This window comes from Moschus berezovskii, chromosome 18 (genome assembly GCF_049115385.1).
Source record: "Moschus berezovskii isolate FMDL1 chromosome 18, NW_MosBer_1.0, whole genome shotgun sequence".
Taxonomy (NCBI): Eukaryota; Metazoa; Chordata; class Mammalia; order Artiodactyla; family Moschidae; genus Moschus; species Moschus berezovskii.
This window is the reverse complement of record NC_142477.1, coordinates 74,716,822-74,820,588: the sequence shown is the minus strand read 5'-3', so window position 1 is coordinate 74,820,588 and position 103,767 is coordinate 74,716,822. Positions and strand designations below refer to the sequence as shown.

At 48.7% G+C, this 103,767-nt stretch overlaps 2 protein-coding genes and 2 long non-coding RNA genes across 5 annotated transcripts; 3 read left to right on the top strand and 1 right to left on the bottom strand.

The window, feature by feature from the left end:
* Positions 1–2,260: 2,260 nt before the first annotated feature.
* Positions 2,261–4,179, bottom strand: LOC148775019 (uncharacterized). The gene is made up of 2 exons (XR_016035217.1): positions 3,943–4,179; positions 2,261–2,470 (listed from the first exon to the last, which is right to left on the bottom strand). It is a non-coding gene; the product is annotated as an uncharacterized LOC148775019 (long non-coding RNA).
* A 149-nt stretch (positions 4,180–4,328) lies between these two features.
* On the top strand, positions 4,329–17,614 carry NPM1 (nucleophosmin 1). 2 transcript variants are annotated; one of them, XM_088827770.1, is made up of 11 exons: positions 4,329–4,497; positions 6,285–6,364; positions 7,180–7,299; positions 7,589–7,682; positions 7,882–7,988; positions 8,085–8,155; positions 11,524–11,575; positions 12,106–12,189; positions 12,946–13,047; positions 14,781–14,855; positions 17,258–17,614. In XM_088827770.1, the coding sequence occupies exons 1-11, from the start codon at positions 4,440–4,442 to the stop codon at positions 17,294–17,296; spliced, it is 882 nt and encodes a 293-aa protein (XP_088683896.1). In that variant the 5' UTR covers positions 4,329–4,439; the 3' UTR covers positions 17,297–17,614. The 2 variants fall into 2 exon arrangements, with proteins under 2 accessions (XP_088683896.1, XP_055277781.1); XM_055421806.2 differs by having other exon boundaries at positions 11,521–11,575.
* Positions 17,615–26,217: 8,603 nt separating this feature from the next.
* On the top strand, positions 26,218–63,005 carry FGF18 (fibroblast growth factor 18). The gene is made up of 5 exons (XM_055421807.2): positions 26,218–26,345; positions 26,509–26,545; positions 42,310–42,490; positions 54,785–54,891; positions 61,691–63,005. Exons 1-5 carry the CDS (start codon positions 26,314–26,316, stop codon positions 61,955–61,957), a joined length of 624 nt encoding a protein of 207 aa, XP_055277782.1. The 5' UTR covers positions 26,218–26,313; the 3' UTR covers positions 61,958–63,005.
* A 23,080-nt stretch (positions 63,006–86,085) lies between these two features.
* On the top strand, positions 86,086–98,172 carry LOC148775018 (uncharacterized). Its single transcript, XR_016035216.1, has 3 exons — positions 86,086–86,178; positions 86,351–86,506; positions 98,048–98,172. It is a non-coding gene; the product is annotated as an uncharacterized LOC148775018 (long non-coding RNA).
* The last annotated feature ends 5,595 nt before the right edge of the window (positions 98,173–103,767 follow it).

Below are 103,767 nucleotides of genomic sequence, written 5' to 3'. Positions count from 1 at the left end.
TATTTAACTTATATGCAGAGTACATCATGAGGAACACTGGGCTGGAAGAAGCACAAGCTGGAATCAAGATTGCTGGGAGAAATATCAATAACCTCAGATATGCAGATAACACCACCCTTATGGCAGAAAGTGAAGAGGAACTCAAAAGCCTCTTGATGAAAGTGAAAGAGGAGAGTGAAAAGGTTGGCTTGAAGCTCAACATTCAGAAAACGAAGATCATGGCATCTGGTCCCTTCACTTCATGGGAAATAGATGGGGAAACAGTGGAAACAGTGTCAGACTTTGTTTTCTGGGGCTCCAAAATCACTGCGGATGCTGACTGCAGCCATGAAATTAAAAGACGCTTACTCCTTGGAAGGAAAGTTATGACCAACCTAGATAGTATATTAAAAAGCAGAGACATTACTTTGTCAACAAAGGTCCGTCTAGTCAAGGCTATGGTTTTCCCCGTGGTCATGTATGGATGTGAGAGTTGGACTGTGAAGAAGGCTGATTGCCGAAGAATTGATGCTTTTGAACTGTGGTGCTGGAGAAGACTCTTGAGAGTCCCTTGGACTGCAAGGAGATCCAACCAGTCCATTCTAAAGAAGATCAATCCTGGGTGTTCATTGGAAGGACTGATGCTAAAGCTGAAACTCCAATACTTTGGCCACCTCATGCGAAGAGTTGACTCACTGGAAAAGACTCTGATGCTGGGAGGGATTGGGGGCGGGAGGAGAAGGGGACGACAGAGAATGAGATGGCTGGATGGCATCACCGACTTGATGGACATGAGTCTGAGTGAACTCCGGGAGTTGGTGATGGACAGGGAGGCCTGGCGTGCTATGATTCATGGAGTGGCAAAGAGTCGGACATGACATGAACTGAACTGAACTGAGGTCATACTGGAGTAGGGTGGGTCTCTAATCCAGTACAACCAGTAATCTTATTAAAAGAGAAAATTTGGACATAGAAACAAAGAGAGAATACAAAGGGAGAATATCATGTGAAGATGAAGGCAGAGATCAGAATGATGCTTATAAAACCCAAGGGACCAGCCCTGCCAACACCCTGATCTCAGCCTCCAGAACCTTGAGACACTGAATTTTTCTTTGGAGCACCCAGTCTGTGTTGTATTGTTTAAAGCACTCCTTAGAAACTAATATAGATTAGAATAGTTACAGCCCTGAAGAACTGTAGTGAGATTATATGAGGTGATGCACAGAAAGTGTTTAATATGGTGATTGATAGAAAGTACTTAAAAACTGGTTGCTATTGTTATTGTTTAGAGCAGATTAACAGACTCAACCAACAATAAGTGTATCTTAAGAGATGCAGGTTCCTGGGTAGGGAAGATCCCCAGGAGAAGGGCATGGCAACCCACTCCAGTATTCTTGCCTGGAGAATCCCATGGACAGAGGAGCCTGGCAGGCAACGATCCATAGGGTTGCAAAGAGTCAGGCACAATTAAAGCAATTTAGCATGCACACACGCACTGAGACAGATGTACTCTGAAGTGGCCTCCCCAGTATCCACCCCATGTTCTTTAAAGATATCCATAAGAATATAAATGGGGAATACCTGGTGGCTCAGCAGTAAAGAGTACACCTACAAAGATCCCATGTGCTATGGAGCAACTAAGCCCATGCACCCTATTAAGCCTGTGTTCTAGAACCTGGGACCCAAAACTACCAAGCCCAAGGGCTGCAACGACTGAAGCCCCTGCGCCTAAGAGCCCATTCCTTGCAACAAGAGATGTCACCACAATGAGAAGACCATGCACCTCAACTAGAGTGTCTCCCATTTGCCACAGCTAGAGAAAAGTCAGCACAGTTAGAAAGACCCAGCACAGCCAAAAGTAAACATTTAAAAAAAACCAAGTTGAACAATATATGGATTATATGTGTTAAAATATACCAAACCTCCCCCCCCAACTATGTAATCCTTCCCTCCCCCTCCATATATAGTCTGGAAGTACAGTCACTCAACTACTAAAATAGGAATGGGGATATGAGAAGTGGGGCATTTTAGTTTTTCACTTGCTTAAGTTTAAATACTTCTAATTTATTTAAAAGATAATGAGTATTCATTACATTTGTAAGTCTAAGAAATGCAAAAAGTGTTCTTTTTTAATCAGTTGATTCCATGAGATCATATCTAGACTAAGTGCCTGCAATATTGAGAGAAAATGTCTTTATATAACATGAGCTATGGCTCCCAAATGGTACAGGCTCTGTGCAGAGTTGTATTGAATAATCATGGTCCAGAATGCAGAAAGAAATTACGAAGTGGTTCCAACTTTTATTTGCGCAGGCTTAGAGGACACCATTCTGTAGCTCCTCTCTTGAGACGTCCTCATTCTAAAGGTCTAAATCCTCCTCAGCCACAGGCCTGTCTTCTCTTTTATCAGACTTTGTTTCTTCTCTAGCAATTGCTCACACTCTGCATTTTAAAAGATCCAAGAGCCAGGCTGGTGAAGACTTTTCTTCAACTGGGGGCAGGGACAAGGGGGAGGGGAACAGCTTAGTTCATTCACGTAGTGTAAGCATCGATTTCTCCAAATTTAGAAATGTGCTTCTGTTAGTAATTGGTTTTATGTGCATCATAGTTTATCTCAAGTAGATTGTATTCAGAGAAAAAGAGGGTAGGGAATTACTGCCACTGCTTTTATTCCTTACATCACTTATTACTTGATCTGTTGACATAAAAAAGATAACTAGGGGAATCCTCATCAAGTGTCCAGGGGCTCTGGTTGTGGGAGTGGTGGTCCTCAGTTTGTCAAAGCGTAGTTTGAGATGCTAATATTCAGGCTTACTTCCAAAGAGACTAATTAATACGCATTTCTTACAAGTCTTATGCCTTCTTTACAGGTCAGAGTCTTCTCAGGAATGTTAAAGACAGCCGTGCGCTGCCTCTGACCCTCATACTGAGGGTCTCGTGTATGCACCCTCATATAATCCTGCGAGCGGTTTTAGATGGATGTTAGTATTGAACTTCGGAGAAGGCGATGGCAAGCCACGCCAGTACTCTCGTCTAGAAAAGCCCATGGATGGAGGAGCCTGGTAGGCTGCAGTCCGTGGGGTCGCTAAGGGTCGGACACGACTGAGCGACTTCACTTTCACACATTGGAGAAGGAAATGGCAACCCACTCCAGTGTTCTTGCCTGGAGAATCCCAGGGACGGGGGAGCCTGGTGGGCTTCCGTCTATGGGGTCACACAGAGTCGGACACGACTGAAGTGACTTAGCAGCAGCAGTATTGAACTTAGAGCCAGAGAACCCTGTCAGTAATCTCATTTATTTGGGCACCGGCTGGTTTCCTTGTCTGAGAAGTGGGGATAGTCACATATACCACAGGACCTTACACTGCGCACTCCGACGTGTCCGAGTCTTCGCAACCCTTTGGACTGTAGCTCGCTAGGCTCCTCTATCCCTGGGATTTCCCACAGAAGAACACTAGAATGGGTTTCCATTTCCTACGCTAAGGGATCGTCCTGACCCAGGGATCGAACAGGCGTCTCGAGTTGCAGGCGGATTCTTAACCCTGAGCCTTCGGGAAATAGCAGTTTAAAACCTTCAGTCTGGAGAAATCACCCAGGCTTGGTTCCTGCCCTGCTCATGAGGAATAGGTCGATTTAGTCCCTTTTCGCCTCCAAATGACATAATGAGGAAGGACCTCAACTTCGGGGATCTTCAGAAAGGACAGGACGATTAAAAACATGGTTGAATAAGAGTGACCAGCAGCTACATCTTTTCTCTCCAACAAATAATATTCCATAGTTCACTGTTTGTGGAACCACAAGCTTTAACTTTGGGGAAACAATGAATCCTGAGACCAGGCCTTCAGGCAAGTCAAATAAAAACCCGCAGTGGTTACGCCTGTGTGGAGGCCTGCGAGGCACGAGGGGATGGAGAAAGGGGAATCGAGCCGCTCTCCGACTCACAACCAGCTCGCCCTCCAATACCTCTCGCCCTCCAGTACCGAACACGGCTCAGCGTTGCCGCCGCCATCTTGCTGGGTGGGCTGCGCAGGCTTTTGGCGCAAGGCCGCGCGCCAGAGCGGGAGAGGACGTGGAAGGCTTGAAGGAGGGGATCGCGCGCTACCCGGGAAGCACGCCTGCGCACGGGCCGCAGCTGCTGCGGAGGGGTGGGGCCGGGGTACAAGTGCGCGTGCTCGGTGGGAGCCCGCGGAGTACCTGGAGGAGGTGGGGGGCGAGGTAGAAAGGAGCGAGGTTGAAGAGCGCTTGCGCACGAGAGCGACCGGGAGGGGCGGGTGCTCCGGAGCACGCGCGCGGAAACGGGACTTGAGGAGCTCTCGCGAGATCTTCAGGGTGCTATATATGTACGCGGGGAGCCCGCGTCCTTTCCCTGGTGTGATTCCGTCCTGCGCGGCTGCTCGTTCCAATAGTAGTCGTTTAATTCCGTCCGGCTTCTCTCCCACATAAGTGCGTGCCGCCAACCCATGGAGGATTCAATGGACATGGACATGAGCCCCTTGAGGCCCCAGAACTATCTTTTCGGTAACTGCTGGGGGGTTGGAGCGAGGCCGAGAAGGGCCTGGAGGCTTTGGCAAGGGTGGAATCATGCTGAGGCCTGGGTTGGCGGAGAAAACTAAGCAGGCTGGAAGTCTGAGGGGATCGGAAGCGAGCTGCCAGGATCCTCCAGCCGGAGGGATGGGGATCCAGGAGAGTCGAGCCGGCAGCACGGAGAGGGCGGGAAGGAGGGGCGGCCTGAAGGCTGGGGCATGAGCGGTCGGAGGCCCAGGGCCTGAGGTAACTTGGGAGCGGCCGGTTGAGAGTTTGGCGTTAGCTGGGGCCCATGGTCGAACTCCAGCCACAATTATTTTGGGGGCTTTGTGAGTTGGTAAGCTCCTGATTGCGGGCGGGTGCCTGATGCCGATCTCCGGGTTGGTGGTGCAGGAGGTGTGGTTTCGGAGTGTGAGGCCTGAGCCTCCTTTCTGAACGAGAGGATGGATTGAGCGTGGCGTTGTCATCGGGCCTCAGGGTCAGGAGCTGTAGGGCCAAGACTCGGTCCCGTTGCCTCGGCCGGTTACGCGGGAAGGGGAGGTGCGGCCCCGCCGGGCGTGAGGAGGCCGCGACCGCCGGGAGCACGTGGTTGCCACGTGGTTGGGAGGAGGGGGTGTGGGCGCTACATCCGGGGCTTTCTGGTGTCTTGTCACCCTCGAGCCCGGCGACTTAGGGTTAATTGAGGCTGGTGGGCGGGAAATGTTAGGTGAAATGGTTGGTAGCGCCAGGACTCTGGAGGTCTTTGTTCAGTGCTTAACACCTATGTTGGTAGTACTCGTTTAGAGAATCCTTTTTCTAATTTCACCGCGCCCACTTTACAGATGTGGTACTGAACTTTGAAGCGGCTTAAGGAAAATTAGACGACCCTTGCTTCCAGAATTATTGCATTACAAATGATTTGGGGCGGTAGAGGGGGACCAGCGAAGGCAGCCTTCTGTTAAACTTGTAAGGTTTTGGGGATTTCCCTCTCAGGCACAGTGTACCATACTAAGGGTTTTTCTTGGTTTTTCAGTCTCACTAAACTTAATTGTTGAAGCTGTTTCCTTGTGTCAGGCTTTGAGGCTTCTCTTCCAGTAACTATTAGATGGTAATTAAATAGAACTATTTAAAATTTAATTCTGATGGTATTTCAAATAATTGCCTATTCATGAATGGTAGTAGTAGCATGCACTATACGTTAAGGCTTTTACTTCTAGCATTTTGAAAAACTAGCGTTTCGGATCTATTTCTATCAGAACTCTATTGGAAATATCCTTAACATATTTCCATGTCTTAGCTTCAGAGCAGAATTTAATGTGCATGGTTTCTGACACCTCAAAAGTGGAATGTTGACCCCTGTTAGGAGTTTTAGTTCTACATTTGTAGTTTTTCTGCTACAAATACAAGCTGTTGATGTAGGTGTTTGTGTAACCCTTGCCACTTATAAATTTGGTTGGCACTTTTCTTGGGAGTTTTGGTAGGTAATCAACTTTTTTAAATAGTGGGATTTTATCAGCATTGTTAGGATGGGTTTCAATTCCAGCTTTACTAAATGTTTGATTCTATTTCTGAGACTATGTAGTTGAGAATTAAATAGTATAGTGGGAAAGTGGAATTTATGACTCTCTGTATGGATGTTATTTGATGTTGATAAACTTGTGTTCAAGAAATCCAGGGAGTGGTACCTCTTCCTTTGGTAGCTAGAATAGTAAAAATTGCTTTGCAAGTTAACTCTAGTTACACACTGAGGTTTCAGTGTTATTTTTCTTCTTGTTACAGTTGGTTTTGTTCTTCATTTACAGGTTGTGAACTAAAGGCTGACAGAGATTATCACTTCAAGGTGGATAATGATGAAAATGAGCACCAATTATCTTTAAGAACGGTACTTAAACTTTTCTAAATAAATTATCTAACCTTTCTTTATTTCAGCCTCTTAGTTGTTATTACTTAGTTCAGTTCAGTCGCTCAGTCGTGTCCGACTCTTTGCGACCCCATGAATCACAGCATGCCAGGCCTCCCTGTCCGTCACCAACTCCCGGAGTTCACTCAAACTCATGTCCATTGAGTTGGTGATGCCATCCAGCCATCTCATTCTCTGTCGTCCCTATCTCCTCCCACCGCCAATCCCTCCTAGCATCAGACTCTCTTCCAGTGAGTCAGCTTGTCGCATGAGGTGGCCAAAGTATTGGAGTTAGTGTGGCTTCAGTTCAGTTCAGTCGCGGCTTAATACTTTATAATAGTGTTTTTCTGAGTTATTGTACATACTTGATTTTCTGAATGTGTGTGACAGGAAACTGGGCCTCTTTACCACTTACTTGGCAACTGTAAAGTCCAGTCAACACTGTTCAGCTTTCCTTATTTGTGTACTTCACTTCTTCAGTTGGATTAAAAAGCCTTTTAAGAGAGTGATAGATACAGATCTTTGTTCCCCACAGACGGCCTATAGCCTACAACCTAACTTGCAGGTGGCAAATAAATGTTAGGTGACTTATACTTTGCGTGCGTGATGACATAAACATCTGTGTTTTTCTGTGTTTAGATTTACTGAATCTTAGTCACATAAAACTTGAAGACAGCATTGTGCTCAAGTCAGTTTCTCTGGTCAGTGGTAATAATGAAAGGTTATAATTGTCTGCTTTTAAAACAACTAGTTTGCGGGGCTTGTAGAAAGTTGAAGTCCTGTTTTTCTCTTTACAGGTCAGTTTAGGGGCTGGAGCAAAGGATGAGTTACACATTGTTGAAGCAGAGGCGATGAATTATGAGGGCAGTCCAATTAAAGTAACACTGGCAACTTTAAAAATGTCTGTACAGCCAACGGTAAGGGCGCTTTAGTACTTTAGTCTAATTTTGTCTGATTAGATTTTAGTCTAATTCTGTCACATTAAGGTGGATGTCATTTAGGTTACTCTTCTGTCACTGGGGTGACTGATAACTCTTGAACATGGTGGTAGCTGCTTGTTTATGAAAAAACAGGCTCACTGATTTGTTCATTTGGCTGATGGGTTTGCTTGTTCAGAAACATTTTAAAGTTATGAACAGATTTTATACCAAACATGAAACCTTTTGTTTTTTTCACAATATTTAGTGGTTTATAATTTCTTTTTAGGTTTCTCTTGGGGGCTTTGAAATTACACCACCTGTGGTCTTACGGTTGAAGTGTGGTTCAGGGCCTGTGCATATCAGTGGACAGCACTTAGTAGGTATGTTACACTGTTTATTCTTTTTAATGCAGTTGCCTTGTTCCCAATTTGAACTTTATAAATATGTTTCCTTCTGGTGCTACTGTCTGTAATAGGTTCAAGTGGGAACCTAGTAATTATAACTAGAAAAGCAGGTTTTTTTTTTCCGCAGTTCTTGCTATTGAGTTTTAGTAGTGGCTAATAAAGAATTTTATTTTAGCTGTGGAGGAAGATGCAGAGTCAGAAGATGAAGAGGAGGAGGATGTGAAACTCCTAAGTATATCTGGAAAGCGTTCTGCCCCTGGAAGTGGTAGCAAGGTTCCCCAGGTATGGATGTAATTTATTACACATAATTTATTGCCTTTAGTTCAGTAGTTTGGATAAACACTTACTTAAGAGTGTGTGTCCAATTATTTTTTTAAGAAAAAAGTAAAGCTTGCTGCTGATGAAGATGAAGATGATGATGACGATGACGACGATGATGATGAAGAAGAGTAAGTAGTAAGCCCTTAGAAACTTGATGTAGTTGTATGGGAGTGGTTATGAAAACAGTTTGTCAAAATCATCATGTAACTGTTTTAGTTACACAAGAGATGAATGGTCAGTGGTTGTCAGTTTGTGTTAAAGGATGAAGTATGTAGCATTTCCTAAATATATTTGACTAGGTTCCTTTTTTTCCTGAAGAGGATTTAGTGGACACATTACTGTATGCTAAGTCTGCTGTATTTTATTACTGTACAGTAATAAATGGATTAGGCCTAAAAAGAATCTGAATAGCTTCAGCTGTATACATTTTGTAAGTTGTCACATGATGATTTTTTTTCCCTATAAAGGGTTTTGGCCCATGGTTGTCTGGTCCTTAGGAGAGAATTAGATTCTAAAAGGGAGTAGGGTTTTATTGGAGAATTAATGATTGTAAACAAGATTTGATATGTTTGTTAACTAGGTTGGACTATGGTAAAGTTACAAACATGCTATGGAATAAAATGCTAGTCATAATTAGTCTTTCCTATATGTAGCAATATAAAAATTTGTTAGTATTGAATGTGCAATTGCCTGTCAGCTTTGTTCTTGAGTTTTCACGTTGGTCCATATATACTGAAACCAACTGAAATTGGAATCTAAGACTCTGAGAGAATATGCACTAATGAAAAATAAAATTTGCATATCAGATTTTCAGAAACCTCAACTAGCCAAGCTGGTAGTTATTTAAAAAGGTCTTTGAGCATGATAATGAAAGCAGAAAATAGGAAAGAGGTGAATGCTTAAAAGTCAAGGTTACCCACATATCGCACAACAAACACAGTGTAGTTGGTGTTTTACTACTTGATTATGCTTGGGCTTTCAAGACTTCCTATTCTAAAGGGATAATTCCCGATGTAACTACAATGTAAATAGTTGGTGTTCTTGTCTTCCATGTCTCCTTTATGTTTTCTTTAGTTAGGTGATCAGGGAGGAATGAAAAGTGTAGATGATAACCAGGTCCAAATCAGGAAGATTTTTGTTATAAGGGGGGAAAAGTGTATAGTCGGATACATGAATAAGTAGAGGCAGTTAATAGATCCCGTTTGTTAGGAGACAGTGATCAGTGGGCCCTGTTTTGGGGGTGGAAAGGGTATGGTGTGGGGTTGGTTGACTTGCTGTTGATGTAAGCAAGAAAAGCTGAAGACCGTTTAGTATGTTAAAAGTTTAATATGACCAACGCAACATTGTTAACTGTATTCCAGTTTAAAAATTAGTATGGTTTACAAATGCAACCTTGGTAGATTATTGTTACTCTGAGTGGCCCAGGGAACTGTAGTGGGTGACACTACTATAAGGGCAGTTTTTAGGGGGCCCAGAAAGTGTTAGGTGCTCAAGCCTGGTTGACCTGGGGCCCCTGTTGGGCAAGAGTGGCCATTCTCCAAGTGGCCTGTGCTTAGGGCTGGGTCCTGATGCTCCTTGGGCTGTACTTCCTTCCAAGTTGTGGGTTTTCCCACAGGAGCCAGGTCAAGTGGTGGAGACTGTTCTGATTCTACATTGAGGTGGCAATGGGAAAAGTGGGGTTCTCCAGAAAAAACACCCTCTCCACTTGTTTCGTTAGGCAGTACTCTGATAAGTAAAGCTGCTCGCAGTACTTACTGGTAGTGGTTCTACACAAGTCATTGTCGCCTTACTTTTCTTTATGGGGGGAGCACATACAGTTTCTGGGTGCTCGGGCCAAAATTCATAAAATCACTGATAAAAGTCACTTACACTTTTAGTATAAATTATATGGTACTTGATGGAGTTAACCCAGCAGATGTTTTTCTCTGTTATTGGTTGAGCATAGATGAAGTTGTCTTATTTTTGAGATTATATAATACTCAGTTTGTGAGGTAATTAAAATTTCAAGCAATTCCACTATTTCCTATTTCGGACTTGTGGATTCTACCCCCACCCCCCCAGTTTGCATATTTAGAGTGTATGGTTCTGTAGTTTATGGTATATGCCCAGTTGTGCAGCCAATTTCAGAACATTTCATCACCTCAAAAGAAACCATGGTATAACCCCTCATTTTCTCCAGATCTAGTCAAGCACGAATACACCTTTTTTTTAGATTTGTCTGTTTTGGATATTTCATATAAATGGAATCATAATATGTGCCCTTTTGTGCTGGTTGGTTTCACTTAGCCGCAGTATTTTTAAGATTCATCTTTGTAGCATGTGCCAGTACTTGTTTTATATTATTGAGCTATAGGAATTTTGGTATGTTTTGGAAACAAATCCCTTAGCACTTACAAATGTTTTCTCCCATCCCGTGTGTCTCTGTGGGACAGTCCCTTTACAGAAAAGTGTTTTATTTTCATAAAGTCCAGTTAATTTTATTATTTGTGCTTTTGGTGTCAAACCTAAGAAACCATTCCAGTTTTACAGTTTGAGCTCATTTTTGCTCCTTTATCCATTTTGAATTAGGTTTTGTCTACACTGTGAGGCAGGGGCCAGTCATTGTGAACACCCAGCAGTCCCAGCACCATTTGTGAAAGGTCTTTCCTCATTGACTGGTCTTTCGCCCTTCTTGAAAACAGTTACTATGTTTATATAGTTTTGTTTCTGGACCCTTCAGTTCCATGTCTGTCCTACTACTAGTAAAACATTCTGATTTCTGTTGCTTTGTAGTTTTTATACACCTTAGTTTGTAATTACTTAACATGAAAGCTTCAATATTCTTTCTCAGGTTCATTTTGGCTTCCTTGAACTTCAGTGTGAGTTTTAGGATCAGTTTCTATGGAGAAGCCACCTAGGATTTTTTTAGGGATTGTGTTAAATCTGTAAATTAATTTGGGGAGTTGCCACCTTAGTATTTACTGGTCCATGAATGTGGGATGTTGCTATTTTAATTTCTTTAACCCTATTTTCATTTTCAAAAATCTATTTTTAGTCGTAAAAAATAACACTGTACCATCTTAACTATTTTAAATGTGCAGTTTAGTAGTTTTAATCATGACATTTTTGTTTAACAGGTCAGGCTCATCTAGTAATACTAAAAACCATAACCACTGAATAAAAAGTCCCCACTTCCATCTTTCCCCTGGCAGCCACCCATCTCTGGTCTCTGTAGAGTGATTGCTTTAGGTAAACCTCAAATAAGTGGAATCGTTCAGTATTTGTCTCGTGACTGTCTTGACTGTCTTCACTTAGTGTAATGTCCGTAAAGTTCATCCATATGCTGCATTTGACAGGATTTCCCTTAAGGATTATGCTTTCAGTTCTTTTGTCGACCCCCTAAAATTTGATTTGCTTTGATTGACTAAACTTGTAGGTTCATCCACTTTCTAGATAAGCTTTCTAGATTTGTTGAGTACACTGAATAAGTAATAAGCACTTACTTCATTTGTAGTGATGATGATGATGATTTTGATGAGGAAGTTGAAGAAAAAGCTCCAGTAAAGAAAGTAAGTAAGATACAGTAATTTAAGATTGTTGGAAATAGTTAATAAAAAAAGGTGGGGATTTTTTGATGCCATTGGCTTGTTTGATGGTTATCAAAAGTTGTTGTCATAGAAGATGCTGATGTCCTGCTTAAAATTGCCCTTGAGTAGGGCTACTTTGGAACCATTCCTAATAGTGAGGAATTAACTTGTTTTCTTTGTGTAGTAGCAGCCTTCTCCCCATTAGCCCTTTTGTGAAAATGATTATTTTATCTTAACCTTACTATGTCTGTTTACATGGTTTGGGCTTCCCTGGTGGCTCAGACTAAAGCGTCTGCCTGGGTTCAATCTCTGGGTCTGGAAGATCCCCTGGAGAAGGAAATGGCAATCCACTCCAGTATTCTTCCCTGGAAAATCCCATGAACAGAGGAGTCTGGTAGGCTACAGTATGGGGTGGCATAGAGTAGGACATGACTGAGTGATTACTTAAGTAAGTCTGTTCTGTAGGGAGGGGTATTGATTAAGATTAATGTGATGAATTTAATTAATTGCAGTCTGTACGAGATACTCCAGCCAAAAATGCACAAAAATCAAACCAAAATGGGAAAGACTCAAAACCGTCAACACCAAGATCAAAAGTAAGTGGTAACATACATACAGATGCAAGCTTCACTGAAGTAGTTAGGTTCTACTGCCCTCATAAAATTTGGTAGGTCTTTGGAGAACAACTTTTAGGGTGTCAGAAGGGCTAAAATGTGCTTATTTTATTGGCATTCATCCTATACTGGACAGTTGATCCTTGAACAACAAAGTTTTAAACTGCATGGGTCCGTTTCTCACGGATTTAAGTGGCAAACACTATAGTCCTGCACAGCCATGGTTGCTTCAGTCTGGATGCAGAGAGGTCACAGGTGTGGAGGGCTGACAGTAAGTTAGTAATACGCATATTATTGACTATGATGAGTGCTGGGGTCATCTGTTGACATTCACGGGTCAACTGTATATTGCAGCTGGCTTTCTCATAAGGGAGAAAGCCAACAAAGATTTTTGTGATGTTGTGTTATTTAAGGGTTCTTGCTTATATATAAAAGGTATGTTTATCACATAAGCAGTTTCTCACAGCTGGCTGCATATTGGGAGATTTTCTCTTAAGTTCTATGGAATGGGCCCCAGGCATAAAACTGTAATACCTTTGATTCATTCTTGGGAACCTTCTAGTTTCCTATTCCTTTCCTAAGGAATAATTTAAGGGCAAAAATAATTGTTCAGATGAATTAACTTATATTGGTAACTCAACTCTGGTGTATACACACTTGTTTTTACAGTAAAGAATTTAAGAATTTTATTTATTGAGAAAATCCAGATACTGTGTTGAAATTTACTTTTTCTTCCAGGGTCAAGAATCATTCAAAAAACAGGAAAAAACACCTAAAACACCGAAAGGACCTAGCTCTGTAGAAGACATTAAAGCAAAAATGCAAGCAAGTATAGAAAAAGTGAGTAAAATAATATTCCTTAAAGAAACTTTCTGGAGATTGGAAAGGACTGTTTCTCATTTTTTATCCTAATATACCTGCCCTTTTGTGGTGTGAAATTTTCTCAAAAATGGCTTACTAGTTTATAATCTCTGGTGATTTTATTTTGTATATTTGAATTTACATATGCTTTATTTTCCATTATAAAAGGAATACAAGTAAGTTGATGGTAAGATATTTTCTGACTTTAGATGTTAAGTCAGACCATTTCCCATTGCCTATTCTGTTCATAAGATGCCACAGTACCAGCAGAGGGCGTATGAGTCTTCTAAAATTGCAAACAGCTGGAAATGCAGTCTGGCTGTTACAGTTTAAAAAAAAATTACTCACTTTTGACTAGTCAGAAACATTCTTCAAGAAATGAATTATTTTGATTTGCCTTTTCACCAAGGTGTCACCAGTCAGTACATGTGATACTTGAATATTTGAATGACAAACATGTTTATATTCAGTTATCTTTTGTCTTAAATAGTGGCAACATGTGAGAAAAAGATTAGCTTCTGTCCTACTTGCTTGATTTAGAGTTGGGTAAATCTACATTGCATGGACTTCAGTGAACTCTGGAGTATGGCATAATTGATTTAAATGCCTTGAAACATTTGAGAGGAACCTTTAAAAATCTGTGAACAGTATTAATATTCTTAGACCTCATTTATTGAGAATAAATGTAGAATTGAGAGGAAAAGTTAATGACTCCTTTTGCTTGTTTTTTCTATGCCTTCTAGGTTCTTCAAGGCTTTGGTAGATTTCCTTTCCTTACGCAGTTATGAGTCAGTTGGAAAGCTAACATTTTAGAACCAGAATGTATTTCCTGAACCTTATCTTGTTTCAGTGCTGCTGTAAACCTTTTAGCCTTCCTGGTATCACTGCTGTATCTTTATCCCTTGCATGCAGTGTTAGACTGACAGTTTAGAGATCCTCCCCCTCAGTTTTAATATGGTCCTATCTCCTTGGTTTAATTTCAGGCGCGTTGAACAGTCCCGGGCACTACTGGTAAATTAAGCCCAAAGATGGGGAGAGGAAAAGGAGAGACACATAGAGTCCAAACTGAGTATCATCAACAATCCAGACTGAAGTCTTCTATTTAAATCTCAAACCCCTTTCCTGATTGGCCACCCACCCACGCCCCTTCCAGGCTGGAAGCAATCAGTTGCTCTCCTAAAACACTTTGCCTGCTGTAATTCAGTGAACCTTATACTTTGCTTTCTATTTGTGCAGTTGCCTCACCTCTGACGATTTGTTTCCCTAGCTGCTCAATAAATATTTGAATCAAATAACGGATGTGACGGTAATTTAAAAGTGTAAATTAAAGTGAGGTTTATTTTCTAGGTGATAAGGCAGTTAAGACTTCACCACACCTGAACTCTTGATCTTTCTAAAATGCATAAAAGACTCAGGTTAACTATTTTTGTCACTTGTGTATATGACACTCAAAGGGGCTATGTGTTTTTTAGAGTGGCTGGGAGTGGGTGGGCAGAAGTCAGAAACTTACTCTATATGGAAGACCTAGGTGCTAATATGCTGTGTAAACGTCTTTCTAGGCTTTTTTAAAAAACTTAACTCAGTTATTAAAAGATCTGAAAGGACAAGGAATGATCACAAATAATCCCATGTAATAAATAGCACGCAAATTTCATAATGATCTCCCTCAAAAAATGCTTCTATACTTATCCTTAATGCTTTTGTCTCCATAGGGTGGTTCCCTTCCCAAAGTGGAAGCCAAATTTATCAATTATGTGAAAAATTGTTTCCGGATGACTGACCAGGAGGTAACTGAACTTTCTGGAGACATGACCAAATCCAGAATTTTTATTGTGATTTATTATGGTTGTTTAGTCTCTTTAGGTATTGGCTTCTTTTAAAAGGTTCCTAACCACAGACAATACTTCAGATTAAATACATGGAAACTCTTAAGAATTTAGTTGGCAAAAACTGAGAAGATAACTTTTTTAGTACATTTTTCCCAGCTTTTATATAGCTGGTAAATTATTTCTTGGTTACTGAACTCAGTTTGCTTTTGGTACTATGTTGGCTAAGGAAATGAGCTGTGGTTTTCCTTGCTGCTCCATTTGGCTCCGTGGGGCAGTCTGGTCTTTTTGCTTTCTTACGAGTTGGCAGAGATGATTTTCTCCATAGATGTTATGGGAAGTACATGTTGCTGAAATAGACCTAAGTGTAAAATCTGGAAGCAGGAAGCCAAATTGTACTCAATATATTGATTTAGATTTAGTATTTCTTAATATGACGGTATTTTGTCAGTAAAAGAAAAATCAATCATGCATTTATTTTTACTGTCTTCTAGTTGACGACTCAGGTTGTGAAGGAAAATGCAAAAGCTGTTACACAAGGTTGCTAGGCATTATGTACATACAGGACATGTTCTGTGTTGTTTTTGTCAGGATTCCCTAAATCTGTGTTCAGCTCTCTTCAGTAAATTAAGAAATTTGTTATTAGAGCTCTTTTTCTGCCACAGTATTTAGTACTTAAATCACTTAATGGCAACACTTTTTCTCAAGCTTGAAAGCCTTTCAGTGATTTAATATTCTTTACTTGAGTTCAGCCCTCATTGCCATGGTCTTGAGATGATCAGATTGAATCTTTTTGATTCTTTTAGTTGCTATTCTGTCTTTATGTATATTTGAATTCCAGAATGCCAGTGTATATTCTGTGAATTTTCTGAATAGCGGACATTTTAGTAAAAATAAAAGCCCTTTTAAAATGGTGCAGTAGATAATTGTTAATTCAGTGTTGAAAATCGTGGAAAGTGAGATATATAAATAATAATTTTATCATCTGTAACTGGTAAGCATAAAAGATACATAGTTTAAGCTAATACCAAAAGAAGTGGTAAAATACAATTTTTGATTAAGAAAAATTCACGGGAAGATAGAGTTGAAATTGCAAAGGCCTTCCAAATAGTATAATATCAGTCTTGTAGCTGAAATGACTGAACTCACTGCTATCAGAAGTATTTTCTGACTTCAAAACTGAAAGCATATTTTGAAGTGCCAAGATGAAATTTCTGTAATAATGAAAAATATGATACTTCACTGTTAATGGAAATTACCAAGACACTGAATGCGTCATTGTTACTGCGTAGTCGCAGACATGAGTAATCACAGTGTATAAAATACTTTCCCGTTGCTTGTGCAGTTTTTCTTTAGAGTTGCTTGTGAGAATTATTAGGCTAATAAAATCTAGAAGGGACCTGAGAAATAGCAACCTTTTGCAGAAACTCTTGAATTAAAGAGTTAAAATGTACTACCTTTTGAGGAAATACTGCAGATAAAAGTTTTGCTGAATGTTTGTATAAAGGTGCAAACAATGTTTGGTCAAAGTTGAAGCGTGAATTTCTCTATAAAGCAGATCAAGGAATGTCTGATAACCTGTTTGATTTTTTCACATACTCTGAAGTACTCTGATATTTGTATTTAACTTGGTGATTAGAGAGCGCCATGATACTCAGCTCCTGTTGATGTGGAGCGCTGCGGTGTTACTAGTTTCCAGGAAAGACAAGCCACGGAAGACGGTCTTCTGTGTTTGAACTGGAAGAGCTTGTCTGAGTGACTAATAAGGCGGAACATGTTATATATACTGCCCCACATGTCTTCTCATTAATAAAATAATTTGGATGTGACCACTCTAGAAACTTAAAATGTACCAAGATACAAGCCTAACTAAGGAATTTATAAGCAAATTCTTTAAAACAAGGAACTATTAGGATATCATGGAAATATAATTAAAGAGATAAAGAAGGATATAACTGGTATATTTATATAGTTTATTTCAGATAAATGTAATTTTTTAGTATGTGTCCCATGTACAGGTGCATGTTTTTCTCTGAATTTGCCCTAGAGCAGGTGGCATTGAGGCAATATTGACCAAACTAGTCTTGATTTCATTAGCTAAATGTCTAAGCTGTTAAGTGTATATTGGTATGAAAGTGACTTTGCCTACAAGAATCATAAGATTTTATGTTCAAATTGAAGTATTTGAAATTAAATTATGAGTATAAATTTCCTTCAAATCAGTTATTAATTAACTAGAGTGAACCTTTTTGGTGGTGGAATGAAAAATAGCTATTTTGAACTGTACAAAGGGACGTGGTTTAATTTATTGGTGTCTATGAAGTGTTGTGGTTTTTTAACCACATTTCTTTTTTTTTTTCCAGGCTATTCAAGATCTCTGGCAGTGGAGGAAGTCTCTTTAAGAAAATAGTTTAAACAGTTTGTTAAAAATTTTCCGTCTTATTTCATTTCTGTAACAGTTGATATCTGGCTGTCCTTTTTATAATGCAGAGTGAGAACTTTCCCTACCGTGTCTGATAAATGTTGTCCACGTTCCATTGCCAAGAATGTGTTGTCCAAAATGCCTGTTTAGTTTTTAAAGATGGAACTCCACCCTTTGCTTGGTTTTAAGTATGTATGGAATGTTATGATAGGAATAGTAGTAGTGGTGGTCAGACAGATGGAAATGGTGGGGAGACAGAAATATACATGTGAAATAAACTCAGTATTTTAATAAAGTAGCCCTGTTTCTCTTTCTATTATCCTCTTTATACTTTGTCAAAGAAATACATTTACATAATCAAATGTTCCTCAGACCTTCCTACCACCCAACCTAGCCTTTCACTCCCAAAGAAAATCTGGCATGTTAAATAACCTGCAGCAGCCTTTCTCAGCCTGGCTTCTCTGTGTGAACCAGAACAGAATCTGCTTTCTGTGACTGTCTTTTCAGTTTATCCAAAATAGTATATAACATATTTTAGATTCTTGGGGGAGGATAATTTACTGCATGTAGTGGTTACATTAGAACATTTGGGGACTAATCCTTAGAACCCCTTTAACTGTCTCAGCAAGATTCAATTGCATGACAGGGTAAGATTCCTCTTCTACTTGTTTTGCTGTCGTGTATCCTCCAGTAAGTAGTTTCTAAGATTGCTTTATTGATGCTGTTCTGGAGTTTTATATCTTGCAGTCTTCTGGACCCTGGGTGGACTGTGGGTCTAGTCTCGAGACTCTTGTGTGTTTTCTTTATTAAGCCTCCTACTAAATTCCCATCCGTTCTTAGGCCTTCTGTATGATTCTTTGTTTATCCTCATTCCTTTCTGTTTAAACTTTAGGAGAGACTTTATTTTCTGTCTTCAAATTTGTGTTGGTTTTCTTTTTTTTAATTTCCAAATGTTCTTCCTTGGATCTTGGGATGTAGTATCTAGAGTTGGAAAAAGACCTTTCTTATCCATGCATTGTTTACTCATGGTACCCCGCTCACTTCCAGCCTATTAATTTTATATTTTATATTGATTAGAAGGGTGGTACTTGATGACTGGGTTCTAGTTCCAGATTATTTTGAAGGAAGTCTGAAGATATTAGCCTTTCCATCTCTGGGGTAGTTTTCCAGAGTAGATTAATTTTGAGGGGTGGAAAAAAATACTGGGGCAGTACTGTCTTGTCTAATCTGTTTCCAAGTGTTAGGTTTCTCTTCTAGTCATTGACGTTGTGATTTTCTTCATCAATTATTCAATTATATCGAATAAGCTCTGTCTGCCCTTGTAGCTCCTCTTTGTCTTTATTTTAATGGAGGCATACTAGGAGATGGTAAATGTTCAGTGTTCTTTATTGAAATCACATCCATTTTAAAAGATGTTTATGTGCTTCAGATTTAAAAGGTGATCTGTTTTAAATTGATAGTAGAATCCCAAATCACTTAGCCATCCTATACTGAAAAATTGCTGGTGTTCAAATAATGCAGCTGCATTAAAGTTGAGTCATTCCTTCCCTAGATAGTGTTTTATTGCTGTTTGGGATGTAGGAGTGTCAGGTAATTACTAGTGTTAGTTACTTAACATGTGTAGAAGTATGCTTGCTGATAGTAATGTCTGAAATTTTTATTGAGTTGCGTTGTGTAGAAGTTAAATGTTTGGTTTACCTGATGGGCACTTCTGTGTGGCAGGAAACCTAAAAGAACTTCCCACCATTCTGAGGAAAAGCAATTGGCCTTACTGATTGTTCTGTTCTTAGCTTATTAAATACAGCTAATCAGAGCTAGAGGGCTGCTTTTTTTTTTGAAAGGACAGCAATTAAAGATTCCCTGTGCCTCAGAAGTCTCTGATAGTGCTAGCTGTTAGATGTCAGCCAATTAAACATGATAGTAATCTGGAAGTTAAACTACTACTACTTCCAGGCTTAGGAAATCCTCTTTTAAAGACACTGCCTTCCCTTTGTTCTGTATAAACTACTCAGTGAGATTGGTCATAAAGCAATATTGGTATAAATGCTAAAAATAAGTATAGTTAAGGGAAATCCCATGGACAGGAGTTTGGTGGGCTGCTTTGTCCATGGGGTTGCAGGGTCAGACACAGCTGAGTACATGCAACCTACTATAGAAAACAACTTAATTTTTTTTACTTTTAAATCTCTGTTGCCTCCACCTAATTTTGAAAAACATTTAATATTTTCATTTACCAATCTTGAGAATGATGGTTGATGTCTTAGCATACCTGAAAGTAACAAGTGTTCTGAATTCAAATTTTTTGTAACTTTTTAAAGTAAACTTTATAAAATTTTTTTGTTGAAGTATAGTTGATTTAGAATGTTGTGTTATTCTGCTGTATAGCAGAATGATTCAGTTTATGCACATGTAGACAATTCTTTTTAATGTTTTCCATTATGATTAATCCCAGGAATATATTGAATATAGGATCTTGCTGTTTATACATTGTGTGTGTAATATTTTGCATTTTCTAGCACCAAATTCTTAGCCCGTCCCTCCCCTCCCTGCCTTCCGTTTGGCCACCACTAGCCTGCTCCACTTCTGTCTCACAGACAGTCTCATCTGTGCTGGCCACATAGAGGTGCTGCTGGCATCTGTCTCTCCCTCTGACTTAGTGTGGGAATCTGTGGGTGGGTCCGTGTTGGTGCAAATGGCATTATTTCATTCTTTTTTTAAATGGCTGAGTAATGCTCCATTCTTTCCTCACCCTCCCCAGTGTTTATAGACTTTAATGATGTCTGCTGAATTCAGGTTTAAATACATTTTCTTTATCTCAGACCTTTATCTATTCCACAGAGCTTTGGTTCTTTATCTTAAAAGTGGCATTTAGAGATCACAACCTGGGTGGGAGTTGATGGTTCATTAATACTGAGTATACTGATATCATTTAGCAGACTTAACCTGGATGATCAGATGAGACCCTTTGCAAAAAGAAGAACATTTTTGATTATTAGGAGGGCAAAGATAACACTTGTCTGCAGGAAGCTTCTCTTTTTGATACCTTTTCATTTTGATATCTTTAGGTCATGGGTGAGAACTCTACATAGAGGTACCTTCAACCTGAACCAGAGGACAAAATAGGTAAATAAGGGAGGCTATTCGAGAGCTGTCCAAATTACTGGATCATGCATATGATAATAAAATGAGGTTTATAGTCCTGTGTAAAACTTGTAAAAGCTATTTTAGTTAATGGGGAGGGGATTGTGTATACATTGTCAGGATAGGGCTGTTTTTGTTTGAAATTATCTAAGAAAAGGTTAAGAGTCACAAAAAAGGTTAGTGGTCTGGGCTGTGGAGATACAGGGTTAAAGTTACTGCAGAACGTCTAAGGCTACCTTCTAGCCAGATCTTAACAAAAGAACCAATTGCTCCCTGACTTGTGAAATTGGCAGTAGGCATCCCGTTTTAATGCTGTGAAAGTTCCAAGAGCTGATCTAGAGAAAATTTTACAGCTGCATCTGGGCTGAGGGTCTACTTTTCTCACTGAGCTACGTGATCCTCTTGAAGACTTGAGGCTGTGTTTGTCCTATTTTCTTAGGCTGAAGGTTCTCTCATCTTTGTCTCCAAAATATATTCTATAGACTCCCTGAACTGTGTGATTCTTAGGTTTGGAAAGGTGGAAAAGGAATGTCAGGTTGCAGCACTATGAGTATACTTCCACTTGAAAACGAGGTAGAAGGAATCTAAGCATTTAGATACCCTGTCCCAAAGCATCTAAGTGCTAAGGATTAATCAGGCAGAACACTTACCTGCCCTCCAGGGGTTCCTTTCCATCCAACAAGCAATCTACATACATTCTCAAATACCCTTGAGACAACCAGCGAAGTTTTGCCGATGAGATCTGCTCAGAAAATTGCAAACTTGCTAGCCTAGAGCTGGGAATTTGTACATGTGTCCAACTCTCCAACACCAAACTAGCACATCTGCCTGGTCTCAGCTGCCATACCTAGCTGGACTAGTAACAACTGTCTCCTTAAGGCCACTGTCATCACAGTGTACCCATGCTGCATTAAGTGTTTTAAAAACAGACTAGACTTTGGCCGTTACTTACCAAGCCTTTGTTAAATTGCCAAACAAATGGGTATATCCACATTGAGTACTGAAAGTGAAAGTGTTAGTCACTTAGTTGTGTCCAATTCTTTGCAACTTTATGGACTGTAGCCTGCCAGGCTCTTCTGTCCATGGAATTCTCCAGGCAGGAAACTGGAGTGGGATGCCATTTTCTTCTCCAGGGGATCTTACTGACCCAGGGATTGAACCCTGCTCTCCCGCATTGCAGGCAGATTCTTTACCATCTGAGCCACCGGGGAAGTCACTGAGTACTTAGTTGGCAATGATAACAGCAACCAGATGGTTGAGACTGCTTTCCAATGCAGAGGGCACTGGTGTGATGACTCGTCAGGGGACGGATACCACAAGCTGCACAGGGCAGCCAAAAAAGACAGTGCCAGACACAAAAGAGCAGGTACTATATATGGATGCATTTACGTGAAACTGGGATTTAGTGCCAGCAGATTAGTGGTAACTTGAGACTAGGGATGGGTGTGGGGAGATTGCTCAAGAAAGGTGTTTACATACGTCTAAATATTTGTTGAACTCCAAGCATTTAAAAGTTGTACATAAATAGTGCCTTAAAAGGCCTTTTGAAGGCTTGTGGACAAAGCCACCGCCTAATTTGGTGGGAATTTTTCGGACTTCAGACCTGGGAGACAGCCTCTCAAGTGACTGAGAGGAGGTGGGTGGAGGAGTTGGGTTATACAGAAATTTGCAACAAAGCAGGTAGTCTGAAAGTCAAAAGTGTTTCTGTGAATTAAAACCAGATACCTCAAGGAAGTTAGTGCGTTTCTATATATGGGAAAATGCAAGGGCCTGGGCTCATTGAGGTCATGCCTTACATATGCACCTGGGCTATCGGGCCAGTAACCTGCCTTTTTCAAGCTCACTGTAGGGAGTGGCTACAGTCTGATGGCTGCTGGATCATAGGTATTGTTCTCCTTCCTGGTTGCCTAAGGGGCTCAGAAATTCACATTTGGAGGGCCAAAGTCGCTCATCACTGTGACATCCTGGTTTACTGATTAGGCAGGAAATACTCTTATTTCTCAGGCTTCTGATAGGTACCTACCCTGTTTACACCCTCTTGCAACTCTTGGCTAACTTGCACCCATCCTTTTCCCACTTGGAGGCAATTGATATCTTTTCCCTGGAATACTTTGCCTTGCTGGCTTTCCCACGTTTGAGTCTTAGCCTAAGTATTGCTAATTGGTGCTCTCTATCCCATTGTTTTCCTTCAAAGTGCTATTAAGCTTAAATTTATCTCTTGGCTTATTTGCTTATTGCTTGTCTTAGAAGTGAAGTGCTTTTTAAAGCAAAGGCTTTGTCTACCTTCTCCCAGGACCTGATGCAATAAATAGTGATTGAATAAATTGGAGAGAAGTGACTACCAAATTAATGACCCATATTGCTACATGAACATGTCAAATTTGAATAGAAAAAGCTCATTTAAGATTCATTTGTATGGTAAATCAGTAGGTTTGAAGGTGTGAATGATGGGGAAAAGGAAGAATGTGTAAAAAGTTGGAGTAGAAAAAATCTTTTCAATAAATTGAGAATGATCCTGCTTTTCTGCTTTGTGAACAAAAAATGAGATAGTAACCTAAAAACAAACCCTGATGAGGATTATTAAATAATAACTAAAACCTTTGAAACCTTCATTGTGAGCCAGACCAAATGATCTCATTTAAGTAACTCACAGCAACTCACCACTTGTTGCTGTTCTTATATGTGGAAGATATGGTTTGTAGAAATGGAAGCTTGCAGGAATTTATAAGTAAGTGTTGGAGGCAATACTCAAAGCCAGGACCTCTAACTCTTGAGTTTACGCTCTTACTCAGAACGTCTGTTAAGTCAATCCTATTTGAAGTGTTAGTCGCTCAGTCGTGCCTGGCTCTTTCCGACCCAATAGACTGCAGCCTACCAGGCTCCTCTGTCCGAGATTTTCCAGGTGTAAAGGACATACTGGAGTGGGTTTCCATTTCCTTCTCCAGGGGATCTTCCCAACCCAGGGATCAAACCCAGGTCTCCTGCACTTGCAGGCAGATTCTTTACTGACAACTATAAGGGAAGCCCAATCCTATTTGGGTGACAACTTTGTGAAATCAACAAACACTATCTGAGCCTTAAAAAAAACTGCAAGCATTTTAGAATATGAGTGATGATGTACTCATTTCATTCAAAAGTAATAGAAAATAGTATAGGAAACTGGAAGTACTGATTCTTAGCCAGGAGATGCTTCAAACACCCCACTTTAGCAGGCAGCAGGCCCAAACTACCTCTTAACTGGTCTGTCAGAGGTCTTAATAAAGTAAGATCAAGCACATGGTGATGTCACAGGACCCAAGGGGAGCGTTTCTGTCCATCTCTTGTGGTTGATCATTGCATGCTATCTTGGGATTTACCAGCTCTAGCAGTGAGAATGTCTTAAGTAAATTCAGCCCAGTGCTTCAAACAAGAACTTTCTGCATCACTCAGCATCTGGCTTTGAAAAGGTGTTCTGCACTTGTGTTCAGTGCTGAAACAGAGGCTGTTTAAGATAGCCTCAGCTTTGGGCTTCCCTGGTGGTTCAGTGGTAAAGAATCCACCTGCCAGTGTAGGAGACATGGGTTTGATCCCTAATCTGGGAAGATCCTATTTGTTTTGGAGCAGTTAAGCCCTTGTGCCACAACGACTGAGCCTGTGCTCTGGAGCTGGGGAGCTGCAACTGCTGAGCCTGTGTGCCTAGAGCCTGAGCTCCACAACAAGAGAAGCCGCTGCAGTGAGGGGCCCGCGCACCACAGCTAGAGTAGCCCCTGAGTGCTCCCTACCAGAGGAAGCCTGAGCAGCAACAGAGACCCAGCTCAGCCAAAAATAAACCATATATTTATAAAAACAGTATCTGAAAAAGCCTCAGCTTTGAAAGGGAGCTTAAAGCAGCTTGCAGGGAGGCAGGGAGGCCTGACAACCAGAACAGCTGCTGATATTTATATAGGAAGTATTACTGTTGGACAGCGCCTGTGGCAACCCACTCCAGTGTTACTGCCTGGAGAGTCCCATGGACAGAGGAGCTTGGCAGGCTACAGTCCATGGGGTTGCAAAGAGCAGGGCATTATGAGCGATTGAGCACAAGCACACCTCAGTTTCACTGTAAGTGAAAACCACAATGAACATAGAAAACCATCAGTCATGGCACAACCATGGCAAATAATCAATGACACAAGGAAAATTTTAACCAAATAGTCTGGATTCCTGAATTCTGCTTTTTGAGCTTATTCAGTTTCTTTCCTACTATGACCAAGTACAGCCTGGCTGTCTGGAGCTTCAGACAGTGTGAGGCACTTACGTGTGATAAAAACACCTACATTCTGAGGTTGGTGGGAAGGACAGGAGGGATACCTCTGAGGAAGCAGAGGGGGTAAGAAATGCTCTCAGAAGGGACCTGGTTAAAAGAGTCAAACTGCTTAGTATGCAAAGAATAGCAAATCTCAGCCTAGAGGCCAGAAGAGGGCCTGGAGTGGTCGCTGACCAGAGTCCTGGCTTCTCCCGGGTCTGTATAGCCTGCCCGGGCTGGGCTGCAGTGAAGCCTTGGGGACGCTAGGTGGCAGCCCTGCGTTTCCAAAGGTGGCTCGCCCATCAGAGAGCCCAGCTGGGAACCAACCCCGGAGCCCTGGAAGGGGGTGGGTGGGGCGCGTAAGAGAAACCCTCAATGCCCCCTCCCTTTCAACGGCAGGGACGGAGATTAGAAGGGGGTTCATTCAGGGTGGCCAGCCTTCCCAGAGGGATCTGGGACACGCCACGATCCTCTGTGGACTCACAGGTTGGGTAAAAGCAACCCCCCTACCGTGGAGCCGCCCCGAGGGTTGGGCCTGACCCGCCCTCTCCCTGCTCCCCACTCAGGCTGTGGTGGGTGTGAGTGCGAGGACGAATGTGGGTGAGGAGGGACATTCTGCACCTAACTGCGTTCTGGGGGACCGCAGCCGGCCCAGTTCTGGGAGCCTTTGCGCCGTGGCGCGGGGTCATTGCGCCCAGGCGCAGAATTTCGACGGCTCCCAGCGCTCATCAGCTCCAGCCTCGCGGGCTCTGCCCCTTTGGAGCTGCCGGTCCCGTCGCCGAGAGTCTGAGCGCCTCCCTCCAAGCCGGAGCGCCAGGAGAAGAGGAGGCGGCAGTGGAGAGGCCGCAGCAAGCCGGCAGGGCTGCCTTTGATGTGGGCGAGGCGCACCCAGGCGAGCTGAGCGCCCGTCCGGCCGCGCCCCGAGGGGGGAGCCCCCGGGCCCCGCATCCTCATTGTGCCGGCTCGGGCCCGGGCCCGCCCCCGGCCCCCCGCCCCCTCGCCGCCCGCGCGTAGAAAACGCCCCGGCCGCCGCCAGTGGTGGGAGGCGGCGATGCGCACGGCCGGAGAGACGCGGAGGAGGAGACATGAGCCGGCGGGCGCCCAGACGGAGCGGCCGTGACGCGTTCGTGCTGCCGCCGCGCGTCCCGGCCCCGGAGCGCTGACCCCTGGCCCCGCGCAGCCCCACGCCCCGCCTGGAGAGTGCGCCCAGCTTCCAGACCCTCCGCGCATGCTGTCTCCGGAGTGAGTCGGGCAGCCAGCCTCCCGCGGACGCCCGGACGGCCGGCCGGCCGGCAGAGAGCCAGGCTCCTCGCACCGGCGGGTGCCTCCTGCCCAGCGGCGGCCGCCTCGCAGCCCCCGAGCCAGCCCGGAGGGCGCAGCGCTCGGCAGGAGCCGCGCGGGGCGCTGATGCCGCAGGGCGCGCCGCGGAGCGCCCCGGAGCAGCAGAGTCTGCAGCAGCAGCAGCCGGCGAGGAGGGAGCAGCAGCAGCGGCGGCGGCGGCGGCGGCGGCGGCGGAGGCGCCCGGTCCCGGCCGCGCGAAGGGGACATGTGCAGGCTGGGCTAGGAGCCGCCGCCTCCCCCCCCGCCCAGCGATGTATTCAGCGCCCTCCGCCTGCACTTGCCTGTAAGCGCCCGCGCTCGGGGCTGCCCACCCTGCCCGGACGTCTGTCCGTGTGCCTGTGGCTCTGCCCGCCCCGCCGTTCTTTTGACTTTGCGGCTGCGTATCTGTCTGCGCGCGTCCCTCCCTCCGGTCCCAATGACCTCCTCTCCCTCTCTCTCCCCCGCAGGTGTTTACACTTCCTGCTGCTGAGCTTCCAGGTACAGGTACGTGGGCTCCCGACTCTGCCCTTCCCCCTGCACCCACCTGCCCCTGCCTCTCGGTGCGCGGCGGTCGCCTTCCCCCGGGCCGCGCCCCCTCCCTGGGCCCCACCCCTCCTGGGCGGGGAACGGTGCACCTGTTCCCAGGGCGCCGAAGGGCGGCTCCGCCTGCGCCCCGTGCGGGCGGGGAACAGGCCAAGGGCAAGGGGCTCTGTTGCTGGACTCAGGCTGGAGCGGCCCCAGTCCACTTCGACTGGGAGGAGACCCTCGGAGCCGGAGGGTTCAGTTGCCACAATGTGCCGGGCTCCGAGCCCCTCGGCCCCGGTGAGGAGTTAGAACGGAGGGATTTTCTCTGCCAGCCGTCCCTTCACCATCTCCGCTCGCTCTTCCAAACAAAAAGGCTCCTTTCAACCGAGTAGATCCCGAGTCCAGGGAGAAAGCTTCAGTTGTAAATTACCCTGTGGTTTCAGAGGCGTTTGCAGCGTTGAGAGAGAGAGATGTGGAACTAGGAGGGGAGACGGGGGAGAGGGCGCAGAGCGGGGCACCTGAGCCGAGGGCCCCTTGCCTGCGAGGCGGCTCCGGAACGGGCCGCGCTTCGTACACCCTCGCCCAAGGTGGTGCAGCCCTCGCCTGCTTCCCCGCCTCGCTCCCCGCTTGCTCACTCTCCTGAATCAGAAGAGGGCTTGGCGCTCAGCCTGGAAAGCACTTGCTAAAATCTGATCTGTTACTTCAGCAGCTTTCAGACTCGGGAAGGTCTTGGCACGCAGACAGTTGGAACGCTGGTGCTTCCAAAGCCGTGGAAATGAAGGAAGAGGATTGGGGGGGGAGTGCGGGAGGGAAGGAGAAGAGGGACTGAGGGAGCCGACTTCAGCGCCGATTAGAACCAGACCAGGCTGCCTCAGCTTGGGGTGGGGGGTGCGCGGAGGAAAAGGGACTAGGAAGTGCCAGCTACTTAGCCCCCCACCCACCTAGAGCTCTGAGGGAGGGGCCCTCGGAGGAGCGGGACTGGGGCCAGAAGAGATTGTCTGTCCCTTTCCCCTCGGGCTTGAAGGCAGGTGTCCTCCTAGGGTTAGAGAGTATGCTTAGGCCATGGTTTTCTGGATTCTTGGGGTGCCCAGGGGGAGCCCCGAGCAGGGAAAACGGTGGTTCTCCCAGGTGTGGGTGTTTTGTGCGCTGGGAGAGGGTGTTGGCAGTAGTGGTAGTGGCTGTGGTGAAGGGTCTGCTTGTCTCCCCTCCCGCTCCTGGGAGAGAACTGTTACCATCAAGATGGACTTTGAGCTGCCGGCAGCTAGTTGGGACTGCAGGCGGGAAGCATGGATGGACAGACTGATGGGTTCTTTCCTTCTGTTGGCCAGGCTGGGGTCCCCAGTGACTCTTTGAATCAATACAACTGGAGTCAGTAACTTAAGACTGGCTGTTTGCCAAGCAGATGTGACCCTATGTGGTGGTGGGGGCGGGGTGGGGAATGGCTGGTGTCAGCGAGACAGGCCAGTGCCTGGCATGGCCTGCCTGGTTTGCAGCTGAGTCCCCAGGCAGAGGGCAAGCCCCAGGGTCACTCCAGGGAACTGCTTGTCCGACCTGGGTGAGAGCTCTTCCCCAGTGGCCTGAGCCTGGGGACGGGGACAATGAACGAGGGAGAAGTAGAGAGAGCCGGTTTCAGACCTTGTTGCCCAAGCCTCTTGTTGTCTGCTGCCTCTCGGTCCTTGAAGCGGGGTCCAGGAGGGGATGCTCTGTGGCCTTTGTGTTCGCTGGGAGAATGTAAGGGAGGGAAGCTGGTCTCTGCATGCCACCTTCACGTCCTGGCTAGAGCTAGAGCCAGCCTTTGGGGAGAAGAAGCTGGGGTGGCCCATCTGGGTTAAGTCTTCAAGCAGGTGGGGGTGCCTTCCTCCTCTCCCCTCACTGCCCCACCTCCCCCCTTTGCAGCCTTTCCCCTTCTAAACTGCCTTAGGTCTGACTGATGTTTTTAACTCATGGTCCATGTACCCTTGGGATGTCTAAGGATGGGATTATGGGGAAGGGGTTTGGAACAGTGTTCAAAATGGTGCCCAAATATGCAATGTCTGTGAGAGTGTTCTCAGCTCCCCACGGATTTTGGAAAGCACCCATGATGGCTGAAAGATAAAGCAACACTTCCCTAGGGAGTTGCAGACAAGGTTGGCAGGTGCAAGTCCTCCTTTATGCTCTAGGGCCAAGGTGGAATGGTCTTAGAGGTGAAGATGAGGGGTGGGCCCCCACAGGAGCCTGCAGGAATCTGGAGTCTGCTCCCCACTGCAGTGTTGGGCTACCACCAAGAGAGCGGCTATTTCCTGGACAGTAGGCATCTGGAAGGTGGTTGTGAGAGTAACCTTGGTGAGCAGGACCCAACGAGGCTCCCCACATGGTGGGAAGGCTCAGGACGCTGCCATCCTGTGGACGAGACTGAACCCCAGCTCCATCTTTCCCTATACGTGGACCTTTGTGAGACTGTTTCATTGTGGGTGGCCTTGAGGATAAGATGGCATATGATCAGGTGTGGAAGAGGTTTTGCGAATTCTCATCACCCAGGAGGGCACGTGGCTCTGTCGGAAACTCTATATACCTAACGCCCTTCCCTCCCAGCCTTAGTGTTTTGGAGAACTGGTCCAGTCCTAGCAATGGAGTTTCTGGGCTCCTGCCTCTTCCCATCTATTAGCCACCAAGCCCCCAGTGGGCCCCCTGCCCCCAGCCACATTTCCGTGAGCACAGTCAATGCCAGACATTGCCCCCACCCCGCCCTCCCCCACCGGCAACCCCCAGGAGCGAGAAGCTGGGAATTTAATAAAATCCTTTCTCCACATGACTTGGGACACCGCGGATAGCTCAAATCGGAAGAATTTTAAAAATTTCCAAGGGGAGCAGGCGGCGTGACCAGTAAATTGCTTTTCTGCACTTGGCTGAGCGCTGACAATGACACCGGGCTGGGCCTTTCATGCAGCTCGGCGACACCTGCCTGACATTGTTCCTGCCACTGGGCTCCGCCAGGTCCTGGCCTTCCCCAGATGGGCCGTGAGGCCAGAGTCCCCGGTCCACCTCCCACAGCGCTGCTTCCTCCCTCGCCACGCTCGTTCAAGTCTGGAAGTGTCCTTCCAGGCCTTGGCCTGACCACCTCTACACCTGGCCTCCTCAGTGTGGTTCAGAAGCTTTCTTCCAGTTTGCTAGGATGGCAAAGCCAGAGACAGAGTTCTCTGGGACTTCAAAAGAATGGAAAGCAGTCCTGTGGGTTGCACTTTTAATTTCTCAAGAAGCAACCTCATGCATCCATTCGTCTGACCAGTCAGGTATGCCTTCCTCACATGTTGGCTGCAAGCCTGGTTCTTGCTGGCCCTGGAACAAGGCTAGTCACTTCCTGGCCTCATGGAGCCCCTGGTCTAGAGAGGGACTGTACCAGATTAACAGGAACTCCTTCAGTGCCCTCCTTTCCATGATGTGAAGTGTTGAGAGGCAGGCAGTGGCCTCCTGTCTGACGGGGGGAAACCAAGGCAGGGAGAAATGACCTGACTTTGTTGAGCAAGTTTTGCTTGTAAGAATTTCCAACTTTCCTTGCATCAGGAAGTTTGTTTCATTCTTGCTACCATGTGACAAGGGAGACTGAAGTAGGTGAGGATGATATTCCCATCTCCCAGAAGGAGAAACTGAGGCCCAGAGTGGGGAAGCAGTTTGTTCAAGGCCACAGCTAAGCCTCAGCTCTCTGAAAGCAGGATCTTGTATTCTTTCCAGCACACCAGGCAGACTTTTCGAGAAATACTGAAAGAATACTGATGGGGACCAGCAGTCTCCAGACATGCTAGGGGTCCTTAATGAGAGATCTCGTGATCTGGTTGGATCTCCATGATAGGATCCCTGTAGTTGGGAATCAGAGCTGGTGGGGGTCTGGGGGCTGTCTGTGTTGAGGGCATCTGATGTGGTGTCTTCAAGCCCTGTTCATCCTGGAATGTTCTGGTCTGAAAGGTTTTCTAAGCTAGAGGTGGGAGTTTTGTAGGGGGCACAGGGCTAGTGGATTCAGCCCTTTCCCCACATGGAAGGGCAGAGGGGCACCCTGCCAGCCTTCCTGCAGCCCAGGAGTGTCACCTGATCTGAGGCAAGGAGTTGGATTTTTAAAATTTCCTGTGATTGGCACTGCCAGGGTCCAGCAAGCTCCGGGTAGCTTGCCAGGGCCACAGCGTTGCCTCTTCCCTGCCCTGGTGACTGTGAGGGCACAGTGGGCCCCCAGAAGGAGGTGGGTGGGGACAGGGGGGAGACTTTCTGCCCTCAGCTGTTACCGATCGCATCCTGGAGCAGAGATGTTCTTGGTGTGGGAAACCAGGGTGCAGGCACGTCAGGCTGACGACCTTACTGGGAGCTCACGCCAGGTACTGCGGACTCGTTACGTGAAGGACAGTTTCTCACAGCACCTAGGCTGTGCCTCACAAGCAGCCTGAGATTAGGAATTCTCAGATGAAGGGAGTGAGGCCCAGGGGCATGAAGTAATCTGCCCTCGGTTGCGTGGCAGGAGAGTGAAGCAGAGTGGGATTCAACTCTAGCTTGGCCACTCTAGGACCCAGGCTTATGAAACAGCACTTTAGAGGCTCCAAGTTTGCCAGGTTCAGCGAGTCCTTCTGCCTTGTCTTTGCTGTGTGATCTTGGGCAAGTTACTTAACCTCTCTGGGTCTCAGCTTTTGCATGGATAAAATGGGAAGGAAACAACCAGTAAAACAGTTCCTCCTTCCTAGGGATGTGGAGCAGGGGGGAGTGCAGAGCCCAGGGCTCTGAAATCTTACCTGCATTTCAAGACTTTACTCTGGGAGGACTCACTTCACCGCCCCGTGAGTGGTGTAAGCTCCACTTGCCTGCGTCACTCCACCTCCTGGTGACTGGGGAGAAGGAAGGGGTTGATTGTTTTCTTTCTGAGGGCAGGAGTTGTCTGATGGTCATCTGTGTGCTCCCTATCTTGTGCTGGATTGCGCTTGCCCCTCACTCACAGGAACCCGTGGCCAAGCACTTAGGGGAGGGTAACGCCACGGGCCCTGCCACTGAGGCTGAGGAGAGCCACCGGGCCTCAGGCAGGGCCAGGGCCTGCTGCTGGCTCCTTAGGTCTGAGCATCGGGGTTTGTTCGGGAACATCGAAGGGTAAGCGGGCCCTCAGGCTTTAGGCAGACTTGCTGATTGTGGCTGGGAGGTGACTGGCTTTTGTTTGCTCTGACATCCAAAAGGCATAACGCCTCAAGTCCATTTAAAATACTGCTTTGCTGAGGATGGGGCCAGAGAAAAGCCTTCCATGGGCCACAGAGCAGAAACGTGCCGAGGGTGCCTGGATTGGAGTCCTGGCTCCGTCCCTGGCTCTCTGGGTGACCTCCCTCACTGTGCCTCAGTTTATCCACCTGGGTGTCAGTGAAGTGAGCTAGGCAGCTTCTGTGAAGCTTGAATGTGTGGGCCCTGTCATAGGAGAAATCTGAGTTTGAATCCTATCTGTGCTGCTGAGCAGCTGTTTAGCAAATTTCTTAGCCTTCCACCCTTGGCACTCAGTTTTCCCCATCTGTGTAATGGAGTCATGGAAGGTGCCTACTTCTTCAGGGTGATGGTGAGGAGGGCTCAATAGGACAGGGCACACGGAGCCGCTGGCACTGTGGCTGCTCAGCAAATAACCGAGTTGCTGTGACTGTTGGGAGCATCATACGCTCTGCGTGTGTTGACAGGCTGCACAGTGCTGGAGAAAGCTAGAAGGACCGGCTCCTTGCATCGGTGACCTCAGGCCCCCTCTTGTCTGAGCACCGATCTTGGGTTTAGGTCTGAATTTTATCCTCATTGCATCACTCACAGGCTCTGTGGCCTTGGGAAAGATCTTTAACCTCTCTGAGTCTCCTATCTCCTCATCAGTTGAGAAATAGGAATAGTAACACCACTCCTTGGGAACAGTCCTTGAAGCCGTATCCTGAACCTGATATGCAGTAGGCGTCCAATTATGGTGCTTCTCATTAGCAGTCATGGCTGACCCTGGACTGGGCTTTGAGCGGGATGAAGATATCTAAGGCTTTGGCATTTTTCCTGAATGTTCTCTGTGAAGAGATGGCAGGTGCTTTGGGCAGAGTCGCTTTTTCCCCATCCCACCTCTGCCTCAGAACCCCTTCGCACTTTGTCACTGCTCTATGACCCAGTGCATTTTCTGTGGGGCTCACAGGGATGAATAGGAGCTCAGGCTCTGGACTCAACCTACCTGGGTCATACCCCACCTCGGCCACTTGGAAGCTGCATGATTGAGGGAATTCTTGGCTTCTCTGTGGCTCATCTTTAACACGAGCATCAGGGTGGGAGCTCCCCGGGGTTGCTGTCAGGGTGCATTGTGGTCCCCTGGGGGAAGTTCTTGCTGCAGCACCCAGCTTGTTACCAGCGCTCAGTGGCTACAAGCTGCAGTGATGCGTATGACTCTGGTATACCCCGAGTCCTGCCTGTCTGCCGGCTTCTGGTTCCTGAAAGTCAAAGAAGGCCTGGCACAGACCGACCATGTGGCGCTCATGTTGGGTCAGTGAGTAGAGGGCTGGGAAGGGCATCTTCTCTGAGGGCCAGGCACCTGGATTGAACCCCCTCAACCCTGTACCAGCTGGGGGCCACAGGGTATTCAGGACCTGTCCCAACACTCAGGGACTTGAGCGAAATCTGTGCAGAGGGTGTTCTGATGAAGGGCCTTGAAACTAAACTCAGGATAAAGGGATGATCTGGTCAGGGAAGGAGTTGCATTTGAATCTTGAAAAAAGAACAAGCTGGGTGAAGAGTCTGAGCCTGCCTCTGTGTGTGTGTCTGTGTGTATGCATGCATGCGCACACAGAAAAGCCTTTGCAGGCACGTGAAGCACTTCTGCAAGGAGCAGGGAACGGCCTGCTGTGCTCAGGGGACTCCACACTGGTTGGAGTGGCTGGTGCATCAAGTTCAGGAATGGGGGTGATGTAAAAGGCCATGATAGGCCTTGAATGCCAGAATAAAGGGCTTATTTATTACTTCTTTGACATGTAGGACCATTCTCCCCACCCAAGGGCTTCCAGGAAAAGGGACTGGAAGGAATGAGAAAGGCAGGAAAGAAGGGAGCATGGGTCTTTAGGAGTCCCGCCCCCTCCCACAAGCTGGCTCCAGGGTTGTGGAGCTGGCTGCAGCACCCATATTGACGATCTGTACAGAGAGGCTGATGTATGGGGAGGAGGCGCCCCCGGTCAACGCCTTGGGTGGCAGCACCCCCTCCCGTGGTGATGCTCAGCCCTGCCAATCAATACATTGACAACCCCGGGAGCTTAATGGACAGGCTGGGGGTGGGGATGTACCCTTTGGAGGGTCACTCTATCCTGACTGGGATGGATGTGGTGAGCGTGATGGCAGAGAGGGGAGGACCCGGAGCTGCAGGGTGGGTGGGGCGTGGGTCTGAGTGAGCCAAGCTCAGATTCAGGGGTGGCCCGGCCTTTCTCCTCCCCTTCCTGTCCAGGGGTGGCCGCTTGGGGAACCTGACAGACAGGCTCTGGAGCCAGAGACAGGCCCTGGTCTTGGCGCATCCGTGTTGGTCCACCTTGGGCAGGTCCCTTGGCCTCTCTGTGTCTCCATGCATCATGGGGATGGTGACTGCACTAACCTGCTCAGGTCCTGTGAGCAGCGAGGAAGCGGGGCCTGCAAAATGCTTAGCTCAGGCCCTGGCACTGAGCACATGCCCACTAGGTGGGTTGCCAGCATTAGTTTCGCTCTCAAGGACAATAATAATCCACAGAGCTGTATGACTGGCATCAGATCCTGGGCAGGAGGCCAGGCTTGCTCTCGAGGAAGAGTTTGGGAACTGCCTTTCAGCTTGGAGAGGGTGCTGACTCTAACAGGGACCACTCCTGGAGCAGAGTGCAGGTCTTGGGGTTGAATCCAGAATTTGGAGAAGCTCTGAAAGCCCTCAACATGGCCAGGCCGACGCTGGAGGCAGGCGGTGGTGGAATGTGGCTGGAAGTCTGGGGGCTGCCTCACCTGGGACCGGGGAGACCCTCCCTTTCTGGGCAGGCTGCCTGGAGACAGGGCATGGGTTTTGTGAGGCCTCAAGAATGGGGACCTGGGCGGGAGGGGGCAGTCTGAGCCCATCCTCCTCTCTTAGGTAGGATGGTGAGCTCAAGGCCTTCAGTCCTTTCATGTTTAATCCTCCACCTCAGTCCCTGCCCCACTGGCTTTTGGCCAGAGTCAACTGCTTTCCTGAATGGGGCAGAGGTGGGTGACAGAGAGAAGGGAAAAGCAGAGAGAAGCAGGCCAGGCTGAAGAGGAGGGAAGTGTACATCCTAAGCTGAGCTGGATCCAAATCTTGATCCTTTTTTGCACCAATTCTGTGCAATGTAACCTATCTGAGCCTCAATTTCCTAATCTGGGAAATGGGGATAATGATCATACCAACTCATAGGGCTGCTCTGGGGACGACATGAGATAATTTACTTAAAGTTGTTCTTAGCACAGAGGACATGCTCCATAAATTGTAGCTGTTTAGACAAAAGAAAAAGAAAAAAGGTACCTATGATTACTAATGTTTTTCTGAGATAAATAATTATAAGCAATCTCATTCTGCTGATGAGAAAACTGAGGGTTAAAGAAGTCGAATAAGTTGGTGATTTGCGATGGAGCCAGGTCACACTTGAGGTCAGTGAGTGTTAGTTACCTTGTTGAATGTGTATGATATGGGTGTCCAGATATAACGTGTGTATATAGGAGATGTGGCCGATGTTGGTGGGAGGTGGGCCCAGAAAGAAATAGGAAATTCCTGCAAACATACCTTCAGAGCCATGAGGGACTGGGAGATGGAAACCTGGAAGCTGGCCCTGGCGTGGGGGGGCTCACCCCAACATCTTTCCACGCATGTTAGTTTCCCTCCAATGTGCCTAAGAGAGGAGGCTTGGAAGGTGGGTGGGGGCTGGATGGTAAAGGACTACATGTGGGTGCTGTGCTATGGATGGGGGGAGCCAGGTGGATTCTGGAATAGGGGTACCCCCGCTGTGAGACTGCAGGCAGATAGCGAGCTCTGTTCCATCAAGTACCACCGTGTCCGTGCTAGGTTCTGGGGGACAGTTGGAGGGGGACAACTGAACCTATTGGTCTGGGCGTGAATATTCCCATCAGAGCCCAAGCCCTCAGGTGAGGGAGGGGGCACCCAGGAGGCAATCATGGTCTCGGTCAGGCTTCGGGGGACCCCTACCGCAGGCTACCCTGTTTGGGAAAAGCTGCCTCGACCCAAAAGGTGGGTATGTGGTAGGCGGGAGGAGAGCCTCTTGTAAGGCACCGAGCGCTTCCCCAGGGGACACCCTGCCTGTCCAGCCTTGCTCCGCTCATGAGAGCTGCGGCCTTTTGATCCCTGTCACACTGCAGCCTTTCAGCACCCTTGGTGGTTGTGCACCTGGACAGCATTAGCCAGGTAGAGAGCAGCTCTGACTGCTCTAGGAAGGCCTGGAAGACGGCCCCCCCTTGGGCAGTGAGGCCAAGTAGCAACAAAGGGGAGGGAGCGGACGCTCCTGAGCTCCACAGGCAGAGCCCGGAGAAGGGGGCTGGTGCTGGTGCTTTCCTCCACAGGAGGCTGGATAAGCTTGATGAGGTCCTTGTCTTGAGGTCTTCCTAGCAGAGAGCCTGGAACAGAGGAGAGCTTAGCAATTGATGGCTTCAAAAACCCTCTCTTGGCACTCAGCTCATCTGGTTAGTAAGTGGTGGGCTGATTTTGGCTGCCAGGACCTCCCCCATCCTCGCCGCAGTGATAACGGCAAACACTTGCCAAGTACGAAGGAGGAGGTTCAGGGATCCACCAGGTGAACTGGACTCTGGGGACAGTGAGCAGTGCATCACAGTAGCGCCCACAGGCTATCACCCAACCTGAGGCCAGAGGAGAGGAGATAGGTGCCTTCTAGAGGAGGTGCCTTCTAGAGGAGGCGCCTGAGGGCAGGGGCCAGTCAGGCCGAGGGGACCGGGTGCCTTTTTTTAAAACTTTTTATTTTGTATTATAGGCCCAGGTGGCACAGCGGTGGAGAGTCTGCCTGCAGTGCAGGAGACCCAGGTTCAATCCCTGGGTCAGGAAGATCCTCTGGAGAAGGAAATGGCAACCCCCTTTAGTATTCCTGCCTGGAGAGTCCCACGGTCAGAAGAGCCTGGCGGGCTACAGGCCGTGGGGTTGCGAAAGAGTCAGACACGACTGAGCACACATGCAGGGCTTTATCCAGGGCTTTTGTTTCATGTTGGAGGGTCTCTGATTGATGGTGCTGTGATAGTTTCGGGTGGACAGCAAAGGGACTCAGCCATGGAGGACCCGCAGCCCCCAGAGGTCCCACCCAGGAAGCCCAGGGCGCTCCCCACCTTTCCGAACGGACAGACTCTGTCTCCATGTTGGACACCACCCTATGACCTCCCTTAGGACTGACCTGGCCCCAGAGTGCGGTTCAAATGGTGGGAGCTGGGCAAGATGGATTGTCCCCACATCCTGGGAATGGCCCCCGGATAGCCTTGCTGACCCTGGGTCACCCGGCCGCCTCTGCCCAGTGGGCCAGGAGGAAAATCGTTAACGGGAGGCTGGCTTCCGGGGCAGGACAGCGACCCTCAGGGACCGGGGGTGAGGAGATTGGTTTGACCTCTGGTCAATAAGGTCTCCTGTGAGCAGGAGGCGTCTGGAGACGAGGGGAGGAGGCCTGGCCCTGGGGGAGGGGCCGGGGCCGGTCCACCTTGGAACGTCATTCCACAGGCCCCTCAGGTGTGGGCCTCGGGGGCACGCAAGCTCTGTCCTCCCTGGGCACCAGGGTGTCACAGGAATTGGGTCCCAGGCATGAGAACTGGCTCTGAATGGGCTGGCCACGGAAGGCCGTGCAAGTGAAACGTGTGCACGCTTGGTGTGCCAGTGAACAGACCCTGCGCCCCTGGGCAGTGCAGTTCAGAGCAACCAACTCTCGTTTTCTGAGCCTTGGTTTCCACATGTGCTAAATGGCGTGGTGAGCATTCCCATGTCCTAGGGCTGAAGGGATGATCAGAAGCACTGACATCTTCCCAGACAGCCATCTGAGCAGCTCAAATGCCTTGCCCCTTGACATGAGAGTGTGATCTGCTTGTGTCACGGGGAGGCTTCTGTTTGCGGGGTCTCGCCGAGAGCCTCTTGAAGGTGTCTCTGGTGTGCTTTCAGTGGTTTTTACTCTAATATCTATTTCCTGGGCTATGCTGGGTCTTACTTGTGGCACAGGTGATCTTTGATCTTCATCACAGCATATGACATCTTTAGCTATGGCTTGTGGGGCCTAGTTCCCTGACCAGGGATCGAGCTCAGGCCTCCTGTATTGGGAGCATGGAGTCTCAGCCACTAGACCACCAGGGAGGCCCCGCTCAGTCATTATCTCTGCCTGCTGAGCACTTGACTCTGTACCAGGCAGCTGTTCTAAGACTGTGTGTATAATATTCATAGCAGCCCAAGAGGTGGGTATCGTTGTCACCTCTCAGTAACTTGCCGGGGGACCCTGAGCTCAGGAGTGGCTAGCCCTGGGTTTTGAACCTTTGTCCTGCTCCCGACAGCACAGGTGGGGCAGGCAGGGCCCAGTGACGGGGGGCTGAAAGCGGCGCTTTGGGGACCGTGCTGCTTCGGCTACCTCTGCCAAGGCCTGCTCTGTGGCCGTGTCGGTTCAGCTTCAGAGCCTCAGTTTCCTCACGTGTCGTGTGGGATAGTGTTTCCACCATGGGGATGATAGTGAAGGTTCAATGACGTGGCCCAGCGGAAGTGCCTGTGAGGCTCAGGCTGGGGCGGGAGGGTGTGCACAGGTCAGCCGGGGCAGGAGACCTTGGCTTGGGCATAGCAAGTAAGTGTGTTAGTCACTCAGTCGTGTCTGACTTTTTGTGACCCCATGGAATGTAGCCCACAAAACTCCTCTGTCCATGGAATTCTCCAGGCAAGAATCCTGGAGTGGGTAGCCATTCCCTTTTCCAGGGGATCTTCCTGACTCAGGGATTGAACCCAGGTCTCCTGCATTGCAGGCAGATTCTTTACCGTCTGAGACACCTGGGAAGCCTGGGCATGGGGTGTGGAAATAAGGAAAACACAGTTCCTACCCTGAGGAGCTCCACAGCTGAGGGGAGAGACACAGGCTCAGGCAGTCCTGGTTCCAAGAGCTCTTCCGTGGGCTGAGTGAGGTCCTGCTTACAGAGAAATGGGATCCTGAAAGCCTAGCATGCCTAGAACAAACCTGGAATGCTGTCTGGACTGCAAGAATTACTCCACTTTCTGGTTAAATGGTCTGGGACAGGCATACAATGATCAGGGCACAGGGAAATCTAGTGGTGCTAGTGGTAAAAAAAACCTGCCTGCCAATGCAGATGTAAGGGAATGTGAGTTTGACCCCTGGGCAGAGAAAATCCCTGGAGAAGGGCATGGCAACCCATTCCAGTATTCTTGCCGGGAGAATCCCATGGACAGGGGAGTCTGATGGGCTACAGTGCATAGGGTCACAAAGAGTCGGACATGACTGAAGTGACTTAGCACGCATGCAGGGAAACCTCATTTAATGTTACATGGGATGACAGGACCCCAGGTCTTTTCAATGTTAACTTGTTCATTCATTCATTCGACAAGTGTTTGAGTTTCTACTATGCTGAGTGCTGGGGATATGGTAGCAAACAAGTCAGGGAGACAGACAAAAACCAGATAAGTAGATGTTCTGTCAGGTTGATGAATACTCGAAAGAAAAACAAAGCATGGTAGGGAGATGAAGAGTGACAGAAGTGGGGGCTGCCCCAGAGAAGTGGTCAAGGAACTCCTGTCTCAGGATGTGACATTTGAGCAGAGACTCCAATGAATTAGAGGAACCAGAGGGCACAAATCTGGGAGCGAGCAGTGAAACAGAGGGAAGAGGAAGTGCAAAGACCCTGAGGCACCTGTTGGGTTTTCTGTGTGGAATGCTCAGAGGCATACTAAGGCAGCCAATGTAACTGGGGGGAAGAAGTGGTAGGAGATGGAGGTGGAAAAGCTGTCAGGGGCTCATCTTGCAGGATCTTGAGGCCATGATGGGGACCTTTATAAAAAAAAATAAATAAATAAATAATGGTGGTGGGAGGGAGGGTTGGGAAGCTGGCTGGAGGTGGAGGTGGTGAAGTTTATAAATCTAATTAAAAATGAAGTTGCATTTCCATTTTCCAAATCCACCCATCCACCAGCGTAATGTGTCACTAGACATTATGTACGATTTTACTTTGCGACAGAAACCATTACATTTAAAAATTCATTACAGCAAGGTGAGTTAGACACATGATGGATGCAGCTTTAATTCTGCCATATATTATTACAGTTAAAATGTAAATGATGAAAAATATTTTGTGCTTATCAGCATTTATGTGGAAATGTGTTTTACAGTGATATATGATGTTATATTTCTATTATTGTGATAAAAAAAAAGCAATACAAAAAGACGAAGTGTTTATTAAAACATGAAAAAAAAAAAGAAATAAATGGTTTTGCAGCACTGAAGAAATTATAGAAAGTAAATAAGCTAGATCAGACCTGTTTTATGTAGTAATTTTATAGTTTATTTTAATTATTTCAGTTGTAAAATATTGTTATACTGTTAATTAGTTCTGATTGTTCATATTAAACTATTGTAATGCAAAAAAATAAATAAATAAAATTAAAACAAGAAAAAAAAAATAAAAGTAAAATAGGGAAAAAAAAAAAATGTGATGGGAAGGGACTTCCCTGGCAGCCCAGTGGTTAAGGCTTTGCCTTCCAAGGCAGAGGGTGAGGGTTCTATCCCTAGTTAGGGAGCTAAGATCCCCTATGCCTCATAGCCAAAAAAATCAAAACATAAAACGGAAGCAATGTTGTAACAAATTCAATGAAAGCCTTTTAAAAAATGGTCCAAAAAAAAATCTAAACTTGATGGTGATTGGATTTGGTGGGAGATGGACTTCCAGGCGGGAGAGAGTAGAAGAAAGCTGGTGAGGTGGGTGCAAGTTGTCCAGGTCTCATGTTCTGGATCATGTTCAGGAAAGGAAGACTGGAGAGATACTGTTGGCTGAGCCAGAGGTGGATTCCTGGAGAGTGTGGTCAGATATGAACTAAACTTCTAGTTATTGTTTAGTTGCTAAATCGTGTCTGACTATTTGCAACCCCAAGGACTGTAGCCCACCGGGCTCCTCTGTCCATAGTATTTCCCAGGCAAGAATTCTGGAGTGGGTTGCCATTTTCTCCTCCAGGGGATCTTCCTGATCCGGAGATCGAAGGCATGTCTCCTGCATTGGCAGGAGGATTCTTTGAGCCACCAGGGAAGCCTATAAAAGTGGATGGATTTTTTATGTGTGTGTGTATGCATAGGATACAGAGAAGGCAATGGCAAGCCACTCCAGTACTCTTGCCTGGAAAATCCCATGGATGGAGGAACCTGGTGGGCTGCAGTCTGTGGGATCGCTATGAGTCGGACATGACTGAGCGACTTCAGTTTCCCTTTTCACTTTCACACATTGGAGAAGGAAATGGCAACCCAGTCCAGTGTTCTTGCCTGGAGAATCCCAGGGATGGGGGAGCCTGGTGGGCTGCCGTCTATGGGGTCGCACAGAGTCGGACACTACTGAAGTGACTTAGCAGCAGCAGCAGCATGCATAGGATATCTCTGCAAAGTGTTAGTTGCTCAGTCATGTCTGGCTCTGACCCCATGGTCTGTCCATGAAATTCTCCAGGCAAGAATACTGGAGTGGGTTGCCATTCACCTTTCCTGGGGATCCTCCTGACCCAAGGATCAAGCTGGGGTCTCCTGCATTGCAGGCAGATTCTTTATCATTTGAGTTAACGGGGAAGTCCTAAACTTCTAGGGTACAGGAAATTTGATGGGAGATGCTAATCAAAAGCTTCTCTACAAGGGGTTGGGGTGTGGGCAAATGCTTGGTGGTAGGGGCGAGCATAAGGACCATTACAGTATGAAGAGGAGAACCCCTCCAGCATCAGCACCTAGGGGAGACGTGACAGTGGGATGTGGTTCATTCATTCCTAGGAAGAAACTTGCCAGGTCTCCCTCCTTTCCCACTGAGGACCTAAACGGCAGTGCCATGGCCCTAATCCCTGTCCCATCTCTGTGGTGATTTTGGTACTTTTCTTCCCGTTGGCTCACTTTACCCTCACAGCCATCCTGGGTTGCAGTCAAGATGGGGGCTCTGCTCCACTTTTTTTACTGGGGAGAAATCTGAGGCAGAACAAACTGTGTTCTCAAGGTCACATGGCAACTCTGGTCCATATTTCTTATTTTAATTTGGGGCTGTGGTGGAAAGAAAGCAAACTTTGTTTGCTGTCAAACAAATGTGTTTTCAAATAGACCTAGCTTGATTCTTAGCTTTGCAGCTTCCTGGCTGGGTCACCTCAGACAACTTGCCTCACCTCTCTGAGCCTTAGTTGTCCCATCTATGAAATGGGTGATAACAGGGCAATTGAGCTTCCCAGGTGGCTCAGTGGTAAAGAATCTACCTGCCAATGTAGGAGTCACAGGTTTGATTCCTGGATCGGGACGATCCCCTGGAGAAGGGAATGGCAACTCACTGCAGTATTCCTGCCTGGGAAATCCCGTGAACAGAGGAGCCTGATGGGCTATAGTCCTTGGGGTCGCAAAGAGTCAGCCACGACGGAGCAATGGAGCAACAACAAACAGGGCAGTTATGAGCATGTGCTGGTGCTTGGCCCAGAGCTGGCATCAAGGAGGCCTTGGCTCTTTGTTGTGAACGTGGTTCCTGCATGTGGGGTGTCTGGGCTTCCAGGGTGGCTCACTGTCACCCCTTTCTCCACCAAGGTGCTGGCGGCCGAGGAGAACGTGGACTTCCGCATCCACGTGGAGAACCAGACGCGGGCTCGGGACGATGTGAGCCGTAAGCAGCTGCGGCTGTACCAGCTCTACAGCCGGACCAGCGGGAAGCACATCCAGGTCCTGGGCCGCAGGATCAGTGCCCGCGGCGAGGACGGGGACAAGTATGGTAAGTGTTGGCCTCTTCCTCCCCCACTGCAGACACATCCTTCCTGGTCGCCGAGACCTCAGGTGCAAATCCCAGCTCTCCCAGATCCTGGCTATGCGATCTTGCACCCAGGGCTGTCTTTCTGGGCCTCAGTTTCCTCATCTGTGAAATGGGGATACAATAGCACGTCCCTGAGAGCCTTGTTGGGAGTAGTAACTGAAGACATGAGTAAAGCCTACTCTTGCTGGTCAGTGCCCCATAGATATTAGCTGTCATGGGGAATCGTGGCTTGCCTGGGACTGGCCTCCAACAGGATGCTGCTGCTCCCCAAGCGTCGTTTCACCTGTCCACGGTTCAGATGCTTGGGTGGGAGGGGTGGGGTGGGAGCCTCTGGGAATGTTTTTTGGAGGTTTGTGGTGGTGGAAATTGGCCTGGTGCGAGTGTGTGTGTGCATATGTGTGTGAGTGTATGCATTTGCTTGGAGAGGCATGTGCGTGTGTGCTCTGTGGGCTGAAGTTTGCTCTCTTATGAAACATGGGTGCTCATACCACCTGGGGCTGCCCTTGACCTGTCCTTGACCCTGGAATGACCCAGCTCCCCTGAGGTGTTCAGAAGCTGTCACCTGCCCCAGGCTGCCTCTGCAGGGGGCCGGGAAGACTGACGTACCCCGACTCCCTTCTGTCCACAGGCCCCTAGCCCGCAGAGATCCTCAGCCGTGAGGATCCTGATTCCTCCCGCCTAGCCCCTGAGCAAGTGCCGACCGTGCCCTCACCGCTTCCTGCCTTCCTGGGCGCGGGTTCTGGAAGGTGTCCCAGGTCCCAGCCACGGGCCGGGGGCTCTGGGCGGCCGCGCCTGCCAGCCTGGGCCGTTCTGAGATGAGGCTCTGCCTGCCCGCCGGTCCCTGCCCATTGCAGTCAAGACATGACAATAAGACAAATAATTTCTTGGATCTCTTTATCTTGGACACCATTTATTCTCCCTGTGCCCCGGGGCAGGACTGACCTCGTGGTGGGCCCGAGTGTGGCAGCTGCGCTGTCACTGGGGGCTGGGCCGGCCGGCCGGGCTGGGCCGTGCTGGGCTCCGGCTCCACCAGCTGCCTCCTCCCTCTCTTGCCCCGTCGCTCGTTACTGCCTCCGTCTCCCTCCTCCCTCTTCCCCCTGCTCCCTTTCTTGGTCTGGCTGCTCCTCCTTTCATCTGGCATCTCTGGCTCTTGAGTCCACCCTGCTCCTCCTAGTTGCTCCTGTCCATCACACTGTCTCCCCAATCCCCACCATCTCAGGCTCTCTGCCTGCTTCCCTCCCTCTGACCAGGGTCCTCTCCCTCCTCCCCGCCTCTCCCAGGCCCTCTGCTGGCCGCCTCTCTGCGGCCTCAGCTCTCTGCCCCGCCCGTGGACGCCTGGCTGTGCTGGGCAGACCCAGGTGCTGGCTTTCCCTGGGATCTGCCGTCCAGTTGCTGCCAGGGAAGGGGCAGCTGGCTGGCTGGGGCGGGAGGGAGGTGCCCTCCTGGGGAGTCCCCAGCATTCTCTCTGGCCCCTCCAGGCTGGGAGAGTACAGGGGGTCAGACTCTGGTCTGAGCCATCTGTCCAGGCTCTGAGATTGGGGTCCGGAGCTCAGGAGGGAGAGGAGGTAGGCAATGACCAGCTCCTCTCTCCAGAAGCCACTTGCCGTCTCGTTTCCTCCTCCTGAACCGGAGGCTCAGCGGTCTCACCCGGTGTGGCCTGAGCATCTCTGGGGCTCAGCAGTCTCCCTTCTGTGCATTGCAAGTGGTGGACTCAAGCAGTGCCTCTCAAACATTCGTGCAAACCCAAATCGCTAAGGGGTCTTGCTGAAAGGCTCGTGTTGATGTGGAGGGTCTGGCCTGAATTCTGGGTGTCTGACAAGTCGCCTGATGGTGCTGGGGGACCACACCTGGCGTATACAGGGACTTGCCCATCCTGGCTTCTCCTCCAGCTCCACAAAGTCTAGATTTAATGATTCTCTGTCAAGGAACATGTTTATCACTCCTCCAGTCTCCCAGCACCCAGGGCAGCAAGGGGCCTTGCTGGTTGCTGAGACTGCTCCATTTAAATGTCGCATTAGTAACGCAGATGAGGGGCTGGGACCCCATCTGTGAGCCCTGAGAGAGGAAGTGAGACAATGGAGCCATTTGAGGCTTCCAATCTGGATAATCAATACAAATATTATTGGGAGGGTGATTTATGTGGCTGAGTTGAACAGGAGGATGGGGCTGCATTAGCCTGTCCTGCCTGTGGGGGAGGGGTAGCCGGTGGTCCTCAGTCAGGCCAGGCAGCCCAGGATGTCACAGAACCTGCTCCCTTCTCAGGGCTCCGTCCAGCTGAAAGAATGGTGTCTTCTGAGACTTGCATTCATACACAGTTAAAATATAGCCTGGGAATTCCAGCAAACACCAAGTATAAACAATCCCTATAAATGCCTGGACTCTGGGATCCCTGCAGACCCTCAGAATCTCAGATTTGATGGCATCCTGAGGTGCTAGACCCCTTAGGCAGGTGCAAGACTCTGGCCTCCCTTTGTGTGGATGCCTGCCCCGGAGCTCTTGGGCAGCTTTACCGCAGTGAGCAGTCTTTGGTGAAATCTCCACAGATCAGCCAGGCTTCTACGCCAGGCTGCTCTGCAGGAGGGTCTCCCCACGGCTCCCTGAGACTCTCCTGTTGCACTGGGGGGCCCCAGGGTGGCTGTTCCAGGAATACGGGGCTTTCATAGCTTTGGGTTCCACTCTGGAGGGAGAAGTATGCGGGCCAGGGGGCTAGCGGCATAGGTAGCATGGTGGATGCCTGGCAGGCCAGGAACTGGCCAAGCACAGTCCTGCCCACCTGGGGTTACTGCGTCAGTCCTACCCCTTCCTGCCTTTGGTCCTGGTCACCTCGGTCTGGCCGGTAGTCAGGAGACAGGACCCCTGGGTTCCAGTGGCAGCTCTGTCACTGAGAAGCCTCCAGTGCCCAGGGCAAGCATGTCTGGCTGGCTCTGGGCCGAGTTCCTTCACCAGCCAAGCAAAGATGAGAAGGCCCCACTGCCTCCAAGGTCGTCCCTTACGCTGGAATGTGGAGGCGTCAAGACACAGTAGCTGCTGGAAGCAGGGCTGCTGGGTGCTGGGACCTGCGACTTAGCAGAGGAGCACCCAGGTCAGCCGGCCAGCCCACGGGGAGGGAGGAGCCCCAGCACTGGTCACGGCGGCGTAGGAGCCGCTCTGCTTTCGTAAGGCTTGTAGTTGCCTACTTTCATTTGATAAAGGCGGCTTTTCAGAATGAGATGGCTGGATGGCATCACCGACTCGATGGACATGAGTTTGAGTGAACTCCGGGAGTTGGTGATGGACAGGGAGGCCTGGCGTGCTGTGATTCATGGGGTCGCGGAGAGTCGGACACGACTGAGCGACTGAACTGAACTGAGACCCCCCAGGACAGGCAGCACCCAGAGCAGCCCTGGGAAGGCCTCTGGAGGGCCTGTGAGAGCCAGGGGGGTAGTCTTCTGAGAGGTGAGAATGTGGACTCTCGGATTGGAGGGGACTGGGGTCTCAGCACCACCACTTAGGAGCTGGAGGCCTCAGGTGGGAGTTAGCCTTCCTGAGCCCATTTATTCTTTTGTAAAATGGGGTCATTGAAATGAAAGGGTATCTTCTGCTCAAAGATGTTATGATTATTTAAGCCAGAATACTCAGTGCTATTGTGTGGGGACAGGGGGATACTGTCGTGGGCTCAGATGAAGGCTCCCCTCTGGGGAACTGGTTCGTGGAGCTTCCGGAAGGGGTGCTGCCTCTCTCCGATCAGTGGGCCCTGGCATGTCTGCTGCAGATAGAAGAGGCTCCTGCAGCATGGTTCCAAGCAGCAGCAGGGGCTGGCAATGCTCTGACGCCATCTCAGGCCGGAGGTGGAAGGGGATTTGGACCCTTCTGTTGGGTGTGGTCTGGTCTCTCGGTTCACACCTGGGTCCCTCCCTCACTCGGATCGCAGTACAGCCGTGAGTGAGACTACGTGGTCTTAAGCCTTCAGCGAGCTCCCAGGCCAAAGCCCCTGCTCCTTCCTAGGGGCTGACTCTAAGTAGGAAGAGCCTGGGCCTCTTGCTCTCTGTGTCCCTTGGGCCCTTTCCATCCCCTCCCTGCGTTGCAGGGTGGCAGAGGACAGGGCACGGCATTAGTACGCCATGGATTGGTTCCAGCTCGGCATGAATCAGTGACTCCAGCTGTGTCACCGCTGCCCAGGGTCACGGGGAATCAGCCTGCTCAGGATGGGCTCTGCCCCACTGGGCAGCCTTCCTGAGTTCCCCTGCTCCCCTCCAAGAGTGTGAGCTCCTTGAAAGCAGTGACCTTTCTTCCTGTCCCCGCATCTACTACATGGCCTGGCAGAAAGAAGGCCCCCTTTAAAGGTTCCTGGATAAGTGACTAAACTAATTATGGGGCAGCACAGAGCCCAACCAGGGGCTGACATGCTTGACTCACCTGGGAAAGCATGTGGGGTCTTGCAGGACTTCTGCTGAGTGGGTGATGGAAGTGGGCGGGAGCCCTCCAGTCCCCATTTCCCTCCTCCTGGTACCTGCTGCAGGGCTGGGCTTGAGCAAGGAGCCAGGTCCTTTGGGCTGGCTGGTGTGGGCAAGGCAGCAGAGACCCCCTTCTCTCTGAATCTGACACCTCATAGTCCATTCTCCATACTGTGGTCCAAAACGTGAGTCTCGGTCACTCAGTCCAAGGCGGTCATGTCGTTTAGAATGAAATCCACACCCTTAGAAGGAAGGCCTGACCTGGCTCCTCCCTGACTGCAGGCTCCATCACCCCAGTCCTTGCTGGCTCCTACTGCCCCTCGCACCCGCCACGCGTGTCTGCAGTTAAGGGTCTTTGCTGGGCTGTCAGCCTGGGGCCGCCCTTCTTCCAGCTGTCCACATGGCGTCTGCTCCCTCACTTCGTTCCTTCAGCCGTCACCTTATCAGAGAACTCCTGTCTGTGTCCCCGTGTGTGTGTATTTCTCTCCCTAGCGCTTCTTGCTGCCCGAGGCGCTGCTACGCACGCAGTTACTTGCTCTCTGCGTCTCCTGCTTCAGGGCACACTCTGAGGCTGGGCGGCTTCTGTCTACTGTCCTCACTGCTGTATCCCCTTGCACAGTGGAACTGTTAGTCGCTCCGTCATGTCAGGCTCTTTGCAACCCCATGGACTCTAGCCCGCCAGGCTCCTCTGTCCATGGGATTTTCCAGGCAAGAATACTGGAGTGGGTTGCCATTGCCTTCTCCAGGGGATCTTCCTGACCCAGGAATGGAAGCCACGTCTCCCGCATTGCAGGTGGATTCTTGACCACAGAGTCACCTGGGAAGCACCCCCTTGCACACAGCCAGCAACAAACCAGTGTGCAGTATGTGTCTGAGCCAGTGAGTGCGTGGGTGGCCCGCGAGCATCAGGAGTGTGGATGAAGCAAGCACCCGGCACAGAGTAGGCACTTGGGGAATCGGTGCTCCCTCCATCCTCTCCTGTCTTCCCTTCCAGCCAGCCTTGCATCTTGCAGCCGGGAGACCCCGAGCAACAGAGCTAGCTTTTCCGAGAGATGTTCCCAGCTGGAAGGAGCATTAATATATCCCTGCCCTCTGAGCTCGTGTCCCACGACTTCTGTCCTCAGTGAGGAGTGGCGACCCACGCCTTGGTGGCCCTGCAGCTCAGCCAGCCACATGAGAGCTGCAGCTGGGATTAAATATAGCTCCTGATCGATCCTATTGATTCTCTCCCTCTTCCTTTCTGGCAAACCCACATGGCCTGCGAATCTCCTTGGGTGACTTTAGGAGAAGGGGAGCCATGGGCAGCTTTGGAGAAAAGCCATACGTGTCTGTGTGTGTGTGTGTGTGCACGATGCTGAAACCTCTCCAGAGAGGAATCCTTCCTCCCGCCCCCACTCCTTTCCCTTCCCCTTGACCTGGTTCAGAGGGGAGGAAGGGGGTGCTGGTTCAGTGTGACCTCCCAGAGCCTTCTGTGGCAAGGACGTTTCCTTGCTGGAGGATGATTCCTGGAGAGGGGCCAGCGGCGTCTGCCCTGGCCCTGCAGCAGCTGGCGGCGGCGGGCCACCCTGTGCAGTCCCCGGTGTGCTGCTCTGCCCAGCCTCTCGTCGGCTCCAGCTCCCTGCTTTCTTTCTCAGGTCTTGGAGGTTTATCTCTGAAACTTGTGGGAGAAGCAGGAAGGAAACCAATTCTCCTGCTTGGTTTTCTCCAGTTCCGTTTATCTGGTCTCCTGTGTCCCTCCGTGTATGTCTCTCTGGATCTCTGTCTTTTCCTGCTGTTTCCAACCCTTCCAACCAAAAGCCTTCCAAGAGAGGTCCTGGATTGCCCACAGGGAAGCCCAGATGGGAAATCACACTGGAATCAGTCAATCCATCCATCCACCAAAGTTGTTTCTCATTTCTCTGCCATTGCCAGCCTGCCTCTGTCTGTCCTGCTCTTCCTGAGTCGGAATCTCTCTGTCTGTGTCAGAGTAGCTCTGGAGTTACTCTGCCTGTACAAATCCTGGTCCTACTGGGTGACTCTGGCAAGTAACCTCTGAAGCTCTGCTCAGAGCCTCAGTTTCTTTATCAGTAAAATGGGCATATTAGTTCCTACCTCATAAGGTTGTTGTGAGGATCTAATGAGACTTTCCATATTCAGACTCTAAGCACAGTGCCTGACGGATGGTAAATGCTCAAATAAGTATTAGCTTTTTAAAACCATCATTGTTACTCCATGGGAGAAAAAGACAGCTTTTCTTTTCTTTTTTTTTTTAATCGAAAGTTCTTTCTCTCCAGTTCCTTTCTCTTCCACTTTCTCTTTTTCCTCTTGTGCGTTCCTGTCTGGATGCTGGAGAAGGGATTGGGCTCTTCAAGCTCCTGGCCTGCATGGGCAGGCGCTGGGCTCCTGCTCTGAGCCGAGACTGGCTCTGTGGCCCTCCCCTGCAGGGGAGATCCCGCATTCGCTCGGCTCCTGGTGCAAACAGCCTCTCCTTCTGGTCAGAACGAGGTTGGAAGCCATTTGCTGCCTCTCTGGCTGTGGTTTGAACCCAGACTTGGGTGTTCCTATGGGCCATCTCCCAGAATCAGCTAGAAGCTATCTTCCTCAGGGTGACTGCTGATACCCTTCCCTGCCCCAAGGTCATTTGGAAATGGAGCTGGGGAGGGATGGGCCCCAACCTTTGGCTCTTTGGGCATCTTGACCCACAGACTTCTGCCCCAGGAAGGTGAAGTCAAGGCAGAGATCCTCCGTGTTCATTCACTAACTTCCCCAGGAAAGGGACTGGCATGGAGGAAAAGTTTGACCTAAGGGGGAGATAGGCTGAGACCCAGACTTCTAGGTTAGCCTGCCTGGGTTTTAGCTCCACCATTGTGTGACCTTGGGGCTCCATTTTCTCACCTGTAAAATGGGGTAATAAAAAAAATAGTTCTAATCTCCTGGGATTGTTATAAGGATTGAGATAGTGTGTGTAGGGTAGAACGGTGACCAGCATATGATAGGCTCTAATTCCCTGGTGGCTCAGAGGTTAAAGCGTCTGCCTCCAATGCGGGAGACACAGGTTCGATCCCTGGGTCGGGAAGATCCCCTGGAGAAGGAAATGGTAACCCACTCCAGTATTCTTGCCTGGAGAATCCCATGGACGGAGAAGCCTGGTAGGCTACAGTCCACAGGGTCACAAAGAGTCGGACACGACTGAGCAACTGAACGGAACGGAACGGAAATAAGTATAACTTACTGATGCTTCCAAGAGGGGCGGTACTGAAAGGAAGTCATCTAGTCCTGGCCCAGAGAGGGATAGGACGTTCCTCCTTTGTCAGAATATCTGATAGTAACTCTGAGGCTGGGGGTGGGTGAGTGGGGAGCTCAGAGTTCCAGTGAGAGGCAGGAGTAGCACCGGTGGGGACAGAGTTGCTGAAGGCATTGATTGTGGGATCAGACACTGAATTTGAACTTCTCTGCTTTTACCAACTGTATGCCGTTGTGCAAGTCCCTTTACCTCCCTGAATCTTGTTTGCTTTAACTTTTAAATGGCATTATGCATACTTGGGGCTTCCCTGGAGCCCACATGGCAAAGAATCCGCCTGCAGCAGGACCTGAGATGTCCCCTCCTTCGCTGGTCACCCCGCCCTCCCCGTGCAGCTCCTGCCGTCCTCAGCTGCATTCTCCTCCGAGTTCTCCTCCAAGTGGTCTCCTGTTATTTGCTACCTTTTCTGTGTCTGTCTCTGTCCACTGGAAGGTAAGCTCCATGAGGGCAGGCCTTACCTGTCTCATCCAGCACTGTGGTTTCCGGCACCTAGCCCACACTTGGCTTATGGGAAATGACCAATAAGTAAACTTCAGTAAGTATATAAAGGGCCTGATGAGGAAGTATGAATAGTGTCTGACAGTGTTTGTCGCTCAGTCATATCTGGCTTTTTGTGACCCCATGGACTGTAGCCTCCTCTCTGAGGAGGTGACATCTGAGTTGAGATGTCAGTCTAGGGGATGAGGAACCACTGTGGGAAACTCTGGGCAAAGTGATCGCCAGGCAGAAGAGTGTGAAGGCCCTGAGGCGGGAGTGTGCTGGGTGAGTCAGAGCAGGAAAAGCAAGGAGGCTTGTGTGGCTGGAGGGCTGTGAGTGAGGGTGGGAGACAGGGGCGGGCAGCAGGGACCAGACCAGGTACCTCTTAGGGATCCCCTTGAAGAGTCTGGATTGTTAGTGAGGTGGCACAGCGGTGAAGAATCCACCTGGCAATGCAGGTGACATGGGTTTGATCCCTGGGTCGGTAAGAGCCCCTGGAGGAGGAAATGGCAATCCATTCTAGTATTCTTGCCTGGAAAATTCCATGGAGAGAGGAGCCTGGTGTGCTGCAGTCCCCGGGGCTGCAAAGAGTTGGACACAACTGAGCCACTGAGCACGCACGCGTGGAGATCCAGAGGAGGCTTTAGCCAGGAAGAGGCACAGTTCATGTTACATTTTGTAAGGATCCTTCTGGCTCATCGGTAGAGGAGAGACTGCTGGGGGCAAGCATAGCAGAGAGTGGAGGAGGGGATGCCAGGGTGGTGAGCAGCAAGATGATATCATTGATGCCTCCTGCCTGGCCTGGGACAGACCTGAGAATCAAACCAAGTGGAGATGAGGTGTCTGGCTCCTGAGAGGTGTGTCTTGGGGGCTTTGGTCTTGGGTCATGAGACGGGGAAGCGTGGTGTTGAGGACCAGGCAGGCTCTGGGGCAAACCTGGTCTGGGTGGGTGGAGTCTCTCTCTTTTTCTGAGAACTGCTGCTGCTATTACTCCCCAAAGACTTTACATAATCTTGGCCCGGCTCCCTCCTCATTATGTCATGTGCTGAGTGGAGTCTAGGTCACTCCGTGGCTTGCTGCGGTCGGAGAAGAACAGACTTCTGGCTCCCCAGGGTGCAGCGGCCTGTGCAGACCGTCCCCTTGCTGGGGTGGGGGCGGCGGGGCTGGCGGGGGTGGGGTGCTATCCAGCCCCAGCGCCAGGCCCCTGGACGGCTCAGGCAGAGGCCAGGGCTTCCTCAGATGGGCTGCAGCTAATGAGAGGTGGGGGCTGTGTTCTGAGCCAAGTCTCCCTGGGGCTGGGGGCCCTCCTCTGGGACCCAGGCCCCAACAGGAAGAGAGCCAGCCAGACTGGATGTCAGCCCACACCCCCCCACCCCACCTGGGAAGAGTTGCTTCTCTGAACCTCAGTTTCCCACACTGTAAAAGGGGGATGAAGGTACATAACCTCGCAGGGATGTGTCACTTCAGCAGGCTCACAGGGGAGTCGGATCCAGTGTGCAGGAGGAGCTCTTCTGAAGACAGGGGCCCAGGCTGGTGCTGGGAGAGGGCAGACAGAGTAGTCTTCCTCTCGGACTTGCATGGGGCTGCCTGGCCTCAGCCCTGTGGCATCACCCGCTTTTTATGATTTTGCATCCCTACCCCTCTCCGATCCCAGAGACAATCACTACAGTCAGGCCCCACTCCCATTGCATAGATAAGGAAACTAGGGGCTCAGATAGGGTGTGTGACTTACTCCAGGTCACCCTTCCAGGACTGCAAGGCTCTGTAAATCCCCACCTAAGGGATTTTCTGATGCACTCACAATGTGGGGTGCCTGAGACCCTGGAGGATGCTGAGAAATTTCAGGACAGAAGACCCGCCTTGGGGAAGCAAGTTCTGCTTCCCCTCTGCCGTTTTATACATACCAGATTTCTTTTCCACTACTTTTTCTTTGGGTAAACGGGTTTATTTTGCATTTATCAGGAAACTTAAGGAACAGTTACGGAGTTTCTCCTACCCAGCGTCTGAGAACAGCCTCATTTTATATAACCCTCACATTGGCTGTTAAAGATGAGGGGTGACCACCCCCATTTTACAGATGAAGAGACTGAGGCCCAGCGTCATGCACTGGCAAGTGCAGCTAGGGAGCCATATCCATACTTGTGCATTTCAAAGCTTTCACCTTTCCCCTTACACACGCTACCTTCATCAGAAGCTCCTGGGGGTGGGGGACTCTCCTGGCCCCTAAAAACCCCCATCCTGTGTGGGGCCTGAGTTTGTGAGGAGATGCTGAAAGCAAGTCTTGGAAGTGCTATGATGTTTGACCCTTGGTTCCCAGGGACTAAGCTAACAAGAGAGTTACAAGGAGTTTGGATTTAGGGGAGCAGGGAGCATGAAGGGCTTATAACCCCTATCTCAGTGTTCGCTATATTTTCAGCTCAGTGTTTACTAGGGATGGGGGAAGGCAGAGAGAAGAATGTGCCCCCACCTTTGTTCCCAGAATTACTAAATTCTTGTTAGATCTTTAAATTTTATGTAAATTCTTCTTTTTTTCCTTGGAAAGGTGGGTATCACATTTTAATTAGTAGTGGTGTCAAAGGAGGGCTAGATTAATTATTGGAAATCCTGAGTTCCAGATGGTTTTAATTTTCACAGCAGGGCACCAGGGTATATATTTTAAAATTTTTTTATTAAAATCATACCTCTTGTATTTTAAGGGCACTGAGGTACACTGTTTGTGGCTCCAAGGATACTGTATTTAGGACTATGATTTTGTTATGGAGAAGCAAGTCCCTTGTCACTGAAATTAAAATTTAGTGGGTGAGGGAGGGGCAGGTGTTGGGAAGCAAAGGGTCAGGGGAGGGAGGGTGAGAATAGGGGGTCAGAGGCAAAGAAGGGGGATTGAGGTGGTGGGGAAATCCAGGCACTAGGATTCAAATTCAGAGAGGGCATGTGACCTGCCAAAGTCACACAGCATCCTACCGGGGAGAAAATGTGAAGTGGCTAAGGGACCGGGAAGGGTCTTACAGTATGCCTGATCAAGAGACAGTCACCCTTCAGCCACTAGATGTTCTTGTTCAGTCAGGCTTTGGGGGATCAGCTCTGGCTACCCCATCCAGGATCATCTGGACAGCCCATGTTTTTGTGGAGTATGGGGGTTTAACATGAGGTCTCCCATTCCAGACCAGAGGGTACTGGGTTCTGACTGGGACTTCCGGGCTCCTGGGAGTTAGTTATCCTCCAGCCTTGGTGGCCTTTTATTTTTCTATCCACACTGTGTGGCACGTGATATGTGGGATCTTAGTTCCCCAACCAGGGATTGAACCCATGGCCCCCTGCATTGGAAGCATGGAGTATTAACCACTGAACCGCCAGGGAAGTCCCCAAGTCTTGACGGCCTTGATTGAGGAAAGTGAATATTATACTGATAGCCTCCTTTCCCTGGGACCTTGAATTACCCTTTCCAGACGTTTCCCCATTTCAAGTGGCCAGGGCACTCCCTCTCTCATATCCCCATCAGGGAGGGGACACCCAGATGTTCGCCATGGAGGAAGGGGTTTCTGAGCTAAATTTTGGAGGAAGTAGCTTAGCATTCCACAAGGCAAGACGTGTGTGCATGTATTGTGTGTGTGTGTGTGCGCACGCGCGTGCGCAGGCATTATGCATGCCTGTGTGAGCTCATAGGCATCTGAATGTCTGACCCCTCAGTCCAGAGACTGCTGCTTCTTTGGGGTTATTTGTGTGGTTGTGTGTCCTGCATTGGGGAAAGGAAGCGAGGGGTAGGGGAAGGTGAGTGATGAGGGCAAGAGAAGTCACACTGGTCTTTAGCCCCCGGGAGTGATCTGGGTCCCCAGTGGAGTCCAGAGAGTCTGGGAGTTAGGAACAGGTGTCAGAGAGCTTTTCTCCCTGCCTGAGGGGCACATGCTCCAGAGAGACCTGTCGGAAGCACGCCCTCCCATACTTGATTCTGGGGGCAATGTGAGGTCCAAGGGCAAGGTCAGGGTCAGGGATCATATTGCTGAGTCTTCAGGCCAGCCACTGCCCCTGGTAAAAAAATGTGTCTTGTTCTCCTTCTGCCTTTCAAAGCCCAGCTCCTAGTGGAGACAGATACCTTCGGTAGTCAAGTCCGAATCAAGGGCAAGGAGACGGAGTTCTACCTGTGTATGAACCGGAAAGGCAAACTTGTGGGGAAGGTAAGTGGTGGTCTGGGACTTGGGTGGGTCCCCCAGCAACCCAGGGGGGCTGACGCAGTGCCTCCTGGGCCCCATCAGCCCCAAATGGGAAAGAGGTCCCATGAATGTGTGTGTGTGTGAGAGAGATTCCCACTGTGAGATCCATTCATCACCCCCACTTCTCTGTCCCCTCACCTGCAGCTGTGGCTGTGGCTTTGGGGAGTACGTGGGGCCCCGGTCTCTCCTGGTGGATGTGGAGCTCTGGCTTGCTTGGTAGTGGGAGAATCCCCCAGGGGGTCTGAGGCTCCCAGTTTCAATGTACCTGACGTCTGGCAGCAGGGAATCAGTGGGCCAGGGCCTGGGGCTGCAGCATTGTTTTAATAATCACAGGGGGTTTATGACTCCCCACAGCCACACCTCTGGAACCCAGCAGCCTCTTCGGCTTTGTGATTCTAGCATTTCAGGAAGGTTTTATTACTGTGGAACACGCATGTAACACATTAGGGCGGGGGAAGGATGTGGGTGGGGTGGACCCATGTGCCAGAGATTCTGAGCCTCCACTGATGCTGCATTTTGATGCTGCTGCCCCTTTTGGCCTGGTGTCCTTGTTTGTGAAGTTCACACACTTGTTTCCTTTGGACGCTCCTGTGGAAGGTGTTACGGGCAGTAGCTCTATAGTGGATTCATGCTCCATGTTCCCTTCTCTCTGCAGGGACCCTACTCACCCCCTGCCCAACTTGTTTAATGAGGGGGTGGCTTCTGCTGGCCCCTTGGAGTGAAGGGTAGAGGGTAGACCCAGATTGCAAAGAGGATGGCTTCTCCTTGAGGCAAGGCCCTCTTTGATGATCTGCATTTATCACACCTTGTTGGGGTGGGGGGAAGGAAGCATGACTTCAATTTCTGTTTAAGCCATGGCTTTGACTCCCCGAATCCCCCAATTCTTATTCCTCTCCCCCGCTCCCCTCCATATCCTGGGGAGAGGATGACAGTCCAGAGACCTGAGCCAGGAGAGTGTCTCTGATTATTTGTTAATAACAAGGGTACCAATAGCCTCTGTTAATTGAGCACCTACTTTCTGCCAGGCACTAAGCAAAAAATGCTTCAAAATAATCCCATGCGGTGGGTGGGGGAAGAACAGACTTCCACCATTCCCATTTCATAGATGAAAAAGCTGAGGCTTGGCTGTGTCCGGGCACTCTTCCCAGGTCACGGGCTAGAGCTTGGCGGGCTTCAAAGCCCAGTTTAGAAGGCAAGGATTCCAGCTGGAGCTTCTCAAAGAGCAACAGAATAGTAATCCGCAGCGCGCCCCGGGATGCCTAGGAGTGGTTTTAATTAGTGATTCACTTTCCGCGGACTCGCTCGCCGCGTCCGTCCGCGGCCGGCCGGCCAGCGAGGGCTCCGGGGCAGGGGCGGCGGGCGGGCCGGGCGCCGGGTCCCCTGGCCTGGCTGTGCGTTTCCTGCGGCGGCGCGGCCAGCCCCGCGTCGGGCGCTTTGTTCTCCTGCCCGCCTGGGCCGCCTCCCAGGCGCAACCTGCTTGCAGTTGTGGGCTCGCCTTTCTCCCCCCACCCGCCTTGTTTCCTGTTTAAAGGAGGGGCCGCGCCGCAGCCCGCCGTGCCCGGTGCCCGGTGCCCCTCCCTCCCCGTCTGCGTCGTTCCCGGCATCTTGACCCCGGGAGGGCCGTCCTGGGGTCAAAAGAACAGCCCCGTCCCCTCGGGCTCCCCGCCGCCCGCCGGCTGGCCGCTGAGTCACCGCTTCCACAGGAGCCGGCTCCGATTTCCTGCCCCCTCGCCCTCTCTCCCGGCATTAATACTGGGGACGTTCAGCTGGTGGCGAGGCCCGCCCCGCGCGCCGCTTCCCTGCCCCTTGCTACAGGCAAGGTGTCCCTCCACCTTGCTGCAGGGCCCCCCCACCCCCAAGTTTCCCCTCTCAGCTCCCGGGCTGGCCACGGAGGCGCCACGGGCGTCCGGCCACCCCTCCACCTGGCCCGACTTGACCCGGGCGGGTCCCCCTCTTGGCTCCTGCCCAGCCCAGCGCCCACTCTCTGGGTCCTGCAGTTGGGAGCCCGGGTCCTTGGGTGGCAGTTCCATCACAGGTCAGCAGCCGATCAGACCCCGACCTGGGGTTCCTCTTGCTGGCTGGTCTGTGTCTGGTCCTGGCCTGACTCCTGCTGCTGTTCCCTACCTTCCCCGGGATAGTGTTCCTCCGCTGCCGCGGGCTCCACCTCCAAGCCTTTGCCCTCTGCCCACCCTCAGCTCTCTAAAGCTCGCCCTCCTCTCCACCCGCAGCTCAGCCGGAACCAGTCCTCAGGCCCTCACTTTCTACCCAGGAAAGGCTACACTCCTTGGGGAGAGCCTGCCCGCCCTCGTGTTCCTATGTCACAGACACATGGCACTGCCAGCCTCCACTCCTTGGATGGGGCCTTCAGGCTGTGTGCATGCGGTTCCCTCTGCCGGGACAGCCTTTCCCTCGACCATCCACCCTGAGTCTTGCCTCCTCCTTTCATGATCTCTGGCTTCCCTGACCGCCCAGTCAGCACACCCACCCTGGAGCCCACGGCTACTCACACAGCCCTCTCTCAGCAGTCTGCTCACCTGGGTTGGCACTGGCTGTTTTCCTGCTTGCATCCCCCACCAGGCTAGCGGCTCTGAGGGCCAATTCTGCATCCATCCATCATGCTTTTTATATCTGCTGAAAGGATACCAAAGAAATAGAAATGTGGTGCTTACCTTTTGAGAATTGACTCAACCTACAGCCAGAATTAGCCACGTCAGACCTGGGAATCTAAGTGCTCTGACCTCACTGAGCCTCAGTGTCCTCACCTGTAAAATGGGAAGATAACCCTGACACTGAGTAGGCACTTACTTGTTAAACATGAGCTACATTCCCCTTGAAAATCAAGTTCTTCACCTGTGGGATCCCTTGACCTCAGTTCAGGATCTGGCTCCTTTGGCTCAACAGGATAGCTTGCTTGGATGGCCTTGACCCTGGGTGTCAATCTTCTATGTATCTGGCCACAGCCGGACACATCACTGAACCCCCAAGAGAGCCTCTGCAGATGCTCCAGACCCTTGGCCTTGCTTCTGTCTCTGCTGCGTCGTATTGATCACATGCCAGAGCTCTTCTCCCAAGCCCCTAAGAGAGGAGTAGCCCCCTTCTCCTTGCCACCACTCTGGACCCCACCTCCCTGGACCCCACCTCCACCTGACCCAGGAGATAGTACTTCCTTTCATTCCATTAAAGAGTTGTTGAATGTCAAGCACTACCTGCTAAGCAGTTGTTCCCCATCTCTGGAGATTCAACCCAGGTGGATTTTTCTCATCTGTCTCCTCCTGTGTGATCATTAGTGTGTCCCCTTTGGGGCAACATAGGACCCCAGACCCATTCAGAGCAGGGGGTCCCTTGCCCACTGCATGTTTGTGAAGACTGCTTTGGTTGAATGTGACTGAAACCTAATTCAAGATGCCTTTAAGCAAAAAAAAAAAAAAGACTTTTTCGTTTTGGTCTAGGTAACTAAAAACATCCAGGGGGTAATTCTGATTTCAAGGAAGACTAGATCTAGGGGCCAAGTGATGTCATCAGGATTCAGTCTTCAGATAAAACAGAAGGAATAGGACTCCAGTTTGGAAAGAAGGAGGTTGGAGGTGGTAGATTTCCAGAGATGATCAAATTCTACTAAATCACCAAGGTTCTGGGATGGGCTGTTCCATTACTCTCTAAATATTGGTGATCTGCCTTGCCTGAATCAATTGAGTCAGCATTTTGAGGGGTGAGGCCCATGCACATGTGTTTTTTAAAAAATCTCTGCAGGCCATAAGCAGGGTCATAGAGGTGGTGAGGAGAAAGGCAAGGGTCAGGCTCCAGGGCAGCCTGTCGTTAGCTTCTTATCCACCAAGTCTGAATTTAGGTGGGAACTCCTCCCAAGGGCTCCTGACCTCTGGAGTGTCAGAGCCTCAGCCTGAAGCCCAGATCCTCAACCAAGGCAAGAGCATATGTGCCAGGCACTGTGCTGGCCCTTGAACCTCCAAGTCACTGCTTCATGAGCATGGTAGTTCTGTGGTCCTGGGGGACCTGAGGTGTTTTGATGGGCAGCACCCACTCTTCCATATCCCCATGGGCCTGTCTGGGATTAGACAGCAGAGAAGTGAGCTGCAGTGGCAAGTGCAGGTTCAAATCCTGGCTTTGCTGCTTAACAGTTGCATAACCTTGGGAAAGCCATTTTTGTGTCTTTGAACTGTTGTCTTCTACCAAGTAGAGTCTACCTTGGCAAGTTAAGAGGATTAAATGAGACGGTGGATGTGGAAATATCTGGCCTCCAGTTTGCAGTCAGTAAATGCTGAATGAATGAGTGAGGAGTAGGTACACCGAGGTGGGCAGGCTGAGAGCTTGGGCCCTCACTTTCCTCAGCACATCACCCAGGAAGGGCCTCTCACAACTCATGACTCTCTCTGGGACACTAGTAAGGGATCCAGGAGGCAGAGTCCATTTTCTTTTGGAGGAAAACCAATTAATGTGTCACCCCCACCATCTGTGTCCCAGCAGAACTCTCATCCATTTAACCACAAATTCTCTGGGTGCCCCTGTCTTGGGCTAAGACCTATGCCGAAGCCATGAGAGCAAGCGAGAAGCAGTCCTGACCTCCTGAAGTTCCTGAAGATGAGGAGCAGGCAGATACAGAACTACTCTGTTGGGCAGGCAGGAGATGGAGTGGGTGTGGAGGGGATTCAGAAGATGGAGTATGTGAGTTGAATAAAGTATACTGCTAAATGGGAGAAAGGAATGGCAACCCACTCCAGAATTCTTGCCTGGAAAATCCCATGGACAGAGCAGCCTGGCGGGCTACAGTCCATGGGGTCGCAAAGAGTTGGACACAACTGAGCAATGAACACACACAATGCTCCAATGGAGTCTTGAAAGAAGAGGAGGAAATACCCAGGGAGCTAGATGGCAGTCAGGGAAGGCTTCCTGGAGGAGGTGGTTACTGAACTGACTCTTGAAGGTTGAAAGCAGTTTTCCAGGCAGATATTCTAAGATGGGGAACCAGTCATGGTGTAGCCTTTATTCAGTTTTCTCTGACTGTTCCATCAAAACCATCCAAGGGACCTGGACTCAGGTTGGATAGGCAGCTTCCAGAATTATCCATGGGGAGCCAGATCCCACTCCTTTTCCTCTCCCTTGCATATATGCCCTGGCTTCCCTCACAATAGGCCCTCTCTGCTCACTCAACCCGTAATGTCCTCTGGGTCCTGCGTGCTTCTCCCTGTATACTCTGCAGCCTCCTCGAAAGATCTCCCCTCCAGAGAATGTTTTCTTACCCTGCCTGTCCCTTTCTGCAAAGTTCAGCACTTTGTCTGCAGGGCCCAAGCTTGCCCTCCGCTCAAAGGTGAACGTTCCTGGAAGCTCCAGCCCGTTTTCCACTTCAAACAAAAGGCTGGAACTTGCACCTCAGTCTCCACGCACAGCCAGACCGCTGGGCTTCCAACTTGGCTGGGCACCCGTCTGTAACGAGGAGTGGGCCTGGCCTAAATTTGGAGATGTTAGTTGGAAACTCGAGTGCTGCTAATTCAGGCCTTCCAGCTTTGTGTGTTTCCCACTCTTCCATACTGAGCAATTCGGCTTTTTCAAGGAGAAGATTCAAAGCCCGCTTTCCACCACCTTTTGTTCAGATCCAAGGAGGGAGGTCAGACCTTCAGAAGCACCTGCTCTTCAGAAATAATGTAACAAGTTCCTACTGTGTGCCTGGCTCATTTATAACATCCTCATAACATCTCTGTGACGCAGGAGTCATTTTCTGTGTTTGGTCCAGGCAAGGAATCCAAAGTTTAGAGAATGAAATTAACTAGCCTGAGGTCACATAAGGAAGTGTGAGTTGATTCAACGTCTGACTATGAATCTAGTGCTTCTTGCCTGGCATAGTCTCCCAGGGAGTTCACCTGGGACCCTAAAATCTTAGAATCATGGGTATAGGCTTTGAAGTTTGGTCATGCCAAAGCCCTTATTTTTAGAGGCTTCCACCCCTCTTCACAACAAACATTAAGATATACCACATTAAATGTAATTTATGTTTAACTCTGTAACAGTGGAGTTGAATGGCAGTTGAGTAGGCAGTTAACTTGGTTCCCGGTTTAGTGCATATGAGCTGGGACTTCTTTCTGTTGCATGTGATAGGACACAGTCTCAACTATTTTAAAGGAAATAAGATATTATTGGCCCATATAACAGCGAGGTGACTTGAGCTTCAGATATAGCTGGGTAGGTCCAGAAACTGAAAGATGTGAGGAGGACTTGGTTTCTTTCACTCTTCCTCTTGGCTGTCTTCCTGCAAGCTGACAACATTTCCCCTCATGGGGGTTCAGTGGCTGCCTTTGCTACAGCCTTACCTATTTCCCGAGTTTAAACTGGCCTATGTTTGGGGGGATTACTTATAACAGGATCTTGAGGACTGCTGATTGGATGACTCAGGCCACATGTTGTGCTGTGCACCAATCACAGGAGATAATATTTTGCTTGGTCAGATGTAAATCTTTCCTTCTAGTAGAGCTGAGGCGAAGCCCCTGGCTCCATAATGCGAGTGGAAAAGAAAGGGATCACTGAATGGTAATGGGAGGCTGGTACCTAATTGGTGAGCAGGGAAGGATTCAGGGGCTGCTAAGTCAAGTTCACTCTAGGGATCCAGGGAGTGAAACTGCTGAGGCCAAAGCTTGGGGTCAGACCCTTTCTTCTCTGCCTTCTCAAGCCTTGGCCCCTGCCCCTGCCTTCTCTACACAGCTCTGCCCCCTGCACCTTCCTTCCTCTCTCACCTCCTCCTTCTCTCTTCCTGCAGCCTGATGGCACCAGCAAAGAGTGTGTGTTCATTGAGAAGGTCCTGGAGAACAACTACACAGCCCTGATGTCGGCCAAGTACTCCGGCTGGTACGTGGGCTTCACCAAGAAGGGGCGGCCGCGGAAGGGCCCCAAGACCCGCGAGAACCAGCAGGATGTGCACTTCATGAAGCGCTACCCCAAGGGACAGGCCGAACTGCAGAAGCCCTTCAAGTACACCACGGTGACCAAGCGGTCCCGGCGGATCCGCCCCACGCACCCCGGCTAGGCGGGCCGCCGCGCCCTCCAGGCCGCCCCGGCCCGCACTCACACTCACGGAGAACTGCAATCAGAGGAATATTTTTACATGAAAAATAAGGAAGAATTTCTATTTTTGTACATTGTGTTTAAGAGAAGACAAAAACTGAACCAAAATTCCTGGGAGAGGGGAGCGATAAGGATTTTATTGTTGACTTGAAACCCCCTATGACAAAAGACTCACGCCAAGGGACTGTTGTCAGTGCACAGGTGCTCGTGTCTCTCTAGGAACAGACAACTCGAAACTCGTCCCCAGAGGAGGACTTGAGTGAGGAAAACGACACTCTGAGAAACCAAAGTCCTTTTTCCCAAAGGTTCTTAAAGCAAAAAAAAAAAAAGAGAGAAAAAAAAGAAGCAAAAACACAAAAAAGAGAGAAGAAGAAAGAGAAAGTAGTGTTCCCCCACCCAACCAACTGCCCATCTTTCCCAATCCCCCGTCCCTGCCCCAGAGCCCAACAAAAATCGCGCTCTGGTTTGCAGTCATTTATTTATTGTCCGCTGCAAGCTGCCCTGAGACACCGCGCAGGGAAGGCGTGCCCCTCAGAATTCTCGGCGCCTCGACTTTCGACGACAGACGGCCTCGTCCAATCACGGTGACCCTGCATTACTCACAGTTCTGGAGGATGCTGCTATCGACCTTCCGTGACTCACGTGACCTAGTACACCAATGAATAAGGGAATATTTTAAAACCAGCTATATTATATATATTATATATATATAAGCTATTTATTTCACCTCTCTGTATATTGCAGTTTCATGAACCAAGTATTACTGCCTCAACAATTAAAAACAATTGACAAATTATTTAAAACACCAAGAGGCGAGTGGTGACCGGGGCAGGGCTCAGGTGCCCCTCCATGTTTGTTCTTCTTGGTCTGAGGTCGTTGGGCTGAGAGCTGGGGCCTTGCTCATTCATTTCATTTATCGTTCATTCATTCCACACGGGCCACGCTCCAGGTCTAAGCACTGAGGATGCAGCCTTAAACAAAGCAGATGGTAACCCTTGCTTCCGGAAAGATTAAATTCCAGTGAGTCATGATTCAGTGGCTGACTCGGTCATACTTTCACATACATGTGCTCTCGCGCACATTTATGTCCCAAGGGTATTCAAGGCCCTGTTGTTCAGTCACTAAGTCATGTTGAACTCTTTGCGACCCCATGGACTGCAGCATGCCAGACTTCCCTGGCCTTCCCTGTCTCCCGGAGTTTGTGCAAACTCATGACCATTGAATTGGTGATGTCATTCAACCATCTCATCCTCTGTCACCCCCTTCTCCTCCTGCCCTCAATCTTCCCCAGCATCAGGGTCTTTTAATTCAAGGCCCTGGGGATTTATCAAAAAACATAAACAAAACAGTCACCGCCTGCTAGGAACTTCACTTAACAGTAATTCTCTCGATAGCAATGATTCATTGCTTCATGCATTGATTCAACATATATTTATTAAACCCTTACTAAGTGCCAGCCATTCTTAGGTACTGAGAATTCATCAAGACAGATCAAAAAAAAAAAAAAAAAACCATGAATTTGCAGCAAGGCTTATTGATTGAGTCATTTGGGGAGCTGACCCCTGGGTTTTGCCAGGCACAGACTAAACAAGGCACGGGTGGTCCCCACTCTCATTTTGGTGGTGGCGGGGGTCAGATGGCCCAGGTTGGGAGGGGACCTGGTGTTTCTTCTGCAGACCCTCACGGGCTGGAGCGTGAGAAGTGTGTCTGGCCTCATGAACCTCCGGGGACTTTGGCTTCAAGGTCTTTTTTCCCCAGGGCCTGCCCTAGGGTGTGGGGGAGAGGCCGCCTTAGTCTTAGGGTAGAAAGTGGATTGGGCTTGAGGTTGACTGAGGGTCTCTTCTAGGGTCCTGCTGCTGTCACCTGCCCCCGTTGAAAATGCCCCGTCCCAAGAATGCCCAGAAGAGGTCCCTGGTGAGGCCCTACGAAGAGGGCAGGGGCAGGGGGTGAGGTGGGTGGGGGCAATAGCATCTTCTCTGCAGAGGCCTCCTGGACAGAGGGAGCTGGGCTTCTTTTAGCTCCCTCTGTGACCCCCCTCAGAACTCAGGCCGAACACCACTCTTGGCTCTGTCTGTCTTCACCCCTGGACCCTCGCCTTCCTGCCCTTCACAGTGCGTCTTCCTGAGGGCTTTGTGAAGCCCTTTCAGAGGCCTTATCTCATTGTGACTTCAGGATGATTTGTGAGGAAGGGACTATCATTATCCTCATGGTATGGGTGAGGAGACTCAGAAAAGTTTAGCTGCTTTCCCAAGGTCACAGAATAAGTGGTGGAGTGGGTATCCAAACCCCAGACGCCCTTCGATTGCAGTGCCTGCTACCTGGTGAGTGTTTACTGGATGTCAGACCCCCTGCTGGGTGCTTCGTGTCCACCTTTGGCATCCAGCAAATATCCCTTGTGTTGGACAGTTGGACCGATGAACAGACTGGGACTCAGAACTCTTGCATGCCCAAGGCCTCCGTGAGCAAGTGATGAATCTGAGATCCTTGATGATAATAATGGTGACTGTGGTGGTCATTTATTTGGCACCTACTATGTGTCAGTTCCTTTCACCCTCTACTATTTTATTTCATTGAAGCCATAACCCTGTGAGTTGAACATGTCCTATCTTTTGCGTTGGAAGTTTCAGAGAAATGAAATGACCTGCCCAAAGCAATCCAAGCTAGAAAATAGTGGCACCAGTGTTCAATGAATACATTGAATCAGTCATTCATTCATCTCATAGATACATATGGTTTACTGTGAGCCAGATGCTGTGTCAGGGTTTGGAGATACCGCAGTTAGCTGAGCAGAGTCCCTGCCTCACGGAGCTTATGGTCCCTTGGGAGAAGATACAGTAAACTGAATAAATATCAACTATTTCAGGTAGTAGTGAAACATAAGGAAAAAGAAAGTAGGGTGAGGAGATAGAGGTGGTGGAGCTGCTATTTTAGGTAGAAAGGGAAGGGAAGGTCTCTGGAGGAGGAGTCCCGTGCAGACACCGAGGCTAAGAGTGTTCCAGGCAGAGGGAACAGTGCTCAGGCCCGGAAGCCTGTCAGGGCAATAATATGGAGGGCCTGTGGGCTTATTGCGAAATGAATGGAGGAGAGGAGCTGAGCGTTGGAGGGACCAAACCACCACCCCTACCCTGGTGGCTCAGCAGTGAAGAACCTGCCTGCCAGTGCAGGAGGCCTGGGTTTGATCTCTTGGTCGGGGAGATCCCACTCCAGTATTCTTGCCTGGGAAATCCCATGGACAGAGAAGCCTGGTGGACTGCAGTCCATGGGGTCACAAAAGAGTCAGACACGACTTAGCAAATAAACAGCAACAACAAAACCACCCCTTGAGCTTTTAGATTTGGCGTGAGATGGAGAGCCACGTGTGATGGGCCTTATACTTTCAAGGGTCTGCTCTGGCTCCTGTGTGGGGAAGGATAGACAGACTCCAGCCTGCGGTGCCTGAGGCCAGGACGACCCTGCGCTGCGCTGCCTTCTGCTGCTGACTGTGGCCTTCCCCTCAGCACACCCTTCTGCTGCTGACTATGGCCTCCCCCCAAGCACATCCTTCTGCTGCTGACTGTGGCCTGCCTCGCCCTGCAGCACATCCTTCTGCTGCTGACTGTGGCCTGCCTGCCCCCCCAGTGCATCCTCAGGCCTCCATCCTCATCCCACAGGCTGCCGACACCGCCCACATCCAACACCTTGCCTTGACTCCATCCCAGGTGCCCAGGGCCGGTGGTGATTTCCTCTCCTTAGTCCTCCAGAGACTTGGAGGATCTGGAGCCCTGGAGTGAGTCACGTGCCCTGTCTGGGCTTGATTTTGGAAGATGTGGACAGAGATTTCTGGATATTTCCCGAGCTGTAAGAAACATGTTAATCAGTGCAGTGGACTGCTGAGAAGATTCATCAGCCAAAGAGGATGTCTTAGGATGCTTTCCTGAGGAAAGAGTTGAATGAGTATTTCCACAGTCCAGCTGAACAGAGCCCCAGTAATAATAACCACCACTTCTGCAGCATCTTCTGTGTACCAAGCATGAGCTTATTGAATCTACCCAACCAGTCTTTGGGGTGTGCATTTTTAGCCTCACTTTATAAGGCAGGCTCAGAGAGGTGAAGTCACTTGCCTGAGGTCACACAGACAGTAAGTAGAGGAGCTGGGATTTGAACCCAGATCCGTCTGTTTCTATGGTTTGATGCCAGCCTAAGTGGCTGGAGCACTCAGCATCTGCCCAGAGTTTTCACCTCTCCTCTCAGCCCCCAATCCTGCCTGTGTGTCCATCATCTTCCAGCTCCCAGAGGGTGGAGGCAGATATAAACAACATTTTCAGGTGCCTAATGACAGCCTGTCCCTGACCCTCTGGATCCTACCCAGGATGCCAGTGTCCCAGAGGTCACGAGGATGGGGGACCTAAGGTACCAGAGTTTGTTTTTCACTTGGCCACTTTGCCAGCTGTGTGATCCTGGGCATGTCATGTCTTCCATGAGCAGTGTCCTTCATTAATCCAACCATTCTTACCTTGCAGGGTCCATGTGGTCAACAGAGATAGGAGAGCACATAATTGGGGATTGTTCCTGTAATAAGAGCTGGAAGGCATCCATGCAAGTGCTTTATCCTCAGTCTTTTTTTCCCAGGAATATGTGTGATCTTAGTCCCCTGCCCGGGAATCAAACCTGTGCCCCCAGTGGAAGGATGGAGTTTTAACCACTGGACCGTCTGGGAAGTCCCAGCCTTATCACTTTAGAGAGGAAGGAACCATGACTCAGACAGGGGAAGTGACTTGCTCCAGGGCACCCAATGAGTTAATGACAGAGCCCATTAGATGACCAATGAATAGTGATGATGCTGATAGTGAACCCCATGAGTTATAGCAAAGGGAGGTGAGTCAGGGCTCACCTCCAGGGAAGTCAAGGGTCAAGGGCTCTTCAAAATTTACTTCTCTGACCCATAGAAGAAGAGGGCAGAAGGAAAGGGCTGCGGTCTCTTGATCCCAGACCCTTGCCCTCTGCTCCTCCCCCCTCCAGTGGTACTGTGTGCCTGAGTACCAGGAGTGAATACAGATGGACCCTTGCCTGGTGTTTCAAGAGGCCAGTAGGGCACTAATAGTAGGCTCAGTCCCCACACAGGGAGGGAAGTGGCTCTGGGGACAGCAGTGTGCTCTCCACCCGCCTGCCCCACCCTTTGCTGTTTGTTGTTTTCAGTCTCTTTAGTTGTGTCCGACTCTTTGCACCCCCATGGACGCAGCACGCCAGGCTCCTCTGTCCTCCACTATCTCCCGGAGTTTGCTCAAATTCATGTGCATTGAGTCGGTGATGTTATCTAACCATCTCATCCTCTGCTGCCCTCTTCTGCTTTTGCCTTCTATCTTTTCCCAGCATCAGGGTCTTTTCCAATGAGTCGGCTCTTTGCATCAGGTGGCCAAAGTGTTGGAGTTTCAGCTTCAGCATCAGTGCTTCCGATGAATATTCAGGACTGATTTCCTTTAGGATTGACTGGTTTGATCTTGTTGCAGTCCAAGGGACTGTCAAGAGTCCTCTCCAGCATCACCATTTGAATGCATCGGTTCTCAGGCGCTCAGCTTTCTGTATGGTCCAACTCTCCATCCACACGTGACTGCTGGAAAACCACACGAGGGCATTGTTTGGATTCAGGATCCTTCCTCTGTGGCCACCCCTCCCCTGAGCACCGGGATGGGAGGGGGAAGTGGCGTCTATCAGGCCCCTACTCTGGACCAGGGCTTCTGATCACAGTGATGCTCACACGTACTGTTCAGGAGGTTCCTGGTGCCGTAGCTGTTACTATCATCACACTTGATTGGCACAGAGACCTTGCGAGACAGCTATTAGGAGTCCCCTGCTGTTGACAGGGAAACTGAGGCCCCAGAAAAATGCCATTGGCCCCAGGTTTAGTGGTAGAAAGTGACAGAGTCAGATTTGAATCCAGGCTTCTCTGTTCCTACTTTCCACTTCCCCACCATTCCTCCTTATCCTTGCTTTTTTTGGGGGTGGAGAGGGGAATAAGGCACCAAGACTTGGGGCAAGAGAAGTGAAGTGCCCCTACTGGGTGAGTGCGGACGACATGACAACAGGAGAGGCTGGGTCTGGGGGTGTTCCTGCCGCCCAGGTGGGCTGAGGGGGGGCGGGAGGCGGGTGAAGCCCCGGGCTGAGCGCAGGAGTGAGATGTTCTCCTGACTGCCTGTCCAGATGCAGCCTAACAAACCTGGGCTACTATGCTGGGGCTCGAAAGCCCCATGAACGGGCAGAGCCCTTCTTCACAGCCCCAGGACTGGGGCTTCCAAAGAAACTAGTGAATCAAATGCCAAAGATGTGGAGGCTGCCCCCCAACCATGCAATTAGCAGTGGGTCTCTTACAAGCGTTAGGTGAGGAGTTGGGGACCAGATGGCGGCGAGGCTCACCCGTGCTGTCCTGCCCCGGGACCGCCTGGCCCCTGGCTGAAACTCCCAGCTCTGGCAAGGAGAGGAGACGTCAGGTAGCCCGCTGGTGTCTGGCCCCCTGAAGAGTGGGCCAGTAATGAACCAGGCATTCCTCTCCTCCCAAGGGCAGCTTCACGGACCTAATGAGCACCTGCAAGAATTTCTCCCCAGCTCCTCCACTTGTAGAAACAGCAATTCTGTGAAAATTCCAATCTACCAGACTGACCACTGCAGCTGCAGGCCCCATTGTGGCCCCTGGGGTGGGTCACAGGTGCTGCTGATTTTAAACGACTCTCATAGACTGATGTTTTAATCATATGGGGCTGATTGTCACCTACTGATCACCAATATTGATCACCAATTGATTACCCCAATTCTCTTAAGTCTCATCCCAGTCCTCTGAGATAGTTAACTTTATCTGCTTCCTACAGATGAGAAAACTGAGGCCCTGAGAAGGTCAAGGTCAAGAAGTCAAAGCTTGGTTAAGGTCATCCATCAGACTTCTGGAATCCTGCACATGACTCTTATTACCATATAACAGTCCCCCAGGGAGTTGGTCTTACCCTGCTGTGTCCACAGACAGCAAATCAAAGAGGCAAAGTGACATGCTCAAAGCCACTCATTTATTAAGCAGTGAAGCCAGGGTTTGAAAGTAAGTCCATTGGGTTTTAGAATCTTACCTCTCTCTCCTGCTGAATCTCTACTTCTGTCCCTGTGTTATTCTGGGTTCTTTGGCTAGAACTGACAGAAACACATGAAATTTGACTTAAGTGTATAAGGAAATTTATTGGCTGGTGTAACAGAAAAATGCACAGTGACTGGCTTCAGGTAAAGCTGGATCCAGGTGCTCAGTCTCCTCTCCAAATTTCTGCAATGTTGGCTTCACTTTCAACATTTTTCCTGTAGTTCAGCTCAGTTCAGTTCAGTTCAGTCGCTCAGTCGTGTCCTACTCTATGCGACCCCATGAATCACAGCACACCAGGCCTCCCTGTCCATCACCAACTCCCGGAGTTCACTCAAACTCACGTCCATCGAGTCGGTCTAATTGGCTTAATGACTTCAGGGAAGAGGGAACGTACCATTTTGTGTGTGTGCATGCCCAGTCTCTCAGTCATGTCTGACCCTTTGCTACCCTATTGACTGTAGCCCTCCAGGCCCCTCAGTCCATGGCAAAAATACTGGAGTTGGTTGCCATGTCCCCCTCCAGGTGATCTTCCTCTCCCTGCTTCACTCCAGCCCCTCCAATCCACAGAGTAACCAGGGATCGAACTCTGCATCTCCTCCGTTGCAGGCAGGTTCTTTACCACTGAGCCACCTGGGAAGCCCTACCTTTTTCAGGGGCTTTGTAAAAGTCCCAAGGTTGATTCTGGATCAATTCTCTCTCTTTCATGTTCTTGAACCAACCACTGTGATCAGGGAGAGAGAATATTTGAATGACAAGGTCTAGTCATGGGCAACTCCTTGGACCTGGGGTGGGGAAGCCATCGGCCAGTTCTATCAACAGTATCATCTGAAAGGAACAGAGGGGTGGTTTCCCAAAGGAATATGGAAATGTTATTATTAATATCAGAAGAAAGGGGCAAAAGCAAGAACGGTCTGCTTGGGTGTGCGTCAGAGTCCCCAGAAGGGCTTGTTCAGCCAGTCTTCACCCCTACATGTTCTGCTGTGAGAGGTGTGGGGTAGGCCCAAGAATGGGCAAGTTCCCAGCTGGCACTGCTGCTGGTCTGGGAGCTGCACTTAGAGAATCACTGATCTGCACCTTTCTCTTACCCTCACTCTTGTCCTATCTTATCTTACTGTGTAAGGGCACATGGGGATGCATACAATTGTGCTATGTGAAGGCTTTCTGAGAGGCCCACGGGTGCAATAATCTTACGGGAATCGACTTTCCCAGGTGGCACTAGTGGTAAACAACCCACCTGCCAATGCAGGAGATGGAAGAAACGAAGGTTCGATCTCTGAGTTGGGATCTCCCCTGGAGGAGGAAATGGCATCCCGCTCCAGTATTCTTGGCTGGAGAATCCCTTGGACAGAGGGCTACAGTCCATAGGGTCGCACAGAGTTGGACAAGACTGAAGCGGCTTAGCACACAACATGCAACTTTCCCAAGTGCTCTTTCTTAAACTGATGTGCTGGAGAACTTCCCCACGGTCCCTGGCTCCCTTCCTGCCCCTGTAGAAAGTTCCAGCTCATGGAATGAAGGGATGCCATCAGTGTGGGGAGCTCCCCTTAATCATGGTGCCTTGAATCTAAGGCCTCAGGCTTTCCCTTCAGTTCAGTTCAGTTCAGTTGCTCAGTCGTGTCCGACTCTCTGCGACCCCATGAATCACAGCACGCCAGGCCTCCCTGTCCATCACCAACTCCCGGAGTTCACTCAAACACATGTCCATCGAGTCGGTGATGCCATCCAGCCATCTCATTCTCCATCGTCCCCTTCTCCTCCCGCCCCCAACCTTTCCCAGCATCAGAGTCTTTTCCAGTGAGTCAACTCGTCGCATGAGGTGGCCAAAGTATTGGAGTTTCAGCTTTAGCATCAGTCCTTCTACTTAACTTATATGCAGGCTTTCCCTTAAGATTGATCTATTCTGTAAGGGCAAAATGTGTATCCTGTTTTGGTCCAGATTGGGTTATTCTGAGTTCAGGTACCGTGGGGTGGTGGGAGTACTGACAATTTTTCTTCAAGTACTTTGCTTCTTTTATTCCCCAAATATTATCTGTAATGCATTCACTACTAAGCGATGGTCTTATGAAAACAAAAGATGTATCAGTGGTGGTGAGAGGAATTTATTTGACTTAAGGGACACAAACTCACAGCTAATTCCGTGCATTACCTCTCCATCTGTCTATCTACCCACCTACCTGTCAAACCATCTTGGAATGGCAATGTTCAAGTCTTTGAAAAGAACATTCTTTGGAATGCCAGCCTGGGTCCTGCTGCATCATCACCATTCTCTGAGATGAGAGAGAGCCGGGAATGTTTCTCACCCCTCCTTTGGTTCATGTTTCTGTGGGATATTTTGCCAATTTCAAGAAGTAGCCGAAATGTTCCAAAATTGCTTCCTATAGGTCATATCTGAGTAAAATGCAGCAGAGGAAAGTTGGTGTTTTGTCTTTCTTGAACACTTATTAAGACTTGCAGGGGAATGTTTTCATTTAACTTTTGGATAAAGATGACTGGCTACTATAACCCATCACTTTTCACTTGTTCTCTTGGGTGTAAATCTTCTATTTGCTATCACTTGTCACTACTCATTTATTCATTGTTCGTGTGTATTCATTAGACTTAGATGAATGTCATTTGTAAGACATGGTTTTTACTGAAGAGATACCCTCCTCAAAGTTATTTAAGGGGATTCATGACAAAAAAGTGTGAAGACCCTGATCTAGTTCAATTCGTGCATCTGTGCTTGCTATCCTGAGGCATAGATGTATAGTCTCATTCTGAAAACACTCCCCAGGGCACTGGCTGCCTGCCTGCCTTCTGCAGCTGGGAGCACAAAGGTGCCTCAGCATGGTCTCATGGGGGGACCTCAACAGGCAGCCTTTGGGGAGCTCACAGTTGAGGTGAACAGCTGGACTCTAAAACAGTAAATGAAGATTTAACTGCAAGGAGAGAGCGGGGAAGGGCAGTCCAGGCAAAAGGAACAGCAATATGACAGCAGAGAGAAGCAAAAAGATATAAAGATTTATAGAATATGACCTGGCCGGATTGTGAGGTAGAGTGATGGGAGATGCAGCTGGGAGGGGGGAGAGACAATCAAGGCCATGGCTTTCATAGCCCCCATTAAAAAAAATGTCCACACACACACACACACATATATATATATATACAGATATGCATGCATACTAAGGCACTTCAGTTGTGTCCGACTCTTTGCCACTATTGACTGTAGCCCACCAAGTTCCTCTGTCGATGGGATTTGCCCGGCAAGGAAACTGGAGTGGGTTGCCGTGCTCTTCCGGACCCAGGGATTGAACCCATGATTTTTGTGTCTCCTGCATCGGCAGGTGAGTTCTTTACCACTAGCGCCACCTGGGAAGCTATATATGTGTGTATGTGTATATATGTATGTGTGAGTGTGAATATATATGTGTATATACATGTGTGTATATATATATATGTAAAATGTTTCCTTATTTGGCTGCCTTGGGTCTCAGTTGCATCCTGTAGGATCTTTGGTTGTGGCGCAAGAGCTCCGTAGCTGTGGTGTGTGGACTTAGTTGTCCATGGCATGTGGAATCTTAGCTCCCCGACCGGGGGCTGCACTGGTGTCCCCTGCATTGGCAGGCAGATTCTTAACTACTGGATCACCAGGGAAATCCCCGCAGCCCCCACTCCTGCACTGTGCACGTATCTCCAAGTTCACACACGCCCTGCTCTGCACACACAGGAACAGTCACACGCCAACACTCTGCCAAGTGCCCACCAAGACTAAGCTAGCACAAGGTCACGCCTCCCTCCTGCCTTCCCTCCTTCTTCCTTCCTGCTTGTGACACTTTCTGAGCACCCACTTTATACTGGGCTCCTTGGAGAGAAGCACTGTGATCTCTGCCCCCAGTCTTATTGAGGAGACAGCTAACAGTGACCACACACTGCGGTTAGGACACCACAGGCGAGGATGGTGCAAAGAGGGAGTCAGCGAGGACTCCCTGGAGGAGGACTCCTGGAAGCTGAGAACCGATAAAAGAAGGTAGCATTGGCAAGAATAGAAGGGGGCGGGAGGGATGGGACCTTCTAGGAAGAAGAAGCGGCATGTGCAAGGACCTGGCTGAGAGAGCATAGCCTCTCAGGCAAACACAGAGAGGCCCCAGGGAGGGTTCACTGTTGCAGCTTGGTTGGAAACAGTGGGGAGGGGCTGTTACTACAGGGCTCTCCTCAGGTTTCTGTTTTGCTGGGGAGGCTGGGCCCTGGGCTGATGGACAAGGATGAAGGTGGTGGGTACCACACCTTCCTCAAGAACCCCCGGGGGCGCTGCTTTAGAATCAGATGTGATTCTGTTGCTCATGTGAAAGCAGTCATTGAGGATCATTCCCTGCATCAGTGGTTCCCAACCAGGGTGACCGGGCCAAGTGTGCGGGGACACATTTTGCTGTCACAGCCGGGTGGCAGCTATGGGCATCTAGTGGGTAGAGACCAAGGATGTAGCTAAACATCACACAATGCGCAGAGCAGACCCCACAGCGGAGAATTATCTGGACAAAGTGCCAGTTGCGCTGAGACTGGAAAACCTTGGCCCAGATCCATTTTTTTCAGGAAAGTGGCAAAAGTGGTGATTTTTCTAATGCTGTCATTTCTTCAGGGATCGACTGGGATTCTCCTGTAAACAGGAACTTCTCTCCATCAGCTATTCAGTTACCCCAAGAGATTCACACAGGAAAGACAAGTACCTGATTCTTTATTCACCAGCTTTCAGAATACTTCATTAACTAGCATTCTCCAAAGATGACCAAAGCACTTTTTTTAGTACCGCCATGAGAATGTTAAGAAACTTAATGTCTTTCTTGTCTTGTTTTTAAAAAATATTTATTATTTGGCTGTGCTGTGTCTTAGCTGCAACATGTGAACTCAGTTGCGGAATGTGGGATCTAGCTTCCTGACCGGGGATCGAACCCAGACCCCCTGCATTGGGAGCGTGGAGTCTTCGCCACTGGACCACCAGGGAAGTCCCAAGAAACTTAATGTCTTTCAATCTATGGCCATGGTCAGTCTTTGTGAAGGGCAGATTCCTCATCTTTGGCCAGTGAGGACTCTTTGGGGTGACTCCTGCATCCTTCTGTCCCTGCCCTACTGTTCTGATTGCTGTTTTGCTTCTGGGTATGACAAGGTATCCCTGGGTTATCTTGTACATTTTAGAGTTCTTAGTACAGTGCCTGGGACTTATGAGTGTTCATCTAGCTCAGTGATTATTTTAAGGACAGAAATCAGTTCCTCCAAATTGCTTCCTTACAACCTCCAGTGATTTCCAACACTCTTCTGTACCTTCAGGCAGTTTGGGGCAGGTCCTGAGTGTGATGAAAGGTCAGGTTAGCCAGAGAGGGTTGCACACAGTGGCTTTGTTGGGCAGAGGGACTTGCTAGCCAAGAGAGCGCGTCGATTAGAAGCCAGGGCAATTGGGCAGAAGAGAGGGGCGGATTACCTAATTCAAGGAGTCAAGGCCTGGCTTTTGTTTTCACTGTCAATTCTAATCCTGCCGTAACCTTTGACCTACGCTTTGGGGCAATTAGTGCCTGCAAGTGGAGTGGTGGTAGGTTTGAACTTCTGCCTCCTTCTTCAGGCTGAGTCAATACCTTTGTATTCCATTACATGTAATTGAGGCGAAGGGGCTTATTAAGCTAACAAGTGATTATTTCCCACAGTAGAACCTCCATCCCAGCCAGCGAATTGGCTCTTCTAGGCAGCCTGTGCTTTGTCTGCAACCAAAGCCTGTATTTCACTGATGGCTGTGTCCTCTTCTCTCCTGCCTTCTTGCTTCTCTCCCTGCTCCTCCTCTTTGCCCTCACAGTTCAATCGAGTATACTCAATGTAACTAGCATTCACACTTAGATTTAGGCATTAGGCAGGCCAGCCCCTTAGATCTCAGTCCAATTCTGGGCCACCCCAGAAGGATCTTACAGCCTATTGGCAGAGACAGACACATAAACAGATAAATTATAAATTATACTGTGGTGTGATAAGTATAAGTTAATTCAGCAAGTCTAGACAAGGAAGATAGATGATGTGGAGGGGACCTTGTGCAGAAGAGTTGAGAAGGGAGACACGACTGGAGACGTCTGAATCATTAGACATGAGGCTTCCATGGACCAAAGAGGGATTTTATCCAAGTGATTTGAGGGTAGTTATTTCATAGAATGTGGCAGATTTCTCACTACAGAACACAGATTTGGTTTGGGTTCCCTACTTGCCTATGGGGTCATGTGCTTCAGAGAAGTCTTGCGCCAGTCTTATCCTCAGTGGGGTAAGTCTTGATTCATCAATGCTTGTCATACTAATCATATTCCCCTAGCCAGTGACTGACTTAAGACAGGGGTATATGATTCTATTCTGACCAATGAGCTATGAGGGAAAGTCTGTGGTGGTGGTGGTGGTGGTGGGACATGTTTCTGTGGAAGTTTCTTAACCTTAAAAATGGACACAGAGAAATCATAATCCCCTCTCTGGCTCTAGATTTTGGTGAGGATGTGATGGCTGGAGCAATTGTAGCTTCTTGCAACCATGAGGAGAACCTGTTCTTCTATTGAGGGCAGTAGAACAAAGAAGGAAGGAACCTGGGTCCTAGATGACAGTTAAACTCCTAAATAAAGCAACATGAGGCTTTTCTGCCTTGAGATTCTCACTGTCTGAGAAAACAAAATTTTCTTACATATGAGTCTCTTTCAGGTGGGTTTTCTGTTATGTGTTGCTGAAAGTTTCCCAACTAATAATACGTAAAAGAAGGTAGAATTTGAAGAACGAGTCATGAGAAAGAAAAGAGCATTTCGGAAAGGTGATACTGCCCAGACAAAGATACTGAGAAAATAGGAAATGTATGTTGTAAGTGCATGGAAGGCCCAGTTCTGAGAGGTAAAGTCAGATGGGATTTAGCCAGGTTAGGCAGCAGCACATTTCCCTCTCTCTGCCTCCCTTTGTTCCTCCATCCTTCCTTCCTCTTCTTCAGCTAGTCTTCTCTCCAAAGGCACATAGGAGTGAGATGCAGGTAGCTGTAATCTTAGCCTATAAGATTTACTGAGTATTCACTCTGCTCCAGACCTTGTGCTGGGCTGAATGGTCCCCTCTGAAACAGGTATCTAGTCTAGGAATTGAGACAAAAATGTAAACCTGTTTCTAACCATGTGGTTAGTTTTAGATTATTTGTGGGCTAATATTTGTTTTTTATTTGAATAGCTATGAGTTTATTTTAATGATCAAACTCTATGCATGGCAGAAATTTACATTTTCCTTTCGAATGTATCTAAGCGTAGGGGAAAAGAGTTCATTTAAGGAAAGCTAGCTGGTAATGTTATAGGTGGTATAACACCTATAACATCTGATAAAACTTGTGCAGTGATAAAACCTGTATATGTGTGTGCATGTGTGTGTGTTAGTCTGCTCAGTTTTTTCCCCCAGTCATTTGAGAACAGACTTATTCTTTCAGGAACTTCTGTTTCTGTAATTTATGTAGTTCCAATGGGAGATGCCACGTACATATATGACTATCCCTATTCATATCATACCATATTCAATTAGTCCAGTATCTTCTCTGAGAATTTGTCAAAGCATGAAAAGCCTCTCTATAGTGGCAGAAGTTATGAGGCATGTGACTTGAGAACTGTTGGCTATTCCTTGCCCTGCCAAGGACCCTGACCTGGAGTGAGGGAGGCAGGCAAAGAGAAGGAAAAATAGGAGATACAATTCATTCTTATTGTTCATGGTAGTTATGTTCTATAAGTGGCCACAAACTGAACTAGTAAATATCCAACTATTGCTCCTAGGGGAAATACAGGTTTAGGTTCCTGTGAGCCCCTGGTCACATTTTCATCAACTGATCAATGCAGTGTTGTTGTTCAGTCACGTCCTTTGCTGTCCCTCACCATCTCCTGGAGTTTGATCAAACTCATGTCCACTGAGTCAGTAATGCCAGCCAAGCATCTCATTCTCTGTCGACCCCTTCTCTTCCTGCCCTCAATGTTTCCCAGCATCACGGTCTTTTCGAATGAGTCATCTCTTCGAATCAGGTGATCAAAGTATTGGAGATTCAGCTTCAGAATCAGTCTCTCCAATGAATATTCAGGACTGATTTCCTTTAGGATGGACTGGTTGGATCTCTTTGCAGTCCAAGGGACTCTCAAGAGTCTTCTCCAGCACCACAGTTCAAAAGCATCAATTCTTCGCTATCAGCCTTCTTTATGGTCCAACTCTCACATTCATACATGACTATTGGAAAAACCATAGCTTTGACTAGATGGACTTTTGTTGGCAAAATGATGTCTGTGTTTTTTAATATGCTGTCTAGGTTTGTCATAGCTTTTCTTCCAAGGAGCAAGTGTTTTCTAATTTCTTTTTTTTTTTTTTTTTGCTGCTTTTCTTTTTTTTTTATTGGAGGCTAATTACTTTACAATATTATATTGGTTTTGCCATACATTGACGTGAATCCGCCCTGGGTGTACATGTGTTCCCCTTCTTGAACCCCCCTCCCACCTCTCTCCTCTCCTTATCCTCCCTCGGGGTCATCCCCGTGCACCAGCCCTGAGCATCCTGCATCATGCGTCGAACCTGGACTGGTGATTCGTTTCACATATGATAATATACATGTTTCAATGCCACTCTCCCAAATCATCCCACCCTCGCCCTCTCCCACAGAGTCCAAAAGACTGTTCTATACACCTGTGTCTCTTTTGCTAATTTCATGGCTACAGTCACCATCTGCAGTGTTTGGAGCCTGAGGAATTAAAATTTGTTACTGTTTCCACTTTTTTCTCATCTATTTGCTATGAAAGTGATGGACCCGGATGCCATGATCTTAGTTTTTTGAATGTTGAGTTGTAAGTCAACTTTTTCACTCTCCTCTTTCACCTTCATCAAGAGACTCTTTAGTTCCTCTTCACTTTCCGCCTTTAGGGTGGTATCATCTATGTATCTGAGGCTGTTGATATTTCTCCCAACAATCTTGATTCCAGCTTGTGATTCACCACCCCAGTATTTCGCATGGTATATTCTGCATGTAAGTTAAATAAGCAGGGTGACAATATACAGCCTTGATGTACCCCTTTCCAATTTGGAACCGGTCCTTTGTTCCATGTAAAGTTCTAACTGTTGCTTCTTGTCCTGCATACAGGTTTCTTAGGAGACAGATAAGACGATGGACCTTGTTTTACTTGCATTCCTGTTTAAAGACAATTTACTTAACCTACATTGTTGATTCACTAACATTAAGCTCACAGCCAGCAGCACTATAACTCACTTCTGAAGGAAGTTTATCTAACACACATGTTTTCTCCATAAGGCACATCACAGCGTTCTTGCACTTAGGATCCCTAGAGAGCACTTCAGCACTGTGCTTGGAGTCATTTTCAACAGTGAAATCGTCAACAAAAATCACTAAAATGAGAAAAAATATGGCATTAAATAGACTTAAAAGAAAGATGATTTTTCGTAATATGAGAGCTGAGACCAGAAGGCAGAATGTCATCTAGTTTGACCTTAGCTGGGAACACATGACTCAAACTTTTCACCACTCTGTGCATGTCCACAAATGACTATGAAAATGCTACAAATGTTGATCTGGGTTGCAAATAAATTTAACAAGTAAACAAATTTTCAAACACAGAATCCATGAAAAATGAGATTTACTATAACACAGAGAGAGAGACAGAGATGAGAGAGGGGGGAGGGAGAGTGGGGGAGACAGAGAGAGTGCTTTTCTTTCTCTGCTGGGGTTTGAGTCACAGGCTTTAGCTCCTTCTCTGCTCTTCTTATGGTTTGAATGTTCAATTTTGTTTGTGTGAGATATTTCAGGCTTCCCTGGTGGTTCAGAGAACCACCCGCCTGCCAATGAAGAAGACATGAATTTGATCCCTTGGTCATGAAGATCCCCCGGAGAAGGAAATGGCAACCCATTCCAGTATTCTTGCTTGGGAAATCCCATGGACAGAGGAGCTTGGTGGGTTACAGTCCGTGGGGTCACAAAAGAGTCAGACACGACTTAGTGACTAAACAGCAATAGTAATAACAATGAGATATTTCAAGATCTTTTCTATATCCTCCCCCGTTTTTGTTTTAACCTAAGCTGATTCAGTTGGGGTTCTGCTGCCTCCAACCAAGAGTTCAGAGTTAGTATATAAAGCTCTTGGCACTTAGTAGGTCCTCAGTGAATGTGAGTCCTTCCCTCATGGAATACAGGGTTGACTAAAGGTAACCAATGAGTGTATGTCCTAAGGAGCAACAGTGGTTAAGAAAAAAAAGGCTTTATAATAAAAACAAAAAATCGGGAGCAACATATTTCCAACTCATCCCTTTATTCCTAGCAGCAGCAGTCACTTCTTGCCATGTTCCAGTACAGATGGAAAAGTCACCGAATTACAAACCCAGTTGCAAGCTATTTTTGGTGGAGTTGTGGTGTGTGTGTGTGTGTGTGTATAATGTACGCACTGGGATTCTTGGCCACAGCCTCTGTTTGTATCAGCTGTCAGCAAATCAGAGGCGCCATACACGTTTGTCATAATTCATTACATTAATTAACCACGTTTGAGAACTGGGCACAGGCCAGAGGGGATACGGGGAGGGGGGAAGCCTCCACATTGTTGTGTCTGAACCTCCCGGGTCAGAATTTCCACGGTTTGATGGGCTGCCATCGCCTGCACATGTGTCCCCTGACACACGGACCTTGATGAAATCATCATGTTTACATCTTTGAATATTCTCTGCAGATGATGCCCGTGGCGGGAAGCCAGAGGCAGAGAGCATCCCAGAACTTGGCTTTGGAGGCCCATCTCTGTACCCAAAAGGAGTTTGGAATTACCCTGGTGTCTGATACCAGACTGGGCACCCTCTGCTAGCCTAACTCTCTCTGGCCAGTTCTCTGGACATGCTGTCTGGGCTAAGCCTTCTGCAGGACAAAGGGCACCAGGCACTCCACCCCCACTCAAGGCACGGTGGGGTGAAGATGTGCTTTCTCCATGTCCCCCATCCCAGTGAATGCCAGCTGCCAGGCTCAGAGCTTGCAGATAATTCCTGACTCTTTTGCCATAGCCAGTCTCCCTCCACATCCTGTTCATTCCCCTTTATTTACCACTTCTCAGGTCCTTGGACTTCAGCACTATTTCACCACTACTCCATCTGGGTCTCCGTCACCTCTCATTTGGACCACAGCAACAGCCCTATCTCTGCTTCCTTTCCCCCTGTCTCTTGCTTCCATCTTTCCTGCAGGCTGCAGCCAGATGGAGTTTGTGATGTACATAGCATGTCACTCTCCTGTTCCCATTCCTCCATGCTTCTCATTGACCTTGGGATTCTTTGCAGTGGCTTACAAGGCCTTTCCTGACCTGGCCTTGCTGATCACTGACTCCTGACTATTTTCAAGCCTTATTCTCCAGCCTCCCTAAAGTTCTTCCAGTAAGCTTTTTTTGGCCTAAGTAAATTTCTTCTGTACGCAACCACAGACCAAGACTCCTGAATCATCACAGTTTACATTTGTTCTGTGTGTCAGATTAAGGGCAATTTTGTTAATATTTTTTTGACAGAAATGTTCTCTGTTCATGCCATGTGCTCAGTAACTGGGCCTCTGATTGGTATTTAGCAACTAAACCTTTAATGACATAATTTAAACTACTGGATTGGACCTTACCTGAAGCCGGTGCCAAACATTTCCCAGTTTTTTGTTTTGTTTTTGCCATGCCATGCAGCTTGCAGGATCTTAGTTCCCACACCAGGGATTGAACTCAGGCCAGAGAGTGAAAGTGCTGATTCCCAACCACTGGACCACCAGGGAATTCCGCTCTAAGTTTTTTTAGTCAACAGATTCTCCTTATATTTGAATTAAAATCTCCGCAGTTTTCAACTTGACACAGACATTGAATTACAAGCTATTTTTGGATAGGACAATGCCTGCTTCATCCTAACCCTAATTACTTGCTAGGTGGACTTTGTATTAGCCAGGCCTATTATCAGTGTCTTCTCTTCCTTGGTGAAATTACCCTCTGCACATCACTTACAGTTTGTAAAGCATTTTCATGTCCATTGTCTCATTTAAACATGCCCACAATCCTGGGAGGTATGTGTGTGAAAGTGAAAGAAAGTGTTAATCACTCAGTCGTGCCCGACTCTCTGCGACCCCTTGAACTGTAGCCTGCCAGGCTCCTCTGTCCATGGGATTTTACAGGCAAGAATACTGGAATGGGTAGCCATTCCCTTCTCCAGGGGATCTTCCCAACCTGGGGACTGAACCTGGGTCTCCTGCATTGCAGGGGGATTGTTTACTGTATGCATCCAAGTTATAGTTGAGAGAACTGAGGTTCAGAGAAGTAACAGGCTTGCCCAAGCTCGCATGGTTAGTGAGAAGCAGGGCTAGCTTTAAAATCTTGTCCACTGATTCAGAACTTGCTTGCTTTCTTATACCTGTACATTCATTAATTCATTCAAGAACAACAAAGATCACTGAATGCCAGAGATCAGATCAGAAATGACTATGTCAGCGATTGTGCTAGACTTTGGAGATACACCAGTGAACAAGACAGGTCCTTGTCCTTGAGGAACTTACTGACTAGCAAGAGACACAGACCGTAGCAGTGACCCGTGATGGGGTTGCCTCTTTATTCTGAGCCTGAATAGCTGATCAACAAGCCACCACTGGAGGGGACAAGCCTCTATCATATCCGATCTCTTTGTTTCCCTGTGTAAAATTCAAACTCCAGGCTCAGATGGAGTGGGGTAGAATAGACACAATAGACTGTGTACAATGGGGAACAGGCGATTCTGCAAGAGAAAACTGAGACACTATAAGGGGAAATAGGGACAAGAAATGTCCACTAAAATTCAGGACACTTGAGTCACTGGATTCCAAGGTTATTGTGCCTGAGTGATGGCCAGGAGTTACCACTGCCATGCCCTAGCTTTTAGTAAATGAGTTCCCAATTTGGGACACTAGGGGTTTTTCCCCTTAAGTCCTTTTGACTTATTTTGGAACCATCTTCTATGAGTAAAAGTGTTGCTAAGCCCTTCAGGGAGAAGGTAGAGGTTGGTGAGCAGGGCCAATGCATTTTTTTATCTTCTTCTGCAGTAATGTAAATACCTCCTCTGTGCTTTCTCAATCCAAGGCAGACATGACTAATTGAGCCTGGCATTCTTTCTCACTGAGCCTAGCTAGATAAACCCCAAGAATCTTATTGTACCAACTACCTGACCAGAGTCATGAGGTGACAACTATTTACCAGTCCTGTTTTGGAGACTGTGGGACCTTGGGAAAATCCCTTTCTCTGTGCCTCAGTTTCCCCATCTGGTTCAACGACCTCTCAGGTGCCTTCCAATTCTGACAGCGTGGGAATGGAAGTTCTTCAAGGTGGGAAGTCATTTCTGTAGGGCAGGCTTCCAGGCTCTAGATGAAGTTCACCGCCTCTCTTTCCTCATCCTCCTGGCACCTTCAGGACTGAGAAGTGGGTGAAAATCATGTCATGTACTGGGGCATAGACTAAATATCTCCCTTACAAGTGATGCATGTAACGCTGCTAGAGAACACCCGAGACTCAGGGATGTGGAGTCAAGGAGCAAATCGGCAAGGCTGGTCACCATTTATTGAGCAGCTACTGTGTATTCTTGACCCCACCTCTATTTCCAGCACAGCCTTCCAAGTTAATGTTTTTGTTCTTTTTTATTTTTCACTAGTGTATGGTTGATCTACAATATTGTGTTTGTTTTGGGTGTACAGCAAAGCAATTCAGTTTTTTTTCAGATGGGCTTCCCTGGTGGCTCAGGTTAAAGCGTTTGCCTCCAATGTGGGAGACCCGGGTTCGATCCCTGGGTCGGGAAGATCCCCTGGAGAAGGAAACGGTAACCCACTCCAGTATTCTTGCCTGGAGAATCTCATGGATGGAGAAGCCTGGTAGGTTACAGTCCACAGGGTCGCAAAGAGTCGGACACGACTGAGCGACGGAACGGAACGGAACGGAACGGAACGGATTTCCATTATAGGTTATTGGAAGATACTGAATATTGTTCCCTGTATTACACAGTAAATTCTTGTGCTTCTCTATTTTATGTATAGTAGTTTGAATCTGTGGTGGTGAGCCCTTTGTTTTATAAATAGATTGATTTGTATTGTTTAGATCAATTTATATGTCATATAGTATTTGTCTGGCTTACTTCACTAAGTATAATATTCTTTAGGTCCATCTATGCTGCTGCAAGTGGCACTAGTTTATTCTATTTCAGGACTGAGTAATATTGCATCCCACGTCTTCCTAGGTCACTCTTCTGTTGATGGGCACTTGGGTTGTTTCCATGGCCTTAGCCATTGTAAATAGTGTTGCTATGAACATTAAGGTGTGTATATTTTCAAATTAGAGCTTTTCTCCAGATAAATGCCCAGAATTTGGATTGTAGGATCATATGGTAGATCTGTTTTTAGTTTTTTAAAGACCCTGCATGCTATTCTCCATAGTGGCTGCACCAATCACCAACAATGTAGGTGGGAATCCACATCCTTTCTTTGTAGACTTTGTGATGATGGGCCATTCTGACCATTGTGTGACATGATACCTTATTGTGGTTTTGATTTGCATTTCTTTAATAATTAACCATGTTGAGAATTTTTTCATGTGCTGATTGGCCATTATCTATGTCTTTTATGGAGAAAGTCTTCTGCCCATTTTTTGATTGGATTTTTTTTTTTTTAATATATTCTCATTCTTATCTTACAGTCAAGAGTGTTGACCTCTGAGAGTTACCACACACTCCCCCAGTGGCAGAGTCAGGATCAGAGCTCAGGTTCTGTGTCCGTTGCTCTTTCACCAATTCCACCTCCTTCCAGCTGGAGAGGCCCTAAGGGTGTGATGTGTAGTCCTTTGGGGGCTTTGCCAGGCCCAGCACCCCTCCTGGTCTGGCTTGCCCTGGGGGCACTCTGTCTGTGCACCCAGTGCTGGCGCTCCACCCGGCTCCCCCATCTCTCTTGGCGTCGTGTTCCCTGGGCCTATTGGCCTGTGCCTGCACTCTCTCTGGAGGGCTGTCCAGGACTGGAGAAGCTCCGCAGAGGTGCCAAGGGAGAGCCATGCCTGAGGACTTCCATTCTCCTTCCACTCTGCCTTTTGCCCAGTGACTGGCTGATATTGCAGTCTGAAAGCCCAGTGCCCATGTCCAGAATCTGTGCAAACTCTGAGGGGTAATGTCCACCCCAGAGTCTCACTGCGGGATCAAGCCTCAGCCTCACCGTTGCACCAGCTTGCACCCTTGCTTGGCTTCCTTCCCTTCCCTGTTATCCTTCTCCAACTCTCTGACTGAAAGTGCTTTAATAAATCACTTGCTTTCAAATACTCAGCTCAAAGTCTGCTCTGGGCAACCTGACCTCAGATACCTTCCTTCCCTCCATTTCTTAGGAAATTACTCAATCATCATAACTGAGATTTATAGAATTCATTGCAAAGCATTTCTGAGAGATGATCTTACATAGTTCTCTCTTCCTGGAATGCCCTCCCACTGCCCACTTCATTGCTGGACCCAGTTCGGTCCTCATTTTCTCTAGGAAGTTTCTCTGCTCAGCTGGATGGGGTGATGTTCTCCTTTGTCTCCCCTGTGGCAGAGACCTGCTAGATACACATCAATCCTGGCTCCTCACTTCCCAGCCTCTCGTGCAGTTAAGTGGGGGCAGTGTGACTAGTTCTAGCCCATGGAACATGGACAAGCCAGGTACATGAATTCTGGGCCAGGTCATAAAATGTTCCATGCAGTCCTCCACAACACCTCTCTCCTGCTTATTGGCTGACATCCAGTAGAGGATTCCAGTAGAAGGCTCCAAGGAAGCCAGGCTCTCCTAATGATTACACGGAACATAAGCCTCTGCCAATGCATTGCAACATGTGATGTCTCTTTAAATCACTGAGATGCGGGGGTTGTTTGTTAGAGCACCTTGCATTGACTGTCCTGACTAATTCACCCAGCATCCTGTAACTCATCTGTTGTGACAACAATCATGCTACCTTATAATTGATTGCTTATCTGTCTCACTAAATGGGTTGGAAGCTCCTTGAGAGCAGATACAAGATTTACCTCTCCATCCACAATGCCCAGGACAAGAAGAATTTCCATATTTGTTTGTCCAGTGAATGCATGAAGCATTCATGTCTAGTCTGTAGAATCCAGAGTTATAGTGGCTGGGTTGGAATCCTCCCTTTTGTTTCTCTCCCTTTTGCTGCTTGGATCACCTTGGGCGATACTTACCCTCTCTGATCTTAGTTTCCTAATCTGTAAAGTGGTGATAATATTAGTACCGACTTCACAGAATTGTCATGAGGATTAAATGTGGGCATGTGTTCAGCCAGAGCCTGGCAAGTAGTAAGCAGGCCATACATATTATCACAGCTATTACCCCCAATGACACTGAAATTCAGAAAGGTGGCTCGACGGACCCAAGTGAGGGCAGAAATTCTCCTCACTTTCAGAGATTCCTCTTTCTGCTATGCTCTGAGGAGTAAGTGGGGAGCTGGTCTGTCATCTTGGGCTTTTCTCCTGAAGTCTTGGGTGGCAGTCAGTGTCCCCAGCAGGAGTGGTGACCTGGGGTTTTTTAACCCCTTCAGGCAAAGGGCCTGAGTGACTTCCCTGGAGAGAATCATGCCGCTGGATGAAAGACCCCTCAGGTGGAGATGTGGCCTGGGACCAGGGCCCCCACTGGAGGAGCCAGGTTGCACCCTGGGGGTGTCCCTTGCTGTGAGAGACAGGCATGGGTTTACTCCGGAGCTGAGGAGACCCGCAGCCAGCTTCCTCCATTTTCCAGGCCCTTCGCCCTTCTCCTTTCAACTTCTCTCCTCCTTCAGAAAAATACTCAGCAGTTTTCGAGCTGCCTTGGCAGTCTCTGAGTTTGAATTTCAAGACCTGCGGCCTCCGAGGATGGGAGCCCAGAGGAAGGTTTTTAGCTCCGTGAGACCCAGACGGCAGGAAGCGCGGGGTTTCCTGAGGGTGGGGCGGGGGAGGGGCACGCCAGGGTTTCCCCGGGCTGAGCGGGAGGGGCCCCAGCTGGAGGCCAGGGCCTGGCCCAGCTGGAGAGAGAAGGCCCACGTGGAAGCTGAGGAGTTCCAGGGGAGCCTGGCCCCCCAGGGGTGAGGGCCCCCGGCTGTCCTGGGGGACTGCGGGGCCAGAGGTGGCCTGTGCTGTGTGCTGAGCTCAGTTCCTTTCCTGGTCTCCCTCCCCGCTCTGACGCACCGTGCTCTTGCTCACCTCTGCCATTTTCCTTCCCTTTTACCACCTGGGGCCCTCTACTCGCCTTTCCAGATGTCCCTCTTGCCTGTGAGGTTCTGGCAGCTGACCCATCAGCCTCCGACAGCCTTATGTGGGCTCTCTCAGCGACTGCCTGTGGGGAGCGTGTCCTGTCCTAACCCCAGAATGCCTCCAGACAGCATTGGCCACTCTTCACCTTCAAGTATATCGGTGAGTGAGTGAGTCGGTGAGGACGGATGAGTGAGTGAGTGAGAAAAAGGGATGAATGGATGAATGGAGAATGGCTGCCTGTGCTCCTGAGTGAGTGAGTCAGTGAGAGGAGGGATGAGTGAACGTGCCCCGGTGGGAGTTGGGGGCGCTGGGGGCTTCCGGTGTGACCCCCAGGGGGAGAGGCAGCAGTTGTAGGAAAGGAAGCCTTGATGGCCAGGGAAGGGGGCTGCCACTGTTCAGTATCCAGGGAGGACCCAGCTGGCCAAGGAGTCCCTTCCCCTCGCACAGCCCTCTGTCTTCTCTCTGGGCTGTGATGCCCCCTTAGGCTCCCATCCCTGGCCACGCTCGGAGGAGAACCCTCCTGGCCCCTGCCCTTGGGTTTTCTTGGCAAGACCCTCCTTGGAGGCTGTTTCTTTTGGATGAAGTCTCTCTCTGGCCCCTCCTCCCCTCCCCAAGTCCCTATAAAATGTTCAAAGTATTTTCTTTTACTCAATAAAACAAACAAAGGCGAGAGCAGCCTTGAGCCCTGAATCTGCAACCCTTGGCTTCGCTCGGCCCGGGCTCGCAAACCACCTCCACGCTGGAGTCTCTGGGGACCCTCCCATGTACTCCACTTCCCAGATGGGAAAGCAAGGCTCAGAAGGATCAAGAGCAGCTTGCGGAGACTTGACCTGGGACCTTGTGACTCAGCTCAGGGGAGAGTCATCCCCCTCTCAGGGGGCCATCTCCATCTCACTTTGATTCCAGCGATGTCAGCCGGCTGGGTGCTGGGCAGCTTCTGCACTGAGGGTCTGCAGTTCTCTCTGCAAGAGGCTGCCACATGGCTCTGAGCATCCCTGCTGAACGTCCGCCCTACACAGCAGGAGGATGGCAGGGCTGACTGAGGCGTGGACTGGGAATCCCACCTGGGGCTCCACAGGGATGGATGAGACCTGGGTGGGTGTGTTGGGCAGGCAGACCCATGGGGAGGAATGCAAATTGACTGAGCACACTCGCTATGCCAGGCGTTTATTATAGTAGGCCGTATGCTGGGTGGGCCTTCCCAGGTGGCACTGGTGGTAAAGAATGCACCTGCCAGTACTGGCGATGTAAGAGACACAGGTTCGAATCCCTGGGTCGGGAAGATCTCCTGGAGAAGGAAATGGCAACCTGCTCCAGTATTCTTGCCTGGAGAATCCCATGGACAGAAAATCCTAGCGGGCTATGGTCCATAGGGTCGCAAAGAGTCAGCCACAACTGAAGCGACTTAGCACCCACACGCTGGGTATGGTTATCACCACTCTGCAGGTGAGGAAACCAAGGCCGTAGAGGTGACATGCCTTGTCCCAGATCACGCAGGGGGGAGTGGGGAAACAGGATTTGAACCCAGTATTTGTGAGACCTGTTAGAGCAAACAGGTCTAACGTGTGCTCCTAGTTGGGCGAGAGCTTGAGGTGGGAAGGGGAACAGGTACAGGTGTGGACTAGAGTGCCAGGCCCGGAGCAGGGCTCACCCAGCTCCTGGCATCATGCTTTCCTTGACTGAAGGCCAAGCTTGCCCAGGCAGATGGATTCTTTCTCTTCTTGCATGGGTTTGGACTCCCTTGCTCGATCAGTTCTTCCAGAAGCTTAAGCACTGTCTTTGGTCTTCCATGGAGATAGATGCTGTCCAGCCCACGCATGTGGGCCGGTCTCCCTTCTGCCTGCTTTAGCCCTCCAGCCCTGCAGTGTGTGGAGCCAGCTCCTCCGGAAAGGGGGTTCCCTCTAGACAACCCTGCCCTCCATCTGCCTCTCCATCACTGGCCCCGGCTGGCCCCCTGGGCCCCGGCTTGAGAACAGACACCCCTCTGCCAAACACGGAATGGGAAGGGCTGAGCTGCGGCAGCCCAGCCAGGAGTCCCAGCCAGGGAACGGGGTCAAGAGCGGAGGGGATGGCTGGGGCCGCCGAGGGGCTGGGACCAAGGCACAGGGGGCCTGGGGCTCCAGCTGGGGGTGGCGGGGGGGCGGCCTGGAGGTCAAGGAGGGAGCAGGGTGGCTTCCTATCCCCAGCTTTGCCTTGGCATGAGACTCAGGAGTCTTGGAGCTAGAGGGGCACACAGTGGGAAATTGCCTTGCCCCCCCCCGCCCCCCGCCCAGCTCTCTTCTTAAGGGGGCCAGATCTCTTAAAGGGGCATGCTGGGCTAGGCAGGGTGGATGGGAGGTCTCAGCCCTGGGGTCAGAGCGCAGTGCCCTCCCTCGGGCAGTGACATCCTCTTAGGAATGTCTTGGTTTCCTGCTTCCTCACTGTAATGGCGTCCAACTGGGCCTGTTCCCATTTGAGGGGCCCGGGGCCTGGGGCCCTCATTTACCTTGCCCTTTGAAGCCAGTCCTCGCCTCAGCAGTTACTAAGGAGCAGATGACTTGGTGAAGGGAGCTGTGAGCTGGGATCCCAGAAGCCCACTAGAGCCCATCCCTGGCTCAGTTTCTTCTGGGTCTCCCAGGCCCATTTATCCACGTGGTCCAAATAGATTCTAGCATCTCCCCCCGCCCCCCACCCTGAGAGCTCCTTCCCCTCTGGTGACGTCACCTCCACTCAACTCCTAAGCTCCCAGCCCCACAGCACATCTAACGTCCATGGTGTGCTTTCCGTGCTTCCTAAGTGGACATTGTAGCTTAGTATCTCAGGGGTCAGACAGGCTGAGCGCAAACCTGCACTCTGTCCATTCCCAGCTCTCAGGTTCCTCATCCATAAGTGGAGCCATCAGTAACACTGTGTCAGAGGCCTGTGGAAAGGATTCGCTCAGTTGACGCAGCTAAAGGGAAGAGAACAGGTACAACAGGTAGTAGCCAGGACTGAACTTGGGTTCAGCAGGTGTCAAAGCCTGCTCTCTCTCTTTCACCATGTGCCTTGGGGTCTCACGCTCCCTGGGAGCCTGTGGCTAGTGAGAGCTGGCCTCGGGGCTAGTCTCCTCTAGTCTGACTTCATGGATTCCAAGAACGATGGACAGTCATGTGGGGTAGAATGACCCGGAAGCCCCACGGCCCCTTCACTTCCCTGGGCCCATTGTCCCTGTCTGCAGGTGAAAAGACAGTGTGAGTCTCAGTTGAGCTATAATGTATGAGAAGGGCTTTAGGACACACAGTGGGCAAGGCCTCCCCAGGTTGGAGGACAAGAAGGGGGCCTTCGGAGCCAGGAAAGTGAGCTGGCTGGGTCCACAGCCTCGGGCCTTGGCCTCGGCCGGCAGCTGGGCTTGGACGCGTGCTTGTGGCCACCCCCTCTCACTGGCCTTGAGGGATTTCCCTGCTCCAGGCTGACCCCTTCCTGGCTGAGAATGCCTCTGCTGCCCACCCAGGAACTGGCATGCCTGGGTGCTTGTGTGTGTGTGAACGTGGCCGGGTTCTTGCAGGTGCTGAGATGGACCCGCTCCTGAGCTCATGCTTGGCCCCCCACACACAGCTCCCGGGGAGTCAGCCCGGGCCATCAGCTCAGCCATCCTTCCCGGAGCCTCTGCAGTCCTGGCTGCCCCCGCAGGCAGATTCCCGGTGAATGGTGCTCCTGAGACTGCCACGGGCCCAGACTGCGTCATTCCCACCCTCCCTGAGTCCTGGGACTGGCTGGGCAGGGCTCCAGCCCTGGGAACTTCGCCTGCTGCTTCTATTTTCCTCCCTTCTCCTTTGAAACTTCCTTCTCTGATTCAATGAAAATGTCCTCTGCTCCCCACTGCCTGGCTTGGCCAAGTTGACCTTGTAGGGTAGAGAGCCCTGGATCTGGAGCCTGAACTCTGGTCTGTGTTCTGCCTTGCATGCCCTGTGTGACCTTAGGAGAGTCACTTCCCTTCGGCAAACCTCAGTTTTTCCATCTGTAAAATGGACCTGGAGGATGGTGGTGAGGGTGCACCTAGCAATAGAAGAAGAGCTGCCTTTGTACCCTCCCCTGACTGTCTCCTAGCACCCTGATGGGCATTGTTCTTTCTTTGTAGAGAGGTTTATACAGGGGTCCAAGTTAGACTTCTCTACTCTGCCCTCCCTGCCAAAGCAGCTTACAGATCACTGGTCCCAGGCCCAGTTGTGGCAGCCTTGGGTTGAGACTCATCTGCAGTCCCAAGAAGGTACACATCTAAGATCTAGGTCCCAACTGTCCTGCCTCTGTCCAGCAGTCCTGCCAACAGTCCTGCCAACTGTCCAACCTCCAGGCTAGAGGCTAAGGCGCCCCTCCATGTGGGGCTCCACCGCTAGAGGGCGCCCACCACCCCCCAAACTGATTAAAACCAAACCAAAATGCTTACCCCAATGGAACTTAATGATAACAGCCAATGCTTATTGAGGATTTACATGTGTCCGGTGTTGCTCCAGTTCCCACAGCACCCCTAGGAGGTGGATAGTGCCATCATCACAGATGATAAACTGTGCTCTGGAAAAGTAGAATGACTGACCCAAGGTCACTCAGCTCAGTTGTGTCCAACTCTTTGAGACCCCACGGACTGTAGCCCGCCAGGCTCCTCTGCCCATGGAATTTTCCAGGCAAGGATACTCGAGTGGGTTGCCATTTTCTACTCCCGGTAACCTTTTGGACCCAGAGATTAAACCTACATCTCTTGTATTTCATGAATTGGCAAGCAGAATCTTTGCCCCTGCACCACCTTGGAAGCCCCAGCGAAAGTAGGACCTGTATCCATGTCCAACTGGCATCAATCCCAGGCCCAGAGCTGAAGGCTCAGTGACCCGTAGAGTCAGTCCACGGTGGAGGATGATGGCTGGGATGGGAACTAGAGATGGGAGCTAGGATGAGGTGCTCAGAGACCACCAAAGGGAATGGTTTGAAGAAACCTGAAGAAAAAACATCCAGCAGATCTTTTAATAATTGTGCTAGAGATAACATCTTTGAAGCACCTGCCGTGTGCCAGACACTAGTGTCAAGTGTTCTATGTACATGAGCTTGCCCTATACGTGAAACTATCCCATGGGATGTGTTCTAGTGTGATTTCCATGTTATGGACGGGGAAACTGAGGCTTGATGAAAGCAACTGTCTTGCCCAAGATTTGAACCCAGATCTCTTGGCTGAATTTGTGACTCAGCTTCCATGGTGTCCTGTAAAAGTGTAGTTTAGAAATTCGTCTAAAATGAATTTTACCCAGAATCTCAATGTTTAAGAGACATAAGTGGGTAGAAACAGAGGAAGCAAGGACCCGGAAGCCTGAGGCCCCCCGGTCACAGCTGGAGGATCCTGGTCAGACGGATCCCTCTCTAGTCCCAGAGAGGAGCAGGGGCGGCTGAGGGCAGAGAGCTGCTTACGGGCAGATGAGAAGAGCTCAGGCCTCCTGGCCCCCAGTCCAGTGCTCACTCTATGCGCTGCCCTGACGTTAAGATAAGTGGAAGAGTCTGTGTAGGTCCAGGCCTGGGGTGACTGGGGGTGATGCTTCAGACCTTCACTCCAATGACTAGGTCTCCTCCTGGTGAGGAGAGCCCGGCCCTGGTAGAGGCCTCTGGGTCACATAGGCTGTCATAGGTCATGGCAGCCAAGAGGTGACGTGTGGGGTAGATACTGGGCCCCTATAAGCTCTAGCAGTTCCCCCAAAGCCATCCCAAACAAGCAGCCCCCATCCCACCTCTAACCCGAGTGCAGCCTGGAAGTTCTCCTGGGTAAGATGCTGGAGCAACTTGTGGTCACAGGCGTTGACTTAATGGTCTCGCAGCAGTTTCTCCAGCACAAAAGCACTGGGGTGGGATATAGTCCCTGCTGTGTGTGAGGCTTTCTCTCTGCATAATGGGATAACTCCCCAATACCAGCCCCCACCTTGGGTCCACCTTATTACATGTAAAATTGGACCTTTGGAACTTTCTGACTTCTGCCGTGATGTTGGAGTAACCAAGTTCAGCTGCAGTGTGGACGGCACCTCCGTGCAGCTGGGGAGACTGGTTTGGTGGGTCAGGCTGGGGCTGTGGGCATCAGAACTAATCACGTGTGCACTACTGGGAACCAGGCTGGGCTAAGCGTGATCACAGTGAACCCTTACGGCAACCCTGGGAGGCAGGAACACTTGTGCTTTCACCCCATTTATGCAGATGAGAACGTAGAGCTCACAGTCTAGTTAGAGATGCAAAGGCAGATCAGGGAAGAGCAACACAGAACAGCATAGGGGTCACCAATGCACACCACACAGGCCAGATGGGCAGGGTAAATACATGATGGGGCCAAGTGTGAGGCAATAGGGAATGGTGGGGACTGTGGTGAGCTTCAGAGACACACCCGGGTAGGGGTAGTGGTGGCTGCTCTCAGCTCGAGTCACTTGTTGCCGTGAGGACCCTATGTGGTCACAGTCCCTAGTTTTTAAAACCAAAGCAGATATTTTTATATTTGTGTCAACTCTTCCATTTTCTCAAACTTGGAAAAATGTTTTAAAACTAATTTTTACACATCTGGAGCAGGGGGGAAGCATGAATCAGATTGCTAAAAGTTTGTGTGTGTTTTTTAAACCTGGGCAGGCCAAACAAACCTGGAGACCAAATCCAACCTGGTAAAATGTTAGAGGGGTCTGTGGGATCCTTGAGGCAGGACCCCTAAGTCAGCCCAGGATGTCCCCTAGAGAAAGGAAACCTGAGCTGAGGGTGAGGAGAGGTCAGGGAAGGGTAACCGTCGAAGGGGAAGGGTGACTTGGGCAGTAGGATGGGCCGAGAAAGGGTGGAGGAGGCAGATGCAGAGAGTGTGGCTTCGTCAACACGCAGCTGCACCATGGCGCCCCTACCACTCCACACATCTTCCGAGGGACGCTGCCATCTTGGCGGTTCCCAAAAGCAGGAGTTTGGGTTTTGGGAGGTAAAAGGAGAAACATGCAAGAGATTCCTTTGGTTGGGGCACAGGGTCAACAAGCCCTAAGGATACAATATTTCCTGTCATTTTCCTATTTATTTTTTGGGGGTCATGCTATGTGGCATGAGGGATCTTAGGGATCCAGCCAGGGATTCAACCTGGCTCCCCTGCATTGGGAGCTTGAAGTCTTAACCACTGCACCACCAGGGAAGTCCCTGTCCTTAGATTTAAGCTGAGTTTTATTCTTTGCAGGGATATCCTTCAGGCATGGGGCGAAGCCCTATATTCGAGGTGCTTTGGGGAACAAAGGAGAGGGGACTGTGTCCACACTTGGGAAAGATAGGGTGGAGAGGGGCCGAGGTGACTAGAGAGGGAGAGGGACCACAGGACAGCTGGCAGCGAGCTTTTGGAGGAGGAGACAGAAAACATTGAGGGGGGATCTCCTCTGAAGACATCAGAACGGCACCATGTTTCCTGAAGCCATGCCTGGGGTGGGGCTGGGTTGACGGCATCTGAGATCGTGGTGGCCCCTGACCGAGGTCACATATGATGAGAATGGTATTTGGTTGAAGCTGCTGGAAGGGCTCCAAACAATGTGCTGCAACAGAGCTCCACTCTATGCCTCAGTCCAGCATCTGCAAGGAAGTGGTTTGACCCAGATTAAGATGGCAAATATTTTCATCTCATGAGTCAATCCTCACTGATTGGCTGTGGTTTTGCATTAATAAGAATTTCAGGCTGTGTTGGTTCCGCCAGGAAGAATATGAAGGTAGATTAATGATGCCTGTCCAGGGTACAGGAAAGGGAACAGTTTCTATCCCTGGCTTGTTGCTCATGCACCTCCAAAGGAAAAAAAAGTTCTTATCTTTGTTTACTTGACTCCATTCCCCTCCCTTCATGGCTTGAGGCACTGCTGCTCAGAGAACCTGAACGTCTCATGTGACTTCCTCCCCTCTGGGACCTGGCTTCCACATCTGTAAGAGGGCGATGCAGTGCGGATGGTAACCACCCTGCGGATCTTGCAAGATGCTGTAAAAGTGAAACAACCTCTTTGTTACATGATTTCATTCTCATAAATGCTTGTCTATGAGGTTAGACTCAATTCCCCAGTTTTAAGTATTGTGACTTTATAATGCATTTTAATCTCTGGTAGAGTAAGACCTCCCTCATCCCAATCATTTCTTTTTAATTTTTTTCATGCTATGCCATCTGTGAGCTCTTAGCTCCCCAACGAGGGATTGAACCTGCACCTCCTGTATTGAGTGTGGAGTCTTAACCACCAGACTGCCATGAAAGTTCCCCCGATTATTTTTTTTTTGCCAAATATTTCATGGCTTTTCTCTCATAATTATCCTTCCAAACAAACTCTAGGATCATTTCATAAAGTTGTGATAGGAAGTAAGATTATCTTTGGTTGTTCTATAATTTTTGTGGAGTCTGATGCTTAAGAATGTGGGCTGTGAAAGCAAACAGTTGGGGTACAAATCCTGGCCTCATGCTTGGCAATCTGGGGCAAAGACTTATCCTTTCTAGCCTCCATGTCGTCATTTGTGAATGGGGCTCATAGTGGTAACAACTTCATCAGTTTTTAATGATGATTAAATAATTCGTGGGCAGTATTTCCCGGCACATGGCAAGTGTGCAGTAGCCGAGAGCTAGTCTTCGTGTCATTTGGTGTGCCCTTTCCCTTCTGCCACCCGCCCAAGCTTTTTGTGGTCAGCATGTGGTGCTGATGGCCATGGATGGGGCTCATGTGAAGGTGGTATGTGGAGAAGCCAGGAGCTGACGAGTGACTCCAGACGACGCAGCACAGGCTTGTGGCACAGGCTGCCATCTAGTACATCAGAACAAATGACACATGGTCTCTGATTTCTGGGGCCATAGTGTAAAGAGGAGGCAGACACAACGCCCCGATCACTGTACAGACGGGTAGAAGCTTCCGTCTGCTCAGACAGAACGATGACACCCCGCAGGGTGGCCAGAGTACTGGGAAGACTTCCAGGCAGAGGGAGGTGATGAGAAAGCTGAGAGCATTCCAGAATTTGGGCGTGGCCAGAGAAGCTGCATCGGAAGACAAGTTTGGGGACCCCTGTACACCTGTACACTTGGAGCGTCAGGCTCGGTGATTTAGGACTTAACCTGAGGGTAATGGGGAGTCGGTAAAGAAGTCTTAAAAGGCACAGAGGGAGGCTGACACCTGGTGAGAGCTATGTTGGGAAACGAGGCCTTTAGGGAGGCACTTGTGCAAACTCCCTCGGGACGCCGTTTGGCACATGCTGACTGCGGCCCCCGGGGGCTCCCCGGAACGGCCGCACTGAGACCCCTCTCCCGCACCAGCCCGGGGTCTGCGTTGCGGCCACTCATCTGCTCCGCCGTCCTTCTCTCCCTTGGCCGCTCCCTCCTCCGTGCCTCCCCTCGCTCTCTGCCTCCCGCTTACACCACTCTCCCTTTTTGGTCCTATGGCCTGGTCCTGACAAAGCTTCACCACCAACATTTGCCAGCGTCATTTTCCCTTAAAAATGGCACCTCATGTATCTGGACACATGAGGACAACTGCAGTTCAGTTCAGTTCAGTCGCTCAGTCGTGTCCGACTCTCCGCGACCCCATGAATCACAGCACGCCAGGCCTCCCTGTCCATCACCAACTCCCAGAGTTCACTCAGACTCATGTCCATCGAGTCGGTGATGCCATCCAGCCATCTCATCCTCTGTCGTCCCCTTCTCCTCCCACCCCCAGTCTTTCCCAGCATCAGAGTCTTCTCCAGTGAGTCAACTCTTTGCATGACTTAGATGGAGGCAAAAACAAAAGACATCTGAGCAGCCAAAATAGAAGTCATCAAGGTCATCGTCCCTACATGCTGGTGATTCTGCCCACTTGGGATTCTCACTGAGCCCTGAACTCTTCCTTCACATGATTCGAACATTATTTCTTACCAAGTTTCCTAATATCACATTTTGAAGCAACACATTACAAGTGCCTCCTAGAATTTTAATATATCATTACTTACCATTTACCACATTTTATTGCTCTTCATTTATTTTTTCATATTGTTATTTTTTCTGGTTATAAACACAACAGACATGCTGTAAACATTCTGAGAAAACGCAGACTTGTAAAAGATGATGTGATGGTTAATTTTGTCAACTTGGTTTGCCCACAGTGCCCAGATCTATGGTCAAATACTATTCTGGATGTTTCTTTGAGGGTGTTTTGGAGGCAAGCGTTTAAATTATATCCAGGGGATTGATGGTGGTGTTGAGTCCCATTTTGTCCTTTCTGACTTTCTGCCCGCAGGGTATGTGTGCTGCTGATAGAGATTGCTAAAGCTTCCAACTACAGTGATGAATTCAGCTAGTTCTCTTGCCATCCTACCCGTCTTTGTCTCACATATTTTGATGTTATATTCTGAGACACATACACATTAAGGATTGTTATTTATTTTTGGAGTATTGGCCCCTTTTTTTATTGTGTAATGTCCTTCCCTCTTTATCCTTTTAAATTGGTGGACTTTGAGTAAAGCAGATTGCCCTCCATAATGTAGGTGAGCCTCACCCGATCATTTGAAGGGCTGAATAGGTCTGAAAAGACTGACCTCTCCAGAGCAAGAGGGAATTCTGCAGTTGATGGCCTTTGGGCTTGAATGGTGACATTTGTTCTTATTTGGGCCTCCAGCCTGCTGTCCCATCCTGCAGATTTTGAGGATACATAGATGACCTTGGACAGGGTGATGGCTTTTTAGGTACAACACTGAAGGTATGATGTATGATAGAAATAATTGTTAAGTTCAACTTCATTAAAGTTAAGAACTTCTGCTCTGGGACAATGAATGTCAGCAGAATGAGAAGACAAGTCACAGTCTGGGAGAAAATCTTTGTAAAAACACAGCTGATAAAGGACTGTTAGCCAAAATACCAGGTTGGTCAAAAAGTTCCTTTGGTTTTTAAAAATAAAAACACATTTTTCATTTTCACCAAGCACTTTATTGAACAACATATTTATCGTTTTGTTCCACTACCTTCTGCCATGTTTCAGGCAACTTCATAATTCTTTCCAAAATGTTTTATCTTTTTGAGCAAAGAACTATTCCAGGTGCCTTTTACAGTCTTCTAGAGAATGGAAATTTTTTTCCATTTAGAGAATTTTATAAAGACAAAAATAAATGGAAATCTGAAGGTGCAATGTCTGGTGAATATGGTGGATGAATCAGAACTTCCCAGCCAAGCTGTAACAGTTTTTGCCTGGGCATCAAAGAAACATGTAGTCTTGCGCTATCCTAATGGAAGATTATACGTTTTCTGTTGACTAATTCTGGATGCTTTTCATCAGTCGAGTGCTACCTTCAACTGGTCTAATTGTGAGCAGTACTTGTTGGAACTGATCACTTGTTTTCCAGAAGGAGCTTATAATAGAGGATTCCCTTCCAATCCCACCGTATACACAACATCACCTTCTTTGGATAAAAGCTGGCCTTTGGTGTGGTTGGTGGTGGTTCGTTTCACTTGCCCCACAAATTCTTCTGTTCCACATTATTGCACAGTATCCACTTTTCACTGCCGTCACAATTTGTTTTTAAAATAGAACATTTTTATTTTGTTTCAGTAGAGAATCACATACAGAAATATGGTCAAGAAGGTTTTTTTCACTTAACTTATGTGAAACCCAAACATCAAGCAATTAACATATCCAAGCTGGTGCAAATGATTTTCAATGCTTGCTTTGGATATTTTGGGTATGTTGGCTATCTCTCATGTGGTATAATGTTGTTTGTTCTCAGTTAATGTCTCAATTTGATGGCTATCAACTTCAGCTGGTCTACCCAACTGTGGAGCATCGTCCAGCGAGAAATCTCCAGCAGGGAACTTCACAAACTTTCGACATGTTCAATCAGTCACAGCATTTTCTCCACACACCACACAAATCTTTTTTTTGTGTGTGTTTCAGTTGTATTTTACCTTTCTTGAAATAATAAAGAATAATATGTTGAAAATTTTGCTTTTCTCTTCCATCTTCAGTGTACAAAAATTTACCAGTTTTGGCAAGTTTTTAAAAAAATTCATGCTGCTATGACAGCTGCCACAATACAGTCTAACAAAATTGTTCTGAATGTAGTTAAAGACAACTCAGTGCTATTAGGGCCATCTCCTGGAAAAATCAAATGAACTCTTTGGCCAACCCAGTGAATGAAGGACTCTTAAAAGTCAGTGACAAGAAAATGAACAACCTAATTAAAAAATGAGCAAAAGACCTACTGAACAGACATCTCCTCAAGGAGGATATACAGGTGGCAAGTAAACATATGAAAGCAGATAAAAAGATGTTTAACATCACATACTGTTGAACATAAATACAGGTTCAACATCACATATTGCAAATTAAGATGACAATGATATAACACTACACACCTATGAGAATGGCAGAGTCCAAAATACTGGCAATACCAAATACCGGTGAGGATGTAATGCAACAGGAAACCTATTTCATTGCTGGTAAGAATGCAAAATAGTACAGCCAGTGTGGAACACAGTTTGGCAGTTTCTTACAAAACTAAGCGTACTCTTACCATGTGATCCAGCAGTCGTGCTCCTTGATATTTACCCAAATGAATGGAAAACTATGCTCACATGTAAACCTGCGTATGGATGCTTATAGAAACTTGATTTGTAATGGCCAAGACTTGAAGGTAACCAAGATGTCCTTCCATAAGTGAATGGGTGAATGAATAAACTGCTACATCAAGACAATAGAATGTTATTCACACTAAAAAGAAATGGGCTATCAGGCCATGAAAAGACAGGGAGGAACCTTACATGTATATTACTAGGGGAAAGAAGCTAATCTGAAAAGGCTATGCACTGTGTTATCCCAATTATATGGCATATTGGAAAGGCAAAACTAATAAAACAATAAAAAAATTAGTGATTTCCATGAGTTAGGAGGATGAGAGGGATGAATAGGTGGGGCACAGAGGATTTTTAGGGCAGTGAAGCTATTTTTTATGATACTATAGTGGTGGATACATGTCATTATGTGTGTGTGCGCATGATCAGTTGTGTCCAACTCTTTGCAACCCCATGGACTGTAGCCCGCCAGGCTCCTCTGTCCATGGAACTTTCCAGGCAAGAATACTGGCACGGGTTGCCATTTCCTTCCTCAGATCTTCCCGACCCAGGGATTGAACCCACGTCTCTTGCGTCTCCTGCAATGGCAGGCGGGTTCTTTACCAGCTGAGCCACTACATGTCATTACGTGCTGTGTGCTTAGTCACTCAGTTGTGTCTGACTCTTTGGGACCCCATGGATTGTATTCCACCAGGCTCCTCTGTCCATGGGGATTCTCCAGGCAAGAATCCTGGAGTAGGTTGGCATGCCCTCTTCCAGGACATGTCATTATACATCTGTCCAAACCCACAGGGCGTACAACACCAACAGTGAGCCTAATGCAAATTATGGACTTTTGGGTGGTAATGATGCGTCAATATAGGTCCATTATTTTAACAGGTCGGTGGCTCTGGAGTAGGGTGTTAATAGTGGGGGAGCTTGTGCCTGGGGGTCACAGGACATATAAGAACTCTGTATTTTCCACTCAGTTTTGCTGTAAACCTAAAATTGCTGTTAAAATAAAGTTTGTTGATTAAAAAAAAAAATCACCCCATGAAAAGAACAACTATCAGGAGCAACATATCGTTTTGGAATATTTTACAAGATTTCTGTCTATATTATGTAGACATTTATTATGTCTGCAACTTTGCTTTGCACATTTTTTGTTTTAGATATCTTTCACTGACACAAACATCTGTCTTTGTCTTCAATGAATGAATATTGATAGTTATTTGTATTGTTTTACATTTCTTACTATCAATGCCATAACAAAATTTCTCTTTTTATGTTTTTGCCCAAGTTTTACTGTTTTTTGAGTTCTAAAATTTTAATTAATAACTCATTTCACCTCATAGACTAAAGAAATGATCAAAAAGAAATTGTGAGTAACAAGCTACAATAACATAGTTCACCCCAACGGGGCCCCCCTTTCGCCCTACAGTTAGTAATATTACAGTTAAAATAACTATATTCTTTTATATTTTTTTCTGTTAAGATCATCTCATAAATTTACAATGCTATTATCAGTTTGCAAGACTAATATAAATTCACTCTATTTTTCTACAATGAAAATTATTAATTTAGAAGCATATGATGTCATGATGAAAACACAAACATTTTAGTAGCAAGGACTTGATAAGTTAAGAATTATTTTTCCTGTTAAAACATTCTGAAGCCAAGTAAAATATCCATTCTTATGACATACCTATAATACGAGACTAAGGAATGAGGTTACACAAAGACAAACATTGCTTTGTCTTTTTATTTATTTATTTATGTTTTTTAAAAGTAGGCATTTGTAAATAAGAAAAGAGGGACAATATAACTTTCTTTGACCTCAATATGTTCAATCAAACTTGTGGATTTCTTTGTAACCAAGTTTTACTTTAAGATAAATTCCATATGTTAACTTGTTCAGTTGTCTTCCAAAGATGTTAGTTCAGTTACAATCCCACTGACACTAAATGTGCGGCCTGCTTTCTTGTGCTCTCAGTGCTATTACCAACCTTGCTCATCTTCATCAAAAGATGAGGCAGATTTTTAAATTTTCTTCGTTTCATGATTACTGGTGAGGTGAAAATTTTTTCGTTATTCTTTCTTTTTTTTAAAAAAAGTAATTTAATTTTTTTCCTGCATCACACAGCATGTGGGAACTTCTTTTCCCAACCAGGAATCAAACCAGCGCCCCCTCCAGTGGGAGCGTGGAGTCTTAACTGCTGGACTGCCAGCGAAGTCCAGAAGAAATTTTTCTTATATTCAATTTTGGTTCTCTGTATTGCCTTTAAATGCCATTTCACATTATATGTTCTCTCAGTATATTTTCTTCATGGTATATCTCTTCTAAATATCTCCCTGGAGCTCAGGACAGCAATAAAGGCATAGTGAGTGAGTGAAGGAATGAAGGAGAAAGCAAGACCACCCCTTCATATCTCAGAGGTAGTACATGGTGTGGAGAAATTCTCCATTTGGTTCCATGATGCAAAATGAATCTCTTTGTGCATCTGGCCAGAGGAGGTCTTGGCAGAGGGACTTGCCCTACTGAGAGGAGAACTCCAGTTTTCTCAGGTGAGCAAGGGCCGGGTGTTGTGACCAAGAACACCCTCCCGCCTAAGGCGAGAATGTGGAACTTAGCTTCTCATGCAAGAACGCTCCCATTTCAGTCATTCAAGTGCCAGCTGGGGCAAATAACACCACATCTATGCACTTAATAAGGGAGATGTGTTTTGGAGGAATTTATTTGCAAAAATCGTAGAGCTGGACACTGGTAAGATTTAACGACACAAGATGAAGAACAACAAGCTAGGTGTAGCTCCCTGTGCTGTGGGGTAGATCCCTGCTGGTTATTTTACCTGTGTGCCGCGTGTGCGCTTAGTCACTCAGCTGTGTCCGGATCTTTGCGGCCCCGTGGACTGTAGCTCACCATGCTCCTCGGTTCATGGAATTTTCCAGGCAAGAATAGTGAAGTGGGTTGCAGGGGATCTTTCAGACCCAGGGATTGAATTCACGTCTCTTGCATCTCCCGCATTAGCAGGTGGGTTCTTTACCACTAGCGCCACCTGGGAAGTTCTATTTCATATATCCGTCCCGTTCCGTTCGGTCGCTCAGTCGTGTCCGACTCTTTACGATCCTGTGGACTGTAGCCTACCAGGCTTCTCCGTCCATGGGATTCTCCAGGCAAGAATACTGGAGTGGGTTACCATTTCCTTCTCCAGGGGATCTTCCCGACCCAGGGATCGAACCCGGGTTTCCCGCATTGGAGGCAGACGCTTTAACCTCTGAGTCACCAGGGAAGCCCATTTCATATATAGCAGTGTGTATATTTTGGGTTTCCCTTGTGGCTCAGGTGGTAAAGAATTCGCCTGCAGTTTGGGAGACCTGAGTTTGATTCCTGGGTGGGAAGATCCTCTGGAGAAGGGAAAGGCTACCCACTCTAGTATTCTGGCCTGGAGAATTCTATGGACTGTATAGAGTAGGACACGACTGAGCGACTTTCACAGTGCGTATATTTTAATCCCAAACTCCTAATATAGGGAGCTATACCTAATATCTTCTCAGGGGTAAAGAATCTGCCTGCCAATGCAGGAGGCGTAAGAGACTGTGGGTTCAGTCTCTGGGTGGGGAAGATCCCCTGGAGTAGGAAATGGCAACCCACTTCATGGAAAATTCCATGGACAGATTACCCGGCAGGCTACAGTCCATGAGTCACAAAGAGTCGGACACACTGAATGACTGTGCGCATGCACACACACACACTCAATACAACAAATTGTAACGGAAGACAATGTTTAAAAAGATATATATATGTATCACTTGATGTGCACTAGAAACTAACTGCACATTGTAAATGTAATATATTTCAATAAAACTTGAAAAAAAAATAACCCAGGTAAATCCACCTTTGGATATTACTCTCCTAACAATTGTTGCTGGGTGCGGTATGGAGAATAGGCCACACCCACTAGTGTTCAAGCCAATCAGAATGTTCAGGGTCCAGGCTAATTCAGCCAACCAGAGAGCAGCATTCTCTGATGCAGTGTCCGGGGGCCTAGCTAATTGATTTCTGCCAATGACAGAAATTTAGCAGTCCGACTGGAGAAGTGGATGATGGGGTGGGGAGAAATTTTCAAGAATTACAAGTCAATTGAAAAAGTAAAGTCCATATAATTACTCACATAATAATTAACATTTACTGAGCCCTTACACATCAAAATGCCCTCAGGGAGGTTAAGTAGCCTGCCTAAGATCACGAAGTAGTGTGAAGTCTGTGTCCCTGACTGCTCCACCACTCTGTGAAATAATAATGATCATCGCTGATATTTAATGATTACTTCCTGTGTGCCACCTATTGAGCCTTTAGACATGAAATGCACACTAGAATTCTATGAGATGGGTACTCTTACCACTTCATTTTCTGTATGACTAATCAAATAATAATAAAAAAAATCTCAAACCTATCCTAAATACATCTCCTGTTGGGAGAGACTTTGACAAAGGTGGAGAATGTGAATCTTAATCCTTCGTGTAAAAATTAAGCCAAAAAACTAAAAACCAAACCCAAAGTCTAGTCCATGTAATGATTTAACAAATGTGCACTGACGGAATGAATAAGTTGGGGGCTGAGACCCAATTACAGAAGACCCAGTGGAGCGACACCAAGAATGATAGATGCCAATGCACAGTAGGACCAGATAAACAGTGGCTGGATGCCTGAAGGAAAGGACAAACAGAGGACTGTGCCTAATTATAATGCAAGGCAGAAGATGTGATAAATGGACTGGGGGACTGTAGGACTTGGAGAAGGAAATGGCAACCCACTCCAGTGTTCTTGCCTGGAGAATCCCAGGGAAGGGGGAGCCTGGTGGGCTTCCGCCTATGGGGTCACACAGAGTCGGACACG

What these genes read in the sequence shown, in the direction of transcription:
- FGF18 (XM_055421807.2), top strand. Translation starts at nt 26,314, where the DNA reads ATGTATTCAGCGCCCTCCGCCTGCACTTGCCT. An exon ending in CGAGGACGGGGACAAGTATG is followed by an intron (nt 42,491 to 54,784) that starts GTAAGTGTTGGC and finishes TGCCTTTCAAAG; the next exon opens with CCCAGCTCCTAGTGGAGACA. An exon ending in AAGGCAAACTTGTGGGGAAG is followed by an intron (nt 54,892 to 61,690) that starts GTAAGTGGTGGT and finishes CTCTTCCTGCAG; the next exon opens with CCTGATGGCACCAGCAAAGA.
- NPM1 (XM_055421806.2), top strand. Translation starts at nt 4,440, where the DNA reads ATGGAGGATTCAATGGACATGGACATGAGCCCCTTGAGGCCCCAGAAC. An exon ending in GACGATGATGATGAAGAAGA is followed by an intron (nt 8,156 to 11,520) that starts GTAAGTAGTAAG and finishes CTTCATTTGTAG; the next exon opens with TGATGATGATGATGATTTTG. An exon ending in AAAAAGCTCCAGTAAAGAAA is followed by an intron (nt 11,576 to 12,105) that starts GTAAGTAAGATA and finishes AATTAATTGCAG; the next exon opens with TCTGTACGAGATACTCCAGC.